General features: G+C 43.6%; 3 protein-coding genes and 1 pseudogene across 17 annotated transcripts in view; 2 read left to right on the top strand and 2 right to left on the bottom strand.

Annotated features, from left to right (window-relative positions):
* Nucleotides 1-54689, top strand: part of DDR2 (discoidin domain receptor tyrosine kinase 2) — a 145692-nt gene extending 91003 nt beyond the window's left edge. For 5 of the 6 annotated variants that reach the window (XM_025991260.2, XM_025991258.2, XM_025991259.2 and 2 more), the window contains 15 exons: nt 25119-25221; nt 26645-26876; nt 27189-27336; nt 27721-27826; nt 31899-32082; nt 35710-35953; nt 39895-39957; nt 40737-40867; nt 43420-43630; nt 45132-45355; nt 46564-46691; nt 48758-48949; nt 49227-49461; nt 52195-52344; nt 54317-54689. In XM_025991260.2, the coding sequence (XP_025847045.2) occupies nt 25119-25221; nt 26645-26876; nt 27189-27336; nt 27721-27826; nt 31899-32082; nt 35710-35953; nt 39895-39957; nt 40737-40867; nt 43420-43630; nt 45132-45355; nt 46564-46691; nt 48758-48949; nt 49227-49461; nt 52195-52344; nt 54317-54451 (2486 nt within the window). In that variant the 3' untranslated portion in view covers nt 54452-54689. Of the gene's footprint in view, nt 1-25118; nt 25222-26644; nt 26877-27188; nt 27337-27720; nt 27827-31898; nt 32083-35709; nt 35954-39894; nt 39958-40736; nt 40868-43419; nt 43631-45131; nt 45356-46563; nt 47341-48757; nt 48950-49226; nt 49462-52194; nt 52345-54316 lie in introns of all 6 variants that reach the window. The other variant, XR_012001811.1, reaches the window with a different exon arrangement.
* A 10293-nt stretch (nt 54690-64982) lies between these two features.
* On the top strand, nt 64983-88145 carry HSD17B7 (hydroxysteroid 17-beta dehydrogenase 7). Of its 8 annotated transcripts, none has more exons than XM_072759608.1 (10): nt 64988-65087; nt 66511-66714; nt 70031-70123; nt 71445-71559; nt 75611-75805; nt 76972-77017; nt 78749-78853; nt 79589-79645; nt 83701-83799; nt 86564-88145. In XM_072759608.1, exons 1-10 carry the CDS (start codon nt 65053-65055, stop codon nt 86575-86577), a joined length of 963 nt encoding a protein of 320 aa, XP_072615709.1. In that variant the 5' UTR covers nt 64988-65052; the 3' UTR covers nt 86578-88145. The 8 variants fall into 8 exon arrangements, 5 of the variants coding, with proteins under 5 accessions (XP_025847047.1, XP_072615709.1, XP_072615707.1 ...); XM_072759606.1 differs by lacking the exon at nt 86564-88145 and adding an exon at nt 85028-85229; XM_072759609.1 differs by lacking the exon at nt 86564-88145 and adding an exon at nt 85028-85232 and having other exon boundaries at nt 65010-65087; nt 66511-66726.
* Nucleotides 88146-110879: 22734 nt separating this feature from the next.
* Nucleotides 110880-121911, bottom strand: CCDC190 (coiled-coil domain containing 190). 3 transcript variants are annotated; one of them, XM_025991265.2, is made up of 6 exons: nt 121573-121695; nt 121236-121419; nt 120281-120479; nt 115540-115663; nt 114703-115270; nt 110880-113833 (listed from the first exon to the last, which is right to left on the bottom strand). In XM_025991265.2, the coding sequence occupies exons 3-6, from the start codon at nt 120474-120476 to the stop codon at nt 113768-113770; spliced, it is 954 nt and encodes a 317-aa protein (XP_025847050.1). In that variant the 5' UTR covers nt 120477-120479; nt 121236-121419; nt 121573-121695; the 3' UTR covers nt 110880-113767. The 3 variants fall into 3 exon arrangements, with proteins under 3 accessions (XP_025847050.1, XP_025847049.1, XP_025847051.1); XM_025991264.2 differs by lacking the exon at nt 121236-121419 and having other exon boundaries at nt 121573-121911; XM_025991266.2 differs by lacking the exon at nt 121236-121419 and having other exon boundaries at nt 114674-115270; nt 121573-121780.
* An 11910-nt stretch (nt 121912-133821) lies between these two features.
* On the bottom strand, nt 133822-134395 carry LOC112914566 (large ribosomal subunit protein eL15-like; annotated as a pseudogene).
* Nucleotides 134396-143309: the final 8914 nt, after the last annotated feature.

Below are 143309 nucleotides of genomic sequence, written 5' to 3'. Positions count from 1 at the left end.
AGCAGGATCCAGATTACAAAACAGAGCTTCACCAGACTTGGAAGGCAGGCTCTCCTCATGCTTCTCTCCAGTTACTTCTTCCCATGCTCACCCCACGCTAAATGTTATCCTGCTTTCTAACAATATAGGTTAATTTTTGCCTGTTTTTGTACTTTATATAAGTGAAAGCAGATGATCCCCAAATACTCTTTTGTGTCTGGCTTCTTTCATTCATTGTGTTGTTTGTGACATTCATCCCTACTCTTACATGCAGTTGGCAACTGTTTGTTTTCATTGTTGTATAATGTTACTTTGTTTGACTATTTTATTTATCCAGTCTACTGTGGATGGGAATTTGGATTGTTTCCAGTTTGCATTCATCATGAACAAATCTGCTACAATCATTCTCATAAAGGTCTTTTGCTAGAACTATGTACTCAGCTTTTTGGGGTACATACCTAGAAGCGGAATTGCTGGGTTGTATGCTACATACAATATGTTTTTCTACATACTGCCAAAGGGTTTTCTGAAGGGATTTTTCCTAATTTTCCACTCCACAATAGTGTATGAGAGTTCTAGGTGCTCCATGATGTATTTGGATTTTTGAGGACATTTTTATTTTGTCCTTTTCATGTAGCATGAGGGTAGTTGTGAAAATTCTCACCCTCTACCCCTCACCAGAATTCCATCTCCATGGGATATTCTTCATACCTGAAAAAGAACTATAATCAAAACACCTTAAAACCAAAGATTTATTGATTTAATAAACCCAGTGCCCTACTGTTTTCTTACAATGAGCTTAATTGGCACATCTCAGATCTGAACTCGGACTCACTGTTCTTTCATTTTTTCCTCTGGGTTCCTCTCATCTGGTTGAAGTGTGGTTGCCTCTTGTTATGTTTAACAAGCCCAGATTGGGTTTCCGAGTAAGAGTCGTTATGTGTGCACAGTGGTCAAAGGTTTTGGTGCCAGGCACATCCACAGAGACTGGAATGACATGGGGGTGTTTTAATGGGTAAAACCAGAGGAGCTGTCCCTCTGTGTGAGAGAACCCTGCTGGATCCCTGCGGCAGGACACGAGCTATTGGAAGACACCAAAGAGTTATCTTTAAACCTTTTCTCCCTATTCCTGCAGTCACCTATTTCTGTTGGATCTTTCTGCCAAGGAAAAAGAAATAAAGGTCTTGACTTGCAAAGATCTTTATAGGAACATAGAGTATTTGAAATACGTTAACAAACTAATCCATCTCTCTACCAATTTTTCTATTCTACCAAGGTAAGCTGAAGGCAAGCAATGAGATATTGTAATCCATGTTACAGGATCTGGTCACCAAGCTGGGGGGTCGTGGAGTCTTAGGGCATGCACACTGATGAATGTAGAGTAGGTATATAATAAATGCATGCCTACGGATTTATAGGTGACTTTTTAGAAGTTCTTATTGGTATCTATTGAGAGATGGAAATTCTTGGCCACTTATGTTTTCCCCACAGGTTGGCCACATGGAAATAACTAAATGGCATCTTGGATTTAAGTCAGGAGAACTGGCTTATAAACAGATCTTATATAGAGCCAATTGTAAAAATATCGACACATATTTTAATAGATTACTTGATATGAAATATTGGCTGACAAAAAGCAACTGGGCTAAACACTAAACTTAATAATACCGAGTCTAAAATAAGCTCATTAATTTAAGTCCATTTTAGAGATTTCATCATGGCTGCTGGCGTCACCCCTCAGGGGATGCAGAGTACAGGTAGTAGATCATGACACGAGACATGATGGCAGAGTGCTGCTGGCTCACTACTCTAAAACGCCAGAGCTTTGACAGTGGCAGTGAAGGGGTTAGTGGGGCAGGTGGTAGTGGTGACATTTCCAGTAATGGCAGTGTTGAAGGTGGTGTTACCATTGGGGGCTGCGGTGTGGGCTCTGCAGGTCCACCCCGGAAATACTGACATGCAGGAGTATGCACACACAGTTCTAAAGTGTGGGCAGTGTGCTGAGTCATCTTCCAGTTGTAACAGTGCCCCAGGGACTGGGTCCTGATGATTGTCGATTCAGTGACGGAAGTCATTGGGAAAGGTCAAGGCAGTTTCCTCTGTCAAAATCATGGCTCAAGTGTGTCAGTTAGCTAGTGGTATCCCTGTCAAACAGTCATACCAACAGTTTCTGAAAAACGTTCCTACAAATCAACAAATGACTTGGATATTATTAGAACATTCTGATGAATGATTTGCAGTTCACTTAGAACATAGTATTTAACTCACTCAGAAGATTATTTTGAGGAACAACCTAGTTACAACCCTGGGTTGGTCTTAAATTAGTTGTGTAGCATTAAGCATGCCGTTGTACTTCTCTTCACACTTCCTTAATCCTTTCTCCTGTAGTGAGATGAAGTTGTTCTACATGGTCTCTGAGAGCCTTTCTGGCACAAACTTACTATGATTTTATGGTGTGGGAGCCTTACTGCCTATATTGGAATATATGGATGGGCTTTAGGCTTGGAAGTAGGGTCCCTGACCTTGAGTGGCTCTTTGTAAGAAAATCCGCTTGTCCCCAACTCCTGGCACTTCTCAGACTCAGAAATCTATAATCTGAGCTTCATTACAAGCTTGTCTTTGAGGTTAAGCACAAAGAAGATAGCTGATGAATTAAAAAAAAAAAAATGTACCCTAAAATGCCCCCTAGTGACAGATTGGGTACAGAATAGCTGCTAAACATGCAGGAGTTTCATAATACTAGAAGCCTTCTGTATGGCTTTTTTTTTTTTTTTTTGTCTCTGGAGGTGGGTCCAAGAAGTCTTTCAGGAAGAAGGAATAGCATAAGCTGTTGCTGGAGGGAGGGAGAGGTTCATATGGGCTGCCTGGAGGAGGGTGAGTGAGGGACCCAAAGAGGCAGCTTTTCCATCCTCTTGCAGGTCTTTGGGTCAAGTTTCGCCTCCTTCTCAACTTGGGCTGGGCTACTGGACTCAACAGGAGAGCCTGGGAGTACCTCCAGGAGAAAGAGAAGTCTTTAGACTTCACAATGAAGCATAAGAACGCTCTGGGCTTTAGTATTTGTTTGATCAGCCAGCAAGGTCAGACTCCTCTAGGCTTCTCCCTCGATGGCCAGCCAGGGCCCAAAATCTCATGACTTTCTAGCTAGGAGGATGAATAAAAGTAACCTGATTACCCCGGACCCAAGCCCAGGGGTCTGAGGTCCTAAAGACTCACCAAACCAACCCGATAATTGCTGTCTGTGAGGAGCACAAGGGCAGTTGGTCTCACCCTCTGACTTGGCCTGTGATAACTGGTTTTACTTGGAAAAGGGAAAAACAGTTCTTTTTCCCTAACAGGCAACCCAGGCATTTAGGATCCATGGTATGGAGCCAGGGCAGGGCAGGGCAGGGCTGGGGCTTCCTTCCTGTTTCCATTCCATGCTTTCCCCTCATAGGAAGCAGGCAACTTACTAGTGATTCAGAGCCCTGGGGTGGGGGAGTCCTCTTTTGGTGTCTAGAATGTTCTTCTCTCAGGGCAGAGACAAAGACATGAAGGGGTTGGGATTTTGAGAGGAGGAATTCTTGTCCTATAGACTCCAGATTTGTTTTAGGTTCCTCACTGGGGTTTTGTTATTTCCAGCATCAATCCTACCTTCCAGTAAGTTTTTCGGGTCTAAGCAAACTAGCATCCTAGGCCGTTTGTGCTGCAATGGACCTTAGTGATGTTCAAGTCCCTCTTCCTCACTTGACAGATAAAGAAAGTGGTGTCAAAGGGGATGAGTGATTCATCCATGGGCACACATCTAGCTAATGGTAAAGCAGGAACTCATGGCGCTAGTCTCCTGGCTCTAAGTTCTTTCCACTGAAACCATCCAGCCCCACCAGGGAGTCAGTAAGGAAATGACTTTCCCCAATAATCATGTAATAGCTGGGCATCCTCATGGTTTCCTTTTGTGACTGCCAGTGTGCATTGATGGGGGAGAGGGGTCACTGGGGTTTGAGGGATGACCTGAGGCCAAGGAATAGGGGAAGACTAACAGGATCATACAGAGCTTGTTCTTGTAGCCTTGGTCTCGTTAGCACGCCCAGCAAGCTAGGCTGGCGCTAGAAAGCCTCTTGGGACTGACTCACCCTTGCAAAGAAACCAAAGCTCCAGAGATGCTCTGGTTCCTTTCTGCACAGAGTTGTCCTCTTGTCCTCACCCCCTTGTCTCCCACCAAAGCTGATACAAGTTATTTACACACATTTCCAAATTGCAGAATCATTTATGTTTCCTTGAGCTCTCCTTATTCATGTGCTCAGAGAGTGCGAGAGGGTTGGTGGGGGTCATGCAATGAGCCTGTGGTACTAGTTTCAGGTTTCTGAAACCAGATATGAGGTGCTAGTGTTATGCGTTTGTATATATGTGTGTGTGTGTGTGTGTGAGAGAGAGAGAGAGAGAGAGGGAGAGAGAGAGAGAGAGAGAGAGAGAGAGAGAGAGAGATTGCTTGCTTGCTTTATTCGGCTGAGGAGGGCCCTCAGAGGGAGATAAAAAATTCTGGGAAGGACCTCCCTGCTTGAATTTCTCTGAAGCAAGCAATGCCTGATGCAGCCCAGATTGGCTTTCTTGCTTGTGTGTGTGTGTGTGTGTGTGTGTGTGTGTGTGTGTGTGTTTGTTTGTCAAGTCTAGCCTGAGGGTGGCCTTTGGTATCCTTCCTGCCAGTAAAAGGATCTTTCTCTGGGGACAACAGAAGCTCATCTGCCCCTCAAACATCCCTGGTTGTGCCAAATAGGGAAAAAGAGAATGCAGAGTTCAAAGAAGGGTACCAACTAATATTCAATGAGCGCTTAATATATTCCTGGTGCTATTCTAAGTGGGTGTCAGCAAATTTAATCTTCACAATAATCTTATGAATTAGGTCATACTGTTATTCACAAGGGAGAAACTGAGTCCCAGGAACATTAGGTGACTCCCTCAAGATTACAGAGCTCGCGAGGTGGCGAAGGGAAGATGCGATCCACCTCCAGCAGCATATTCTTGACCTCTGTGCTCACGCTTGGAGTGTGAGACACACAGGATGTTCATGTGCTACACAACCCGGGTCAGGTCCTCAGTGTCTTCCTGGTTGAAATACGGAAGGTATGAGAGTGAGCTGGACAGGAAGGAATTGGTTAGGGCCAGATGAAAAGAAAAAAGGAGAGCATGTGAGCTTAAGAAAAGGCACAGAGCACAATAGGAAAGTGAGAGTGTGGAGATGTTTGTCATCGAGGGGTCATGAGGGCAAGAGGGAGGTTACGGTGGTACCAAAACCAGGAGCCACAGAACTTTGGGATCCTCGGTATGTGACAAATGCTTTCTGATCACAAGCTTTGTCTTCATCCGGTGATAACAAAATGCTATGCCACGTCCTTCCTCCCAGGATGCTCATTATTTCCACTGCCCCTTACAACAGTTAGATTTCTTATTTTATTTTTAAGTAAATTTATATCCCCTTCACCAATTTCTCTCACCCCTCTACCCCTGACCTCAGGCAACCACCGATCTCTTCTCTATGTTTGTGAGCTTGTTTTTCTTGTTGTTTTTTTTAGATTCCCCATTTAAGAGAGATCATAGAGTATTGACTCTGACTTATTCCACTTAGCATAATGCCCTCAGGTTTCATTCATGTTGTCACGAATGGCAGGATTTCCTTCTTTCTCATAATTAAGATTCTATTGTACAATATACCACAATTTCCTTATCCATTCATCCATTGATGGACGCTTTGGTTGTTTCCACATCTTGGCTCTTATAAATAATGCTGTGGTGAACATAGGGGTGGTGGTGCATATATCTTTTTGAATTAGTGTTTTCATTTTTTTCAGATAAATATCCAAAAGTGAAATTGCTGGATCACATGGTAGTTCTATTTTTTTTAAAGGTTTTATTTATTTATTTGAGAGAGAGAGAGAGAGAGAGAGAATGAAAGCACAAGCAGGGGGAGCAACAGAGGGAGAGAGAGAGAGAAGCAGATTCCCCAGTGAGCAGGGAGCTGGATGCAGGGCTCCATCCCAGGACCCCGAGACCATGACCTGAGCTGAAGGCAGATGCCTAACTGACTGAGCCACCCGGAATGGTAGTTCTATTTTTAATGTTTTCAGGAAACTCTACACTGTTTTCCATAGAGGCTACACCAATTTACATTTGTACCAGTAGCGCATAAAGATTTATTTTTCTCCATATCCTCACCAACACTTGTTATTTCTTATCTCTTTGACAGTAGCCATTCCAACAGGTGGGAGGTGAGATCTCATTGGGGTTTTGATTTGCATTCCCCTGATGATGGACAGTTGTGGGACATCTTTTCATTACTTTTTTGCCATCTGTACGTTTCCTTTGGAAAATGTCTATTTGGATCTTCTGCCTGTTTTTTAATCGGATTTTTGTTGTTGTTGTGTTTTTGCTATTGAGTTGTACGAGTTCTTTATATATTTTGGATATTAATCCCTTACCAGATATACTATTTGCAAATATTTTTTCATCCATTCAGCAGGTTGCCTTTTCATTTGTTGATGGTTTCCTTTGCTGTGCAGAAGCTTTTTAGTTTGATGTAGTCCCACTTATTTATTTTTGCTTTTGCTGCTTTTGCTTTTGGTATCAGATTAAAAAAATTGTTGCCAAGACGCACATCAAGCAACTTACTGCCTATGTTTTCTTCTAGGAGTTCTATGATTTTAGTTTTATGTTCAAATCTTTAATTCATTTTGAGTTCATTTTTGTGCATAGTATAAGACAGTGGTCAAGTTTTATTCTTTTATATGTGGCTGCCCAGTTTTCCCACCACCATTTATTGAAGAGACAGTCCTTTCCCCATTGTATGTTCTTGGCTCCTTTGTTGTAAATTAACTTACCACGTATGTGTGGATTTATGTCCAGGTTCTCTGTTTTTTTTTTTTTTAATGTCCAGGTTCTCTGTTTTGTTCCATTGATCTATATGTATGTTTTTATGCCAATACTGCACTGTTTTAATTACTACAGCTTTGTAAAGTATCTTGCAATTGGGGAGCATAATGCCTTCAGCTTTATTCTTCTTTTTCAGGATTGCTTTTGCTATTCAGATTCTTTTGTGGTTCCATACAAATTTTAGAATTATCTGTTTTTATCCCTTTGAAAAACAACCACTGGAATTTTGATTGAATCTATAGATTTCTTTGGAGAATATGGACATTTGAGCAATATTGATTCTTTCATCTATAAGCATGGAAGATATTTCTATTTATTTGTATTGTCTTTGATTTCTTTTATTAATGCTTTGTAGTTTTTGATATACAGGTCTTTCACCTGCTTGGTTAAGTGTATTTCTAGGTATTTTTATGCAATTTTATTTATTTATTTTTTTAATGCAATTTTAAATCGGATTGTTTTCTTTATTTCTCTTTCTGATATTTCATTTTTAGTGTATAGAAATGCAACAGATTTTTGTGTATTGATTTTATATCCTATAACCAGGATGCAGGTTCCTTTTGCTATCATATTTTTTAAAGATTTTATTTATTTGTTTGTTTACTTATTTAAGAGAGGGAGAGAGAGCAAGAGAGAGAGAGTGAGCATGAGCAGGGGAAAGAGAAGAGGGAGAGGATCTTCAGCAGATTCCCCAGTGAGCAAGGAGCCCGACACAGGGCTTGATCTCATGACCCTGAAATCATGACCTGAACCAAAATCAAGAGTTGGATGGTTAACCAACTGAGCCACCCAGGCGCCCCTTGTATCATATTTCAACAAATCTGAGACCAACGTATTCTAAGATGTAGACAGGCAGTACCTTGGTCTAGATCGTTCCCCAACTTGGTGGTTCTTCTTGACCCTGAGATAGTGTGGAGAGTGAGTGCTGACACACAGTGTGATGCCAGTGTGGTTGATGAATAGACCATGGCAATGGAAATCAAGAGACCTAGAGTCTGATTCCAGCTCTGTCACTATCTAGCTTTGTGACTTTAGGTAAAACTCTGTATACAACTTTACTCACTTATAAAATGGAGGGAATAAACTCCACTCTCTGCATTCACACAGCTATTATAGGGGGTCCAAATGAGATACAAGGGAAGTTAACGGGCTTTGGAACGTTACATGCAAATATTAAGGGTTGTGATTTGTTACTTTTGGAAGAAAAGGAAAATAAAATAAACCAAATACCATAAAACAATGGTTTCTATTTAGCAGATGATGGGGGAAGAAAGAAAAAAAGAGTTCATTAGTGACCATTATGGTCCGTTGTGGTTTCCAAGAAAGACTCAAGTTACCTTTGGGAATTGGGGGCTTCTGACAATCCTGAACTCTGGCCATCCTGACTCCAAGGGGACACAGGGCCCTGTGCCCAGGAGAGCTTATCCACAGCAGTGTGTTTTTCTGAGGGAGAATACTGTGATTGTTGACTTAGCTTTTGGTCCTAGCCAGCAGGACTCTGAAGAGCATGGATGTGGCAAGATTAGGCCTCCCAGAACTTTTCGTGGTTTGGATGCATACACAGTAAAGTAAAGTAAAAGTTAAGACATTCAAAACAGTGAGGTTTTGGGGGAAGGGGTGTAAGTAGGAGGTGATGAGTTGTTAAAAAATATGCAACATTTCCCCCCCTGCTTCACTGATGTTTATGACTTTGGTCTTTGTCTTGTTTGGTGTGGCAGTGATCTCTTGCATAGTCATGACCAACACCTATCACAGTACTTGGCTTATATAGGCAATCAGTAAGTGCTTGAGGAATGAGGAGAAGGCGGGAAGGAAGGGGGCCAAGGGGCTCCAGGGTTCTCTGTATTTTTCTGTTAAAAAAAAAAAAAAAGCATCTAAATTCTGCCGTTTGAGACTTGATCTCACAAAGACGTGAGGAACCCGAGAGGGAGTTCATAAGAGTATCATCCCTTTGAATGATGGGGATGCCAAGTACAGAGGGAGTGAGCCAGAAGGAGGATGGGGACTGAAGCCCTCTAGCTGCAGCTGCTGGTGTGAAGTGCCAGGCGTCCAGCCTCCTGGTGTCTGAGGGCCCGGAGAGCTCTAGCCCTGGGCAGAGGCAGAGCAACCTCTGTGCTTTTTCTCAAATGCCTAAAGTCTCACTGCTTTGGCCCTATCAGCAGAGCATTTTAGAGGTTGTAAATAGAGGGAAACATGCTTAAATTTACCCAGCTATGTACCCAAAAGCTCTGACTTTTGGCATGATAGGGACAGAATTCAGATTCAACCTTTGGGGTGCCATAGCCTCTATTCAAGATATCAGGCCAAACAACGAAGTGCATTTTCTGTGTACCAGCATGGCCAGCTTAAGAAATGATTCATCCTGGCATAGGGGGCGCCCTGGCTATGGGGGTGGGGCAAATCCACCTTGGGAAAGCTATAATTTTAGTTTGTTTGCTTTTAGTAGGTTGGACCAATATTTAGGACATGGTTAGAGCCTTTCTTATTGAGAAACTTGCTCAACAGTGATGGATAGCTATGCATTTGGCAAATGTGCTCAGCAAGAAAAATGATGCTGGCTGGAGGGATCTCTGGTCTCCCTCAAGAGCTCTGGGGTTTTGCCCCCGAGTGATGCTCTGTCTGTGCAAAGCCCAGAGTCCGCCTCCTGCTCCTGCTCCAGAATTGAGGACTGGCTAAACGCGGCTGCAGGAGTTCTATCACCTCTCAGATTCTCCCTTCTGTGAAGCGCTAGTCCCCTTTCCTCACAACCTCTTTGGAGAAACATCTGTTTGGATATTCTGACCATTTTTAACCTTTTTATTTATTTTTTTAAACATCAGGCAGCAATCAGATGCTTACAAAGAGATGCTTTATGAATTTTATCTAGCTCTTCCAGATATTCTCAGGGAGAGCACTGGTTACTGCAAGCTACTCCATCTCACCTGGAAGCAGGACTAAAAAGTTGACTCTTATTGCCATCTTGATTCACGTTAACCGGTTATAGTGTGCTTTTTGCGCGTTGGTTAGTGGGAAACTCGGAGCCAGATTTGAGGCCCATCACCAGCAGAGGGCTAGATCCAAATGTAATATATTTCCGACATTAACCTTAGCTCTCCAGTTCATCTTATTGTCCCTATTCTCTTTCCCCTTAGCATACATACCTTCATTTGTTTGTTTATTATCTCACACAATCTTGGAAGCCAATTCCAACCTTTGTTGTAATGAGTCAGAGTAAAAATAGCTTAAAAAAATATATATATAACATCTAACCTCTGTTATTACTTCTCTAAGTGTTACTATGCTTTAAACCTTATGAAGGGGATCCCTGGGTGGCGCAGCGGTTTGGCGCCTGCCTTTGGCCCAGGGCGCGATCCTGGAGACCCAGGATTGAATCCCACGTCGGGCTCCCGGTGCATGGAGCCTGCTTCTCCCTCTGCCTATGTCTCTGCCTCTCTCTCTCTCTCTGTGTGTGACTATCATAAATAAATAAAAATTAAAAAAAATAAACCTTATGAAGTACCTGATGTATGTTAGCCCCTCTTTCCTTGCATGTAGCATTCCCATAAGCAAATACTAGGATTACCATTAAGCCGAGAGCTGAAAGGTAAGTAACCTTCCCCAGGCCATAAAACCTCTGAAATTGCTCAATAAAGAGTGAACACGTAATAGTTAAAACAAATAATCCCTTCTTCCTCCTTCTGTACGTCATTTCTGGAGCTCTGTAGTACTTCATGAAGTATGCTAAATCCTGCATATTCACTCTATGAAGTCTCTGTACAACCCTTTGGGCAATATTTTGAAAGACGAGGAGATTCAGGTTTAGAGAGGTTTAGGAACTTGTCTTGGAGTCGCATAATTTGGAAGTGGAAGATCTAGTTTTAAGTTTCCAAACCCTGCTTTTTTCTTCTCTTTTCGATTCCTGACCTTCATGGCGACCTAGCCGTCCCCTCAGCTTGCCTGTTTGTTAGAGGAAAGGACATACCATTTCACTGTGAAGCCGTCACTGATGTTGTGAGCCAGGAGGAAGACTGTATCCTGGCTGGCCCTCACTTTACTACCCTGGAATCCCATTCAGCCTGGGGACCCCTCTTCTGGAGCTCTGCAGCAATGATTTCTGGGAAGTATTTGGGCTTCTAGGAAAGCTGCAATTCTAAAGGGCTAATCCCAAGGGGGATTTCGACTTGGGCCAAAGGGGTGCTGGCAAAATAGCTCCATGTACGTAGAGGAACCCAAGTAATCTTCCTTGGCTCTTAGCAGGATCCCATTGTGCAGATATTTACCTGAATAGTGAACCAGTTTGAAGCAGCCTCCCATGTGGGGTTTGCGGGGAGCAGGGACCCAAGCAACAGCTTCTTTAACGAGATCATCTTATCCTTTCTGGAACTGGAAGAAATCCATCATGGTAGCCAGGGGTTGAAGAAAGAGTAACCAGGGATCAGGAGACCTGAATTTCAGTCCTAATTACACTCGTCAGCAGCGCATCCCTAAGTAACTCAGTTTGCTTCTGGGGGGCTCCAAGGTTCTGATATTTAACACAGAGCCATTGGAGGCGTTGGTTCCTGAAGCCCCTTCCTGGCTCTAAAGTCTATGATTGCAGATGTTCTTTTAGACCATAGATCGTCTTGGGCCCCCTGGTTGACCCCAATAGCCCCACTCTTGATCAGTCTTGTCTTACTTGCGCCCAGCAAGGCCCAGGTGTCAGTGCTCCATGCCCCGGGCCTCACATGTGCCATGTGTGTGTTTTCCTGGAAGCTGCATATAGGACACTCATTGACAGGTCAGCCTGTGGTCTGGAGCTAGCAGTGAGATGGTAAACATCACGGAACAAGCAGCCCTTTCAGGCTCTCAACCTTGGCAGCACGGCATGAAAATAATTCTTGGGAAGCTGGGGCCCTAGTGGCAGCTGCTTCTCCTCAGCCAGCCTGCCAGGCCCTAACGGAGCTCAGGATGGATGGAGCTCTCCCTGGGCATGCGGCAGCCGGCACTGGTACTTTTCCATTCTGGGAAACTGGAAAGGGAATTGGCTTCTCTGTCCAGGAGATCGGCGGGTAGCGGAAGTGTCAAGAACCACCAAGACAGCTCAGCAGGCAGATTCAGGACACACTTCTTTGCTGCCGGGTCTCTTGCTTTTCTTGCCTGTTCTCTGCCTTTTCATGCTTCCTTATCTTTCATGATGTGGAGTTCGGAGACAGATGGATGGAATCTGATAAAAAAAAAATGAAGTGGGCTTGGGGGGAAAGGAAAGGGGGCCTGACATTTAGGACTTGGCACTCTGAGCTTTGCTATTGGCTGAGATCCCTTCCACAGAAGGAGTTTACCAAAAATAGGCATAGTCAATAGGAAAACCACAGTGGTACTGCTGAGAAGTGCCACGTTGGTTGCCCTGGGCCAAAGCTTATCCTGGTTCCAAAGACCCACTAGGATGAGAAAGGCCATCCAAGATCAGCTTGTCTATTTTCCTGTGCCCTTTCTCTGAGGCCCCTGGGAATACTGATTCACCAAGAAACTTTGCCTAATGGCTGCTTCTCTGGCTCTTATCTCTGGATTCCCCATCCTTATTCTTATATTCTTTGATCCCAGCACCTAGACCTCCAGACCCACCCCCATTGTCTGGAAAAGGTTTTTAATACCTGTGGGCTGAGAGCTTGGCTCTGGCTTTGAGTTGGGGACCCTCATCAAGGCATACAGTGTGATTCCCATCTGTTTTCCCATCTCCTGTGCCTCTCATCACCAGAGCTTGGAGATCCCTCCTTAGCACAGCTTGTTGGACAGTTACCCAGTATCCATTGACTAATATTCATGCCAGAGCTTTTCTTCCTTTCATGCAAATGCCCTCCAAGCCCTTGAAAGGGCATCTCTGCTGCTCACCATCATTTGGAGATGGTTGAGAAATGAATAATTTCTGGAGACGTGAATCAGTCACAGCACCTACCCTCAAGAGTTCAGCGCTCCATTCACTCAGCCTTGCATCCATCTATCCATCCATCCATCTCTCTATCCCTGTATTCTCTTGCTTACTTATTTATTTGCCAGGTGTGTATTGAGCATCTAATGGGCACTATGTGTTGGCAGTGGCTGAGAGGGGGAAAAGAAAGAGTCTGACCTGATTACTATTCTCAAAATTGCTTATAATTTCAGTAAGGAGGTAAACAAGTACAAGGGAACTAGAAAATCTGGTGAAGGTTGTTACCTAAAAGCACTCGCCACCCACCTCTTTTATCCCCTTGTCGTATTTTAGGGTTTTTCTGTAGCTTTTACTGTTTAAAATAGTAACAACTGCATAATAGCTTGATCAAATAGGGGCCCTAATAGACAGTTTGATCGCCCATTTGATTATTGCAAATCTCTTGCCTTTTGTTCCTCTCCTCTACCAAAATGTAAGATCCATGGGCTAAGTCACTTTGTCTATCCTGTTCACCTTGGACCTTCAGAGCAGGAACTTATTTGTTAGATAAATTCATGGATGTTAAGTAAACTAACATTAACATTAAATACATACAGTTGTTAAATGAATACATGAACAAAAAGATGGGTTGCAAGAGATACATAATGACCGTCAATTACAAGAAAGTCTTATAGGTCTGGTCAAACATCATTAGTCAGGGCTACCTTTGTCTGATTTCCCAGATCTTTGTTTTTAAGCCTCATAATTATGAACAACAGAAAACTCTTCTTTTGTCACGTTTTAAACAGATATTTACTGAGCCCTCAGTTAATGCCAGACACCCTACTAGAAATTAGGGAAGCAACAGAGAGGCTCCCTGGCCATATGACACTGTTTAGTGGAGAGACTAAAACCAAACAAATAATTATTTGTATTACAAGTATGAAGAACACTAAAAAGGGAACCAGTGCATTATAAGAACATGTAACAGGGGCATGCCCCTGGGTGGCTCAATGGTTGAACGTCTACCTTTGGCTCAGGTTGTGATCTCAGGATCCTAGGATCGAGTCCCACATCAGGCTCCCTGTAGGGAACCTGCTTCTCCCTCTGCCTGTGTCTCTGTCTCTCTCTGTGTGTCTCTCATGAATTAATAAATAAAAATCTTAAAAAAAAAGAGCATGTAACAGAGATTCCTAATTTCCCCCGAGGGCTCAGAGTAGTTCCCTGAGAGCTGGGGGATGAGCAAAAGTCAGCAGGTAAGGAAGGGGAGGGAAGGAACATTCCAGGTAAAGGGAACATGACCTACAGAGGTTAGAAGGTACTCTGCATTGATGAAGTTGAGATGAGACCCAGTGTGCTGGGACACAGAGATTGTAGATGTGCAGATAGCCTAAGGTGAGGCTGGAGAGGTAGGCTGAGGCCAAGCCCTCAGACCACAGAGGCCACACTGTCCCGGGCAGTCTGAAAAGCTGGTTCATGTCAAAATAAGGTTTTAGGAAGCCCGCGTGGGCTGCTGTGTGGAGAAGAGTTGGTGGAAGAACCAGAAAGAGAGCCAGAAGGCATTATTGTAGTTCAGTTGTGAGGTGGCGGAGGTTGGGCCCTGCATGGGAGGTGAGGAGAAGGACAGAGATGGCTGGACTCAAGAAATCAGCAGTAAGTAGGAGTTGTAGGATTTGCTAATAGACTGGATGACTGACTCCCAAAAGACAGGTTTACCTCTCACTCCTCAACTGTCTCCTATAGGAATAAACATGTCACCTGTCATTCCTGACCTGTCCTGATCCCCAGGCAGAGGTCTAGGGCCACATCTACCATGGATCAGGGAGGCCTTCCAGGTCTCATCATGGTGTTGCCACTGCTGTCCATACGTGGTTGGCTTACACCCTTTTGTGTGAGGGAAGGGCTGGAGGGGAGGAGGAGGAGGGAATCACTGAAACAGGTAGATTTTTTTTTTAATATATAGAGAACTGAAGTCTCCTTTCATCCCCTAGTTATTCCAGTTACGAAACTGGGGCTGCATCAGTGTCACCTGGAGGGCTGGTGACCACGTAGTTGGCTGGGCTCCACCCTCAGAGTGATTCAGTAGATCCGAGGTGGGGACTGAGGCTCTGCATTGGCATCAAGTTCCCCAGTGGTGGGGATGCTGCTAGTCCCCAAGTGCACTGTGAGGATTGCAGCCCTTACACAGGAACAGATCAGGGTAGCAAAGAGCCTCAGGAGGGGAACTGGTGCTCCTCTGACACCAAGCAGAGTATCCTAGGTGGGATCTCTCTCCCTCTCTTTCTCTCCCTTTCTTTGTTAAGTATGGAAAGTACCTCTATAGGTTCAGTCAGAGCATAACATAGACAGGATTCCTGAGCCCAGGAGATATGGACATGTTTCATAACAGCGGCTCAGCTGCAGCACTCTGTTAAAACTTCCTGGTTGCAGTTCCCAGGATAAGCAGTGCCTTGGTGGAGAAGTTATTTGCAACATTATCATGACTCACCCCATGAGACCCTCTTTCCCCATTTCTGGTTTACTTTAGATGTTCTGAGAAACAGAAGTTCTCATTACACTTGTGGCCCAGTGACTAGAGATGCATGATAGCCAGGAATGAAAGCCCAGTGGGACTGTGAGTGTGGATGTCTCTGGACTTCGGAATGGCCCCAGAGAATCATCATGTGTCCAGGCTGGAAGGGACCTGGGAGCGATGCTTCCCAAGCCTGGCTGTACAGCAGAATCACCTGGGAAATCTTTTAAATATGCAGGTCCCTGGGCACAGTTTCAGATCTCCCAAAGAAAAGCCTCTAAGATGGGGTTCACAACCATATGTTCTACAATCTTCCTAAGCAATTCTAAAGCAGTCAGTCCATGGACTGGCTTTTGGGAACCCTTGCCTTGGAAAACAGCTAATCTAGCTCCCTCACTTTTTGCACAAGAAAACTGAGACCCAGAAGGGATGTGACCTTTGCTCGGATACCAGAATGGATTTGAAATCTCTTTATTTTTAGAGGTTGTGTAGCCAAGAGGGCAGTCTTTCAAGTCAGATTCTAAAGTGACTTAGTATTTACTCAATGGATGGCTTTGGCATTTAAAAAAAAATCATGTATTTATTTTGAGAGAGAGAGAGAGAGAGTGAGAGTGCATGAGCAGGATGGCCAGAGGGAGAAGGAGAGAGAATTCTAAGCAGACTCCTGTGCTCAACATAGAGCCTGACATGAGGCTTAACTTAGTAGTTACTCAATGAACGGCCTTGGGCAATCTTCTTCTTCTTCTTCTTCTTCTTCTTCTTCTTCTTCTTCTTCTTCTCCTTCTTCTTCTTCTAAGATTTCTTTATTTATTTTTAGAGAGAGAGGCAGAGAGAGAGCAAGAGCAGGAGGGACAGAGGGAGAAGGAGAGAGAATTCCAAGCAGACTCTGAGCTCAGCTTGAGCCTGACATGGGCTTTGATCTCATGATCCTGAGATCACAACCTGAGCCAAAACCAAAAGTTGGTCTTTTAACTGACAGCACCAGCCAGACACCCCTCCTTGGGTGGTTATTTAAACTCTTACCTATGGAGAAGTGATTCGTGAGAAATATGAAGAAATGAGAGAAAACACCACATTGTCCGACACTTGACAACTACTTCTGAATGGATGCTATGGTTACTGTACTTCATCAAAGTTAAGACTCTGCTGACTCTACCATGTGTCATTACTTTGTGTAACTCTAAAAAGAAGAAAAAAAACCCAGACAGTTAAGCTATGATTCACCATTTGCTTGTAAGCTGCATTCAGATTTCAGATCTGTTAACGTGTGAAAATTAATAGGAAATATGGTCTTTCACTCCTCTTTCCTCAGCCTGCACAGATTACTACTATTACTAAATTAATTACTTCAATGTCTAAAGAAGCATACTTAGTGTGCTTGAGGAACACCAAGGAGATCAGGGTGGCCAGATGGGGGAGTGTGCTGGATGGGGGTCCAGAGACCAACTCCACAGGTCCCTGGAGACCACTCGTGGGTTTTAATATCATTATGAGTGAGGTGGGAGATTCCTGAAGGCAATAAGCAGAAGAGTTACAGGGTCTGACTTACATTTTTCTAGGTACATGGGGCAAGGTGGACCAAGGAAGTCCAGGTAGGAGGTGCTTGTTCTATTCCTGGCGAATAGGAGGCAGTGGATTGGCCTAGAATGGTAACAGCATAAGTGGGAAGTAGATGGGTTATGGGAATTTTTTAGGGTGGCTTACAGGATTTCTTATCAGCTGATGGGGTGGATATGGAGTATGAAAGGAGTCAAGGGTGGCCTCAAGATTTTTGGCTTAAGTAATTGGAAGAATGGAATTTGTTGAAATGGAACAGTCTAGGGGGTAAGGTTTGCAGGGAGACATTACTTTACTCAACTTTATTCTTACTCCTAATTAATACCTAGCTCTTTTCTCAGTATTTTTGAGCACCTATTGTCTCCCTAGATAGGCACTGAGAAATAAAATGGAATAAGATATAACCCCCCTCATCCCCCTGTTTTTTCCCTCTAAAAAGTTTGCCATCTGAGGGGAGATAGGACTTCCCACACAATTATATGAGAAAGCACTATGTACCTAAGGCTATAAAACAGACACCAAAAATGTCAGAAATCAGAGGAAGGAGAATTTACCAAAATTGGTCCTATTCTTATTCAAAAATGCTTGCTTTGGTGGCATCCAGGTTCATTACATTGCAAAGCGACAATGCTGGATAGTAACTTAAGCTAGTTTTTCCACTTCATGTGTGCCACCTCCTTGTACCTGAAACAACCAAGAAGACTCTTTTCTCAACTTCCTGTTCCCTTTCCGTGAAACATCCCGCCCTCTAAGAGTAACTTGGCTCACTGGCTTCCTTCACTCAGGTCTCTGCTCACAGTCCCCTTATCTGAGCAGCCTTTCTTATCACTTTGCAGGAAAAAGCTCCTATTACCTTTCCACACTTAACTTTCTTCACACCATTTACCATCTTCTCTGTCTTATGTATTTATTTGCCTATTGTATGTTTCCCCTCACTAGGATGTAGACTCTGACAAAAGGCACTTTGTTTTGTTTATGGCTGTATTCCCATAGTGCTCCAAAAAAATAACATAAAATAAAATCACAGAATGAATGGATGAATACAAATAGGAACTTAAAAACCCTATGAATCTGGAAAGCCATGAGCAAACAGTAGATTATTGTGCTGAGGATGGAGATAGGTCTGGATCCACGAACAAAGCTTTGGTTTCAGAAGCAAGGGAAGGGGCCAGAGGCCAACTCTCTTACTAAATCTGCAAGGCTCCTGCCTCAGCCTGGCATGCTGGGAGAAACAGCTTGCATTGTGTCGCACCTGTGGTTAAAGCAGACGGGGACCGTCTGGTACGCTGGACTAATTTTGGATTAGGACTACTTAATAGCTGTGAGACTTTAACTGGCTTCCTCACGTGTAGTTTGAAAATAGTAATACACGTCCTGTCTACCATGTAGGGTTATTGTAAGGGTAAACCAGATGTAAACACGGGGACAGCACTTTGAAAACTGTGAGGAACTGTATTTCAGGAGTCAAGATCGGGATTGGGAGCACCATGACGTGAATGATAGCCAAAGGAGTAAGAATTGCCTGCCTTGGCCAGCCAGGCCCCCTCCCCAGAAGGTTCTCAGGGGAAATATACACACAGGGGACAATAACAAAAGGAAAGCAAAGGTCTAGTTTATTAGTAGCTGGCTTGTGTCCCAAATGCCAAACTGGACTGGTGCAAGTGGCATGTGGGATAAAGGTGTCCAGAAGCTTCTCCTTGCCATTAAGTCACTGACCCTGAGAAGCACTAAGCACCAGCGCTAAAATCAGGAGATGGCCTCCACTGCATGGAGGGGTGGCCCACAAGAGAGGACACGCCCTGTGAGTGATTTCTGAAATGTTCTTTGACCTCACCCATTGGTAATCTTGGCCTCACTGGCATCCTGTATCAATATTTCCTCATCCTTACTCCTTCTTTCAGTTTCACATCCCAGAGGGTTTAGAATCTGAGAATGTGAGGCTTCATTCCTGAACAGCCCAGAATCATACTTGAGATTCAGGCATAATGGTTATTGGTAGAAGCTGTCACCTCAGATGGAAAAATTATACATCTGACAAGAATAGACAAAATGGTACTAGCTCCCATGTTCGTCCCTTGATTCAAATTTGACTTGGAAAATGTAGTGGACAGGAACCTAGAAGTGTTTCAGGGGGTTGGTGGCCATGATTCTGGCCAAAGTGGCTGTGTATGGTTTTGCTTCACCACACTGTCTCTAGAAGCATCACGTGACATTACAGATGTACTTTGTCAAATGCTCTTTCTGCGTCTGTTGAACTGATTATATGGTTTTTATCCTTTCTAATGTTGATGTGACATATCATGTCGATTGTTTTGTGAATATTAAACTGCCTCTGCATCCTGGGAATAAGTCCTATTTGATTGTGGTATGTGATTTTTACAATATATTGTTAGATTCAGTTTGCTAATATTTTGTTGAGGATTTTTGTATCTGTATTCATGAGAGATAATGGCCTGTAGTCCTCTTTTTTTTTTTAAAGATTTATTTATTTATTTATGAGAGACACAGATTGAGAGAGAGAGGCAGAGACACAGGCAGAGGAAGAAGCAGGCCCCATGCCGAGAGCCCGATGTGGGACTCGATCCCGGGACTCCAGGATCGTGCGTTGGGCCAAAGGCAGGTGCCAAACCACCAAGCCACCCAGGGATCCTCTCTCTCTCTCTCTCTTTTTTTTTTTTTTGTAGTGCCTTTGTCCAGTTTTGGTATCAGGGTGATTCATTCCTCTTGTATTTTTTGGAATAGTTTAAGAAAAATAGGTATTAACTCTTCTTGAAATGTTTGGTAGAATTTGCCTGTGAAACCATCTAGCTTTATTTTGGGGGAGTTTTTTGTATTGATTCAATTGCATTGTTGGTGATTGGCCTGTTCACATTTTCTATGGCTTCCTCCTTTAGTTTTGGTAGCTTGTAATGTTTCTAGGAATTTATTCATTTCTTCTAAGTTGTCCAGTTTGTTGGCATATAGGTTTTCATAATATTCTGTTTTAATTGTTCCTATTAGGGAAGTTCTTTTCTTTTCTTCTTTTCCTTTTTTTTTAAGAGAGAGAGAGCAGGGGAGTAGGGGCAGAGAGAGAGGGAGAGAGAGAATCTTAAGCAGGCTCCATACTCAGCATGGAGCCTGACACAGGGCTAGATCTCATGACCTTGAGATTATAACCTGAGCCAAAATCAAGAGTTGGACACGTAACCAATTGAGCATCTGGGTGCCCTGAGGAAGTTCCTTTCTATTTCTAGTTTGCTGAGAATGTTTATCAGAAAAGGATGTTTGATTTTATCAAATGCTTTTTCTGTATCTACTGAAGTGATGATATAGTTTCATTTTTAAGTTTGTGGTGAATTTCATAGACTGATTTCTGAATGTCAAACCAACCTTGCATTCCTAGAATAAACCCCACTTGGTCATCACGTTATCCTTTTTATGCATTTTTGGATTCAATTTACTAAAATTTTGTTTAGAGATTTTGCATCTCTGTTTATGATGGTTATTGGTGTATAGTTTTCTTATAATGTTCCTGTTTGGTTTTTGTATTAGAGTAATATGATGTCATAGAATGAATGAGGAAATATCCTCTCCTTTTTTTAATTTTTTTAAATTTTTATTTATTTATGATAGTCACAGAGAGAGAGAGAGAGAGAGGCAGAGACACAGGCGGAGGGAGAAGCAGGCTCCATGCACCGGGAGCCTGATGTGGGATTCGATCCCGGGTCTCCAGGATCGCGCCCTGGGCCAAAGGCAGGCGCCAAACCGCTGCGCCACCCAGGGATCCCTCCTTTTTTTAATTTTCTGGAAGAGTTGGTGAGAGCTTGGTATTTTTTCTTTCTGAAATATTTGTTAGAATTCAAAAGTAAAGCCATCTTATGCTGGAGGGGTTTTTTTTTGTGTGTGTGTGTGGAAATGTTGTTGACTATATATTTAATATTCAGTTTATCTATTTCTTTACAAGTGTGGTTTGGTAGTTTGTATCTTTCAAGAAATTTTACTATTTTATCAGAGTTGTTGAAATTGTTGGCATAATATTGTTTATAATATTTTCTTCCCATACTTTTAACATCTGTAGTATCTGTAACTAGGTAACTTCCTACATTCCTGATATTGGTAGTGTTTTTTTTTCTTTTTTCTCTCCAAGTCAACCTAGCTAGAGATTCTTTTTCCTTTTAAGTCTTGTCAAGGAACCAGCTTTTGCTTTTATAAAGTTTCTTTGTTATTTTTTCTGTTTTCTATTTCACTGATTTCCACTAATATATCCTTTTCTTTCTTATAATTACTTTGTGTTTTATTTGCTCTACTATTACTAGTTTCTGAAGGTGAAAACTGAGATCATAGTTTTAAGATCTTTCCTTTTGGGCAGCTTGGGTGGCTCAGTGGTTTAGTGCCGCCTTCAGCCTAGGGCCTGATCCTGGAGACCTGGGATCAAGTCCCATGTCAGGCTGCCTGCTTGGAGCCTGTTTCTCCCTCTGCCTGTATCTGTCTGTCTGTCTGTCTGTCTGTCTCTCTCTCTCTGTGTCTCTCATGAATAAATAAATAAATAAAATATTTTTTAAAAAAATACCTTTCCTTTTTTCTAATATAGGCTTTTATTGTGATAGTTTTCCCCATAAGTACTTCTCAAGTGGTGTCCACAAATTTTGTTATGTTGTATTTTCTTTATCTTACAGTACAGAATACTTTCTAATTTCCCTTTTGATTTCATCTTTGACCCATGGCATATTTAGAAGAGTGTTATTTAGTTTGCAAATATTTGGGAATTTTCCAGGTATCTTTCCACTATTTATTTTTCTGAATAGTAATTGCATTATGATAGAGAACATACTTTTTTGACTTGAATAATTAACATTTATTGGGATTTCTTTTATGATTCAGAATATGGTTTTTCTTGGTTTATCTTGGTTATATATGCACTTTAAAATAATTTATACTTTTTGTTGGGTAGAGTTCTATAAAGTTCAGTTAGGTAAAACTAGTAAATAATGTTGTTCAAATCTTCAATATCCTTACTAATTTTTTGTCCACTTGTTTTACCAATTATTGAGATATAAAACCATCTATAATTGTGGTTTTGTTAATTTTTCCCTGCAGTCTTTTTTTTAATCCTTTTCATTTGTTTTGAAGCTGTACATGCATAAATATTTAGGACTGTCATGTGTTCTTGATTAACTAACTCCTTTATCATTGTGAAGTACCATCTCTATTTCTTATCTTAAAATGTATTGTGTCTGGTATTAATACAACCACTCCAGATTTTTAAAAATTAAGTATTCATGGCTTATCTTTTTTTTCATCCTTTTACTTATAACTTATCTGTGGTTCTCTGCCTTCTATTCAGTGAATTGAAATTTTTATGATTCCATTTCACCTCTTGCTGACTGATTAGCTATAAATCTTTTTGAAAATATTATTTTAGTGCTTGCTTTAGGATTTGCCATGTACATCTTTAATTAAATAAAGTCTATCTTTTTTTTTTTAATACAGTCTTTTTTTTAAAATTATTTATTTATTTATTTATGATAGTCACAGAGAGAGAGAGAGAGAGAGAGGCAGAGACACAGACAGAGGGAGAAGCAGGCTCCACGCACCGGGAGCCTGACGTGGGATTCGATCCCGGGTCTCCAGGATCGCGCCCTGGGCCAAAGGCAGGCGCTAAACCGCTGCGCCACCCAGGGATCCCAATAAAGTCTATCTTTAAGTGATATTATATCACTTCATGTGGGGTATATAAATCTTCCAACAGGATAACTTCCATTTTACCTTTTTTAGCCTTTATGCTATTGTTTTCATGCATTTCATCTTGGTGTATATTACAAACCTCACTGTATATTGTTGCTGTTTTTGTTTAGTCAGTTACCATTTAAAAAGATGTAAATAACATGGAAACTCATCTTATATATTTACTATGTAATTACCATTTCCAATGGGACATTTGCTGTCATTTTCTTTGGTCCTCTGTTCATGATATGTTCTTTTAAAACTTAAAAAACTGCTTAAAACTGGCAGCTTAAAAGCTTTTCTCTTTATCACCTGTTTTAAGCAGTTGGATCATGATGTACGGTAGCATAATTTTTGGTCTTTCTTTTTCCTCTTCTTTAAGGAATCCATTTACATGTATAGTAAGATGTCTGAAATTGTTCCAAAATTAACTAACGTTCTATTTTTTATTGTTGATTATTTGGTTTATTTCTGTCATGGTTTCATTTTGGATAATTTCTATTGCTGTCTTTAAGTTCACCAATCTTTTCTTTAATGTAACCTTCCTTTAATCTTATCCAGTATATTTTCTCAGTCAGGTTCACCTCTAAAATTTTATTTATATTCTTCCTATATCACTTGTAGCTTTTCTTATATTTTTATTTTTTTGTTTTTATTATTTTTATTCAAGTATTATTAACATTCAGTGTTGTATTAGTTTCAGGTGTACAATATAATGATCCAACAATTCAACTTTCTCAGTGCTCATCAATATAAGTGTAGACTTTGTCCTCTTTATCTATTTCACCTATCTTCCCCATCCACCTCCTCTCAAGCAACCACCAGTTTGTTCTCTGTATTTAAGAGACTGATTTTTGTGTGTGTGTCTCTTTTTAAAATTTGTTTTGTTTCTCAAATTCCACATCCAAGTGAAATCATATGGTATTTGTCTTTCTCTGATTTACTTCTTTTAGCATTATATCTTCTAGGTCCATCCATGTTGTTACAAGTGGCAAGATCTCATTCTTTTTATGGCTGAGTAATATATACGTATATATAAATATATATACTGTTTCTTCTTTATCCATTCATCAGTCAATGAATACTTGAGTGGCTTTCATATCTTGTCTATTGTGAGTAATGCTGCAAAAAACATAGGGGTGCACACATCTCTTCAAATTAGTGTTTGGGTATTCTTTGGGTAAATACCCAGTAGTAGTAGAATTACTGGATCATATGGTAATTCTTCTTTAAATTTTTGAGGAACTTCTGTACTGTTTCCCACAGTGGCTGACCTTGTATTTTTGAACATGTACAATATAGTTATAACTGTTTTAATACTCTTCTTCTTAAATTCCAACTTCTATATAAGTTCTGAATTAGTTTCAGTTGATTGGTTTTTTTCATTATATGTTCTATCATCTGCTTCTGCACATGCCTGCTTCTTTAAAAATTATGTCATACAAAAAAATAAAAATTACATCATACATATTTACACTAAAAATTATTGTTTATTTGAAATTTATTATTATTTTTAAAGATTTTATTTATCCATTTGAGAGAGAGAGAGAAAGAGCATGAGCAGGGTGAGGGGCAGAGGGAGGAGCAGATTCCCCGCTGAGCAGGGAGTCCTATGTCGGGCTCGATCCCAGGACCCCGAGATCATGACCTGAGCTGAAAGCAGCCACTCAACTGACTGAGCCACCCAGGCACCCCTGTTTATCTGAAAGTTAAGTTTAGCTAGGAATCCTGTATTTCTCTGGCAACCCAAGATCACCATGGCTTCTCCAGACCCTTGTCTCCTTGATTTGGGGAATCCTCTAGACTCTGCTTGAGTTCTCACTCACTGTGCTCCAGCCTGTATCTGTCACAGTAGTAAACTGGTGCCACTGTAGGACTTATCTTTGTCCTCTGTCTCTCAGGGATTGTCGTCCTATGTTGTCTGATATTCATTGTATTGAAATCCAGTGTTTTGTGTACTTTGTCCATTTTTTGATTGTTTCACCCAGGAGAGTAAGTCTGGCTCCTCTTACTCTGTCTTGGCTGGGGATGGAAGTCCCTCTCCAGAGGCTATTATTTTTATCCAGTGGCCAAAACATGGTGCTGTTGGGGGCCAAAGCTGTGTGTTCGGTCTGTTGGCTTTATTGAGTTTGTTGGCTTTGTTCCACAGTTTTGTGCAATCAGCTACCTAGAAAAAAGAATGCTTTGGATCACAGGTAATATCTGCTGACTGTGAGGATGACTCAGCACACTTGGGAAACTGGTTAGAAGTGTACATTTGCTAATAGGAGAATGGGAATGGGCCATGGGCTTACTGCCAAATAAAAGGATAAATCAGGACAGTGCATTATGTTACATTATTTGTCAGATTTTGGACCAAAAGATAGGTGTGGCTGAAGGTCAGTGCTCAAGGGATTGGACACTAATAAGTTTGGAGGGAGGGCCAGGGTGAAAAAGCTGAGAGAGGGTGATCAAACTGGTGTCATAGAAAGACTTTGGAAAATTTTAGTCCTCTGTTTCCCTGTCCAATAATCAATTACATTATTCCTACAAGGGGCAGGGGATCTTTGGAAATAAAAAGAAAAGTATTTCCTCTCTTTTTTTCTTCGGTTTCTCTTGGTCCAGCCATATGTCGCTATCCTCTGGGCATGTCAGGAGGCCACATTCCAGATGAGGACATCACAGCTTCCAGTCAGTGGTCAGAATCCACAGCTGCCAAATATGGAAGGTGAGGATGGATACCCCAAGAAAGCCTGAGTCCTGGGTTGGAATACGTTTTCTGACTCAAGGGACTGGGGAAGAAGAGTAGTATTTGGTGGGAGCTGGAAGGCATGAGGGAAGGACATCAAGTGGGCCTGTCATGTTCTGTATATTTTTAGGAAGAGAATTCAGGGCTTGGTACTAAATGGTCATCTGGCAACCCTGTCCCAACCACAAGACCTTGCCCCACACTGGCCACAACAGATGGGTTCATTGACATGCAGTGGGTTTGCTTTACTTCACCTTCTCACTGTGAGCACCTGCAGGAAGCTGGCGACAGTGGTAGGAGAAGGTGCAGATGAAGTTAAGGCACTGGGAGCTAGGAGACCCGGTCCTCTTCTCAGTGGGTGTCTCTGAAACATCACTCACAGTGCAAAGCATCAAGGCTGTAAGCATATGCTGAGGCCTCCAATAATTTCTTCCCTTCTCTCAAGGATACTTCATAGAAGGGCCATCCTCAACTATAAAGAGTATGGTGGGTTCCTAGTGGCCTAATATCAGGGATCTTCTAAAGCAATAAACACCCTTGTCAAAGACTACTCTGCTTGTTAGAGCGCAATCCTCCTCCTCCTGGAATCGAATTGTTTTAGTGTAAAGTGAGTGTTGATTTCTGTTAAAATGGAATCTCCCATAAGAAAAGCAATCTTAGTAAACCTTCCCCATAATTTCTTCATATGTGAAAGATGAGAGTGATGGTTGGTGGGGTTGGAAGAGAACAACGAGTAGGTGACATCTGTAAGAAAAGAGACATTCCAGGGAAGAGGGAAAGTGGTAAGAGGTTCCCAAAATAAACCTTATACTTATTTCACAATTTTCCTCACTGGTAGTTTAGTTTAGAGGTAATAAAATGAAACCAGATTATTTACTACTCCCCTGACATGCTCCTACCCCTCACTCTCATCATGGGTTCCCATGGCTTTCTTCTGGGCTGCCATGCCCATCCTGTTGGTTAAAATTCCACTGCATTACATAACCCACACTGGGGATCTTATGATCCCTCCCTCCTCCTTCCTATAACTTGATATCCAAGCAAGGGGTGGCCACCCTTGTTATGTTGGGACTGAATGTGGAAGGGGGTGGTAAAATGACTCATGGGGGGGTATAGGGTAGAAAAGGTTTCATTTCCCTTGAGACCTTTAAATCAGGATGAGAAGTAAAGACTACATCTGATCTGAAAGCCTCTAGGCCCTGGTTGTGTTTCTCTGGGTTTCATAGTGCCTCAGGGACAGGGGACTGACCACGGGTGATGGCAGTAAGGCTTGAAGGAAGACCAGAAGAGTCTTTTTAGAGTGGGAACCCAGCCTGCTCTCTCCCCTCAGTTGCTTGCTGTGGATTGGTAAACAACTGTAGTTTCATGGTTTCTCTCTGTTTCCCTAACCCTGTGTCTCAAGGCTGGACTCAGAAGAGGGGGATGGAGCCTGGTGCCCTGAGATTCCAGTGGAACCCGATGACCTGAAGGAGTTCCTACAGATTGACTTGCACACCCTGCACTTTATCACTCTGGTGGGGACCCAAGGGCGCCATGCCGGGGGCCATGGCATTGAGTTTGCCCCCATGTACAAGATCAATTACAGTCGGGATGGCACTCGCTGGATCTCTTGGCGGAACCGGCATGGGAAACAGGTAGGAAGAAGAGACATCTAGACCCTGAGATGTCCAGCACCATATTTTGACTTAGGCTAGAAGAGGAAGTACGCAGGCTGTCTTGTAGGTATGTGCATCCACACACCTGGCATGCCCTTGTAAATGTCTGACCGAGGATGAGGGAGGGTGGACTGGGGCTATTGGGAGGAATATCAAGGCTGCTGAGACAGCTGAGTGGATGGATACATTCTTCTCCTTCAATTCAAAAGAGAGGGTCCATGAAAGGGGTGATGAGGAAGAGTCAGTGTAACCTCATAGCATCTTCCTGCTCTTTCTCTTCTCTTTCCTCAGGTGCTGGATGGGAATAGTAACCCCTATGACATTTTCCTAAAGGACTTGGAGCCACCCATCGTGGCCAGATTTGTCCGCTTCATTCCAGTCACTGACCACTCCATGAATGTGTGCATGCGGGTGGAGCTTTATGGCTGTGTCTGGCTAGGTAGGTCTCCAGAGACAGAGAGCTTATAGACCTTATAAAAAACCCCAACCCCTGGAAAATAAAGGCAAACAGGTCGGAGAGGTATGGGATTAGTAATCTCTGGAGTGACGTGATTCCCTCTAGGTTAGAGTCAAGAAAGGATATTGTTTCTCCACCAAGATTTGGTGCTGTATACTCTAAATGATGCATTCTGATTCATTTCACTGACTGCCACTGAGGAGTGCTCCTCAGCAGTGCTCCTTTTGTGCCCAGATTAAGTCCTATGCAGACACACTGAACACGATTGCATCCTTGCAGTCTTATGTAACTCCCTGTGACAATTGGTCTGAGCAGTAGGTGTATCTCCTTCCTGAGGCACTGACACATTTGTGTTTCCTTTGGCAGATGGCTTGGTGTCTTACAATGCTCCAGCTGGACAGCAGTTTGTACTCCCTGGAGGCTCCATCATTTATCTGAATGATTCTGTCTATGATGGAGCTGTTGGGTACAGGTAAATTCTTGGAAACTTTGGTCATCAGAATGAGAATGCGGCCACTAGAAGAGAGTAATATTTTATTATGGCTTGGGATTAATAATTAATCAACAGGTCAACCAACTGGTGTTTATTTAGACCCTGTGCTACGCATTGTGAGATAATTTAGATGAAGTAAAATATGGAGTTCTGCAAGGAACTTAGATCCTAGTTTGGGAAGACAGAGAAATAGCAAATTACATAAAACAAAGGCTGAAATTGTGGTATAGCTCTAAGTATGGTAACCATATTTTTTTGACCCTTAAAACAGGACATATGGTCTGACTATGGAGACAAAGGACTAGAAGGATTGAAATTATAAGTATACTAAATAAACTAAGTCATGAAGTTCAGGAAGAATGAACCCCATACATATAAATGCTTTAGAAGTCGTGAAAAGGAGACTCATAAGGCTTATGAGAGACAAGGAGAGTTTCTAGGATGATATGATTTAGAGCAGAAAAGGCAGGTAGAAGGGAGCAGAGGAAAGGGCTGAGGACAAGAATGGCCTGATTGTAGCAGAAACTCAAGCTGGGACCAGCAGAAAGGACCAGTGGGAAGTCCTGAAATGGACCTAGGGAGGGCCATGGTGGAAGAGTATGATTGGACACGGTAGGAATTTAGGGTTGGATGAGAAGTGTTCCCACTTATCTCACCTCACTCTGAGCCTTGCCATTCTTCTTCTAGTCCACTTCAACACTTTTCTCTCTCTTAACTTGGTCTTTGTCTGCAAAGATTGAGCCTGGGAGAGAGGTTAGGTCCAGACTAGATGTTGGAGGTTTCTAGTGGTTGAGAGAGAAATTAGTCTCAGGAAGGAGAGTGAGAGATTAGAGCACTTCTATTGTTTTAGGTGTGAAGAATAAAGCCCCCCAGATACCACTCCCTGAGAGTGAAGACCTGACTCCTCCAATATTCAATTTCTAGCTACTTCCTTTCCATCTGCTTAGTCACTGTTCTTCCCCATTCACTTAAACTGTCTGGGCATCCTTTTATTCAGCCACACTCCAACTGACATTTACTCAAGGCATAGAGGAAATCAGAGATCAATTGAATTCAGTTTAGGTCAATAAATCTTTGCTAATCCACTGTTACTACCTACAAGGAATTTGGACAGACTTGGCAGGTACTCAAAAATATAAGAAAGTCCTTGATCCTACCTTTAAGAAGCTCACAGTTAGGAATGGGAACTAAACCAGGATATAAATCACTGTGATACAAACATAGGATTAAGAGACATCTTATGAGTATGCTGGGGTTCAAAGGAACGAGTAAGCTATGGTAGGAAAGCATAGCACTGGGAGTGAAAACACTTGGCTGCATGCCATAAAAGTTGCTTATGTTTGCTTAAAGTGATAAAAAAAAATGTATGAGAAAAGCATTTTGTAAAGGTAAAGTGAAAAATACATGTAAGTTTTTATCTGATTTGGAAAACTGGCAAAGACATGATGGAATAAATGAAATCTCAAGTGGGCCCCAAGGAAGGGTGGAACTTTCACAGGTAAAGAATCTTGAAATTCTATTTGAGGCAGAGTGAATCGCAAGACAGAAGAAACACACTGTAAGGTTCAGGGGAATATCTGCTAAAGATCAATAGTTTAGGGCAGCCCGGGTGGCTAAGCAGTTTAGCGCTGCCTTCAGCCCTGATCCTGGAGACCTGGGATCGAGTCCCACATCAGGCTCCCTGTATGGAGCCTGCTTCTCTCTCTGTCTGTGTCTCTCCCTCTCAATCTCTCTCTCTGTGTGTGTGTGTGTGTGTGTGTCTCATGAACAAATAAATTAAATCTTTAGAAAAAAAAGATCAATAGTCTAACCACCAGCCATACTTAGGTAGCAAAAGAGTAGATGAGAAGCATGATTGAGCAGATGATGTCCTATTTTGGAGGTACTTGAATGTTAGGGCCAGGAGGAAGAAGGGGAGGAGGAGTTTTCTTTTCATCATCAACATAATCACCAACAGAACAAATCTTTGAAGATTTTGAAAGCTGAGGAAGGACATGATTGGAACTGTGCTTTAGACAGATTAATCAAGAGGCTTGCAAAGGTTAGATTTGAGTGAAAAGAGGAGGTGACAAGGGACATTTTCTAATCACAAATTCTGTCAGATGAGAAGAAGGAAGGACCAAGGCTAAAATGGTGACTGTGGGAACAAGAGGAGGAGACATTCACGTAGGGGTCATTTGCAATCTGATTGGATATAGAGGAGAGACAGTCGGGCGAGGAAAAGAGGTAGATGAAACCTTGGGGATGGCATTTATTCACTAACAAAAAAATTTTGGTGCTCATGTTGTGCCAGGCACTTTGAGCCACTGAATATGAGAAAAATATAATGGGCAGAAATGAGAAACTTAAGGGGAAAGATTTAGTTAAGAAAGGGATAGTGATGGGTTTCAGTTGGGTTATAAATTTAAGGGACTAGCAGGGGATTCAAATGGATAAATAAGGCAGGTAACTAGTAACAGAGAGAAGATCACACAATCATCTCCCATTTATAGCTGAGGTAGTGAGGTTATCACTATGGAGTGTGCCTGAGTGATGAGGTATAAGCTCCCTAATTCAGAATCTCAGGATTAGATAGTTTTAGTAGCAAAAGTTATCTTTTTTTAACTAAAAAAATTATAGAGGTAGTACATGCTTGTTGTAGTGATTTCTAACAATTCTAAAGAAGATTAAGTAAACCAGGAAAGTTTCTTTCCTTACCCATCCCCATTTGATTTAATTTTGATTAAAAGAAATTAATTTTTCATTTGTGTTGCTTTCATAAGTTTCATGGGGATTTATAATTCTGGGGACAATGGGAAATATACTTATTGCAAGTAAACTTATGTTCTCCTAGCCTTCTGATCTGTAGAGAGAAGAAAAAGATGACAAATCCTTGGAAGGGAGATCCAGGCTCTGGTCACTGTGGATAAGGCCAGTCAAATTTTATAATTTGCCAAACATTTTTCAATGAACAAATAAATAAAAAAATGTATCTATAAGGCTGGCATAATCACGCAATTATTTTTTGTGAATTCACAACTTTTATGTAACCTAAAGGGGCACATGTATTTTTGCTTGAGGGTGAGTATCCCAATATTTTCATTTGGGAGACTCCTGACTATCATTTAGAGCTTGAAATGCAGAGTTTGAGAGAGAGGAGTCCCAGTTGATGAGTTCTTGCTCTGTCCTTCCATAAAAAGAAGGTAAAATAAAAAGAGAAAGCCAATAAGAAATAGCCAAATTAACATAAATACACAATTGTTCTATATACTAATCAAGCAAAGCCTTACAATCAGAAATGGAAAGCCCACCAAGCTAGAAAGCAAGACTAAATCCAATGCCTGAGACCCTCATGTAATTCATGCATTTTATTTCATGACTCTAGTATTCTGCAAATTTAATTAAAATTAGAAATAAATTAGTATTTAAATTTGGCATTGATTACTTTCCCCCCTTTAGTTTGGGATCAAATTGGGTGGTTGGATGTGGGGTAGAGGAGTGCATGACTGGCTTCTCTGGAATTGATTCACTGAAAAATGACAACATTAAGTCAAAGAAGAGTCAGAAAAATTTCCAACCAGCTCTGGGACTATTTATTGAGTGATAGTCAAGTGCTACTATCTACTGTAGTGTTCATTGTATGCATTCATCCATCCATTCATTCATTTACTCATTAATAGATTAATTAATCAAATGAATTTGATAACATTGAATTATTATTGAAAAGCATATTATATTCAGTTTCCAAGAATAGGTAAGGATACAATAGGTTATAGAATGCTTTTCTTATAACCTGATAAAATATTGTTCAAAAGCTTTGCTGCTGAAGGAGTAAGCAATTAAGTAATTTGTAAAATTCATTTGTATGAAATTCTTTGTTCTCCATTGATGCAGGATAAATGCATCAATACTATAAAATATACTGGATTTTTCATAATCCTTCAACCTTCAAGATAATCAACTCTTAGAAAACCCTGGGGTGAAGAAGCTGGGTATAAAAGCTCTTCCTCAAATGTGCAATTAATTCTAGATTTCTCTCTCCCTTTCCCTTCTTTTCCTCTGGCCTGAGCAGCATGACTGAAGGGTTGGGCCAGCTGACAGATGGGGTGTCTGGCCTGGATGACTTCACTCAGACTCACGAATACCACGTGTGGCCGGGCTATGACTACGTGGGCTGGAGGAATGAAAGTGCCCCCAGTGGTTACATCGAGATCATGTTTGAATTTGACCGCATCAGGAATTTCACAACCATGAAGGTCAGTGGAGTTAGGTGCAGTGGAATGTATCCAAGGAATCCAAAATGATGGTGTAGTGAAAAGGCACACTAGAAAGAACCCTGGGTGGTGCCAGCAGAACTGGATTCAAATCGGTATTCTGCTACTAATGAGCCACATGTGTTTCCAAGTCACTTCATCTCTTGGCTTCTTGCTTCCTTTGTAAATAAGGGGGTTAGACTAGGTCACTGTTTCTCAATGTTTTCTGTTGTTCCAACATCAGAGCCTACATACCATTAGGCACAGTGGGTCTAGAGCTCACAGGACTTTTTAAGGCCCCTGGAAATGTTTTAACTTTAACTTCTTTTAATGTCAGTGGGGAAAAAGAACTTTTAGGGTCAAAAATTATTTTCATCTGTTTAACAACACAATTTTAAAATACAGTTTTATTTATTTTTTTTAGTGGATGGAGGGGCTCACAAGAGCAAAAGTAACAAGAGCCCATGGAAATCATTTTATGGCCCTGCCCCATGTGCCCCAGGGACAAGACATACTTTTATCAATAAGGCTGGCTTGTTGCAACTCTAATTCTAAATGGAAGACATGAATATTTTGTATTTTGTCTTTGGAATAACTTTCCACCCCTACCCTGTCTCTTTAACCCCTGCAGCACTGAGAAATCATAATAGAAGGCTCTGTACTCTTCTGTTTCCAGAGTTCTTTGTTCCCTTATCTGTTGCAACAGCACATCTGTCTGGTCATCCTACTAGATTTTGAGCTCCCCCAAACTGAACTCTAAGCTTGAGGAAAACTGGGGCTTAAAAGTACAAAGTCTTTTTGTTGAATGTAAGGGAGACCCCTGAAGTTTTTGTGGTTCACATATAATTTTTACTGGTTTGTTGAGGAGCATAAGAGGACTCTAATAAGAGGCCCAAGAAAGTGGACAAGTGCATTTGACCTCACACATGGATCCTCATTTATCTGTCAGTTTCCCTATTAATAGTTAATATCATTATAATAATATTATATTAATATTATAATATTATAATAATATTATTTCCCTATTAATAGTTGAGTACAGAATATTAATGGCCAACAACCTGGTGTTGCTGCCTCTATTTCAGTCCCCTTGGGATGATTTGCAATTCAGTGTGGGGAGAGGCACATGGTTGTGAAATTCCTGTGGGGAGAGGCACTACCTATTTGCAAAAGGAGATATGTAGGATGAGTTGAAGATCCAGCAGAAGGAAATCTGTGTTATCATTAAGGGTCCCTAGTGAATCAAAATTTGTTATTCTTGGCACAAACCTGGAGTCAAAGAGGAAATCCATGTCTATTATATCACCCTCACATGTTAATGTGGTAATATCTCCTAACTGGACTAATAGCTATCAGTTAAATGAACAAATATTTAAGATGAGAACAGAAGGATCAACACATGCCCATCTACTTGTATATTGTTCAAGGCTGGCTCCTTGGCAGTTGTAAAACATAAGTACGTGCAGTTGTGTATAACACACTCTTCTTCACAAGGTTTTCTGGAGGGAGGAAGAGAATATGCATAGTGGCAAAAATATGTACCTCCAGGGAAAATTTATTTGTTTTGCTGAATAATGAGATAGCCACATGCACCTATGAACATGTCTGTTGATTCACAGAAATATACCATTGGGATAACTTTTAGTCTCACAAATAATAAAATGTATGTTAAAGTCTCCACAAAATTGTACTATTTAGTCAATAGACTTAGATCTTCCTGAGTCCCCCATAGCTCCGGTTTAATTAGTTTATCACAGGTCAGAATTATTCAAAAGCATGATCTACAGTAAGCAGGTGCCAGAAACTTCGAAGAAGCTATCTCAGGCTCAGGCCTCTCAAGGCCAAACAGGTCTCTAGCATATTTTAATTTTTCTGAGACAAATAAAATGTAAAAGATGACTTTTGGGTCACTAACATCTTTTAGAGAGTAGTTATTGGTTTCTAGGCAAATTATTGCCATTCCCCTCAGTCCTTAAATATAGTCAAAATAGCCTACTGAAGTATATTCATGTACTTTTAAAATGTTTTGCATTTATTAAATAAATATGTAAGCCCAGAGGGGAATGAAATTCTATACTATTTATTTGCATTCCAGGAGAATTCTCAAAACATCTGGAGGAGAGATTATTACCTCCCCCACAGGCTACCTATCCAACACTTTGCAGATTTAAAAAAAAAACAAACAAACTAAAGAATCTAGTGAAGCTGTAGATGGTATTTTTTGGATTTTTTTCTAGCCTTGCTCCATTGACTTGTGCTCAATAAACTGGAACAGTTAACTCATCCCAAAGAAAGAAGGTACTAACAGATGTTTTCACCATTAAAACGTTTACAGGAAAATCCAAATGGAGAAGTTAAAGCAACTTGCTCCATTTCTGTGTGGCATGGTATTGGCAAGAGCACTGGACTAGGAGTCTAGAGTTCTAGACTCCATCCTGTTGTTGACTGCTCATTTCTCTGCTCATTTCTTTTTTTTTTTTTTTCTCTGCTCATTTCTTCAACCATAAAATTGCTGTGATCATTGCTGCTGCTTCTTCATTTAAAAATAAATTCTGAACGGTGGTCCTCCTGTATTTCCCATCCAGAGAGCAGAGGAGGGTACCAAAGACAGTCGGAGGGTTACAACTCAGGCCCTAAGCAAGACATTAAAATGAAAATAGCAAATATATTCCCAGAATGGCAAAGATGCTTTTCCAACCTGTGCAGTCTTTTAGTTCAGGGGATAGTGATCCACAAAGCTCCATTTTCCACGTACGACTAAGCCAGAGGAAATGTCAGTGAACTACCACGAGGGACCTGACCTAGTTACAAATATGCATATTCCATTTCTGAGGGATGTTAAATGCAGCAAGGTGCTCCAGAGGAACTGTTGTGGGATCTTTGTTTCCGATGACCCTTTTAAAACCCATACAAATATCCTGGTGAAAGAGTCATGGCAGCAGGCAAGAGGATGCAAGCTTCTTTCTGAAAGACCTTCTTTTCTCATCTCAGAAAATATCCGTGGGGAAGATTTCATGCCCACATCAGAATGGCTTCACCTTAACTGAACTTAAATGAAGATAGTGTGTCTCTGGCTGAAAAATGCCAATATGTGGCCCTTGAAATGAGATTCCTAAAGAGAAAGATGAAATTGTTTTGGAATGTGTACTGTTTCAGATTTCTCAGCTAACCCTGTTGGAAGGAGTGGACTGGCTTTAGAATGCACCTAGGAGGGAGCAGGAGAGAGGACTCCCCCTTACCTCAGTTCAGAACAGCCTGCTTCTGGGTGCATGGCAAGCCTGTTGGAGAGGGTTAGACACCTGGGAGTGTTAAGGGCAAGGAAGGCCCCGAAAGGATGCTGGTCCAGCCCTCATTTCACAGATGAGGTGACAGGAAATGAGGTGGCCCGGGGCTTACAGGTGTAGACAGGTGACCAGGGGAGCCACCTTGGTTCTGGAGGGCCAGACCAATGTATCCCTGCCACTCTTCAAGTTCTTGGAAGAGCAAGTCTGAAAGACTACAGAGAGACTTCTCACCAAGGGCGGTGCTCAGATAAATGGGCAGGTCTAGGACGTCAGGGGTTAGGTTGCACTGCTCCCTGCGCCACTTACTGCTGTCAGCCTGTCACTCACATGCCTCTTTCTCTGCCAGGTCCATTGCAACAACATGTTTGCTAAAGGTGTGAAGATTTTTAAGGAGGTGCAGTGCTACTTCCGCTCTGAGGCCAACGAGTGGGAACCTAACGCCGTGTCCTTCCCCCTCGTCCTGGACGATGTCAACCCCAGTGCCCGCTTCGTCACAGTGCCCCTCCACCACCGCATGGCCAGTGCCATCAAGTGCCAATACCATTTTGCAGACACCTGGATGATGTTCAGTGAAATCACTTTCCAATCAGGTTGGGAGCTGAGGGGGCCTCCTGTGGAAATGGGGGAACAGGAGGAAGGGGCAGGCTGGAGCTGGTCACTGGTGGGTCTCTAAGGAAAAGGGTTGCAGGGCGGCTTCTCGCAGATGCATAGAGGAATCTTCCATAAGACTAGAATACTTACTGGGTTCTATGTATTTTTGTAAAAGGCACATAAATAAAGGACTAAAACATGATAATACAATGAGCTAAAGCTATATAAATGAAGCCAGTTAAAGGTAAGCACACTATTAAAATATTTAAGTGAAAATTTCTAAATAGGAGCACCTCGTTGGCTCTTTGGTTGAGCATCTGCCTTTGGCTCAGGTCAGTGATCCTGGGGTTCTGGGATCGAGTCCCACATTGGGCTTCCTGCATGGAGCCTGCTTCTCCCTTTGCCTGTGTCTCTGCCTCTCTGTGTGTCTCTTATGAATAAATAAAATCTTAAGAAAAAATTCTAAATACACAAAAGTAAAGACCCCACATCAGTCACTGCCTTACTAACCACTGGTTTTGCCAATCTTGTTTTATCCATTTCTCCCTTTCCACTGTAGAATTTTATTTTATTTATTTTATTTTTTTATTTTATTTTTTTTTATTTATGATAGTCACAGAGAGAGAGAGAGAGGCAGAGACATAGGCAGAGGGAGAAGCAGGCTCCATGCACCGGGAGCCTGATGTGGGATTCGATCCTGGGTCTCCAGGATCGCGCCCTGGGCCAAAGGCAGGCGCCAAACCGCTGCTCCACCCAGGGACCCCCTCCACTGTAGAATTTTAAATAAATTTGAGACATTATTTGATTTCATTACTAAAAATGTGAGACCACATCTAAGAAAATAGCATTATCTTTTTTTTTTTTTTTTTATGATAGTCACAGAGAGAAAGAGAGAGAGAGAGGCAGAGACATAGGCAGAGGGAGAAGCAGGCTCCATGCACTGGGAGCCTGACGTGGGATTCGATCCTGGGTTTCCAGGATCATGCCCTGGGCCAAAGGCAGGCGCCAAACCACTGCGGCACCCAGAGATCCCAGCATTATCTTTATAAACATCATGCCTCATACGCATAAAGCATTATGGCATCTAACAACATTTGTTAATAAGTAATCCTTTAACATTAGCTAATAGGTTGTCCACATTCAGGTATCCCTGATTGTCTAATACTACTACTACAGTTGGCTTGATCAAATTCAGATCCAAATAAGGTCCTCTTGGGAGATTTCCTTTATGATATTCCTAAGTGTCTCTCTTAATATAAAACAGTCCTTTTAAAAAAAATCCATTCTGGTTTGGCTGATTGCTTTCTGTGATGCCATTTTTTAGAGCATATATCTTTTGTCATTTCTGTAGACTCGTGGTTATATCTACAGGCTGATTTGATTCAAGTTCAATATTTATTTTTGTCAAGAATTTTCATAGATAGTGCTGTGTCCTTTATGTTGAACCTCATCATGAGGATGTAATGTTAGATTCTCTCACCTTAAGTAATGCTAAGATTGATTTCTGGGCTCAAGTTATCTCCACTGGTGACCACTGCTTGAATTATTTATTTCATTAGGGATTGTTAAATGGTGATTTTTTAGTTTTTGCATTCTTTCTGCATTTATTAGCTCAATTTCTTCTGACTAGTAGAACTGTTCCTCATGCACTTGCTTACCCTGAGATATGGTTCACATTGAAAGGGCAGGAAACATGATTAATTTTTTCTCTTAATCAATTTTCAGAGTTGATGCCCCTAGCAACCTTCAATAATGTTTTGGTTTTTAGTATCATCATGCATTCATTGCTTTTTAAAAATAATTTCAGTATGTTTAATCAGTTGTAATTAATTCTTTCTGATGCTCAAATTGTCTTACATTTGACCAGAGCATACACCTTTAGGCTGGCTCTGTGTTCTTTGTATCTGACCTTATAAGCCTTTGATAAATATCTTATTTTCTGGAAGAACAAAAGTATGCAAGCTCTTTTTAAACATTGGTGTTCCAGATATGGAGCCAACCATTTCCTTAAGCAGTCCTGGTTCCTTTTATTGGAGAATGGTGCTTAGAGACCACAAACCGGGTAGTAGGGATTGTGCTGAATCTTGAAAAGTTAAAAGGCATTTAGGACATTGTCTATACCACCACCATTGAGATGAGGTACAAAACCCACACATTGATTTTTCTAAAGATGCTCAAAAAATAAAAAAACTGATACCAACAATTAGCAGTCAGGAGAGAGGTCAGTAGAGAGTGGGTTCATAACAGTGTCAAAAGAGTGAGCCTTGCACTGGACTGGTAGAAAAGTTTAGGTGAAAAATAACAGAAGAGAGGAAGAGAGACTAATGTGAAGATAAAGTAGAAGAACCCATGCTTTCTGATTTAACTTTTATTTCTTAAAAATTTTTGTTTATTTATTTTAAGATTTTAAAAATTTATATATTTATTTATTTGAGAAAAAGAGAGAGAGAGAGAGAGAGAGAGAGAGAGAGAGCAGGAGGATGAGTAGAGGGAGAGGGACAAACAGGCTCCATGCTGAGTGCAGAGCCCAACATGGGACTCCACCCCATGACTGAGGATCTCATGACTGAGATCATGACTTGAGCCAAAATCAAGAGTCGGACCCTTAACTGACTGAGCCACCCAGGCACCCCTGATTTAAGTTTTAAAGGAAAAAATTTCAAGACAGTTTGCTCATTAAGATGTGCTGATAAGGAAATAGAACATCTGTTTGAAAAAAAACAAGTTTGGTGCCTTGATGCCTTCTTTTATAAAGACTTAATTTAAGAATAAATAGATTGATTATTTTACATGAAGTATTTACTAAGAGCAGAAATTTAGAACAGTCCGGGTGGCTCAGCAGTTTAGCGCTGCCTTCATCCCAGGGTGTGGTCCTGGGGACCCAGGATTGAATCCCACGTCAGGCTCCCTGCATGGAATGGAGCCTGCTTCTCCCTCTGCCTCTGTCTGTGCCTCTCTTTCTCTGTCTCTCATGAATAAATAAATTAAATCTTAAAAAAAGAAAGAACAAAAGTTTAGATGTTTAAAAACAGTGTCATTACATTGTGTTAACAATGAGACCATAGATTCTCATCCATCCTCAGGGATTCTATTCTCTTGGCAGAGTAATTAGTCCACTTACCTTGTTATACCCAATTGCAGCAATGGGCTAGTTTTTGACTCCTGGGATCTCTTGAGTTTTATAATCCAATGTCATGATAACATTCATTTCCATTGGAGCTTGAGGACCCAATGCAGAAAAATATATGTAGATGCCAGATACCTCCCAATTTGCATAATAATGCTAAGAAGAAGAAAAATTAGGACTTATGGAGAGCATGCCGGTTGAAGGGAAATGCATATTCTAATTCTTGACTTCCTTCCTTAGACAAATCAGAGGGGAAAATGAGTTGCCAACATCAATCTAGCAAATACACTCTGGGGGGCTAGTTTTAGAAGCTTATACATCACAGTAAAGGACACTCCGGTATCAATAATTTACCTATAAGGATGAGGTTTGATTATAAATTAAAGGGCTAGGTCAATGAGCATAGTGAAAACAACTTAATTTCCTTGGAGAGCCGCTTAGCACTATGTCTGTTCCATGACCACTTACCCATCATGTTCTCTCTACATTTTGCTGAATTTGGGTCTAACTTCCTATGCATGCTTTATGATAATGTGTGGTCACAGCCCTCTGAGCCACTGTTTTGTAAACTTCTTTGTACCATGACACCTAGTATCGTTGAAACAAACATTTTCCAAAAGAAGAGTTGCTCTTACTGACCAGATGAATGATGATTTTTTAAAATTTAGAATATTATATGAGTTCCTTTTTAAGAAAGGCTGATGACAACTTGCTAAATTGATTTCACAATGTGCTAGGTCACGATCTGCCTCCAGAAAAACCACTACTTAGCTGTATTCTCCCCAGCTCTGACTCACACTTATTTTGTAACAGATGCTGCAATGTATAACAACTCTGGAGCCCTGCCCACCTCACCTGTGGCACCCACAACCTATGGTATGTGTGATTTCTAGTTATAAAAGTTAAAGTTGAAGGGGGCTTCTAAAAGATGAAGAAGGGTAGAGATTTGCAAGGACCCGACTGTCTGCATAGGAGGCTTTATACCAGGTGGCTTTGGATGAAGGGTAGTTCTGGAAAGATAGAATCCAAAGTAAAGGGTCCAAACTCACTCTCCTCACTAGTTCATTTTATTCTTCAGTTAAAGCACAGTCTGGAGTTGTTTCAATTGCTTCATGAAAGTTTGGGTATCTCAGAACAAAAACAAGGAAAGGGACATTTCTAGGGGATCTCAATGGATGGAAGTCCATTAAACAAAATGGTGGTCTCTCTAATTGGAGATACATGCAAAAATGTATCCAGTGCTTTAGATGATCACTGGTCATATGAGCCGGCAATCTGGGAAACACATATGATCAAGTGTCTCCAAGGGGGACTCTTCACCTATTTTTCAAGAGGTATGACTGTGGGCCAGTAGATCTATCTAGGCTGTGGTAATAAAGGAACAAAATTTGAGGATGAATTGAAAACTTCTCCATTATCCAGTCTGATACATGAGGAGGAGGCTGAGGCTACGGCCCCAAGGAGGAGGACTGTACGTTGGAGGAGCAAAGTCATACAAGACTAGCAAGACTGAAACTAAGCAGAAGTGTTAAAGTGGCATCTTGTAGAATTATCCTGAAGGAAAAAGTTCTACCTCTGTCTCTGGTCCAGTCTCTCATGCTTTTCCTTGTCCCATGAGATGGTGATGTTCTCCATCTCTCTCTTCTTGGTCACAGATCCAATGCTTAAAGTCGATGACAGCAACACCCGGATCCTGATTGGCTGCTTGGTGGCCATCATCTTTATTCTCCTGGCCATCATTGTCATCATCCTCTGGAGGCAGTTCTGGCAGAAAATGCTGGAGAAGGTAAGGAAGTGCAGAACAGTCATAGGATAAGAACCTGTGCTACACTTGCCTAAGCCACTGTCACCCCAGGAGAAAAAGGCAAACCATAAGAACTTGTAAATGCTTAGAGCATTAACTGAGACCACTAAGAAGCCTGGGATTGGAGAAGCTTGTTGCTGAAGGGAGTCAGAAAAGAATAAGCTAAGTCCATTTTCTCATGTTTGAAACGAGGATTTTGGAGCCTCCCTAGGAAACTCTTCCTAATACATTGAATCTCAACTCAAACATCTTCCTTGAAGGTTTTGATTCACTGGGTTTGGGGAGAGTGCAGGCATCTGTGTTTTTTAAAAAAATTATCAGATGTACAATTGGTACCTAGCTAAAATTTCTGATAATGCTGTTCCTTCTCTTCTGTTACTGTTTACACACATGCATGTGTGTGTGTGTGTGTGTAGAAAAACATTCAGCCTCATTAATATCCAAGCCAAGTTTCTCATAGTCCTGTTTCTACTTTATTTACTTGGAAGTTGTGATTATGCATCCTTCTGGGTCCCTCTTCAGATTTGTTTTGTCCAGTCTAACTTCCCTGAATAATTTTTATACATTTGCCTAACATTTGACAATCTGCAAGGTCTTTTTTTCATGTGTACTCTTTTACTTAAACCGTGTTGAATAATGGTGAGCTGGGCCTAGTAAGTTATATAGAAGTGTGATGTGCTTAAGGTCATACAACTGATATCCTATTTTCTATGGTCATTCCAATTGTCAGTGTTGAAATTTGTCAACTTTTTTCCTTTTAAAATATATACATTCCACTGAAAAGTTGGAATATCTATAACTTTGGTATTTTAGGCTAGATAGCAACTCCCTGGGCATTTCTGCTAGGTATCTGATACTCTTAGAGTCTGCTGCTGATTAAGTGTTTATAGATTTGGCCATGGACGTCTTCACTGATCCATGGATTCAAAGGGATGTGGACTGAAAGGTTAGAGAAGCTCTGAGCTGTGAGGTAATTCAAGACCTTTCTTCTAGAATGCTGGAACACACTGGGTATCTAAATTCAGGATGAGGAGCAGCAAAAAGTGCTGGTGGTAGTAGAAGCTGGTAGACTGAAGGTCCATGGGACAGCTTGAAGCTGATGTGTGTCTTATTGAGTATTTTGTTATGCCTGCACTTTCATTGGGAAGAGGGAATCTGTGTTCTATACCCTGTGAGCTATATTTTTCTTTATTGGAGAAATTACCACACTTCTCTGGGTCTTCTGAGCCTGATTGGAATATGTTCATGACTGGAAGAGGAGTATTGGATTGGAGATTCTTCAAGTAAAAGGGAAGGCAAAAATTTTGCCCTGGAATATTTAACTTGGTCCTTCAAAAAATTCTTTTTACCCTGTGTATCCTAGTAAGATAAATCCAGGTGCTCTGGAATGACAGGATTTCTTCCTGGGGACAGAATTTGTGTCTCTGTTTGTGTCTATGTGTTTGTGTGCACGTATGCATGTGTGTGTGTGTAAAACCCTTAAGCATACACATATATTCCAAAAAACGATGATTCAAAATAGCTTTAGACTAACCATTATTTGTAGGATGCTTTTGGTAGTGTCCTTAACATTTTTTCTTTGAGAGAGCTAAATAAACCCATATTTATTGAGTACCTACTATGTGCTGGGCTCCAAACTCTGTATTGAGGTTGTAATTGTAACAAAGGACTTTTTAGTCCAGGGGATGAAGCAGACATCTAAATGTCTCCACTGAACACCCAAACATGTGTTTATGAGAATGGAACATTTTTTATGTTCAAATCCAAATAGTTCACATACATTCAGATTCCTGCATTTTCCTTTAGAAGGTGCAGATAGATCACATTGGCTAGGATGCTAAAACAATTTTATTATTATCTTTCTCCTCCCTCCTCCTCCTCCTGTTCTTCTTCTTCTTCTTCTTCTTCTTCTTCTTCTTCTTCTTCTTCTTCTTCTTCTTCTTCTTCTTCATTAGGTATAATTCACTTCAGTATCCCCAGGGATTTCCTTTTACATTCTTATAGCTATTTTATTTTGGGCTAGTAAAAATGCAGGATTGAGGGCATATTATCCTAAGCTATGGCGCCAGAGTGATGGAGTACACTACTGAGCCATCATGTTATAGCACATCTGATGAGTGAATGAGCATTTTAATGTGTCTACACAGAATCAAACCAATTAAAGGATAAGCCTGCTAAAATCCAGTATATAATAGAACATCAAAAACTGTAAGATGGAGAAGATCTTTGATTGGCCACTGATAGATTCTCACAGTGTCATATAAGTAATGCTTATAAATGCTTCAGTGGAAGTTAACGAACGTGGGCAGCACAGAAGTTAGGAGATCACATTTTGCCTTGAAGCAATGGAGGATTACTCTCAGTTCCTATGACACAGGCATTTGACACAGGTCGCATCCCTGTCACTTGTGGTGCTTCCAGGGTTTAAGAGTAACAGAGAGGTATTTCACCTGAGTGGAGGAGCTGGATCTCAGAAGAGGAGGAGGCTATGATCCCCTTTGTGCCAACATGCCTTCCCCATTCTTCTCATTCAGGCTTCCCGGAGGATGCTGGATGATGAAATGACAGTCAGCCTGTCCCTGCCCAGTGAGTCCAGCATGTTCAACAACAACCGCTCCTCATCGCCAAGTGAGCAGGAGTCCAATTCCACTTATGATCGCATCTTTCCCCTTCGTCCTGACTACCAGGAGCCATCGAGGCTGATACGAAAACTCCCAGAATTTGCTCCTGGGGAGGAAGAGTCAGGTGAGGATGGCCCAGTGGCAGAGAATGAGGGAGATGTCTTGACGGGCATCATGAAGGTGTGACACTTTGCTCCTCCTTAGCCAAGACTGGTTTTTTTTTATTTTATTTTATTTTATTTTATTTTATTTTATTTTATTTTATTTTATTTTATTTTATTTTTATTTATTTATTTTTTTGCCAAGACTGGTTTTAATCGAGAGGAGCCCACGTTTTCATGAGAAGTCCACACTCTCTTTCTAGACTGATCTGCCACTGTTCCTACCCTAATCTGAGTGCCTCTCTTTTGCTACTGCACATAGTAGGTGTTTAAAAGGACCCTCAGGTCAGAAGAGAAAGAAAATAGATAAAGGTTGTCACTAAGGTGCTAACACCTGAAGAGCCTAAGCAGTCCAACTAGTCTGGTCTCCTCATTTTCCATAGGAAGAAGGTGAGGAAGCCCAGCTAGGGCACTCACCCAATACCAAACATCATTAGTGGTAAATTCAGGACTAGCATTTCACCTGGAAAAAACAAATAAATGAAGCTAAAGACATCCTGGAATTCCCAATCTTCTAGCCATCTAGATAACTGAGTTTATCTAATTTTTGTTTATTTCTCTTTGGTGAAAATTTATTAGAATGATACAAGATCTTTTACATCAGCGAATATTTCTTGCCTTTCTTCAATAAAAAACATTGCTTTGGTAAAATAGTGCCAATTGATTCACATCCAGTGTTTTTTAGAGTGCTGCAGAGTGACATCAGAAGGGATTCTGGGGTCATCAGTGAGGCTCAGAGCAGCTTTTCCGTAAGGTCAGCACCTGAGGAGTGACCTAAGTCAGTGGAACTTGTGTTCAGGAGAAAGCCAGATGGAGAAGCAGACAGACCTAACTGGGCGTGCATAGGCTTTGCAGGGGCTCTTTTCAAAGGAGGAAAGGAAACTTGCATATGTTTATCACTCAGTGGATAAGAAACATTGAAGGAGCACGTTGAACTCAAAGATATGAACGAATTTATTTCCTAGGCTAACCTAAAGTAACTTACCTATTTTCTAATATGCTAGAACATCTCCCCCCTCATATTTTAAGTTATTTTTTTTTAAGGAAGAAGGTGTCTCAAACTATATTGAATCATCAGAAAGTTGTTTCATCCCTAAAATATGTTATTAAATCAATTAGAGTGTCTTCAAATTAAAGAAATAAGGGATGTGATTAAATCATCAAACTTTCCTACTCTGCCCTTATCTAGAGTGAACTACACCTACAGCTTCACCACAATCCCCTAAGATTAGCCAAGGAGGTTGCTAATGATCACGTAGTTTGAGAAGAATAAGAGAAAATGATGTTCTATATTCCGAAGGCCACGAGACAGGGTCTCCAGAGGAACCGTTCTTTGAGTGAGAATGGCATGGAGTAGCATAGGCTGTCTTAGGGGCGGGTCCTAGCCTTCCTTTTGGATTTTCTTCCTGGAAGGATCTCCAAAGATGCCCCTCGGAGGAGGACTCATTGCCTGTGTCTTCCCAGGCTGCAGTGGCGTCGTGAAGCCTACACAGCCCAGCGGGCCTGAGGGGGCGCCACACTATGCAGAGGCTGACATCGTGAACCTGCAGGGGGTCACGGGAGGCAACACCTACTCAGTGCCTGCCGTTACCATGGACCTGCTCTCAGGGAAGGACGTGGCTGTGGAAGAGTTCCCCAGGAAACTCCTAACGTTTAAGGAGAAGCTGGGAGAAGGCCAGTTCGGGGAGGTGAGTTGAATCTTTTAGTGGGGTCTCCGGTTCTTGGTATCTCAAAGATAGGGGTTGAATACAAGTGGCCAGTAGAGCCAAGTGTCCCTTCCGAAGTGGGTTCAGACCTCAGTGTTTCCTTCACTCCTCTGTCCTTGCCTCGTCCTCTGGAAGGCTGGTATTGGGATCAACCTCATCTTTGTGAAATAGCCCACAAAGGTTGCTGGGTCTTCTGAGTTCTGTACAGGAATTTTTAAAGCAAGCATGTCACTAGACTGAAGATATCTTGAAAAACATGCAATATTTTCAAATTTTTTTACAATAGGTTACAAAGGGTGGGGTCCCGTAAGATGTGATCATCTTTGATAAACTGTCCAAGAACATCCTGCTACTTGATAGCCACTTTGTTTTCTTCCTGTCAGTGGGAGTTATGTGTAAAGTGGTCAAAAACAACCTCGCCCCTGACTTGAGTCCCAGAATCAGCCGGAGGGAATGAATTGCCAACTGAGATAAGGAGGAGCACTCTTCCCGATGGCCCTCCGAGTGATGCACGTAATCGTGACTTTGCACTCTTCTGTCAGTCACGGGAACCCTCTGAGAATCCAAAGCCATGACTTAAGTGGCAACAGGAGCCTTTCACCAGTGCCATCTGAACCCCAGATGAAATATAGGAATATGTTATTGGTTTTCAGTGTGGGTGGCATGCTTTGCCCTTGGGTAGGTTTGGTGTTGGTGGATGTACAAGGGCCGGTGACATCTGTTTGTGATGTCGTATATACTCATTCTGTCCCCTGGGTTAAAAACACAGGCTCATTATTCTGTTACTAATACATAGGGGTTACTTATGTACTAACACCATACTAAGGGATTACCTTAGAGACAAAACTGCCATATGTTTCCTATGAGCCAATAACTAAACTTCCTTGAGTCAAAGTTGGAGTGTTTCTGCCGAGCGCCATTTTAGAGTGGCCTATGCCGTAATACCATAGTATGTTGTCAGTCACAGAGTGTTCCAACCCATGTATGTTTCTTTTATAAAGTAGTAACAGTGTCAAAATTTATCATTGTTTGTCTCGACTATTTGCATTAAAGGCATGTTACACGTATCTTAACATGTATGATTTGGCTTGAGTTGTAAGAGTTAGCTTATCTCCAGGAAATGCCCAGCAAGAGTACTGAGCCATCTTCAGGAGAAACGATGATGCTGAGACTAGATGACTTTTGTCTAGGTTCATCTCTGTGAAGTGGAGGGGATGGAAAAATTCAAAGACAAAGATTTTGCCCTAGATGTCAGTGCCAACCAGCCTGTCCTGGTGGCCGTGAAAATGCTCCGAGCAGACGCCAACAAGAATGCCAGGTCTGTGGTCTGCATTTTGAATTTTTCTTTATGTATTTCGCCTTCAGGATCAGGAACACTCCTGGAAACCTTTGAGCATTTTTTGTTTTTCTTTGAGATGGGAAGGTCTGTGAGCTGCCTCACCTTTCACTGTTGTGCTCTATTTTTCTGAGGGGCCTGCAGTCCTCATCTCTCTTCTCTGTCTCCGGCAAATGCAGATGTCCACTTTCCATTGAATTAGCTCCATGTTTACTTCCTCACTCCGTTTGCACAGAGCTGTACTTCCCAACACACCCAACAGCCTGAATATGTGCTCCTTCGACCATGGCGCTCAGACATCCTCCTGAATGTCATTACCGCCTCTTGGCCGACTTCCACTTTTACACGTAACTTTCTTGCTGAGTCTCCTCCATGCTCCTTTATTCGCGTCTCTATTTACTGTCTCATTCCTTTTTTTTTCTCTTTTATGCTCCTTTTCTTCTGTGACCAGCAAACCCCCAAATGAGAAGCTACCTCTACTTGGAAAAGTATCCATGGACCTCAAAGCAAAAGGATCCTACAGTTGGTTAGCGTGTCCCAAACTGGCCAATAGTCTCTTGGATCCTTTACTACATAAATTGCAGTTTCCAGCCATACTCCGTTGTCTGACAGCCTTTCCATTACAGTAATGGTGAGTTAATCCTCACCCAGAGAGGCATGCTGGTTGAAAGCTGGTTGTCTGTGTCTCAAAGAAGTCTGCACATCTGGGTAACGTATGTATTTTCCCATTTGTGTTGACTTGGTTTGTCTCGCTGATACTCACAGCGAGAGAAAGCTTATTATCCCCGTCCCCCAAATTATTGCAAATTCCAAGAATGGTCAGTAGAGTTTCATTAAAAGTGTTGCAACGGACAGGATGTGAAATGAAGAAGGAAGAAAGGTGAGGGAACACAATTGGAATTTTAACTGTGAGAACTTCAGTCTTAAAGACCTGGATATGCATGAAAAATGACATCCTCTGGGTCCCTTAGAGAGACAAGATATTCTTAATATTAACTTTATCATGTGATTGGAGAGAGTGGCAAGAAGAAAAAAAAAAAAAACATAGGATGTAACAAAGCCTTTACCCATTGTTTTGGTTGGTGAGGTTTGGTGTCCCTCCCCCGGGGCCAACTGTAATTTAGCAGTGAAGGATGGTCTAGACTCTGGGCCCCCAAGCTGTGGAGACCCCTGGTTTTGAGTGGAAGGGAAATGAAAGAGCGGACATGTCACATCAGGACTACATTAATTTCTGGGGTTTTATATTGATACAGTATAACTCCCAGTCCAGAATTCCTAGAAAACTCACCAGAGATTCATAACTCATCTGCTCTGATAGTTTTAAGAATGTGGGCTAGTGGTCTCATTGACCCAAATATTGTTACTGGGAAAGATGATAGCCCATTTTGTGACTCGAGTGGTTGTCACTAGGTCCTCAAACAGTTCTAGTCCAAGTGAGTGCTGATTTGGAAGCAACTCCACATTACCACCATGAACTTGGAAACAGCTCCGTTTTGAACAGGCTGCTCAGTGTGTGTTGTGACTACTGCTGGTGTGCCCTGTAGTGCGAACAACCAGTATGAGAAAAAGAAAGAGTTCCCAGATAAAGCAGAGGGTGATCTTTCACTTTATAAAGGATTGCTTTGCTTTATCGATAGAGCGAGTCCGTAGCTTTTTTAAAAAAAGTAAATACTCCAGTGTACTTAAGAAACAATTTCCAGGGGAAAGTTTCATTTTGCAGATGAGTTTTTAGCAGCATATATGTGTTTCAGCAAATAGTAGTCACTTTTCTATGTGGTGAGCCTTTTGTTGGACTCTAGGGATATAAATGTGAGCGGGTCATGGCTCTTGTTCTCAAAAAGACCACAGTTGAATAAGCATGCATCCTATTCCAGGGTGTGTAGAATAAGACATTTCCAGGTACCAACTTCTCTGTCCTCCCAAAGGTTATTTAAAGGGAAACAAGACTCTGGGGTAATGGGTAGGACTAGGCTTTGCTGTGTCTCCTTCCCCCTCTTGTTTCTAACCCTGGCAGCCTCTGGGTTTACCTATGTCTGTGTCCTCCAAAGGAACGATTTTCTCAAGGAGATAAAGATCATGTCCCGACTCAAGGACCCAAACATCATCCGCCTCTTAGCTGTGTGTATCACCGATGACCCGCTGTGCATGATCACCGAGTACATGGAGAATGGAGATCTCAATCAGTTTCTTTCCCGCCACGAGCCCCCTAGTTCTGCCTCTGGCAACGTACCCACGGTCAGGTAAGTAAGCCGGGTCCCCCATCCCTTCTCTGCATTCAAGAGGCTAACCTGGGCTCCGGGGAGTAAAGTTCATCAATGTTCTGGCATGGGGAGGGGAGGTTAGCACGCAGGAATAATGGAGCAGCCGCCCTTTGGGGGAAAGCAAAGAGATCCACTGAGAACAGAGAAGGGATGTTGGTGGAAACTCCAGTTGACTGGTACCCCCTGGAGAATGCGTGCCTCTCCCAGCTTGCTCTTTCCATAGGCTACTTCCTCCCCTCTTTTTTTATTCCCTCAGTTATGCCAACCTGAAGTTTATGGCTACCCAGATTGCCTCTGGCATGAAGTACCTTTCCTCTCTCAATTTTGTCCACCGAGATCTGGCCACACGAAACTGCTTAGTGGGTAAGAACTATACCATCAAGATAGCTGACTTCGGAATGAGCAGAAACCTGTACAGTGGTGACTACTACCGGATCCAGGGCCGCGCGGTGCTCCCCATCCGCTGGATGTCTTGGGAGAGTATCTTGCTGGTGAGTTCCTCTCGTTTTTAAGCCCTACCTCAGCAACGGACGTGTAGGCAGGTACGCATGGCACACAGGGACAAGCCTGAGACAAGGCAAGTTTGCAGCAAGCAAACACTAGATGTTGATATTTTCTCTGACTTGAGATGATTTACTCGGCATATTCACCACTATTATTATTTTTACACTTGCCTACTTCTGCTGATAAAGTGTAACATGCTCGCTATAGAAAATTCAGGACAAGGTTAAAAATGCACCTATCATCATACAAGATTTACTATCCTTCGTTTTCTCTCTACCCTTTCGACCTACTGATTGGTCTTCATTAATTTGTGATATTAAAAACCTTATCATGGGGATCCCTGGGTGGCTCAGCGGTTTGGCGCCTGCCTTTGGCCCAGGGCGCGATCCTGGAGTCCTGGGATCGAGTCCCACGTCAGGCTCCTGGCATGGAGCCTGCTTCTCCTTCTTCCTGTGTCTCTGCCTCTCTCTCTATCTCTCTCTCTATCATTCATAAATAAATAAATCTTTAAATAAATAAATAAATAAATAAATAAAACCTTATCACTTAATGAAATGTTATCCACATAAAATATTTTTCTTTTGTATTAATTTCATAACCATATTTCTAATGAATCATTTGGACTGACGTCTCTATATTTATTTTAATGAGTATTGCTGCTTTTTTTTTTTTTTTTAGTATTGCTGCTTTTTATTTTAAGTTCATCATTCTTTGCTTTATAATTTTTATTCAATGCTTGGTATTCTGGACCATGAGCGAGTAATTTTTTCCAAATGTCTCTCTTGGAGGTGTATTTTCTGACCCCGCATATCTGAGACATGTTAGTGTTGATTTTACACCACTTAGCTGATTTGTGGAATTATTAGACTTTAAATACTTACTTCCTACAATGCTATGTACATGTAATTTTGTCTTTTGTCATTTAGTATTGCAGAGAAAAGCCTGAGAGCAATCTAGCTTTGTTCATTTATAGTCAATCAGCTTATTTCTTGTTCATATTCTTAAAGGATTCATTAATTAAATTTGAAATGAAAAAATATAGTTATTCCCTTTATCTCACCAAGATAACCACTTAATATTTTGCTATATTTCCTTTGGGGTTGTTTTCCATACACACATTTCTGTGTATGTGTATATGTGTCTATGTATATATACGTGTATATATGTATATATATATGTATATGTATGTATGTGTATATGTACAGTAGACCCCCTTATTTACGGGGGATATGTCCAGGGCCTCCAGTGGATGCCTGAAACCGCAGGTAGTACTGAACCCTATACATACTATGTTTTTTTCCCATACATACACACCTATGATAAAGGTATAATAGATATTTTAATATAGAAATCAGGTACAGCAAGAGATTAAAAACAGTAATTAATAATAGAACAATTGTAACAATATACTGTCAAAAGTCATGTAAATACGGTTTCTCTCTCTCTCTCCAAAATATTGTACTGTACTCACCCTTCCTCTTGTGATGACATAAGGTGATAAAATGCCTGCCTGATGAGATGGAGCAGGTGAATCGCGGAGGCATTGTGATGTAACGTTAGGTTACTACTAACCCGCTGATGATACATTAGAAGGAGGGTGCTCTGCTTCTGGACCACTGTTGACTGTGGGTAACTGAAATCATGGAAAGTGGAACTGCAGATAAAGGGGACTACCGTGTGGAAATAATTATAGTACATAACCAGGGTGATATAATGCACGTATCATTCTACATCATTAGCCTTTCCTATGTCATTCAATGTTCTTCAAAAACCTGACTTTAACAGCTGAATAATATTCCATTGTGTGTATCTATCCAATAATTTAATAACATCTCTGTCATTTGACGTGTAAGTGCTTTCCAGTTGCCCCACTGTTATGACTGTTGCTGTGATGTACACCAGTTTACGTAGTCCTTATAAGGGTCTTTATCATCTCTGTATGTGAATCGCATATTTTACCCATCTCTGATGTGATTAATTAGCATTGCTTCCTTTAAAGGTATTATACGGTGTTGTAAAAGAGTATTAGTGTGACATTCACAGGATCCTGTTCCAAATCTGTTTTTCCATTGCTAATGGCCTTACTCTCTAGGAGATTTTGGTAAACCTCTCATCTCACTTTTCTGATCTGAAAAAATAAGGATAAATACCATCAGGTACTTGAGTGTTATATTTCTTGAATAGGAAATGTGCACGAGTCTATGCGTGCTGATCACACCTGAAGCCCATTGCCGTCACGTGTTAGTTGACCCTTCAAGACTGGGACTTTCTCTGGCCTGGGAAGCGAGAGCCCTGGATTCTCCCAGGGACCTCTCCGAGCACTTAAACTAGATTCCTCTATCTCTAACATCCAAATGATTGACTTCCCATTCTAATTTTGCCATCCCCATGGGCATTTTCCCAAGGCTACCCTAGAACCTGAAGTTTGAGCTTCTGACACTTAGTGGCAGAGTCAGCTTACGGCCGCACCTCTTTCAGCCCTGGGATCTCATCCCCAGGAGAAGCACACCTACACTGAGACAAGGAGGACGAGACAGTGACCTGCAGCCTGACGTCAAAACAACGTCACTTTGTCCTTTTAGATTCTCTGTGCACATCGTGGCAGTTTTAGTATTCCTTGCCCCGGGTGTCAGAGGGGCATAACCAGGTCATGCAGACCTTACCTGCTCTTATCATGCACAGACTATTCTGGTTTCTTCTTTTTTTCTTTGTGTAAACAGGGCAAATTTACGACAGCGAGCGACGTGTGGGCCTTTGGGGTGACTCTGTGGGAGACTTTCACCTTTTGCCAGGAGCAGCCCTATTCCCAGCTGTCAGATGAACAGGTCATCGAGAATACTGGAGAGTTCTTCCGGGACCAAGGGAGGCAGGTGAGAACTGCTGGGGATGGCTGGGTCTGGAGCTGGATGCTCTGCAAGGTGAGAAGAAGAGTCTTGACTGAGCCAGGTATCCTGAGCTGGAAGTTGGGCTGCCTGGATGGCAATCTTTGGTGCCTAATTTTCCAGATGGCCTGGAGGATGGACTGAGAGGTCCCCACCGACTCCTGTCCCACCATACCCTTTGCTTTATTCATATGGCAACCCATGATCACTGGAGGGGACAGGAGGGGTCAGTTGCATCAGGCTCCTCCCCAACTCAAAGGTAGCAAGAAATAAAATCCTCTTTCTCGTGTTTGCTCTATTTCTTGATCTAGACTGTGTAGTTTGTCCTCCTAGTGGAAATACACAAGAACAAAAATATAAGTTTAAAAGTGAATAAGGGATTTATTGGTAGGAATTAACAATTTGGTTTGGACTAAACATTTAGCAATGTTTCTAGATTTACATGCTCAGAGATGATCAAGTACATCCTGGACTGTGGCCTCCCAGAGCTCGGGAAAACCTGGATTCCCACACTGACAAGGATCCCAATTCCCCGTCAAGATACTCCAAGGTTTCTTTGGCTTACTCAGTTTGTAAAGTCCCCATGAGATGTAGAATTTAGGGCTTGCTGATGTGTCTAGAACCCTAACCACCCCACCCCACTCCACACACACACACACACACACCCCAGAGCATGGCAGCTCAAGCTAACAGCTGGGGATGGAGAGAAAATAACTCGATTTTCCCGATTGCTTAAGTGTATTGGAGCAAGTGAAAGATAAGGGAACAACAAGAGATAGGACAATATGCAGGTTGAAAATAATAGGGAGAGGTCCTGGAATTTCATTTTATTTTGACACTCTGCACATATTTTGGGAGCAGGGGACTCAAATTATCTATCTTGATAATAAAAATAATTGCTTTCTTACCATGACAGAGGGCAACTTTACTCCTGTGTGCAGAGATAAGTGAGTGGACCAAGGAAAAAATGGTTTTTCTCCCGGACTAATCCATCGTGACCCCAGGTTGACCTAGTTTCATTTTAATTTCTAACAATCTCCAGGATTTTATTTTTCTTATTTATTTTTGAATACTCAGCTTAAAAGGACTCACCATTTCGTCTTCACTAAATACTGGTTGTGAACCAAATATGTTTTCACCGGCCACCAAATGGTCGAATCGTGAAGTTAAGTAATTGAGTGAAGCCAAAGTCAAAATCAAATATTACCATTATATATGCTGAGTAAACGTCTCACCTATAGGCATAAGTTTAAATTGTCAACAAAAATTTATTGAATTGAGCACATTGATTACTAAACATAATTTATCAAAATTATACCTGGTTACATTTTACAACATTTAATTACTTTATATTTGATTGCTAAAATTTCAGTATTCACATCTTAAAAGTTTGACATTAGAGTGGAGGCACGGTCATTTCTCAGCACTATCAGCTGCTAGGTGGGCTCTGTGGTCAGCAGACTCCTCTCCGCGGAGAGGGGAGAGGTCTGGGGCAGGGGGTCATAGAGGACATGACCGTAGGAGCAACGTGGATACTTTGCAGTGTCTGTGTCCGGCCAGGCTCCTGTTCAAGTGCGGGAGCTGAGACAACTCACCCGCTTGCCGCCCCTGCCATGATTGGCTCAGCCAAGATCAACCTCAACATGCGTGGGCCATAAACAGAGGATTTAGTGTTCTAACCATTTGCTTTTAGTCTGAGACCTCTTTTTGCTTCAGGTTCATCTTTTGCATGATGATAGGGACCTCAGAGTGGTTCATCAGGAGATCCTGGTCCAGATGACTTGGCACGACAAGGGAAGGGGACAGGGGCCGAGATGAGCGTGGGAAGAACAGGCACCTCACCTGTTCCAGTTACCAAGTTCAAGTGGAGAGGGAGGCAAATAAAACCACGATGCGGCTACACTTCCTCTTTGCCCTTCTTCTGAACATTCTCGTTTTTTGTTCACTTTTGTTTTCCAAGATTTACCTCCCCCAGCCTGTCATTTGCCCTGACTCTGTGTACAAGCTGATGCTCAGCTGCTGGAGAAGAGACACCAAGCACCGTCCTTCGTTCCAGGAAATCCACCTTCTGCTCCTTCAACAAGGGGACGAGTGATGCTGTCACTGCCTGGCGACATTCCGATGGCCCAGGTCCTTCTCACGAGACCTACCACTCACCCACGCCTAAGCCACTCCATCTGGACGTTGAATGGGCCTGGGAGGCGGAGGCTTGTTCACTTCTCTCTCCGTGTCCCTGGCCGCTCTTCACTCCACTCCCACACTTCTCTACCCCCCAACCCATATATACTCTTTTTTTTTTACATTAAAGAACTAAAAAAAGAAAAAAAAAAAAAGCCTAGGGCAGATAAAATCTAGTAAAGAAATCTTACTTAATATACCAAAGTGTTGGATAGCAGGCTAGACAATTTAGATAATTTATAAAGGTTAAATATGCTATGTTTATAAATGTGCAGATGCTACAATACTTCTTCTATGTCACCTTTTAAAATGTATTTCCAGAGAGAAAAAACTTGAAGAATACTCATGTCTTAGGAAACATGAGATGAGGCTTAGGGAAAACACTCAGTAAGTGTGGAGAATTGGATGGAATGGTTGGTATTCAGTAACTGATCATAGATTTCTTGGTTTCCTAATTTGGCCCTCTGGACACGTCCTTCTCTCTGCGCTTGCCTGTCCTGTCAAAGCAGACGATACATGCTTGAAAAACCCCAGCTTCTCGGAGTGGGTGTTTTGTTCATTTGTGGGCAGGGGTCAAGGGTAAGGTCTATACGGTCTACACACATAGGCAACACAGGGGATGCGCAGAGCAGAGGATGTCCACTGCAAGGCTGTATGAAGGGGCGCTGTCACTTGCCAAAAAGGTACCTCGTGCATGGAAGGATTCTTGAACAGAGAATGGACATAGGAGAAGAGGTCTGTGGAGGACAGGTAACAGGTGTGCTATTCCCCTGTGATTTCTGCAGAGGGTCCTCTTGTTCAGATATTTTCAGGTGTGTGTGTGTGTTGGTGAGAGCCTGGTTTTGAATCAGTAAAGACTGGTGTTTTGAGGTCTGGATCACAGGCCCTTTGGTTTATCTTCTCTATGTCTTACAGCCCTCTTAGTGGATGCATCATCCCCTAGGGGACCCGTATCCGAAGGCTGTGTGCAATACACAGTAGATCTGTTCTGTGTATGTCCAAAATGTTGACCACTGGGGGCCAGTGAGGGAAAGGTATGAGCAGAGAGCTTTCCACTTTTCATTAGAGAAAGCCTGGCCAGCAGAAGACACAGGAGGCTGAATGGGCTACCTCCAGAGGGCGGGTGGTAGGCTGAAGAGTAGGCAAGAGAGGTGTAGGCTTTCAATCACGAGGTAAATGGTTGTAGGAGATGACATTTAAAGTCCTTCTAACCCTAGGAGCCCTTGATTTCAGAATGGGATGGGGAGAGCCCGAGAAGGAAGTCATTCACTGCTGCTGCTCCGTACAGATGCTCTGGCCTCAGGGATGGTGTGGGCAGCAGGAGAGAAATCGGGAAGGTCTGGGTGAGAATTCCTGGAAACATACACTGTCATTTAAGAGTCCCTTCGGAAGAGATTGTGAGCTTTATGCTTCCCAAGGGCTCAGAAGTAGTGGAAGCAGGAAGGGGGGGCTTCTCAACTCCCACAGAGGAGAACAAGAAAAGGTTACAGAATAAACTTCCCGAGCTCAGAAGTAATAGTCTTAACGGTCTTGAGTCCTTGGGTCTGCTGCTGGAGCCCTTGCCTAGTCTCCCTTGTCACGGCCGTTCGGGGACTTGAGATTTCTCCCCTGTTCAGCCCTCAAGCATCGCTCCAGGTGACAGCGGAGGCAAAGTTCCCCAATCCCCCAGATCATCGGGTGACCCTAGCAAATACCTTCCCCCACCGCTGTCCTTTGTCTCTGGGTTCCAGTCTCTCCCGGGACTAATTCTGTGGAGATGGTTGGTTTGGGGGTCAGGAGAGCATCGGTTTGGGAGCTTTGATCCTACTTCTGCCTCAAGCCCAGCATGTCACCTTGGACAAGTCCCTTTAGTCTTTCCGGACTTCGGTTTCCCTGTCTGTAAGATGAGGAAATTGGATTAGACGGACTTGAAGCCTCTCCCAGTCCTGATATGAGCAGGGGTGTCTGGACAACTGGATCGACAGGTGATGCGGATTCCCTTACTTGACTGTGTCTCCTGCTCTGAAGATCGTGCTCAGCAGAAGGAATAATGGGGGGAACTACTGCAATAGCGACAGCATCAGCTGCCACGTGGACAGTGCCTTAAAGTGTACCAGGCCTTTCTACAGACATGATCTCATTTGGTGTGTGCCAGGCCGGACAGGTTCTTATATCCGATACTCTGCTTTCAAGACCAGCACTAATTAACCTCATGTATTGCAGAATTCTCTAGAGACACAGAATCAATTAAGTACAGACATAAATATATATAATTTATTATAAGGGATTGGCCCACGTGGTTGTGGAGCCTCCGAAGCTCAGCATGGGCCGCCTGAAGCTTCAGCCCCGGGGAAGCTGGGGGTGGTGTGCTTTTGAGAGGCAGGCCGGGAGACTGGTGTCCTAGCTCGGCAGTCAGGGAGCAAGGATAGAGCCCCCCTTCCTCCATCTGGTTCATCCTTTCCCCATTCTCCCGTGAATTTGATGAGGTCCCCCCAGCACAGGAGAGGGGGAGGGCAAGGTGCTGCACTCAGTGCTCCAGTTCCCACACTCCGGTCACCTGGAAACACCGTCATAGATACACCCAGAAGTTGTGCTGCATCCGGGCACCTGACTTCAGTAGAATTAAAGGGCTGTGAAATCAGGCCAGCGGGCTGTTCTCCTGCACACCCATGCGTCCGGGAGGGTGACGTGCAGACCCTACCCACGGCTTCTCTGTGTGACAAGAAGTAACAGCATCATGTCCCCATCTTTGCCTCACCTCTCCACTTCTTTCTTTTTACCCTTCTGCCTCAATGCACTGCCTTCCATGATCCCATAAAAAAAAAAAATAACCCAATCGTCTTGAAAATGAACTTAATGTGTCTGGATTTTCATCGCCTCGAGTCACAGAGCAACAATGCTGCAAGTGGCTGGCAGGCCTGCTTTGGCAGGTACAGCTGCCCCGTCCTGGGAGGAGGAAGCTCATCTTCCAGCATAGACACAGGTCTAGCTTCTCACCTGGTCGCACCCACAGAGCCTCGCCCTACAGACCGAAGAGACCCAACATAGGACATGGAGAAGAAGGCCTAGTACGTAGAAGCTAAAAGCAGTTCAAACCCCGATGAGAGGAATGCTAGCTGGGCATCTTTAGAAAAGGACCTAGGAAGAGGGACAGGAAACCACGGGGCTTTGTTACGTTTGTAGGGAGTCATCCTCTGCATGACATAAGTGGAAAAGCTTATGTCCAGATCGTGGTGTCGGATCGCCAGATTTAAATTCATACTTTTGCTGGTTAATGTGCTGATTACTAGGTCCCCAGCTTGATGTGTGGTCCAGACACACACGTAGTCAGCAGAGATCTGGAGTGGAGCGAGGCACGGGGCAGGGGGCACGTGGCTTTCATGCTGTGGAAAGGTCACTTGCAAGTGCACGGGACAGTATCGCAGAGAGCATCGTAGGGAAGTGGAGTCGGAAATGAGGAGATGAGTGCGCAGGTGCCGGAGTGGGGAGGCCCTTGGGGAGGACAGAGAAGGCTCTGGGGAGTACCTGGGAGGGACCCAGGGCGCCCTGGGCAGCGAGGTAGAAACAGGTAGCACCGAAGCAGGAGAGCACATCTCTGGAGAGAGATCCGAGAGCGGGCAGGACAAGTAAGTGTCTCGAAGATAAAGGATGAATATGTATAAAGAAAGAGGTTCTGGATGACAGAGATTATAAAAGTATTAAGAAATGAAAAGTCAGGTGCAATGTATGGAAAGGAAGGGAGTTTTCAGAAAAGGCAAGTCCTTAGAGAAACAGGCAAGCAACCGTCGGGGGAAGGTCTTCTCATTTCAGCGGAGGCAGGGAAGGGGGGTGTGAGGGTGTCTGCGGATGCCAGGCCCCTGCGAGTGCTGGGGATACTGGTGCTGAGAGGGAACCAACTCCTCGCCTGAACTGCACTGTGTTTCCCAAGTGCCACTTTGGATGCAAGGACCTAGAAATAGGGTATTTATGGCATCTCATGGGTCTCTTCTCCCCCCTTCCCTTCCTTCCGCCAACCAAATCCATTTTAAATAATGCCTGTCATTGCTGTGCCCAGAAGGGCCACCGGGAAACATTGAAACAAGGGCTGAAGTTAGACGAGACCAAGTTTTGTTTGAGATCTACACAACGAGGTATGTGGCACATTGGAGCCATGTGTTTTCCTAGTTCCATCCAGACTTCCCACAAGAAAGCCATGATGTGGGGCTGAGCCATGTGTTTTGAGTAAAGGGGAACAGAAGAAGGGGAGTGTCTGCAAGAGGGAGGGATGAGATGTTCCAAGGAAATATTCTAAAACAGAACAGCATCTGTTTTGTCCAAGATTGAAAAAAAAAAAAAAAGAAGAAGAGACGTAGAGTTAGGGCTTTCGTTATTCCAACATTTGGCTCTTAAGTCTTTGATCTGAACTGGCATTTATATACCTGCCATCTTGGTCTTTTCAGCAAGGCTCTGACCTCTGGCAGTACTTTGATAGGCCCCGGAATATTTCTGGAAGTTGCAGATCCTGCTTTATGCTGGGAGATCCTTCTGAATTGAAATTTAACATTTTTATAGAAACAGATGAATGTCTTTTCCACTCGGTAAATGTCTTGGAATGCTGAATCAAGATGGAAAGACACCAGAATGGTAAATGGTGATTGGATTTCTGGCATTTTGAGTTCTCTGGCACAATTAGCTGCCTTGCCTGGTGGCAGACAAGTGGTGGGTAATTATTTACTTGCTGTGTGTGTGTCTTTCTCTTTTAAAAACTTGTTATTTTGAAATACTTTAAGACTCACAAGAGGTCGGGAAAGTAGTAGAGCGGCCGTCCCCGAATGCCCATTGATAACATCTTACATAATCATGGTCTGTTTTCAGAATCAGAAAGTTGACATTTGAAATGCTATTAACTAAACAGAAGACCTCACTCAGATTTCACCACTTATTGTTTGTTTGTTTTAACATGCATTTATTTAGTTTCTGGATACTTCATCCCTTTCTGATTTGTAACCTGGTCTGGCTTGGATGCAGCAGGAAAAATACTATCTGGATATAATTCTACAAAATTCTAAAGAGAGTAAAACAAATCAATCTGTTCCCTTATCAATGAGCAAAATCCTGCCTAGACTGCTTCCACATTTTTCTGACTAGTTGGCTTTGGATTTGGAACCACAAGAGACAGTGAGATCTGCACGTAGCTTGCTGGCTAGAGAATCAGGTGTGGGGCATTCTAGATGGTTCCTGCTGTTCCTACAAGTGAGTAGGATCTGTAGTGGTGGCAGGCAGGGGGCTTGGGATTCAACCAGTATTTTGGTCAAGAGCTGGGTGGCACTTAGTTAATGGCACCAGCGCTGCCTTGTGGGAGGAGTAGAGTACAATGGCATCGGATCCCCCAGCATGTGATGAAACACAAAGTTTGGAATAGCAGAGACCTTCCATTTGCCTAAATATCCATTCTTAAACGGAATAACGGCTACACTGGACCAAACTAAATGTAAACACAGAAGCAACCTCAGGGGTGGGGGGTGTTGAAGGAGCTGTGGGTTTTGTGCAGGCATCTTCCACCTGCCCCCTTACTGGGTCACAAGGTGGTTACTGGGTTCACACTGCCTACCGCATGTCCTGTCAAGTTCCAGACACATAGCGAGCACTCAGGAGGTATCTGCTGAGTGTTGTTTCTTGAATGAATAGAAGTCAGAAGCCGAAACTTGTCATCCAGTCTAAGGGGGGTGAATTTAGGGAGAACTGCTTTGCTATAATGCCGGGGGCTTATTTTCAAACGAAGAAAGAGAGAAAAGTGCCCAGGCTCGTATCTGGTGAAGTACATTCTCCATTTGTATATTTTCTAAGGATGAAATAGATGTTTGGAGATATCTCATTCTTTGGGGGTATTTAGACAGCAGTGCAAGGCAGTTCTCTACAAGGCACCCCCCCACCCCCAACAAGAGCAGGGAGGGACTCTGGTCCCAAACCCAACCTATTTGAAACAAACTTTTTGGTTTCTCCAGCAGACACCTGTCGAGAACCTCTAAGGGCGAAGGATCAGAGTCCCCAGCTAGGCTCTGCTTACCAACATGCACAAAAGCATACGAAGGAAGAATCTGCAAAGAGGCTCAAGGGAAAGCACAATGTGATTAAGGCAATCACTTTGCATGAAAACCTGTTTTCTTGCAAAGAGGCTTAGAATTAGTTGGAATTGGGTAGGGTTCCTGCAAACACACCAAGAGTTTGTAACCTAGCCTGTTCATTTTATGTCCTTTACTACTCATGATATCCTGTTCTTCTCCCCGGTCGTCTGGCAACTTTTTCTGAGGACTGAGTTTCCGAACCAACAGGGCTTGCTCTTCCTCCGAGGAGGGAATATCTGGGCCTCAGTTTTGTGGGCTTGGGAGGATGATGTGTCTTGTCAAGGGGTAAAGAGCAAACCAATCAATCCCTGCTTAAAACTATCATAGTCATTCCCAAATAGAACACGTAAAAGTTCTCTGTATTAGAAAAAGGAACAAGATACCAATTGTATATTTTCTTTTCTTTATTTATTCTCTGTAAGTCTGTCAGATGATAAATTGTAAATAACAATGATTAAAGAAATATGCTACTGATGGATCCTTCTTTCTGTGTCAACAGCACCAGTTCTGGGCTTTCTTACCTTTACTCCTTACGGTCTTCCTGGAGAAGCGATGGGGTGGCGGGGGGAGGTAGGGGAAGCCAAGGGTGTGCCTGTTTGTTGGGGGATATCCAATAGAGGGTTGCTTACACAGGCCTCTCACATATTACTTGACTGTTTATTGGAGGAAAAGCATCTTGGTCTCTGGCACATCCAAACATACTAGAGATTGGGACTTTGTGTTGTCACATTAGTCCAGTTTTGGAGAATCCAGTCCAGAATTAACTGCAGATGCTTTATTGTTGTTGTTACAGAGTGGTCTTGTTTGATACATAGAGATCTCTTCTAAATCCAAATATAATCTGCCTCAAGACCACCCAGGCATACAAAAAATAACAAAAACTATGAACAACCAGAATACAGACTCCGTCTTCATAGGAGAAATTAAGATGAACCGTCATCCCCTACCCCCGCAAAAAAGAAAAGAAAAAAGAAAAGAAAAGAAAAGAAAAAAGAAAAACAACAACCATATTTCTCACTTGGTCCCTGAAAAATAAATTCATACTTTTAATTTTCTGAATAATTATATATTATTTCAGCAATGGCCATGATAAGAAAATGGATAAAAGTTTTCAGAGAATACTCAGAGGACAATAATTCACAAATGCACACTCTGACCCCCTCAGAGTCAGGGCTAAAGGCCAGGGATTCAAGTATCTATGTGGTGGGAGTGGGGTTGGAGACAAAGGAGAGAAAAAGAAAACAGGAATAACAGAGGTGTTCAGAGAGGCACAGTTCTACTGTTAACACCTGCTTCAAGTTTTAGAGGAAGGCGCGAGTGAGATGTATTTGTACACGATATGGCATATATGTACTATGCATGTATCGGAGTGATTTGTTATCATTTAGTGCCAATTATACTTTTATGTTCACTTTGTATTTGAGAAAGAAGCATGCACACTTACCTTCTGGTCTTGAGTCACACTGAATAGCTGCTTATGTATAAGGCACATACTTACCTCTTCCTATCTGATGAAATGGGCGAAATCCCACTCTCGAAGTAGGTTTGGGCCAGGCTGAATGTGTTTGAAGAGGAGACGGATGAAAGCTACCCACAAGAAAAGCTATGTGGCCCTGCTGGCAGCTGTTCTTTTGCCCCTGTTTGTAATCCAGAGGCAAGTCAATTCTGGAGAGGTTTCTAGGGACCCAAAATAGATGTCAGTCGTGGGTGCTAAAGGTACCTTTACTCATCTTTGTCTACCTAAGGACTATGTCAGGCACCACCAAAAGAGCCAGAAATCAGTTTCAACATTTACGGTAGAGGCACATTTATTTTATAAGGTAGTAAATAGTCAAAGGTGGAAGCGCTACATTTACTATTTTTTTTAAAGATTTATATATTTACTTATAAATAATAAGAGACACAGAGAGAGAGGCAGAGACACAGGCAGAGAGAAGCAGGCTTCCTGCAGGAGCATGATGTAGGACTCGATCCCGGGACTCTGGGATCACACCCTGAGCTGAAGGCAGGCTCTCAACTGCTGAGCCACCCAGGTGTCCCTACAATTACTATTCTGTTCAAGGGGCCAAGGGTTGCCAGGGATAAATGGGATCTTTGTGTACCAATTTCTTCTTTTTCCACGAAAACAGCCCAGGAACAGCATAAACTCAAGATGACTAGTTCGGGATGATGAAAGCCATACTTACCTATGAATACACTGTATATTGTAACAATTACTGACATATCCTACGTGTGATAAAATATTTTTAAAATACAAAGTCCAATGACATCTGTTGCAACAGATTTCTGTTCTCCTGGTCTCTCTAGCACCTCTAGTGGTTCATCCCATCTCGTGAAGGTTGAAGGACCTTGAAAGGTCCAACCTGAATTGAAAGAGGGAAGCAAAGCCCAAGGTTTCCTCGCTTGGATTGGATGGACATCATGCTAGTAGGAGACTGCCGTTCTTGCTTTGGGCTCCCTGTAGTGGGTCCTACACTGGTTGTCATCCCAAGATCGTGGTGATGCTGACTCTCCAAGAGCCCAGGCCCTCCTCTGTCTTTATAGGAATGAGTTTTTCATAGAATAGCCCCACAATCTTATTCCTTTTATGTGTCACTTCTGAGCCCTAGGACATTTTAAAAGGAGCCTTTGGGTCTAGACTGTAAAGATTGGGGTTAATTTTATTCTAGAACTCCCAGAAAATATTGTTAAAGCGTGGTCTCTTTAGAATGGTGGAAAGTGGCATAAAGGTAGGAGCTGAGTTCCACCCAGATGACAATAAAGACATTTTAATGCTTTGGGAATCTAATATTCAAGTAACTGGATTTATTTTTTGAATACGATTTTATGGTATAAGATCACTACAGTAGTCAATATTGTTACTGGACAGAGAACCAGTTCTGAACTCAGGTTCGGCTGCTTACCTGTGGAAATCAACACTCGAGAGACACGTGACAGTGAGAAAGCACAGTTTGCTTTATTCAGGAAGCCGGCAACCTGGAATGATGGTGGCCTAGATTCTCCAAAGACCATTTTCCCATCCAGGCAAAGGTAGAGGATTTTAAAGGGGAAGGCATGGGAGGAGGGAGGGGGTGGGCTGTACGGAGGAGAAGCATGAGCCCAGGTGGTTAGTTGAATGTTGACATGACCCTGAACGGGCCTGCCAGTATCCACAGCAGCTGTTTTTGAATCTATGTAGTCAGATCTTATCTTCTGGAGAAGTTTGGTTCTTTACTTCTTAAGGCCAGTGGTCTGCAGATTTCAAGGAAAGTAGGTTAGTTCTGCTTCAGACCAAGGGACTTAGGTCAGCAAGCAGGGAGCGCGTGAGTAGAAGCAAGTTGGAGTGCTGTTACAATATCAAATTAATCAAGACCTCTATGAGTTCAGAAGCCAGTATAAATGCTATCAGTCTCCCGTTGCTCAGGGCTCATTGCTGGGCATAAATAATTGAAACTCTGAAAGAGGCCATGAAGTAGATTAAAGTGTGTTCCCTAGAGTCCGGCACATGGTGCGTGGAGTTCAGGACACATACAGAAACCTGGAATAGGCCTTAGAAATGTCAATAGCAGTTTGGCTGAAGATCCTTTTACATGTTGAATCTAGTAATAATAATAATAATTTAAAAATGGGGCTTGTGCTTTGCATCCTTCCCTTTTTATTTCATTTTTCTAATAATCCATTGCTACTATATTTCCCAAAAGTACCCATCTGGGATGGCTTGGAAAACCATAAAGGGCCCTTTACCACAGAGTTTGAGAAACACTGAAGTAGGAGCTTCCAGTACAGCGCCCATAATGTCCTATGAAGTTCTTGGACACTCTGATTCATGCCATGTTCCAAATTTTGAAAATTGGTAAATTCATGCGTGATTCTACAGACACGTTTTACTGAAATCCACGTTCATTTTTCCAAAGGCGATTTTTTTTTTTTTTTTAAGAGAAAGAGCAGGTCTGGGGTCACCAGAAGCCGGCCCGCAAAGCGCTACAGCTCCCGAGTTCCTAGAGCCGCAGTTCCAAAAAAGGAGTGGAAAACAAGGTCGACAATACCCAAACCGTTCGTTCCTAGGCCCAAGCCCTTCCCCCAGGCCGAGGCGTTTGCAGGCGGAGACGCCCCGCGCGCCCCCGAGCCCCGCGCCCGCCGCAGGGAGCACCTGGACCGCGAGCCGCAGGTGCGGGAGGGGCGGCGCCCGGGGACACCTGCGCCCTCGGGTCGGACTCTCCGGATTGGCCCGGGCGCGGCCCCGCCCCTCGGCCTAGGTCACCCCATGCCGGCCCCGGCCCCCGGAGCGCAGCGCGGGCCGCGATTGGAGGGCCCAGCGCGGAGGCCGTGACGTCAGGGACCAGGCGGGCGCTGATTGGGCGGCGGCGGCATCGTGGGCGTGGCTTCGGCGGGCGCCGGCCTCCGCAGCCCGGCAGGGAGGCGGCGACGGCGGCGGCGGCGGTGGCGGCGGGAGGCCATGCGGAAGGTGGTGTTGGTCACCGGGGCCAGCAGGTGAGGCGCCCTCGGTGATCGGGGGCCCCAGGGGGCGGGGGTGTCGTTGCAAACAGCACGGAGCAGACCCCGCGACACATCTTAGTGACCCTCCGGGCCGCCTGGGTGGCCCAGGCCGTGACCCCGGGGTCCCGGGATCGAGTCCCGCATGGGGCTCCCTGCATGGAGCCTGCTTCTCCCTCTGTGTCCCTGCCTCTCTCTCTCTCTGTGTCTCTCATGCATAAATAAATAAAATCATAAAAAATAAAAATCACCCTCCACCTGATAAGACGTGGGAAGAGTGCAAATAACCCCTGCTGCCACTTCCTAATTGTTCCAGGGCTGCCCCTGTGGACTCAGCCTCTTCTGTGAAGATCACGGGCAGGATGACACCCATCAAACCATTCTGTTTGCATGCCTGTTGCAGGGGGAGGTCTTGGGGGATTAAGGCAGAGAGGATGGGTCAAATGTCATCCCATCAGATGTGCCCTAGCCACACCCCCCCTTAGCTGAGCCAGCGGCGCAGGTGTCTGTGAGTGTCCTCCCCTGGGTGCCCTGACCCCCCCACCTGGTGCTGCAGGAGCCCAGGGCCTGGAGCCAACTCAGAACTGTTTTGGTGTGTTTCTTTGTTTTGCGGATTTCGTGATGGATGCCATTGGATGTTCATCGTAAAGACCCACTCTGCTCAGGGAGGAGGAATAAACTGCATGTATTTGATGCTCTGCTGAGAGGGTCCTGGCTTGGGGTGCAGCCCTGCCCAGCTGGTCTGCCTGGTGCCCTCAATCCCCATGCACTTGCAGATGCCGTTCCTGAAGTGGTTCATCTGTCTTTGACCTGTGCCCTGTCCGCCCCCCCAGGCGCCCATCTCCTGTTTCCTCTCTTTACCTGCTGCTTAATCAGTGGAGTCTTCAATTAGGAAGTGGCAGCAGGGGTTATTTGTCCTTATTGAGGGGGACCTGCCTCCTGCTGTTTAGGTAAAGAGCCATTTGTTCCTTACTGGGAATGGCTCTTGCTCTTGCTCAGGATGGTGGCAACAGGTAGTAGAGCCCCTGCCCTTGAGCAACCCAGCAAACAGCCACCACGATGTTCTGTTCAGCTCTCGCTGGTGACGGACTGAATCACTCTCCCGAGTGTCCTAACAGGCATAAAATGAAAAGCGCCGGCTGGGTGCCCGCCGATGAAAAGACAGCTCTGCGCGCAGTGCGCTTTTTGCAAAATGAGAGAAACACAAACTGGACAGCATCCTGAGCATGTGACTGACTATTCAAGTTGGGGTGGGGGGGGGTTGTCCCTTCTTTTAAAAAAACCTTTGAGTCTTTTTTCTCTGCCTGGGCCCTGCACTGGAGCCCACGTTGGCGGAGGTGGTTTTCCGAACCAGAGAGCAATGCCTCCGTTTGGCACTGTCGGCATTAATGCGTGTTCTGTGTCTGAACTGTCCTGTCAGTGGCGTGGGCCTCGCGCTCTGCAAGCGGCTGCTGGAGGAGGACGACGAGCTGCATGTGTGTTTGGCATGCAGGAACGTGAGCAAAGCGGAAGCTGTCAGCGCTGATCTGCTGGCTTCTCACCCCGCCGCCGAGGTCAGCATCGTGCAGGTGGATGTCAGCAACCTGCAGTCGGTCATCCGGGCCTCCAGCGAGCTCAAGCAAAGGTAACACCTCTGGTTAGTGGTTTTTCTCGCCCATGATCGCATGACACAGCAGTGGATAAGATCAGAAAGAGGAAAGCCTGAAAAGAAACAGGTGCAGTGTGAGAAGTTGTACTCTAGAGTGACCTGTGGTGTCTCGGTAGCACATTTTCTCGCCCAGTCCTAGTCATGCTTATTTCATGAGGATTAATTTGAGTGCACCTTGATGTATGGCTAGTTGTGTGGACATTATGGTAACTCCTTTCTGAATATGGTTTTCGCATCTTTCCTCCATGTACAGCTTTGCTAAGTAGGTTGCTCAGGTGCCTGAGAAGGTTGTAGGATGGGATATTGATCGGGTTGGACTTAGAACCCCCATCGGTACCCCATTTCTTCAGAGATTTTTTCCCCCCTACAGGCCTGTAAAGATGTGTTTGCATATGCATGGTAATCGGTGTGTAATAGGCATTTGAGAAATACTTGGCATCTGAAGGAATAGAGTCTTTGGATGTCTAACTCCCTAGAGAGTGTACACAGAATTGCATATAGGTGCACAATGCATTTTTTTCTGGGGAAAGAGGGCATAGTTTGTTGTTTTGTTTTTTGTTTTTTTTTTAATTCTAGGGAGAATTTATGATCCAAAAAGCTCAAGAGCCCCGCACTAGTCCATACTCAGCCCCAAGGGTATGCAGAATAATTAATTTTCAAACATTTTTGTTATTGAAGTCCTTAAGAAACAAGAACTGCTTTATTTTCTTGGACAGTAAAGTGAGGTTCAGTGAAAACAAGGGAGGCCTTTTTTGTAAAGGCATTTTCCTAAAGAATACAACTTCGTGTTTCATGTACGGGGGCTGCTAGCCCATTTGCATTTTTCTGTTCCAAATGTACAAGTTATAGAGCAAAGGTGGGGCTTGTTTTCTTCACTCCACTCTTCTAGTTTCAGCCTTAGCCTCTTGTGAAATGTCATTTCTCCTAGAATTTTCTGCCACATTATCTTTCTACAGAACTAAGGAGATTTTCTAGGTTTGATGTCTCCTACTCTTCCACAAATATGAGTTCCCGAGTCTGTGAAGCTGCACAGTAAATGTCCTTACTGAGGTAAAAACCCGAGAGTCAGGACAGAAGTCTTGAGCTCATATCAGGTTTCAGGCATTCCTTTGCCCAAACCTTCTCAGCCAGCCGGCTTTCTGTTTTGTATAGATTTAGTTATATTTCCTCATTTAGCAGAAAAGAACCTTCATCCTCAGTTAGGAATAGCCCATTCCAGGCCAACAGACACAGGAAGAAATGGTCAACATCACTCAGTATCAGGAAAGTACAAATCAGAACCATGATGAGAAACCACCTCACACCCATCAGAATGGCTAAAATGAACAAGTCAGGAGAACAGATGTTGGCAAGGATGTGGAGGAAGGGGAACCCTCTTACACTGCTGGTGGGGATGCAGCCACTCTGGAAAACAGCGTGGAGGTTCCTTAAAGAGTTGAAAGTAGGGCTACCCTGCGACCCAGCAATTACACTACTAGGAATTTACCCCAAAGGTACAAATGTAGTGACCCAAAGGGACACCTGCACCCCAGTTCTCATAGCAGCAATGCCCACAGTAGCCAAACTATGGAAAGAGCCCAGATGTCCATCGACAGATGAGTGGATGAAGAAGAGGTGGTGTGTATACAAGGGAATATTACTCAGCCGTCAGAAAGAATGAAATCTTGTCATTTGCCATAATATGGATGGAACTAGAGGGTTCATGCTAAGTGAAATAAGTCAGTCAAAGACAATTCACTGGTATGTGGAATTTAAGAAACAAAACATGAACACAGGGGAAGGGAAGGAAAAATAAAATAGGATGAAAACAGAGAGGGAGATAAACCATAAGAGACTCTTAACTCTAGGAAACAAACTGAGGGTGGCTGGAAGGGAAGTGGGTGAGGGGATGGGGTCACTGGGTGACAGGCACTAAGGAGGGCATGTGATAGGATGAGCCCTGGGTGCTATATGTAACTGATGAATCACTAAATTCTACTCCTGAAGCTAATAATACACTATATGTTAACTAAATGAATTTAAAGAAAAGAATAGATGGGCCCGCATGACTTCATGGCGCTTACATGGATGGCCCAGTAGTACACATCAGCATTTTATTTTTTATTTTTAATTTTTTAAATTTTTAAAAAAGTCTCTCCTTTTACTTATTTATTTAGATTTTATTTATTTATTCATGAGACATACAGAGAGAGAGAGAGGCAGAGACACAGGCAGAGGGAGAAGCAGGCTCCATGCAGGGAGCCTGTTGCAGGACCCGATCCCGGGTCTCCAGGATCACGCCCTGGGCTGAAGGCAGGCGCTAAACTGCTGTGCCACCCAGGGATCCCCCACATCAGCATTTCAAACAGAAAGTTTAGTAACTAGAGTCATTTGGCTGTTAATTACTTATAGGATGATCAAGAGATGTTTGCGTGCAATCTGCATTGGTAACGTGGATGTATTTTAAGGTAACTGTGGCCCGTACGGTCTTGGGCGATGCAGAAGAGGGCACGGAGACAGTGTAATGCGTAGAATTGTAGGAGATCTTGTGAGTATTCACGGTGCCTGTATCACGGGGGCAGGCTTGGCCCTAGAGGAATACGCTACATTAAGGCTTATGGAGGTTTAAAAACGAAAAAGCTCTCACAAGTCCGCACATCACTGTTCTCTCCATGACAGGTGTCCTGTAGGGAGCTTTCCAGGAGCGCCTTCCCCTATTCAGCGTCTGTCATGTCATGGTCTTCCTGTGAGCTTTCTTCATTTTGTGATTCCCGAGCACCTGGCCCTGAAGAGTGGAGGGTTTCCACTTGGCTCTGTTGCCTTAGTAGATACGTTGACACTCAGCCTCCAGCATTGATGGATCAGTTTGGGCGATCACGAATATTACATATATTTTACTTATCCTAGGGAAGATGTGAATCTTAAGAAAAAAGTAGAAGACATCCTAAGACCAGAAAGAGAGTGGGTTTAATGGACAGAGGGTTACGTAATTAGGTGTGCAGTGTCAATTGGGAGGACAAAGCTGGAAGGAGTATCCATCTGAGTAGACGTAACTTCAAAGCCCATTATAGCTCCCCAAATTGTTTGAAGCCACTGTAAAAAAAAAAAAAAAAAGAATACTCAAATATTTACTGTTTACTATGGCTGGAGAAACCCCGTTGAGAAAAGCGGTGTCAGCGGATGTGCCATGCGTCCCCTTCAGCTGGCTGTGGCCACTATTTGGGTGCAGAGAGCATTTTTCCATCCATTGTAGGGCTTCTTTATTCCAGTTGCTCTAGAGAAAAAGAACAATCTGGTCTTGTTTTCCTCACAGGTTTCAGAGATTAGACTACGTCTATCTGAACGCTGGGATCATGCCCAATCCACAGCTGAATATCAAAGCACTTTTCTGTGGCCTCTTTTCAAGGTAATGTCCATTTTCTAGATGAACTGAGTGGGAGGAGTCAGGTTCAGGTTTTTTTTTTGTTTTTTTTTTTTGCCTGGTTTTGCCCTCGGTAGGTTAAGTTGGAGGCTGAGGGCCGGGTGAGAAGAATAAGGACGGGAAGTGTTGCAGCCACGTCATGAAGGAAGAGCACCCATCTTTTGTGGAGAATGCTGCACGTCCTGGGCCTTAGGGTGCTCCAGGTCTCTGGGACATTCCAGGTGGCTCGATGCTGCAGAGGGTCCATTTTTGATCTGCCTGGATGTGCCTCGTAGCAGGGTCATGTCAGGATTCGGCAGAGCTGTCCTGAGATTGTCCAGGGTTGTCAGTACCCGGGACGGCTGCTTTGGAAGCGTCCCCTGGCGCTGTGGCAGGTGCTCTGGCCCGTAGGCTGGGAAATGCGCCGAAGGAAAGGCCTCCCTGGGAGAGTCTCAGTACATGGTAGCACAGACGTGCTACCGAAAGGTCTGGCCACGACCCACAGTAAGAACTGAATCTAGGGGCGCCTCGGGCTCCATCGGCTGGGCGTCCGCCTTCAGCTCAGGTCATGATCCCGGGGTCCTGGGATGGAGCCCCACATCCAGCGCTCTGCTTGGCACGGAGCCTGCTTCTCCCTCCCCCTCTGCCTCTCCCCCTGCCTCCGCGTTTCTCTCTCTGCCAAATAAATAAAATCTTTAAAAATAAAAGAACTAAATATTTTTCTGTGACTTAGTAAACTTACAGGTAGATATTGTCACTCTTCCTGCATGCTCCTTCCTACGTTGCTACTTTTGTTTTACTTCTCTTCCATCACACACACACACCCAGGTCTTGACCTACTAAATTGATCTCACAGCAAATCACCGTGTTAATCCACTCGGTGCTTTAAGAATTCCCAGTAAAAAAAACCAACCTGTGTAGCTTTGGCAGTTACCCAACAGCTTGTGCAGGGGAAGACTTTTGCTCCTTGGCATGGCTCTTATTCCCCCAGAGAGGTTCATCTGCGACATGATGTGGAAAAAAGAAGAGTTTCAGCAGCAGTTTTTTGGAGCCAGGGTCCTATTGGTAGTCTGACTTCTAACGTGAATACTTCTCTGAATCGGGGCTAGGGGGGCAAGGCAGGTGGGGGGTAGGAGGGGAAGGAAGCATTTTTGCATCGTATTTATAGATTCACAATAACACAATCTGAGAAATGGGTATTTTTATTCTTGATATTATAGGATCAAGGAAAATGTAGTTTTGGGGCAGGGGAGAGCAGCAGGGACTATTTTTCAGTATCTTCAATTAAAGAAGCTTTTCAAAGGCATGCAATTGTCTTCTGTTTCAGAAAAGTGATTCATATGTTCTCCACAGCTGAAGGACTGCTGACCCAGGAAGACAAAGTCACTGCTGATGGCCTCCAGGAGGTCTTTGAAACCAACGTCTTTGGCCACTTTATTCTGGTAAAGAGACTTGGGGCCCAATTCACTCACTTTAGTGCTCTAACCCTAAAGGCTTGTGTGGCCTCATCCTGGGCCTGTTTGCTCAGCTCGTTAGCTTATGGCTAACGTTGGATGCTTGAGTATTTGAATTGAGTGATCCCTGCACTCTATGAAAACATTGCTTCGCTAAAGCAGTGTATCGATGTATATGTTTTTTTCTGTTTTTTTTTTTTTTCTTTTGACATCAACTCTAGAGGGCAGAGACAGAGTGAGAAGGAAACACAAGCGCCTTCAGAAACAGCGTGCAGAACTGTGAGAAAGTACGGGTCCTGCTCTGAACGGCCTTTGAAACTGGGCTGGGTGCCAGATAGGATGGGGTGGTGGGCAAGCCATTGTTAAACAGCAAATTCGTAATTAGTCTTTTATTATTATGTTGGTTTCTGATGCTTCGGCGTCGGTACCATGTGTTACAGTTCCAGGCGTACAGGTACACGTAAACAAGAGCTGCATAGTTTGTCTGGCTTGTTCCGTGTTCTTGCCTCACGTGTAACCCAGAGGACAGCTTTAATACCTAGATTAAGTAATGCCCGGCTTTGTTGCTGGTTGCCTAGAATTGCTCGGTGTTGGAGGATCAGCTCCTGTTGCCGGGTTGGCCTGCACAGAACCCACATTTCTGACACCTCTGTCTTCACCAGCACTCTTCTCCACTGTCAGCTTAATTTCCCTTAACGTTGGAACTCTTTGAGTACTTGCTCGTATTTAGAGTAAAAGAAGATAGAGGCAGACGTTGGAATATTATGGATCCATGAGAAGAAATGAGGTAAACGTTTTGCACTTATGTGCGACGGCCTCTCGTGTTTTTTTTTATTTTTTTTTATTTTTTTGATATATTCATGAGAGACAGAGAGAGAGAGGCAGAGGGTGAGGGAGAAGCAGGTTCCATGCAGGGAGCCTGATGTGGGACTCAATCTGGGGACCATAGGATCATGCCCTGAGCCGAAGGCAGATGCTCAACTGCTGAGCCACCCAGGTTCCTAGCCTCTCACATTTTATCATGAAGAAGGAATGGCAGGGTGCAGCATGCATAGTGTGATCTCATTTGTAGAAATAAAAGAAGATACATGTTTACATAGAGTATATAAACGTACATAACATTTCTAGAATGATACGGATGAAATTGGGAGCACTGGTTGCCTTGAACTGGGGTGCCAGTTCATGGGGTGGGGAGCTTCATGTTTCATTCTATAACCTTTCATGCTATTGATTTAACATGATACGATGTCACTTTTTCAATGACAAAAGTTCATTAAAATGTAAAGTCAGAATGGGATTCAGTTCTTGCCTTTCTTTATACCTTTACACAGATCCATTATCTACTGTTTACTTTATCTTTTTAATATAAAACTCGTTCTTTGCCTTCTCTTTGAATTATTAAATTAGTTGGTAATAAAAGAAGATAATTATTACTAGTCTGTTAATTTTATGATAAATCTAGTGTCTAAAAATTAATATTCAGGAGATCAGGTATTTGGGTCATCTGGGTTGGGGGAATGGCAGTGGTGGCCATGGGGACAATGGTCACAGGTGTCCCGATGACGTGACCTGTCCCTGTGTATCCTGGTATCAGTGGGGATATCGGCAAGGGTTTTTTTTTTTTTTTTAAAAAAAGATTTTATTTATTTATTCATGAGAGACACAGAGAGAGAAAGAGGGAAGCAGAGACACAGAGGGAGAAGCAGGCTCCATGCAGGGAGCCCGATATGGGACTCGATCCTGAGACTCCAGGATCACGCCCTGGGCTAAAGGCAGACACTTAACCACTGAGCCACCCAGGTGTCTCTCGGCAAGGGTTTAGGAAGTGATTTATCAAGTAAAATAATCAGAAGGTGTAGAGCACTTCCCACTCTCTTCAGGTTCGATTTAACAATCTTACCACTTCTCCTGGAATACAAACTAGCATTCTGGGTTCCAGTGTAAATGCATTGTGCAAATGGATCATCCATCCCCAGTTTGATTATAGGTGACGTAATCAAACCTTTAGGGTTGTTACAAAGAGTGGAGGTAATTTCTCTGGAGTCCCGAGCACAGTGTAGTATTACCGTCCAGGAACCAGTTAAACTGATTTCATCCTGACTGCATTTGACTTATCTGTTCATTGCAAATGGGGCGCGCATCTGGAAGCTTTTCTAGGTTTTTCTCTAATACGGTTTTTGTTATAGAATAGTTTTAGATTTGCAGATTCGTTGCAGAGCTAGTGCAGAGTTCCTATGGCCCACCCCCTGCCGCCCGGCCCAGTTTTCTCTGCTACTAACCTCTTCCATTATTGGGATACATTTGTCACAATCTGAGAACCAATTGTGATGCCTTATTATTAACCAAAACTCCAAACTTGATCCAGATTTCTTCAGTTTTGCCTAATGTCCTTTGTCACGTCCAGGATCCCCTCTTGGGTACCACAGTACATGTAGTGGCTGTCTCCTTGGGCTCCCCTTGGTTGTGACAGTTTCTCAGATTTCCTTGTTTTTGATGACCTTGACAGTTTTTCGAGGGTCCCTGCTGAGGTATGTTGTAGGCTCTGCCTCAGTTGGGATTTGTCCGAGGTTTTCCTCGTGGTTAGACTTGAGTACTGTGTCTGTGGGAGGAGGACCACAGAGGTGAAGTCCCATTCTCATCACATCGCATCAAGGGCATCATCAGCTGTTGCTGTGACTTGTGGGTATTGATGTTCTCTTTGATCATCCGACTCGAGGGAGTGTTTGTCAGGTTTTTTTTTTTTTTTTTGGTCAGGTTTTTCATTATAAAGTCTCTTTTTTTTTGGTTTTCTCTCCCTTTCCATATTGCATTCTCTGGAGGAGACTTCCTATGTGTAGCTCGTACTGAAGGGTTTGTGTTTGACGCCCCGAAGGTTTCATTAGCTACATGAATTGTTTGGAATTTTTCTGCAAAAGAGATTGTCTGTTCTCCATTTGATGCTCCATTCAGTCATTTCTTGGTCAAGTATACCTCAGTAACGCTGCAAAAATCACTTATCATATTCCCATGGGCTTGTGGATATGTATTTTCTACTTGGAGCTGGAAATACTACTTTATTGGGGCACCTGCATGGCTCAGTGGTTGTGGACAGAGTCTGCCTTTGGCTCAGGTCGCCATCCCAGGGTTCTGGAATTGAGTCTCATGTGGGACTCCCTGCATGGAGCCTGCTTCTCCCTCTGCCTGTGTCTCTGCCTCTCTCTGTGTGTCTCTCACAAATAAATAAACAAAATCTTTTTTAAAAAAAGGATGATGCAATACTAGTTATTTCCCCGAGTTATTTGAGTTTGGGCCATTGAGGGCTCTTTCTGTTGGATCCTGCATCTCTCTGGTATAGCCTCATCCACATGGTTTTCTTTTTGAGCATGTTCTTTCTGGCATTACAAGATGGTTCAGCCTCATCAGATTTATTTCCTAGAATCAGCCATTTCCCTAAGGAGATCTGGTGCCGCTTTTTTTTTTAGATTTATTTATTTTAGAGAGAGACAGAGAGCTTGAGCAGGAGGAGGAAGAGAGGGAGAGGGAGAGAATCCTCAAGCAGACTCTCCGCTGCTGTGGAGCCTGACGTGGGGCTCCATCTCAGGACCCTGAGATCATGACCTGAGCTGAAATCAAGAGTTGGACGCTCAACCAACTGAGCCACCAGGTGTCCCAAAATCTGGTTCTTCTTACTGGACAATGGTATTAAAAACCAAGATCTGGGTGCTTGTTGCTATTGATGGATCAGTAGATTCTAGGCTAACAGAGCAGAGGGATAAACATGCAGGGGCATCCATGTATATGTAAGTGCCTATAAATATCTTTATATGCATCCATCTTTATGAAGCTAAACATCAGTTCCAGATGTCTCTAACTCTTACTCGTCTCACATGGGTCGTTCCAGCCTCTTCTCACATGTCCAGAGTCGCCCCGTCAGTGATGACATACCGGTTCGCTTCCAGGCTACATGGACAATGGTTTCACATCTGATACCTGTACTCCTCCAGTAGATTTTGACCTATTTTTTGTTGTTGTTCCTTTTTTTTTTTTTTATCTCATTCAGATTCAGGAACTGGAACCTCTCCTCTGTCACAGGGACAGTCCCTCCCAGCTCATCTGGACATCGTCTCGCAATGCAAGGAAATCTAATTTCCACCTTGAGGACATCCAGCACAGCAGAGGCCAGGAGCCTTACAGCTCCTCCAAATATGCAGTTGACCTGCTGAGTGTGGCGCTGAACCGGAACTTCAACCCACGGGTGAGGCCTGTCCCGGTGATGGGAATGGCAGGGCAGTGGTTTCCCAGCTATGGTTAACTTCCTAGTAACGGGGTTGGCTTTCCATGAACTGTCGTCATTTAGAAGACGCAGTATCGTTTCTCGAGCAGGATTGCTCTGATGACAAGATAAGACGTGAATAAGATTGGGAGTTGGCGTGCCTAAAAGTTTTGGGGCAGAGATAATTAGCTCCTGACCTTTTAGGTACGTGAGGTTTCGTTTGCCCTTCTGTACCTCTTCACGAGCTATAATTTATGAACAGAACGACATTATTGATGATGGCAGTACTTACTGGGTCTGAGATACTGTACTCCTTCCCTGTGTACGTCACTCAGTGCCCCTCCTGTCACGGCGAGGCTAGGCCTGAGTGTTCCCAATTTCATGTGAGGACACCAGAGTCGGGTGACATGAGGTACCCGGAGGTCACACAGCTGGTTAGTGGTCAAGCTCAGACTTGAGCCCGGGCTGTCTGACTGTCAGACGTTTCCCACTAAGCTGTGCCATGTCCTAGTGTTTATCACGTCAGGCGCTAGAGGACCGTCAGGAGTAGCCAAGCCTCCTGGGTAGTGGTGATCTTTGGTGAGACTCCACAGCCCTGTCTCTGTGCAGACTCCAACTTTTGGGACTGTTTCTATGGAGAAGGTGGCCTTTGGCAGTTATGTGGGCTCCCCGTGGCCCCTGGGGTCTGGAGCTTACAGTAGCTGCCTTGGATGCCTCTCCTGCTCAGGTCCCAAACCTGAAAATCTCTAGTTTTGAAACTGAAAATCTCTAGTTTTTCTCGGGGCATTTTCCTTGGTTTGCTTTGACTCTGCTGTTTGAGGGTGGGACTGGGGAGAAATTTAATCCTGCTAACACTTACAGAATGTTTACCATCTTCAGGGCATCAGGCCAGGCTTGGGGTTGGGGAGAAAGGAGAAATAAAAAGATGACCGAGAAGCTGTCTGCCGTTGTGGGACATTCTCTGGTGATTCTTTGGACACAGTCACAATCCTGGCGTATCCGGGAATGGATCCCCTATCAGATCAGAACGAAATCTCCTGGAAACATGCCTCTTAGAAAGGAGGGTGGTCTAAGAGTAGAAGCTGAGAGTATCTCCCAGAACTGGATTTGAATCCTTAGACAAATTGTATCTTCTCCCAACGCCTCAGGTTCCTCATCTGAAAAATAGGGATGAAACTAGTGCCCGTCTCACAGGTCTGTTGGGAGGGTTGAATGAGGGGGGTGGTGTGGAGCACTCCCAGGAGCTAGAGGTCTCAGAATGTGTGTGCGTGTGTGTGTGATGTGATTGTACATGTGCTGTCTGCATGTGTGTAGGCGTCATGTGTGTATGGAAGGCATGTGGGCTGTGCATGAGTGTGCATGAGCTTGTGTGTGTTTATGTCGGCTATCATCATCATCATCATCATTATTATTACTGTCATTGTTATTATTTGAGTTCAGTGTGTTTGTCCAGTTGTTAGCTTCCTTCTGAGGTTTCTTGAGATATTTAAAAAGTTGTCACAACTGCTTGTTCTCTGGAAGCTTCCTTGTGGGCACAAGGTCAGAGTGGATTAGCTTCTCTTTTTATAAAATGCTTTGGGACTTTACTCAAGTTTTGTTGTCAAGTAAGCTTCGGGATTTCATCTTTTACAAGAAGGAAGATTTAGCAAACAGTGCTGTCTCCTAAAATCTGTGTGATTGGTTTTCAGCCCACAGCTTTTCCTCCTTGGCTCTTAGGAAGAGAGACTTAAAAGTAGTAGAAATAAGAGTTAAAATAGTCAATAGCTACGTAAGGTAAAATGTAGTAAAAATTGGGGCACACCTGGGTGGCTCGGTTGAGCATCTGCCTTTGGCCCAGGGTGTGATCCTGGGGTACTGGGATCGAGTCCCACGTCGGGCTCCTTGCATGGAGCCTGCTTCTCCCTCTGCCTGTGTCTCTGCCTCTTTCTCTCTGTGTCTCTCATGAATAAATAAAATCTTAAAAAAAAAAAAAAAAAAAGAAAAAGTGAAAATTTAACTAAATCAACTAGTACAACAAATCCCAGTGTTCCAAGGATTAGTAAAGCCCATACAGGGCCCTTCCTGGTGACACACGCTCTGTGGTAGTTGGGTCCTCTTTCTAGGGCAGATCTTTCTAAAATGACAAGTCCTGGGCCAAGGACCCGATGTAGAGCTCTTCAGTTGGGGTGGGGGTCCTTGTGGAACCACATGCAGCCCTTCATTCACCTCTCGTGTCAGGAGCTCCAACCTCAAGCTACAGCGTGGGTCTAATGAACTGCAGGGAGACAGACACAGACTTTAGGTCTAGCTGTCTGGTATTTACTAGATCAGAAACTTCTTGAAGGCAGAGACTGTACTGTATATGTATTTTTTTTTTTAAAGATTTATTTTAGAGAGAGAGCAGCGGGGAGAGGCAGAAGGAGAGAGAGAGAGAGTCTTAAGAAGACTCCCCGCTGAACACGGAGCCCAACGCAGGGCTTGATCTCCTGACCCTGAGATCGTGACCTGAGCCGAAACCAGGAGCTTGGATGCTCAACTGCCTGCCACCCAGATGCCCCCATATATGTCCTTTTTTTTTTTTCTTAAGTGCTTACTATGATTCATAAACCGTTCTTAAATTAAGCCAATACATGGGAAACTCCAGTGACCGGAACCTACTTTTCTCATCCAGCTTCAAGCTTGGTCATTCTGTGTACTGTGAGTTTCTTGAGAACAGAGATCTTGTCTTACTAATTTTTGCATCCTCAGCGCTTCTCATAGTGAGTCCTCCGTGCGTGACTCTCTCACCGAGTGGCTTGCGCAGCTTGGGGCAGCCCAGAGCATCCGTGCTTCGTGCCCTGGTGTCCTGGCTCATCTGCACACCCCCTTTACTCACACGCGTCCTGGTGGCCTGGCTCAGTACACACTGAGTTTGAGTCCTCTTCTCGGTCCTCTCTGTGCTGCCAGGGTCTGTACTCCAGCGTGGTGTGCCCGGGTACGATGGTGACCAACATGACCTATGGGATTCTCCCTCCCTTGGTGTGGACGCTGCTGCTGCCAATCATATGGCTGGTGAGTGTGAATGCTCCGTTCTTGGTTTGCTTCCGCTCTTCCGCGTGCGGCCAACGTGACATGCTTGAGGATTGGGAACGGATTTAAGAAATTGAACCAGAAGGTGGCAGAGTTTCATTTCATTTGAGGTTTTTGAAGTTCCTCAGTCTAGTCACCCCTGCTTCGCACTCCCTGGGGCCCCGCTGCCTCACCACCTGCACACCTGCTTCTCTTTACGGGGATGTGCCTTTGCTCATGCACCGTAGCTCCCGAGAGTACCAGGATGACATCGTTTTTAGAAGCCTGCATCAAGGGATATTAAACTGGGTGTCTCTGAGCTTTCAGAGTGGTCATATGCATTAAAAGTTCCCCAGAAGGGGATGGTTGAGCATGGTATGACCACAGAACCGTGTTTTTGCTCGTTTGTTAATGTTTTGAGTGTCTTGCAGGACCAGTGTCCCTCCAGCACACATTAGAAAATGCCGCTCGTAGGAGACATTTCTCTCTTGCAGAGCTCTGGAAAAAATTGTCCCTCCATTATGGCAGGTATAGGAAAAAGATGAGAAGGAAATATGCCTCCCTGTTAAAAATGGTTGGCTCGGAGCGACAGAGATTGTGAGATTTCTTTTTTAGACTTCTTTATTTTTTAGTACTTAAGAAATGTTCTATGACAAGAAATGAATGTCTTCTTTTAATGTCGCTTTTGTGACTGTTCTAAATCACCACAAAAAATGACTGTTCGTTTCTTTTCCTCAGCTTCGCTTTTTTGCAAATGCTTTCACTTTGACGCCGTACAATGGAACAGAAGCCCTGGTACGTTACTAGAGTTGCAGTTGCCTGTACACTTGCCTAGGAGGTATAAATTTCAGTTCACCGGTAGTGGAAACCCTCTCAACAGAAAAGAGAAGCTCTGTGAATGATCAAGGTCCTGTTTTGGACTAAGGGGGACCATAAGGCTGAGTGTATAGTATGAGGAGTCAAATTTCAAAGTGTAGTGTCTACCATAGCACTGGGGAGCATGGTTGTAGGGACAGCACTTCTGCAGAAGCAAGATCCACCAGCAGCTCAAGGGCAAAGTAGCGGAACACCACAGGGGCAGGCAAAGCAAGATGGTGGCCGGGCGAATGGTTCCCATGGAGAAGGTGCACCTTGCAGGCCAAGAGTACAGGTGACACCATCCAACTCCATTTCCTTTTATATGAAGATTCTCTTTCCTCTGTTTAAATATTAGAGAATCGAGTATTAACTTATTTGAAAATCAGTGCACTTCCTTAAATCACACATGGCAAATGGATTACATGTGTTTCCCCATCAATGGCAGATATTACTCATTACACAAATGATGCCTTTGATGATTCGTCAACTCAAGGCCCCAAAGGCACCTTCTGCTAATGGATCAGAAATGTCCCTCAAGATGAAGCTCATTTGTCCTCTGTCACTGTAGAGCTTATACTTAGTAGATTCTTGAATCTTGGCTGAATTGAAATTAGCTAAGGAGGGGCAGCCCCAGTGGCGCAGCGGTTTGGCACCACCTGCAACCTGGGTGTGATCCTGGAGACCCGGGATCAAGTCCTGCATCGGGCTCCCTGCATGGAGCCTGCTTCTCCCTCTCCCTCTGCCTGTGTCTCTGCCTCTCTGTGTGTCTATGAATAAATAAATAAAAAATCTTAAAAAAAATGAAATTAGCTAAGGAAAACTGAGGGATTTGGTTCACACTCTTGTTTTGGTAAATGTTGCAGAAATAAATGCGTTTTGTTGTAAGAACACAGATTGTCAAGTACTTTTAAACCGATTTTAGTCACTGTATTTGTCAAAGCACTAGAAATAGTATGTGATCCTTTAGTGATAATGAAAATCAAATGTGGAGGTCAAGTATATATTGAGTATCAGTGATACGAGGAATAGTTAGGAGACAAAATCCCCAGGTACTAAGGAGCTTAGGGTCATATTTTGAAAAAAAAAGAAAAGAATGTAGGAGACAGGCAAGAAAATAAAACATTCTGTCATCAGGTGGTGAGTAGTTACACTGTTCAGAGAGGATGATCACAGGAAGCTGGGATGGTGGGAACAGGCTTTGCTTCACTAAGTAGGGCTTGATCTGGCCTCTGAAGGATGCATTGATCTGGATAGGACAGTATGACCTGTGTCACAATTTAAAATGTTGTGACTTTGCTGTAATTTTCTAAAATATGGATGGATGCCTCCGATTGCCAAGTAGTAATGGTTGTAGATGCTGGTGGATGTGGATGGATGAGGATTTGGGCCTAGTGCATGTGTCGTAAGAATCTCTGCAATCCTCATGGGAGTTTCATCTCCGTACGTGAGCTAACCTGGAGTGGCTGAAAGCCAGTGGTTCAGAGTGTGGCTCTATAATTCTGCTGATTCTGTTCAAATCCCACTTCTCCAGGTTCTAGCTATGGGCCCGGGGGCACGTTTTTTTGTTTGTTTGTTTGTTTTGTTTTTACTCATTTAAGCCTTTTATCATCTGTAAAACAGGAATTCTAGGCATAAACGAGAGGAAGCTTACTGTAAAGGATTCTTCATATTTCAGCATTCAAGATATTTAAGAAAACTCTCTTAATGAAAACAGTATAGTGCTGGCATATGACTTGGCCGATGAGGGAGTAGACTAGAAGGTTCGGGACAGGCCCGCGGAATGCAGGGATCTGGCAAATGATGGTGCCGGTATTCTAGATTAGTGGGGGAGAGGGCTTATCCGGCAAATGTTGCCAAAAAATAGAACAGGATCTTTTCTTCATCCCTCACACTCAAAATTCTAGATAAATTAAAAGATTTACACCCAAAAGTTAAAAAACATAATGACTAGAAGGAAATAGGGGAATATGTTTTAATAGTTTTAAGAGTGTGGGGGCTTAGCTACTCTTAGAACTGTAAGAAAAAAAGATGGAACTTTTTTTCAAGATTTTACTTATTTGAGAGAGAGAGGCAGCATGAGTGGCGTGCAGTGGGTAGGGATAGAGGGAGAGGGAGAAGCAGACTCCCCACTTAGCAGGGAGCCTGACACAGGGCTCGATCCCAAAACCCTGAGGTCATGACTTGAGCTGAAGGCAGATGCTTGATTGAGCCACCCAGACACCCGTGAACTTTTCGATTAAATTAAAATAATCCCATTTCACGTGACCAAAATCCTCACTATAAATATGCTCCAAAGACTAACCAAATTTGGAGGAAAAATAGCTGCCATTCGTATCATAGGAAAGGGCTAATTTTCATACTAACGAGTATGGAGGAGCTTCAGCAAATCAAGAGAAATGACCATCTGTTGGCACGGTGGGCAAAGGGTATGAAGAGAGTCTTTATTTATTTATTTTTTTTTTTTAAACAATTCTTTTTTTTTTTTTTTTTTTAATTTTTGTTTATTTATGATAGTCACAGAGAGAGAGAGAGAGAGGCAGAGACACAGACAGAGGGAGAAGCAGGCTCCATGCACCGGGAGCCTGATGTGGGATTTGATCCCGGGTCTCCAGGATCGCGCCCTGGGCCAAAGGCAGGCGCCAAACCGCTGCGCCACCCAGGGATCCCTGAAGAGAGTCTTTAAACCGTGTTAGTCACGGAGAAGGTGCTCCGTCTTACTCAGGCAAATCACAACTGTAACGAAAGATTGTTTTCCACCTCTGATTAGCAGCCACTAGAAAGTTCGGTATTGCACCCACCTGGCGGGGCCGTCAGGAGTGGACATGCCCCCGCACTGCTAGGGAAGGTGGACTGACGCAGCCTGTATCCAGGACTGTTTGGCAGGATCTTTCAAAATAATTCGCGCCCAGCCTCCTCACCCAGCGATTTCATCTTTGGTATTTATCTTATCGACGTACTCAGGTTCTATGAGCTGGCGTATTCATCCTTCGGTGCAGTGTGGCTTGTAATAGCATAGACTGGAAACAATATATACGTCCGTCACTTGGAAATTGATTTTTTTTTTAAGATTTTATTTATTTATTCATGATAGACATAGAGAGAGAGAGAGGCAGAGACACAGGCAGAGGGAGAAGCAGGCTCCATGCCGGGAGCCCGATGTGGGACTAGATCCCGGGACTCCAGGATCGCACTCCGGACCAAAGGCAGGCGCCAAACCACTGAGCCACCCAGGGATCCCCTGGAAATTGATTTCATAAATGACGGTCCAGCCACGAGATGGAATACTGGGCTGCTTTAAAAAAGAACGGAGCAGCTCTCTACTGGTCTGAACATCTCTCGAAAGGCTTGTTGTTCAAGTGAAAGATGCCGAGTCTGGAATAGTATGTATATTTTGCTTCCACTTGAGTTAAGAGAAAAGGCTATCTATGTTTTTAAGCAAATAGATTTTCTTTGGAAGAACCAAGCAAGAGTGCTTGGTTCCAGAGAGGGGTGGCTGGAAAATTTGGGAGGGTAGGGAGACTCACTTACTACCATGTACATCTTGTGAACGATGCACATGCTCGTGCTTATCTATTAAGAAAATGAAATATCTATTAAGAAAATGAAAATGAATAGTACAAGTTTTAACCTGTACTTCCTGTGGCATGGGCTGAGTATCAACCTTGAAAAAGCTATCTATACACGTGAACTTTAATTTGGAGATTAAGGGAAGAGACAGCTAAAATATGAAGCTTTTTTTTTTTTTTTTTTTTTTTTTTTTTTTAGCTTTAAATAAATTTTCAAAGGATACTATTAAGCAAGTTGCCCTCCTGTCTTCCTTCGGATTATATTAGTGGTTCATGAGGACATCACAGCTGATGATACCCAGGAGAATTTTTAGAGTTTGTTTAGAGCTTGGTAAAATGCTGATTATAGATCCCCTCCACTCCCCCTGGCTTCACTCATCTTGGGCAGAAGAAGAAAAAAATCATTGACATCCTCTTCCTTTCTAGGTATGGCTTTTCCACCAAAAGCCGGAGTCTCTAAATCCTCTGACCAAATACCTGAGTGCCACCACTGGCTTTGGAAGCAATTATGTAGCGACCCAGAAGGTAAATGCATTTACACTGCTGCACGGAGGACGGACACTTGCTGCTTGGCTGCTGAACTGGTCCCCACGGCTTCCCTCTCTGGTCGCTGGTGTCCTGCTGACCTGCTTTCGTTCTCTGCTCTCTCCTGCCTCTGAGTCTTGCATGTCTTCTTCCGTCCACCTGAATGGCTCTTACCCTTCTTCTTCCTTTTATTTTCCTAAATATTTTATTTATGTGTTTTTTTGTGAGAGAGAGAGAGACAACAGGCATGAGCTGGGGGAAGGAAGCAGAAAGGGAGGGAGAAGCAGGCTCCCCGCTGAGCAGGGGGCCTGACGTGGGGCTCGATCCCAGGACCCCGGGATCATGACCTGAGCTGAAGGCAGACGCTCAACCGACAGAGCCACCCAGGTGCCCACCTTTCTTCTTTCAACTGATAGATTTCTGCTTATGCTTAAGACCTCAGCTTGTACCCCAGCTTCTGTGACCTGTTAGACCAGGTTAGGTGCCTCCATCCCAGGCTTTCTTGGCATCTCGTACCTCTTCTGTGTAGTAGGATTCCTTCCACATCGGACTCCTGTGTCCAAATATAAGCTCTGTGAGGGGGAGGATTAAACCCCCTTCCCAAGCAGGTTGCCTCCCACGTGGTAGGTGCACAATAAACGCGTTGCAAGGTGGATGGAATATAAAGTGTCTTTCTGAGGGAAGCTACCTTCCCCTCGAATGTTCAGTTCTGCTTGTGACGATTATTAGCTTTGATAGATTGGACTTTTCACGAGGCAGGGGATGAAGTACGGGGAAATAAAGCCCTTGATGTTGTGGATTTTAGCCTCTGGATAGTCTTCTAAAAACAAGTCAAACATGGAATTACATACAAGAAAAAGAAAATTTATTTTGAACTTCTAAAACTGTTTTTGCTGTATTTTTGTCAGGAGTAGGGTTTATTTCAGCCTCCTGTTTTCCGCTGCCTAGTTTATGTGGGAGGCGTGGGCCTAAAATAAAACTAGATTGAGACAAATAATTTTTCTCTGCGATGTCAAATAATTGGCAGTGATCAGGTCTGTGTCAGTAGCTGAGGTCTGAAGGGAACCGTGCTCTTGCTTCCGCGGCGTCTCTTTACTAAAAATGAACCTGTGAACCTCCAGTGTTTTCCAAAATATGTTCTGTGGGATTCTGGTTCCTTGAGAAGATTTGCAAAAAGCTGTTTGTCGGCCAAGGAAGTTTGAGAAAAGCTTCATATTGTGTTCCGCAGAGACGTCCACTGAGCACACTCGCCCAGGGAAGACTCCGAGAAGGTGCCGGAGTTCACGTGTGTGTGTCTGCAGTGTCCCATTCTGCCCTTTCTCACTTTTTCTCGACTATATGACTTTTTATTTTTTCCTTCACGTTTTATGTAGCACTTAATAAAATCCCAAAGAACACACCTTGGGCTACTCTGTTGTAAATTAATAAACTTCCTTTTAAGAAGGGCCTCAGAGTTTGTTTGAACAGACTGTTAATCTCAAGGGCATGACTTGTTTATCAATGGTGAGAAAACGCTTCATTTTACAAACCAAAATATTAGCATTTTATGGAAATGCGTTGAAAGTTTGCTTTAAAAACGTTGATCAATTTGGGGGGTTAGCTTTCTCTCTGTTCAGAGGCAGGGTTGCATGAGATCACTCTTGCCTCTTCCAGTTCCCATATGGAAAACTCTGATGAGATTTATGTTGAATGTAAAAGTTACTTCCAAAATGTTAAAAAAAGTTTTCATTTTTAGCCTGTCAGCTTTGTGCAGAAAGAGCCTCTGTGTTGACCTGAAAGGAGATGTTGCTTTATTTTATAGGGGCTGAAAGTTTGCTTTTACATAGAGTGTATCAATTAAAATTAAATTTTCTAGGACCGCCTGGGGGCTCGGTTGAGCGTCTACCTTTGGCTCAGGTCATGATCTCGGGGTCCCGGGATTGAGCCCCACATCGGGCTCGCTGCTCAGCAAAGAGCCTGCTTCTCCCTCTACCTCTGTTGCTCCCCCAGCTCATGCTCCTGTGCGTGCTCTCCTTCTGTCTAAAGTAAACAAATAAATAAAAATAAAATTGGGTTTTCTACGTGGGACAGAAGAGTGTTAACTAATAGATTAAACAGGATGGAAACTCAGGTCTCTCGCACGTAAAAGCAGTTTTGGAGAGAGGTAGCCTTGGGCGGGTTGGGCAGCTCCCCAGATTGTCAGGACCCAGGGTCCTTCAGCCACCCTCTGCCGTTCCTGGGGTATGACCCTCATTCTTACGGCTTAAGAGAGCCAGGGGAAGAAGGGGAAAGGGGGGTGCCGATGCCTTTACAGGAGACTTGTGGGCAATACCACCCACTTCCACTCAGCTCTCAAGGCCAGGGCACAGCCGCGTGGCACCCAGCAGCTTCCGTGGAGCCTGGCAATGTAAGTGAGCTCTTACCTGGAGGCCAGTGAGCCCAGCTACAGCTGGGGCGCTTGATGGAAGAAGATGGACATTAGGTGGATGTCCGTTAAATTCCAAAAGCCCTTGGCTGGTGTCTCCTGTGACTGGATACACAAGAGTTAGGGGAGAAAGCAAAACCAGGTCTTTCACTCTTGCTGTGTAAGGGCAGCATCGGTAGGTTTGCTGAGGGTTGGAGCTTGGGACACGTCCTCAGAGTCAGGAACCCCAGCCCCGACCTACCAGCCCTGTTCTTTTTTTCCCCCGTTCTCTTATGTATGTCGAATGCCTTCCTTTTACGCAGATGCCATTCATATTATTTTTCCTTTTTGCTTATATCCCTATCTTTGCCTCTTTTCCAGATGGACCTAGATGAAGACACTGCTGAAAAATTTTACCAAAACTTACTGGAACTGGAAAAGCGTGTTAGGGTCACCATTCAAAAAACAGATAATCCGAGCTGACGATGATAGTGTCTGAAACATCGCACACCTGCTGTGCTTTCTGGGTTTCTGTGGAGTTGGATGATGTGCATTTGTGGTGGACAGTGAGCTATAATTGTCTCTTTTCCTTCCTGTCAGGATTATCTCTAGGATAACGGGTGCATCTGTATATATACAGGAGAAAAAGATCGATAAGTAAAATACGACTTAGAGGTTCTCCAGAATGGTGTCACATCAGAGTTGAGCTAAGTCACCCAACCAAGTGTGTGCTTATTGGTTCTGACAACTGGAGCCCAAGCTCCACCTCAAGTAGGGGTGACCCAGGCACTCACTGGTCCTCCTTTTGGTCTGGCCCCTCTCTGAGTGGTAATCTGAGCTTTGTTCCTTTTTTTTATGGACAGTTTTCTTAGGTTTTATACCTTATTTCTTCCTCCACGGGGTGCTTCTAAAAATCCTCAGATTGTGGGGTGTCTGAATAACTCCGTTAGGCGTCTGACTCTTGATTTCCACTCAGGTCATGATCTCAGGGTTGAGATTGAGCCCCAAGTCAGGCTCTGTGCTCTGCGCAGGGTCTACTTGGGATTCTCTCTCTCCCTCTCTCTCTTCCCCTCCCCCTGCTCACATGTACTCTCGCTCTCTGTCTTTCTCTCAGATAAATAAATAGAATCTTTAAAAATCCTGACTGTTAGACTCCTAACAGTCCTAATACAGATATCCATGTAGTTCATTGCAGGAACAGAAGAATATATATGTTTGGGATACTGGAATTTTTTCTTATTTTGAAAGTATCTTTCATTGATATCGAGGTAGTCAGTGTTAATATTGGGCTTGGCCTTTAACACCATTTGCAGATGTGTTCATTGCTGACCAACCTGTTTTTCATGATTGTATTTTAATGTATGCAAGCTTGCAGGAAAAACTATTTACTCACATTGTTTCAAGGAAGTTTTCCAATCGAATAATTGCTGGCAGGATATCTGCTGGTATCAGTAGTGGTCGGAGGTGGTTAAGACTTAGTTTGTATGATATGAAGACAGGATGCTAAAATGCCTGGATATTTTTAACTCTAAATATAACCACTATGCCCAGAATATAAGAAAGTGGGCAAAATTTTGAACGATTTAATTAAAGTCAAAAGTTGCATAGAAATACAGTTTCTATACATATTCTGTATGAGTTTCTGGTTATAGTTTCTCTAATTTTGTTGCTAAAGATATTTTTAATAAAGTTGAGCATTCCGTATGTGCAAATGGGGGCTGAACGCTTCTGCACGCCCCCACCCCCAACTGTCTTTGAGAAGGAGCAGTGGGGTTGGGGAGCTGAGAGCAGCTCCGGGTGTGCTCTTGCGATCACTCACCCTGCAGGCTTGCGAGAAGCACTTTACTGTGAATCCCAGGCTTCTCCTCTGTAAAGTGGAGTCCTTCTCTTTCTGCTCCCGGGTGTGGAGGAACGCTAAATGCAATAATACGTGTGAATGAATAAAGAGCATTTTTGAGAATGATGCCAACACGGTTTTTATTAGAGATGGATAAACCGGAATGTCATGGTTCAGGTGGCACAGCAGAAGGCGCTGAGTGACGACAGTTGTCCCCTCTGAGAGCTGGCTGGGTTTTCTGAATGCTGAGGAGGCAGAGAGGATCCAGAGAAGCAGGAAGGCACCGGGAGGAGCGTGGGCTCTGGGACAATGGGCTCTGGGACGGCGAGGACACTGGGTCAGATTTGGGTCCAGTCATTAACTCGATGACTTAGGGAAAACTACTTCAATTTATACTTTCATTGAGTCATCAAAAATATTGCTACCAATGCTTACCTTGAAGAATTGTGAGATTGTGTCCTAGAAGACGGTCGGTCGGTGCAAACTGTTACTTATTTCTGTTCTATGATAAGTGCCCAAAAGGAGACTTAGAGCATGAACTCAGTCCCCGTCTCATGCTATTGTGATGTTGGTTGGTGCTCTACATATTTTCTGAGCCATTTTATCAAATTTCCTTGAAATGGAGAACAAATCACAGCGCCCACCCCCCCTCAAGTACATACCCCAAGTGGCATACCTCAGCAATTGGTTCTTGTCATTAAATTATCCCAGATTTCACTGTTTTTGTACCTGAACTTAGATACTAGGTTGAAGATTCAATTATTAAGAGGGGCTCCAGGAGATGCCTGATTTTTTTCCCTTATAAATGGCTAACCAGATTTCTTTGGACTGGTGCATTTATTCTGATTTCCATGATGGATTTAGCTTAAATCATTCATTCATTCTGCAGATACGTATCAGGCCTTGGCTTTATGCACTGTTGGGTTTTGAGGATAGAGTGGACATGTGGAAGATAGAATGGGACATTTCGAAACGCATTTAGTAAGTGTTCCAGAAGGAGGGAATTGAGAAATGGGAAAGAGGCAACATTTGAAGAGATAAAAGCTAAGCGTTTGTCAGATCTGATGGCAGCTGTGATAATCAGATTGAGGAAAAATGACGAGTCTCAATCACAAACCCAGATACAATGAAAGTGCTGAGGGTCCGAGAAATGGACTTACCCGTCAGAGACAAGAGATCACTAATGAGAGTTCTTGAGACTGACAGCAGACTTCTTCCCGCATTGCCTTAGAGAAGACAAGAAAATAGTAAGCACTGAGTGAAATTAAACCCATGTGAGCTGTAACTTCAGAATGAGGCTGAAATAAAAATTTGAGACAAAAGTTGCAAGTTTATCACTAACCCTTTCTGACAGTTTACCTCTAACATTCCTTTTTTGAAAAAGATTCCTGGGAGATGTATTTGGAGATGAAAATGGAATCCTGCAAAGCAGAAGTGAGATGCAAAAGGAATAATGAGTAAAGATACTCGCAGTATCTTTAAACTTTAAACTCTGACTTTCTAAAGCAATAACAAAAATGGCTAATTTCAGAAGGAAATAAAGCAAAGTGGCCATATGCAAGCTGGGGGAGTTGACTAAAGATACTCAAGATATCAGATACGCCATTTTTAAAAAAATATTTTATTCATGAGCAACACACAGAGAAAGGCAGAGACACAGGCAGATGGAGAAGCAGGCTTCCCGCTGAACAGGAAGCCCGATGCGGGACTCGATCCCAGGACCGTGGGGTCACGACCTGAGCCAAAGGCAGATGCTTAACCGCTGAGCCCCCCAGGCATCCCAAGAAAACCACTTTTAAACTCATGAGTCCAGGGAGAATTCATATTGGAATTTAGAAAATATTTGCAATTAAACCATGAAAATTCTACATGCGGATGAGTGAAGCTCCTCTGAGAACTACTAAAGGAGAGATTTATAGATGAGTAGATTAGAAAAAAGACAAAATTAATGACTTCACTCTACTCAAGAAGTTAGAGGGAATATGGACAAATTCCAAGAAAGTAGAAGGAAAGAAAAGACAAAAGCAGAAGATAATAGGTGTACAGTGAAAACAAGTGAGAGTTGATTCTTTAAAAAGAAAAATAGGGGAACTTCTGGTGAGGTGAACATATGCAAAGGGAATAGACCAGTAAATAACAATGTAGGACCCAAAGGGGGAAGAACATAAGTACAGAAGTAGAGATTTTAAAAATGGGAGCAAACTATGAAAAAGCTTACACTATTTTTGGTGGAATGTTTACAAGAAAAAAATGTTCTTTAGCAAAATGAACACAAGCAGAAACAGAAAACCTGAATACCTGAGAGCAATTGAAATCTGCATGAAGAACACCCTTCTTTTCCTCTGTGTGCCTTCCTTATTGAAGGGCAGGACAAAGAATCCTGGTAATTATGGGACTGTATATCTTGATTGTGGTAGCAGATACACAAATCTGTAGGTGTGATGAATTGTAAAGGGCAAAATACACAAACACAAATAAGTACAAGTAAAACTGAGGAAACCTGGAAAAGGTTTATCAATGCCTGTATCCTGGTAGCATCGTTTTTGCAAGATGTTATCAGTGGAGGAAACTGGATAAAAGGTACATGGAATTCTCTCGATTTCCTACTCCTATAAACGAACCTACAATTCTTTCAATAAAAATTTCAATTAAAAAAGGGCACAACCATCCCTAGATGCCAGATAGGATTACTGACGAATTCCTCCAAACATCAAAAAACAAACCTTGGCTCAATCCTAATACAAACCATTCCAGATTATTTGGAAAGGAGTGCCTTTTACAAAGATCATTTCATGAAGGTAGCATAACATCTTTACTGGACAAGTACGATACTTTAAAGGAAAATCATAGGCTGAATTCACTTACCATAGAAAGATGTCATAACTGAATATAGCAATATATTAATAAAGCGAAGCATGACCAAGTTGTTTATACGAGGAACACGGGACAGCTCAGCACCAGAAGAGCTAATAAAGTAATTCATTACATCGAGACAGAGAGAGCTTGAGCAAGGGGAGGGGCAGAGGGAGAGGGAGCGAATCATCCAGCAGATTCCCCACTGAGCGCAGGGCCCCATGTGGTGCTCGATCCCAGAACCCTGAGATCATGACCTGAGCCAAAACCAAGAGTCAGATGCTTAACCCATTGAGCCACCCAGGCGCCCTGTGAATCATTGTTAAAAAGGAGGAAAAGTAATAGGCTCCTCTTGGTAGATGCAGGAATATATTTAATAAAATTCAACACTCATGCAATAGTAGAAACATCCCAAGTAATCAGTAATAGGAACTCCTGTATCTTGCAGCCAGCAAATACCCTTGGCATCACATTCAATGAAATATTGAGAGCGGTTTTTTTAAAAGACAGGCACCAAGTGCATACATATGTCTACTATCCCCATTTCTTTTCAGCCTTGTACTAGAAGTTTGGACCAGAGGTTAAAGCAAGACAGAGAAATAATAATGCTCTCAGGATCAGAGAGCAAGAAAGAAAATAGCTATTTGCAGATGACGCGGAGATCTAAAGGGTCAACCAAAGAGACATACACATTAATTAAAAAGAAAAAAAAAGTCCATTGCATTCCTGTGCATGAAAAAGGAACAGCTAAGTGACCCTTAACAGGAGACTAGGTGGTTATGCCCTAACAGTCTGTAGAGCAATTTAAAACTAAAGACCTAGAGATACTTGGGTCAATAGGGATAAATCTAAAAATAATTAATATTGAATAAAGACAGACTTCAGAAAGATGTATGCAGCTTGGTTCCACTCATAGTTTAGGAATACCTTCGTATGTGCAAAGAGCAAAAGTCCCATCAAATTCAGGACACTGGTTGCTCTTGACTCCTGGCTACGGGAGAGCCACGGGGGGATCGCACTGGTGCCTCGGATGCTCCTCCTAAGCTAGATTGTGTGCACGTCCGCACAGTTCGGGGTGGACAGTGTGTTGTGTCGGTCTCTCTCTCGGGAGTCCCTTGGGTCAGGCAGGGAGAGGAGTAATTAGAGTCGTTATTTGTGTTTTGTTTCTTATTTTCTTTGCTTCTCAGTGGGCTCCTTTCCCATCTCCTCATCTGGAATTTCATCAGGCTGTTCAAGTTTTCTCATCTCTCTCTGTCTCTCTCTCTTTTTTTTTTTTTTTTTTACTACTCATTACCATCTATCATATGTATTTTGCTTATTCCTCTTGTTTATCGCCTTTTAACACTATCGAAGTATAAGCTCCAAGAGGAACTTATAAAAAATTATATGTACATATATATAGTTCTTGTTCTTGTGTGTTATTATTGTATCCTCAACAGTAGATCAACACCTGGCACCTACTAGGCTCTTGATAAATCCTTGTTGCATAAATAAATGTGTGGACAATTGATTAAACAAAAATTTATTTGAATAAAATTATCCTGCCCTGGTATCTCTCTGATTTTTAGCCTTAATCAACTGCTTTTTCTTGTAGCTGCATTAAAGAGGAAACACACCAAGTATGTGACGATTCACACTCTTGATTTGGAATCGTGTTGGGAGCACCGAGCCAGAGTTCACTGAGGTTCTGTCTACTGTTACCGTCCTCTTAGAAATCGCCCTGGGCTTGTACTTATGATTTCTTCCCCTGAAAAAGACTTTTTAAAGAGTGCTAAGAACAACCTGAGTACACAATGAGTCTTATTCCTAGTAATGAAACTCAAAAAAAAAAAAAAATCCGTGTTTCTTATATGGTACCTGAAAATCTGAGTTATTTCCATTAGCTGATAAATCACGTTTTTTATAGTCATGAAATAGAGACAAGGGTCAGTTGACGATGGACAGTAAAGTATTGGATTATAGCCTGCCTCACCCTCCCTGGGGGTTATTCCTTGCTATCTAATTTGTCTCCTGCTTCTAGGACAGGAATTCTGGGAGGTTGTATGGAGAGTTTGTAGTGGGCAAGAAAAGTCCCAGAGACTCTTGATGTTTAAGAAACACACATTTTTATTGTTGTTAGTGATTCATAAATGGGTTTAAATCTGAATAGGGTCTCAGGTGCAGCTTTAGGCAGAGGCCATGCATAGATTTCTTTCTTGTTTAGGCTAGGAAGTACCTCTATCCCATTCTTTTCTATTTAACAACCAGGATGGTGCTGTATTCTCTAGGTCGTTGATTGCAAAATGATTTCCATTTATAACTATCATTTACATTCTGTAGTTGAAAAGAAAGCATATTCACAAGCACACATTTTCTCATTTCTGAGATGTTTAGAAAGGAAAATGATTTTTTTTGTGGCCTATGAGTAAGAAGATAAAATGTAAAAATATTTAAAAAAATAAATAAAAAGTAATCCCCCCAATCCTATCCCCTGAATTAGTTCTGAGCCAGGCTGTATGCAGGGGGATTTGAAAAGAACAGATACGAGAGGTAAGAAGGAAGGGCTGGGAAGGAGGGAATATTTGATTTCAGGGCAGTACTTCTTTCTTTCTCCTGCTTACAACTAGAGGTCTAGCTCATTCCAGAGAGATTTACAGAGAAGTGGAAGTTCTCTGTTATAAAGAGCGAATGATAAGTCATTTTACCCTTGGCCGTCCATGACAATTCAGGCACATGAAGGGAATCAAAGCTAGATTTTAAAGTTCAGAGTCAAAATGGATGGGGAAAAGAGCAAATAACCAGCTGGAGGTAGATCTAGCTGGCAGATTTTTAGTATGGGCCTGGATCGAAGATTTTACAGGAATAGGGTGATCATGACCAAGCTGTTCTTCCGAGTGCCCAGAAACTGAAGTGTCTATAGCAAAAAAACAAAAACAAAAAACAAGGTGAAAACACTGGAACTATTGAAAACACAATCGAGACATGGACAAAAGGATAATATTATGACAACCACCCTTTACATCATATAATAATATAATGGTGTAAATAAATGACATTGCAATCATCCCAAGGTCTGTCCTGGCTTCTCCTTCAGCCAGTTGTTCCAAGTCTGCAGCAGCTGGAAGGCCACTTCTTCAGTTGAAGTCAAGTCGAAGTTGAAGCCAAGTCTCTGGGAATACAAGCAAGTAGGTCTTTCTTACCTGGTGCAGGTGGATGTAGGATGGGAAGGAGAAGCTGCTGACCGGGCTCCAATGCCCAGAAGCTTCCTGGAGCTCACAGTTTCCTCTGGCTGTCATTACCAGAGTATAATGAGCACCGATCCTACAAGATCCAGACCTTTCCCTCATCTCTACAGGGGTGAGCTCCCCATGGAACAGCCACACACCAGAGCTTCGGCTCTTTCTTCCATCATGGGGCACTGCTGAGCCCTGGACCTTTCGAATCAATGGCACAGGCCCCAGAATGGGACTATTCTGATTGCCAGGAGTTTTAGAGTTGTCAAATACAAATCTCTTGCTCCTAGAGGAGCTGAAAGCAGCCGAATGGAGGGGCTGAGTTCCACTCAGATCAACGATATTTCCGAATTGTCCAGCAATCCAAATTTCAAACAACCAAATTGGTATCAGTGATTTATTCAAAAATAATTGTGGGACAACTGGCTAGTAATCGAAAGAAGTTGGACTCTTACTTCATTGCTCTAGTAGGCCAAATTCGAAATGTGCCCCAGGATCTTTGCTCAGAGTTACCCTCATGTTTATCTTTATGGCACAGTTGACCATAACAGGGAGATTATCCAACATTTTTGACATGGGCCCAGTGTAATCACATGAGCCTTTAAAAGCAGGAGAGAAATAGCAGAGCTCAAGTCAGAGATTTGAAGATACAGTAGATGCTACCCTGTGGCCTTTAGAGAAACAAATCACCATATTGTGGAAAGGCTGTGTGACCAGAGAGGATGAGTGTCCTCTAGAAGCTGAAGCTGGGTGCCCAGCTGGCAGACTACAAGGAAACAGGGACCTCAGATCTACCGGGCAGGGAGCTGGAATCCTGCCTGGCCAATATCTTGATTTTAGCTCAGTGAGTCTCTGAGCAGAGAATCTAATCAAGCTGTGCTGGACTTCTGACCTACACAATCGAGAGATAATACATTTGTATTGTTTTAAACTGCTAAGTTTGGGGATCCCTGGGTGACTCACCCAGTCTAGAGCCTGCCTTCAGCCCAGGGCATGATCCCGGAGACCCGGGATCGAGTCCCACATCAGGCACCCTACATGGAGCCTGCTTCTCCCTCTGCCTGTGTCTCTGCCTCTCTCTCTATGTCTCTCATAAATAAATAAAATCTTTAAAAAAATAAAAAAAGTGCTAAGTTTGTGACAGTTTGTTATGGCATGCAAACAACTGCTTACATCAAAATAAGTTCCAGATGGATCAATGAGGAATGAATCCAATTACAAAAGAACTAAAACTTCCTGTATAATAGATTATCATAAATAAAACTAAAACAAAATACAACAAACGGGGAAAAAATATTTGGAACACATGTTGAGAGTCATTGGGGTAATTAAGCTCATACCTAAGGAATGTACATAAATCGATGGTAAATTCTAAAGATGCTTAATCTCACCCATAATAAAATGAGCTCGAAACTACATGAGTTATCTTTTCACTGATCCTATTAGCAAACATCAGAAAGTTTTGTTTGGATGTGAAAGAAGAGGAGAACAGGCATTTTTTAAATAAAGATTTTATTTATGTATTTGAGAGAAAGAGCTCTAGCGAGAGCATGAAGACAGGGTGGAGTGGCAAGGGGGAGACACAAGCAGACTCCCCGCCAAGCAGGAAGCCTGATGCGGGGCTCGATCCCAGCACCCCGGGATCATGACCTGAGTTGAAGGCAGATGCTTAACCAACTGAGCCACCCAGGCGCCCCAGAAGAGGCATTTTTATTTAATATTATTTGCGATGTAAATCATGAACTCCTTTGAAGAGCAATTTGACAGTATCTGTCAAAATTTGAAATGCACATTTTGTTAGCAGCTCTACTTTTCCAAATTTATCCTCAAGATACAACTCATAAATATGTACAGAGATATTTACACGGGGCTACCGTCACTGCCCTAAAACCGTTACTGCTGAATGTGCTGCAGAACTTAAAACTGCTTGGATTTTAGAAAGATAAGTCTGTGCACACAACACAGTATTTTTTGTAACAACTCTAGTGGGAGTTGGGATAACAACCTGTAATCAAACCCAGTAATATGTCAGCAAAAAGATATATGAATTCACATTAAGTGGTATAAAGGCTATAAATAGCCTCACATTTGCTCAGCTGTAGTTTAGCCGCCAAACGAATGTGCCAAAAATTTGAAAAGACTTTCAGTTATTTAAGCTGTTTGGGCTTTGGAATTGCAGACAAGGGGTTTTAGACAAGAACACTCACTGCAGCTTTAAAAAAAGAAATATATAAACTTTTTTATCCTGCAACAGCAGAAGAGTAGAAAGACTTAAACAGCTTTACCCAGCCACAGGGTACTGGATAAAGAATGATGTCATAGCCATAAAAATGTAAGAACAATATAAAGCCATAAAAATATTAAAAGGAATTAAGTACAAAGAATATAAGCAGGTATAGATGGATTTTATTTATTTATTTATTTATTTATTTATTTATTTATTTATTTATTTATGAGAGACAGAGAGAGGCAGAGACACAGGCAGAGGGAGAAGCAGGCTCCCAGTAGGGAGCTTTTTTTTTTTTTTTTTTCCTGCTGGGAGCTTGATGTGGGACTCGATCCCGGGACCCTGGGATCATGACCTAAGCCAAGGGCAGATGTTCAATCACTGAGCCACCCAGATGCCCCATGGGTTGATAAGTGAATAAAAATAAGATGCTGTGAAGTGTGTATATTTTGCTTCCAGTTGTGTTACACACACACACACAGAATCTCGAGGCATGGGAAGAAACTAAGGTTTTATGGTAGTGACTGGTTGTTCTGGGAAGCTGAACAAGACCCGGGCTTTCCTCTGCATTTCTCTTGCATTGAATTTGTAGTTTATATATTTTATTTTCAATTGCCAGCATGTATTACTCAAAAAGGAAAAAACAAATCTCTAGGACATTAAACGTGTAGTTCAGATTTCGCTGCCTCCAGGCGTCCTATGTTGACCTTGCTACCTCCTCTGATGGGGGATATTTGGGAAGATGGTCCTGAAAAAGCAGAGAAAAAGTGATGGTGGGGGTGGGGGTGGGAAATGGATTGAAGTATTTTCCAGAGCTCCAGGGTGGACTGCAGGCAGCTGGAGTGGGTCCCCTCGTCCACACCATGGAATCATATACCCCGTTATATTACATACGATTTCTTACCAAGAGCCAGATTTATTTCCACTTCAGCCTGTAATCGAAGACATCAAGTCAAATGGAGAGAGTCTTCTCGAAGGCGGCTGCAGTTAGGGGTGTGGTGGCAATGGAGGGAACGCAGAGGAGATGCCCGGTGGGAACGGGAACTCAAGGATGACCTTACCTTCCAAACAGAGCAAAAGACTGAACGGAATAACGATGCCAAATGCCAGCTGGTGGGAGGGGAGCTTGGGGACCGGCCAGGGCATGGGGGGCTGTGGGGGGTCGCATGGGGGGCTGCTCTAGGGCAGCAGGCATCGCCCTCCCTCCCAACCTGGGCCCAGGTGCATGGGAGCGCGGGGCCCTGGGGTCAGCTGCGGGCAGGAACCAGCCCTGGGGAGCCGCTCTCTGGACTCTCGGGGTGCATCTGGGTTCCCGGCCTGCAGGTGCTGTGCCGAGCAGGTGCAAGCAGCATTCAGGTGTGATGGGCAGGAGCAGCCGCCCTCCCCAACCCCAGAGGGCCCCCTGCTCCAGAGGTCAGGTTGTGGTTTCCTGTGGGTGACGTGTTCTGCTTCTCTCCCAACTGGACCTAATTGTCCAGTGGGATGGGAACTGGTGGTGGGGTATCTGTTACTTGGGTGACTAACCGATCGGAGGGAAGAACCATCACCTTTTTATTTTATTTTATTTATTCATGAGAGACACAGAGAGAGAGGCAGAGACACAGGCAGAGGGAGAAGCAGGCTCCACGCAGGGAGCCCGAAGTGGGACTCGATCCCGGAGTCTCCAGGATCACGCCCTGGGCTGAAGGCCGTGCTAAACCGCTGAGCCATCCGGGCTGCCCGAACCATCACCTTTTGAACCTGGAGAGGATCAGAGACTCCCAGAACGCCAGTGCCTCAACAGCTGGCTCTACTTCTGGATGCTTCCCTTAGCTGCCTTTCCAGTGCAGGGGCCTGGAGAGAAAGGCCTTTAGACCTTAACCAGTACATTCCGTTACTTTGGGACTCGGGGCTCGTAGTCTCTGCTGGTGCTCGGTATAAAGGGTTCAGTAAAAATCCCCTTTCGTGGATGGAATTTACCGACACTATTACCCCAAGCAGCTCTTTAGTGCTCGAGATCACCTTGACCATGCCCAGCGAAGGCCCCCCCAGGTCCCCCACAAGCCCGGTGACAACAGTGCCTTCCCCCCAGCAGCCCCCACACCGTGCGCAGAAGCTCAGAGAGGGCCTCGTTATCAAACTGGGTTGAGCCAATAACTCTAGTACCCAGGTCCCGGGCACGGCTCTAAGTGTGTGATGTTTGTTTTTCTCTTGTGATTTTAATGCCGTGGGGCCAGGCGCCATCAGGACCCTCCCTTTACATATGAGGCAAGGAGTAACTCGCCCAGGGCCCGGAGCTGTAAGCAATAGAGTCGGGGTTCAAAGCCAGTCAGTGGAGTTCCAGACGGTGTGCTCCTAACCACGACCCTGCATCCTCTGTCGTGACAGCGTGGTACGTGCAGCCTCTCCGTGCGTGTGCACATGTGCACCTGTGCATGAACCGTGAAACAAAGGGTTGGATTCTGGGCTCACAGAGCTGCTGAAGGGTGTGTTTCACAGCGTGTGTTGGAGCATATTGAAACATTTGTCACCATGTGGGAGGGAGACGGGGAAGATGTATTTAGTAAGTCCTGGCTAGTGCCTTTTATTTATTTATTTATTTATTTATTTATTTATTTATTTATGTTTTTAAAAAGATTTTATTTATTTATTTATGATAGACATAGAGGGAGACACACACACAGAGAGAGAGGCAGAGACACAGGCAGAAGGAGAAGCAGGCTCCATGCAGGGAGCCCGACGCGGGACTTGATCCCGGGACTCCAGGATCACGCCCTGGGCCGAAGGCAGGTGCCAAACCACTGAGCCACCCAGGGATCCCCTGGCTAATATCTTTTAAATACATGGGCCTGCTTGCGCCCCCCGGATGCCTGAATCCTTGGGCCCCCACTTTTCCTCGTGTCTCTTTCCCAGTCCCTTGTTTGTACTTCCTTCAGCAAGATATCGTAGCTATATCTGGAGGGCAGGTGGGCCGCTGAGCCTGATGATACTGGCACCCCACCCCCCTTGGCTGTCTTCTTTCGAAAAAAACAGGGCTTTGTCCATATTCCAGGGGAGGTGATGAAGGTACAGAGAGGACGCTAGTTACCTAAGGTCGCACGGTGGGGGATGAGGCACAAATGACCCCCCACTCACCTTCCCTCCCAGTTCGTGCCCTGAGTGACATGCACATAGGGCTTCCCAGATGAACTTTATTTCTGGCAAAATGGGACCCGAGGCTAAAAGTAGATCTTCCTAGTGCTGTGTGAGCAGAGATCAGCGTGCACGGACGAGGCCTTTGGCCTTCGCTCTGGCGCACAGCCTGCCTTCCTACGCGGGCGGGAAAGAGAAGGACGGTGGCTGCCCGTGGCCGAAGAGCACACCTGCTCAGCCCCTTTGCTTAGTCTCACCTGCAAGTCACCCCTCCTTCCACCAGGAGGGCCCGTGGAGGTGGCTGGAGGTCTGGCGACTTCTGAGCAATGCCATGGAGACACATGACTGAGCAATACCGTGGAGACACATGTCATGGAGCCTTTGGAAACTTTGGGTGTACACATGTGAGACAAAAGAGGGCAAAAGACCATAATGTATTATTAGGGAAATAGTTGTGACCTCACAGGCACTCTGCATGAGTTTCCTGGCTCACACTTCAAGAACCATCGTTCTAGCACCAGCTGCCGCTTCTTGGTGTTCCCTCGGTTTACCAGACACACTTTTGCTCCCAGAAAGTTCTGGAAGGGGTCAGAACAGTGGGTGGAATTAAATTATAGTGAGGGGCCCAGCTAGGCTGTGGCTTCCCGCTTCCTTCTTTTTCACCTAACAGTGATTGATGTGTTGGAGACTCTGAATTTTAGTTCTGAGATTCCCTCGCCCAGGGGCTTTGTGTTAGTTCTAAAAATAAGATGGGGAAACACAGCTCTCTCAGCTCTTCTGAGCTCTCCTTGAAATAGGACTCATTACTCTTTTGGGGGGGAAGTTCTGGGTCAATATTTATAAAATGCTTAGAACAGTATCTGGCATACAGCAGCTACTGCTGTATTAGTGTTTATTGAAATAATTAAATAATAAATAGATAATGAGCTGCCAAGGGCTGTGATGTTGAGTTTAAAGCTATTTACCTGACCTTCCCCAGGAGATATTATGAGCTTCTTACTTAACCACATAGGGAACTCGATGGGAGTTGTGCTCTAAGGGACAGCCGACTTCTCTCTGTCCTGCTGACTAGGACAAGAAAGGCAATAGGCCCCTTTTATTTGGGGCATAGGCCAAACACGGGCTCCCTCACATACACTGGCATTTTCTGGCCCTTGCCGAAATGAATAAAATTAAGATACAAAAATTAAGATCAAAATAATTTGTTATTGAAAATAATTATTATAAGGTTACATATGATAGCTATAATTATATAATGTTGCTATGCATAATCCTATCACATATAATTCCGTAACGTGATCATTATCCTAATTATTAAAAATTAAAATGAAGATTTAAGGGAAGTTAAAATTAAGATGACAAGAAATAAATATGTTTTTAAGATAAATTGCCCATAATTAAAACAACCCACCCCAAATTACACCAGATATAAAATAGCAGAGCAATTCTGCTGTGGGTAGCAACCACTGAAGATCAAGCCATGCCTTTGGAGGAAACAAAAGAAGTAAAAGCCAACGTAAATCCAAGTTAAGGTTGCTTTTCCCTCTAGCAAGGCATTAACACGGAGACAGTTGGGAGCTTCCTGGAGGAACGTGACCCTCTGCCCACGTCAAGTCTCTGTCCATGGGCTGCAGGTGATCAGGATGTTTCATTGTATCTGCAATTCCTTCTGGAAGTCACGTCATTGATTAAAAATGCTTTGATCTTGTAAATTGCTAAGACATTTGTAAACTGAGGCAGATCCAAGTCTTGCCGGATTGTGATCTCTATTAAGTTAACTATTTATTTTTCCTTTCCTTAGCTTTAGGGCAGCCGGGAGTGCCTGAGGAAGGTCACCCAAGTCCCACCGCGGGTGGGAGGTTGGAGGGTGTCAGCCTTTTCTTTGTCCTCCGCTTGCCTTCTGCTGGGGGGACCCAAGCTGGGTTTGAGCCTCTTGGTGTGAGGCTCCTTTGGGGCTGGAAGGTTCCTACCTCAAGCTACAGGTGATGGATGTCCCACCTCCCGGAACACTGCCCATCCCGCAGCCGTTTCTTAGCTAAAGGCACAGAACTGCTGACGATGTTTTCATACTACAAGTTTCTGGGAGGAGTAGAGGCTTCTTTTATATTCCCACCTCTTTTCATAGTAGTAGTACGGTAGTGGACACACAGCACCTGGTTGTTAAACCAGAGTTCCATTTTCTTTTCTTTTCTTTTTTTTTTTTTAAGATTTTATTTATTCATGAGAGAGAGAGAGAGAGAGAGAGAGAGAGATATGCAGAGACACACAGAGGGAGAAGCAGGCTCCATGCAGGGAGCCTGATGTGGGATTTGATCCCGGGACCCCAGGATCACGCCCTGAGCCCAAGGCAGATGCTCCACCCTGAGCTACCCAGGCGCCCCAAGAAAGCAGATCTTGATGTAAACTCTAAGAGTTTTATGGCTTCTTCACTTTGACTCCATCCTACCAACTCCAGGGGGCGCTGCTGGACAGTCCTGTTCAGCCTGTCCCACTTTCCTGAGGCTGTTCCTGGCCTAGGACATGGCCTGCTGCCCCCCTGGGCTGTGGGGCTCTGGGGGTGGGAACACCAACGGAGAAACTACTTCCCAAGCATGTTCTGTGCTACGTGACTCTGCTGCAAGATGCTGTTGGTAACAAAAGGGAGGAAGCAGGAAAGAAGGGAAGGAGAGGGAAGGGGGGGAGAGGGAGGGGGTGGGAGGAAGACAGCAAGGAAGAAAAGGGGACCGTTTCCAGAGGAATCTGCTTATAGTGGAACGTCCCAAGACCTTTGTTATGTGGATATCGAGTCACCACAGGCCTTCGCCCAATGCGTGTAAGCACAGGTGCTTGAGCACTGGGGGTTATCCTGTGTGTTGGCAGAGTGAATTTAAATAAAAGTTAAACAAAAAAAATAGACACAGATTGCCTCTTTTGAGAGCATCCGGTGGCAAGTAGGACCAGTGGACCCGCTTTGGGAACTGGTGTCCATCCTTTAACAGAAACCACAAGGTCGAAGGCTCCTCTGTGTGTTGGCTGGTGCTGGAGGAATTCGTCTCCTTCCTGACGATGCCTGGAAACAAAGACTGGAAAGAAGCCTGCTGCCATCTCGCTGGGGGCCTGTGTCTATGCCTTGCAGCCCCTGCAACACCTTCCGTACTTCCTAAAGATCTACGCTTAGCATACAGGATGCAACCACAAAAATGATTAAATCAAAATTAAGCACTGGGTGTTATGCTCTATGTTGGCAGATTGAACCCCAATAAAAACAAAACAAAACAAAACCAAAAACCAAATATTCTCCAAAACAAGAAAAAAATATGCTTTTAGGACCCTGGCTGAACCTACTCAAATATTGTGAGTCGTTAATGAGCGGCTTATGGCTCTTTGTGAACCCTTTCGCAGTGACACCTCCTGGGGACACAGATGTGTTTGGCAAAGGCTCTGGCCTCAGACTCCTTCTTAACACCGCCCCCAAGGCGGCCGTTATGAGGGCCCGTTGAGCAAAGAACCTGCCTGCCAGACGTGACTTGCGTCATGTGAGAAGGTCACAGTGCGTGCTGCTCGCACGTTGCTGTGCCTGTGTCCGGCTGCAGGCTCCCTGTGGGCAGCCCTGGCCCAGGCAAGGGGCGCTCACCGGGCCACAGCCTTGCTCTCGGCACCGTCTGGCCCGCTCAGTAGTGGCTACTCCTAGTTAGGGCTTTGTGACTGTTGGCTCCATTAAAACAAAGGGTTTAGGGGATCCCTGGGTGGCGCAGTGGTTTGGCGCCTGCCTTTGGCCCAGGGCGCGATCCTGGAGACCCGGGATCGAATCCCACATCAGGCTCCCGGTGCATGGAGCCTGCTTCTCCCTCCGCCTGTGTCTCTGCCTCTCTCTCTCTCTCTGTGACTATCATAAATAAATAAAAAATTAAAAAAAAAAATTAAAAAAAAAAAAAAAAAAAAAAAAAAAAAACAAAGGGTTTAGTAAAAGGGGAATTTAGAGTCCGAGTGAGAAACCCTACATTGACTTTCTTACGCAGCTTTCTCTCCTTTTGGGAATTGCCAGGAAGGCTCTCAGACGTGCTCTTGGGGGCACTCACAGGTTGCATCTTAGAGCATCGGAGGGGGGTAAGGCAAGAGCATGAGTATGTATGGATGTGCTTGCTGGGGGAGGGTGGGGTGGTATTAGATGGAAAATGTGGCCCCATGACCCCTCCCCATTACACACACACACACACACACATATACACACACACACACTCTGCAGGGACCTTTAGCCTGAAACACCACTGAAATACAAAAATGGTGATGGGTGAAGACCAGACTTTCTAGAGCAAAGTTTAGGATCATGTAGTAGGAGGGCAGGTGTTCTAGGGCAGATGAGAAAGGAGATCAGTTGGGAAAGGCTTCATGCCCCCCTGGGTGGGACTTCAGCGGGATTAGAGGCATTTTAGCATAATCTCAATGTTTAGCTAACTTGATCTTTCCCTGATTTCTTATGATTAGGGCCACCGGAGACTGTCACCCAAGACCTTATCATCTTCTCACAGGTGTTTGCAGGTGACAGATGTGAGGAAAAAGTAAGTGTGTGTCACGCATGCAATATACACACTCAGATAGACCTCGTTGCTTCAGTCCTAAAATGTACATTTTCGCATTTTAACTTCTCTGAAATTGTGATGCGGCTTCCAGTCAACAGCATGTCAGTTTAATTGGCAGCATGTTTTCCTTTCTTACTGGAAAATAATGGTGTGTGTCATGAAATATGGGATCCTGGGTCAGATGAAATATGGTAATGAATATTCATGCGCACATTTCCATATGTATAACTGTACATGCTTGTGCATATGTATGTCTGCACTCACACCAGTGTTTGAGCCTGCATGAGAGAGGCGGTTTGTTGTCCTCTTCGGTAATTTGGGAAGGATGAGCTGCTCTGGTAGGCAGCAGGCTTGGCCCTTTATTATCCATCTAACCTGGGTTTGGATGTGTCCGGTCTCCAGTCTTATAAGGAAAACTAGACGAATACTAATTCAATGCCAAACGACGTCTAGAACACATGTTGAATTAGTTATGGTTGAGGGGTCTGTTTTGATCCATGTCTTATCAACCCATTTTCAAGTCCCAGGAGACTAAGGGATTTGTATCTTGTGTTGGCACGGGGTGTGCTAAGTTATACGCCATGAGCCTAAGGGAAGGAGACAGCCGTAATGGGACCTTGTTTCATTTAAATAATTTGCGAGGACACTGCTCATCAGTCTGCCCAGCTTCCTTCCTCCGGCTTACTTGCCAGGCACCTGCAATCCCTGGAGAAAGAACAAATAGAAGAATAAGACACTTGTAAGGTTGTTCGGCGTCAGGTACGAGGTGAAGGGTGCCACAGTCCCCCTCGGCTTGGGTAGGTAGGAGTCACACACATTCCTGTTCCTTTAATAGTTGTGTCTGTTCCAGCAAAAGGGGAGTCTCCTGGTCCCCTCACCAACATCACAATGCTCCTGCAGGCCTTAGACATGAGGATGTCAATCCCCCAAAAGTACAGCTGACCCTGGAACAAACAGCATGTGGGCTAGGGGGCATCGACCAACCGCCACCTTCCGTGGAGCTGTCGAAAATCCATGTATACCTTTGGACTCCCCTAAAAACAAAACTATGAAGAGCCTACTGTTGACCGGAAGCCCTACCCACAACCTAAACAGTCGGTTAACCTGTACTTGGTATGCGTACCGTGTATTATATACTGTATTCTTACGCTAAAGTATGCTAGAGAAAAGAAAATGTTAAGAAAATCATAAGTGAAAATCCATTTATAGTATTTTTTGAAGAAAATCCCCATGTAAGTGGACTCACGCAGTTCAAACCTGTGCTGTTCACGGGTCTGCTGTTCACGGGTCAACCGTACTTCTGGGGGATTGGTATCCTCGTGAACATGGTTTAACCGAAAACTTTTAGTAGCAAGACCCCTGCCTCTTCTCTTACAAGCCTTTCCAGCCCTTTCTCTGCCTCTTCTCTCTGAGCTCCAGCCCCGCTCTTCCTCCTCCAGGACCCGCTAACCCCACGCTTCTTCTCATCTAAGGACCATTGCTCGGGTTCATCTACCTTCTAGAAACTCAGCCCCTCCCCTTTTACCTTGTTGACTTCTCCTTCCCCGTCAGGTCTCAGCTTACCCATCGTCCTCAGAGAGGCCTTCCCTGTCCCTCCAGATGAGGTCGGGAGGCTGTTCTAGGCTAAGAAGCACCTGTACTTCTTCCTAGCACTCTTTATGGTTGTGATCAAAGAATTAATGGAATACCTATTTTCTTATTTCTTATTGGCTCTTCGGCCAGAGTAAATGCTCCAAGAGGGAGGGTTATATATCCGTGTCCCCAGCCCTGGGGCAGGAACTTTATATATATGAATGAATGGCCAAACAAGGAGAACTCTGATTAGCTGAAAGTACTTTTCCCTTAAGAGGCAAACTACTTTTTCAAGTCATCCTAAGGCTGCTCTCACTTTGAGCGCCACCAGCTATAGCAGTCTGTAGTCGAGCTGTTGTTTTGAAGGTGCTGAGGATGGATTTCGGAGACAGGGGAGGTCTTCCTAGGCTCAGAAGGATCTTTTGCAAAGAAAGCTTCTATCAGGAAGAAAAAAACTCATGGTTAGCCTGCAAGGACTGTGTGTCACTTCATCATGGTCACACTCCAGGCTTCCTGCACTTAGCTTCTTCATTGTTTGCTCTTTTGGCTCTTGTGAAGTACAGGGTGAGGTCATGGAGCTGGAAGAGAAACTGGGAGGGGAGAGAGAGAGCGTGGCGTGTTTTCTGGACAAACACCAGCCTATCAGATGTCTGTCTTTATTGGATTAGATTCACAGACATGAACGAAAAGCCTGGAAGCTGGCCCTGCAGGCAATGATCATGCCTTGTTTCCTGTTCTCTGTAATGAGAGGATGGTCCTATCACAAAATGGTGCTCGGGAGAGACGTTTGTTGGATGAATGAATTAATAAATTCTCAAGCCATAGGGCTTGTGCCCTGGCCAGCCACCACCACATCGCATTTATTATCTTGGCTGGGGGTTGGAATGAATGCTTCACATAAGTCGGGCCCCCTCGTTTGTATTGCAGCTGGTAAGATCACAGGGAGAGAAAATGAGGGAGAGAGATGGATTCTAGGAAGAAAGAGAACGATCTGACTGGATTCATGGCGTGGGCATAATCTAAAATCCAGGCATGGGGCGAGGTTTTGTCTCCTTGATGTGTCCTGGGCCTCAGACACATATGCTGCCTCCTATCTTTTCTCGTTGACAGTCCAACAGATGAGCCACTAAAATGGATTCTCGTTCCTCAATCTTTTTCTCTCCTTCTTAATCTTTGCCAGACTGGACAATTTCCCCTCACCCCTAATTTACTTTCTACGATTCCCATTGAGGTGCATTCCCATGCACAGTCCTACTCAGTGCGTTCAGCTGAATTTAGCCACCCCTGGGCTTCAGGGGTTGGCCGCCTAGGCCTTTCCCAGGGTGAAGAGAGGACCATGCCCTTCACATGGCCCCAGTCCTGGGAAGAGGCACCATCTTTCACGTAGATGTCCAAGTCAACATTGTTCATCCTCTTCATCTTTGTGACCCGTTGAACACAGAGCCAGTCCTTCAACCTCTCTCATATGGACCATGCCTCCAGTTTTATCCCAATTCTCATCCGGTCCCTTGAATCTCTTCTCTCCATTATGGCCAGAAATGTGTGTCTAACCTGTTGACAGGGCTACAACCTTTCTTTCCTTCCAAACTGTGAAGTGGCCAGACCCAGGCAAAGCCCACGCTCTTTAGCCTGGGATGTAAGAAGATCTGTCCCTTCTGTGCCTGTTAGCTCAGCTTATTGATCACTAGCATCCCTTCTCATCCTCAGAGGTGCCCCAGGGTGGATGGTAAATTATACAGTCGTCCCAAACATAAAGCCTTTTATGATCTGCCTCCTACCTACTTTTCCAGCTCTGCCTCTGGCTCATCACTGCTCCTTCCTCCTCAGTCTGCAGCAGGATGACATCAGTGGTTCAGAGAATCACATGCAGATAGGACAGTGTCTGCAAGATGAGTGCAACCGTTTTATCTGTGTTGATTGTTGATTCCTTAGGCCTGTCCCAGAGCCCTCGGTTGACTTCTCCTCATGTCTGATTGTCAACAACTGAGTCACATGCCCTTTCCTGAATGAGTTCCTGGCAGGAAGAATAGAGTTACCATGACTGGTTTTATATGATCATTTGGGGTAGGGTAGATGTTAGAGAATAGACAGCCATTTATTTTATTTTTGAAGATTTAGTTCTTTATTTTAGAGGAGGCAGGGGAGAGGGAAAGTGAAATGTAAGCAGACTCCATGCTGAACATGGAGCCTGACGTGGGGCTCGATCCCATGACCCTGAGGTCATGACCTGCACCGAAACCAAGAGCTGGATGCTCAACAGACTGTGTCACCCAGATGCACATACAATGTCAGTTTTACTTGAGTTTATCTTTGTTTATTCCCCTTAACAACCAAGTCCTTCAGACGAGGGCCTGTGCTGGAGCCTCTCGCCCAGTGCTTGGCATGAGCAATTATTGTTGTTGAATTTTTGGGTGGAAGTAAGCAGGATGGGGTGATGTGGGAAGAGCAGGGGCTTTGGAGATAGACAGAAATAGGCTTGATGTCAGCTCTGTATTTATTGTCTATGCAGGATCCAGCTGAACTTCTGAATGCAGATTTCTCATCTGTGAAATGAAGCAAAGATTACCTCCCAACACGTGTAACCCATATAAAGTGGCTGCAACAGCCACAAACATTACCTCACCTTCTTACCATTTTTGTCGTTTTGCCCTAAGAAAATTTTTGAGCGGGGCTGTTGTCACGTTTGTGTGTATATGTGTGTGCATGTGTGTGTGTGTGTGTGCACGTGCACGCAGGAACACCTAGAAGGAAAATGAGGGAAATATTCTCTATATAAAGTGTCATTCCTGCTATTGCCATCTGGAATTTGTAAGATCTTTGCTGACTATTTGACCTACATGTGAAAAGAAACCTCTCCTAATCTAGTTTTTATTCCAAGACAACGTTTCTAAGGTGTGATTAGTGAATTATCATAGTCTCCGAAGATGATTCATGTACAAAACTGTCATGGTCATATCATTTAGAGGAATTCAGCATGACATAATTTTTCCCCAGACGTTCACCATAATCTTAGCATATTGAAAGTTTAGAGAGGCCCCCGGGAGAGAGATTTGTTTTTATTGTTTAACCCACAGTTCCCCCAAACTTATTTTTTTTAATTTAAATTAAACTAGTTAACATAGTTAACTAGTTAACAAATTTAGTTCAGTTTAGTTAATGTGGCACTATTAGTTTCAGGGGTAGAACTTATGATTCATCAGTTGCATATAACACCCAGTGCTCATCCCATCACATGCCCTCCTTAATGCCCCTCACCCAGTTACCCCAGCCCCCATACCCCTCTCCTACAACAACCCTCAGCTTGTTTCCCAGAGTTGAGTCTCTTATGGTTTGCCTCCCTCTGTTTTCATCTTATTTTATTTTCCCCTCCCTTCCCCTATGTTCAACTGTTTTGTTTCTTAAATTTTATATATGAGTGAGATTATATGGTCTTTGGCTTTCTCTGACTAGCTTCACTTAGCGTAATACCCTCTAGTTCCATCCACATCACTGCAAATAGCAAGATTTCATTCTTTTTCGATGGCTGAGTAATAGTGCATGTAGATACACACCACATCTTTATCCATTTATCTGTCGATGGACATCTGGGCTCTTTCCAGAGTTTGGCTCTTGTGGACACTGCTGCCAAGAACTTTGGGGTGCAGGTGTCCCTATGAATCACTATGTTCGTATCCTTCAGATAAATACCTAGGAGTGCAATTGCTGGGTCTTAGGGTAGCTCTATTTTTAACTTCTTGAAGAACCTCCATACTGTTTTGCAGAGTGGCTGCACCAGCTTACGTGTATTCCCACCAACAGTGTAAGAGGGTTCCCCTTTCTCCCCTTTCTCCTCTATCCTCGCCAACATCTGTTGTTTCCTGAGTTGTTAATTTTAACTCATTCTGACTGGTGTGAGGTGGTATCTCATTGTGGTTTTGATTTGTATTTATTTTCCCGATGCCGAGTGATGTTGAGCATTTTTTGATGTGTCTGTTGGCCATCTGTATGTCCCCAAACTTATTTTAACTCAGAGTCCTTTTTTCCTCTTGCACTTTGTAGCATTTGTGGGAATATGTTCTGGGAAATCCTATCAGTCTAATAACGAACTCCTGGCCCTGAAGATTACATGCTAGAACCTGCCATCTTCCCCATGAAGGAAGGTCATTGGTTTACAAAGAGTGAACAGACTTTCAACTCTAGATCAGAGGCATTGGTGGGAAATTCACTGAAAGCAAGTATTTTCACTTTCCATTTGTTTTGAAAGTCATCTCATACCTCTGGACTGAGCTCGAACTGATTCATCTTCAAAGCCTTTACTAACTCCAATATCCTATGGAATAACTCCAAGATGGCCAGTATAAACCAGTTGGTTATTTCTATATTACCAAACACAGGCTTGTTTATTTTCTTTTTAGTGATAATTAGGATTAGACAGTAAAGTAGGGGTGAGCTGTAGAAGTCTTAAATCTGGGGATTCTGATCACTCTGAGTCAGATTTCAGAAAGCATGTTCTCCTGAGTGTAAATTATTGACAACGTCTGCAGGTTATTACTTGTTTTCCATACTGAAGGGATATCTGTTGAGAATTATAATATAATTATATATAATAGAATTATAATAATATAATAGAAGAAAAATTTACTCATCTTATAGCTTCTCAGATAATTATAAGGGTCTCGATTCTAGAATTGTGGTCTCTGTTGTGTTTTTAGTGCAGAGGCTTGCCTCTTCCTGGGTCATGACACCAGGAGTGAGCCTCTGCCCAAGGACACAGACAGTGGGGGCAGCAAGGCTCAGATCTGTCAGCTTTTCCACTTTTGAGGGTCCCAGTTGGCTGGATAAGGGACAGAGCTGGGATTATGAGATCACGTGTCTTCAAGTTGCTGGGAATTCCTAGAGGAGTCCTAGCTTGCTGTTCTTTTCCATCCATAGCTTTTCACTCTCTTCCTATTCATGTAAAATGCCTTCCTTTTAAACTCAAATTTTATTAATCCCATTTTCCTTTAGGACCCAAGTTATATCTGCTTTTGCTTTCATTTCCAGATGGACCTGCACGAAGACACTGCTGAAAAATTTTACGGAATTTGCTAGAATGGGAAAAGTATGTTAGGGCAACGATTCACGTCTCATATCTGACACTGATTATGAGGCTCCCTGGAACCTCCTCAACTCCTACATGCACGCCGGGTGCTGCGATGTTGTTCGTGGGAGCACTTGTAGTGAACCAGCCCCTGGGACCACAGAGCACTGGGTTAGGAGGGTGTTGTACATGTATTTGTTTGAGTGTGGACCTCCTAAAAAAATGAAGGGAAATTCTTTAGGAAAAATACCATTCAAATATGAATTCTTTTTTTTTTTTTAAAGATTTTATTTATTTGAGAGATAGAGACACAGCATGAGTAGGGGAGAGGAGGCAGAGGGAGAGGGAGAAGCAGACTCCCTGCGGAGCAGGAAGCCCAATGTGGGGGCTTGATCGCAGGACCCTGGGGTCATGACCTGAGCTGAAGGCAGATGCTTAATTGACTGAGCAACCTGGGTGCCCCTCAAATATGAATTCTTATACCTATTCTACAAAATTCTATCTAATCTTTTGTGCAATCATATTGAAATAACTGTTGGAATCACTCATTCTGCTCATGCTATCCTAGTGGCTAAAGCTTAAGCTGAGAGAGAAAGAGGCTGAGCCCTGGCGACGGCTCTGCAGGCACCTGCTTCCCACTTCCTGCAGCTCACTCCAGGTTAGACCTCAGCAAGAGTGTGCACAAATTTCCCAGCAGCGGATTGCGTAATTACATATCTTCACGGATAACTTGCATACATTTTCTCTCTACCACATGTTTTTGGAATAGTATTTTAATAGAAATAACGTGGAGTCGAGAAGCCCCACACCAGTATTGGGTGTGATTCCAAGCAACACGTGTAAAGTGTGTTTGGAGTCTTTATTATGTGTTTCCCTTTGACCGGGAAGGTTTCTCCCTTGCCCAGCGTCACAGCCCAACCTGAATGGAATTAAACTGGAGCGATTGAAAGTAATCAAACCAATTGCATTCGATTTCATCTGCAGTTCCTAGGTAGTGCCGGCTACTGGGACCCAGGACAGTAGTGCTTTCTCCGCCCCGGAGGGACGGCGGGAGAACCTGCATTTGGTTCATATAACATCTAATTAGGAACAGACCTTTTCTCCTACACATCTCAGGTGGGCCACATCCCCAGCCACATCTGAGACATCTCAGCACCATGCTGCTCCACCTGGATCCCGCTGAGAACTCCCGGCGTGGTCAGGTGCACGCATGGGGTGGGCGCTTTTCTCCCAGGAACTGCTGCCAGCTTTGCTTGATACCATCGCAGTCCGATCCAGTCACTTCCAGTTGCTTCTGTTTTCCCAGTTTTGTTTCTGGTGGGCTTTCTTCAACCACGTGAGATATGATTCCTTAGGGTCCTGACTGGTTTAAATCCCTCCTTCCCCACCCCAGTGTGGCTTGGGCTCCGCACGAGCATGAGGCCTGAGGCCCGGCCTCCCCATCTCCCTCCTTCTGTCCTCTGTATCCAAACGCCTGTGCAGGGCTGGGGGTCCAGCTGCAGTCCTATGTCTCTGGCAGGTCTTGCTATGCCGGCTGTCATTGGTGATGTGGGGCTGTTGACTTCTGTTTGGTTGGCACAGAGGCTCCTCTGGCCCGGGGGTTCTTGGAGTGGGGGTGGACCTCTCAAGTTCCCCTCCCTCTGCCTGGGGCTGTCACAACTCAGAGGGGCTGTCACAACTTTTACCCAATCATGGAGGGCTGTGGGAACCTTTGGGGTCCCTCTCAGCAGCCTGCACCACCGTGGGACCCTGGGTGACAGGCTGAGCCACCATCTCAGAGTTTTCTAGATGCCTCTCCCTCCCGGTGGAGCGTGGATTCCCTGCCCGCTGGATGGGTTCAGGTGATGAGGTGAAAGCCCCCTTTCCCTTACGGCAGGGGGAAGGGGTATAAATGGGGAAGACTGCTTCCTCAATACACCTCTGAATTAATGATGCATGTAGTAAAAAAATGTCAGGTTCCCTCAAAATTGAAGTACGAGTGTTTCCTTCTCATTATTTTTAATTTTATTGCATACGATTTTCAGTTATAGGGTAAGAAAGTATTTCAAAGTGAAAATGAGGGCATAAGCCACTGGACATTGTGTCAGCGCCCCCCACCCCAGCTTTCTGAGAGAGAAGATAGGACAGGAAAGTAGTATCCTGGCCCTTGGTCCTCATTCACATTACTGTATAGAGATTTTGCTTATCGTGAGCCTCAATTTTTTTCTTTTCTGTAAAATGGAAGCAGTTGTCTCACCGATTTCTTACCCTTCAGAGGCTTTTGCAAAGGTTTAATACAGTGGTGTTTTAACCACCTCACCAGATTGTCTCTGGACAGTGCCCAGTGTCCTTTGGGGAGCACACTGATCCCCAGGGGGGACCATGGGAGGAATGAATGACTTGAAGCTGACTCGCTGCAAGCTGTCCTGGAGCTCAGTGTGCCTTGGGAAGACTAGGGCTTTGCCCCGTCCTTTAGGGCATAATGAGTTAGGGCAGCCACAGCCCCCACAGCAGCTTCTCGCCTGGTTGTGTTGAGTGGTGCCAATAAAAGTGCTCATCTATTGTATCGAAGGAGGAACACATATTGGACTAAATGATAAGAACATGAAATCTGTGTGGATGGAAGGTTCGTAATGCACAATTTTGGGGCAGCGCAGGACACATCATTTGAAAGAGGGTGTATCAGGTCCCAGAGTGGGAAGGCCAGGCAGGCCTGGGCCCCTCTGACCTGCGAAGACACAAGCACGGTCACAGCGAGGACCGTGCAGAATGTTTATTTCTTGAGTTGGCAACACAGGTGTGCTTGGGGTGGGGGCTTGATGGTGCGCAGGGAGCAGGGCCCAGGCTGAGGCCACATCCCCAGTGGCTTGGCCCGGACGAAAGGCCCTGGAGGAGCGGGACAGATCCTTTGGGAAACTCCCCCTTGGAGTGTGCTTGCAATGCAGATAGACAGGGTTTAGGCAGGAAACAAGGAGGAAGGACATACAATAAGGGGCTGGGGCACTTTGCAGGGGGCTCTCTATACTGTGGGGCCTGCTAGCCAGGGCCTGGGCCCGTGGGAATAAAGTAAGTGTCCGTGAATCCCTCCTGTGGCCCCGGCCTGCCTTCCTCGGTTGCTTTGCTTCTTGGGGAGGAAATGTTGGAGGAGGTGATACAAATTGTTTACTCTTCCTTTATTAGGATCCAGAAAGTGTGCTCTGAGTGGGTAGAAAGCAGGAATGAGAAAACCAAAGTGGAGCCACCTGGGAAGAAAGGAAGGAAGGAAAGACTTCGTTGGGTTTTTTTTTGTTTTTTTTTTGACCAACATAAACAATTTACTCCAGAAATAATTAACAGATCAGTGCTTTTCACAAGTACTTATTAATGAATTCAGTGAGATCCAAGAATATATTACATCTCTAAAATATGATAGGTTGCAAAAAAAAAAAAAACCCATCAGAAATGACAGTGTTCTTACAAATTGCAAAGAAACATTGGACTTCTGTTCCTGCTTAGGATGTAGAAATCGGCAAGAGTGTTGTTCTCACCCTAACGAGAGCAAGCCTGGTAGTCTTAAAAAAATCCTATTTTTTTCTTGCCCTTCAGGGAGCAGGTTTTTTTTGTTTTTTGTTTTTGTTTTTTGTTTTTTTTCAGGGAGCAGGTTTTATTTCTAGCACCTACGAGGATGTGTATTTCTGAGGATGCTCCTATGCCCACCGTTCCAGTGAGGACAGAAGACCTTTGTCCTTTGCCAGCAGGTGGCACCATAAGAACCTCCTATAAGAAAAGGGGCGACCAAAGTAAGCAGGACCCTGAATATTTTTCTTTTTGGGGAAAAGTCTAGTCATCAGTGGAGATGCACAGAATTGGTGGCATCAGCAACACGTGGGCACCGCTTACAGCGTTTTCAGAAGATTTGTCTCTCCCCTCACTTGTCATATGCCCTTCTTGCTCGTTCAGTGAAAGATTCTATCCCCATAAAAGGAAAAAAAGAAAGGCCCGAGGGTTTAAAATAAAATCGACACACATTATATACTACTTTCTGCAGCTTCTTGAGGAGCGCATCCCTTTAGTAAGTACGATCTACGTTATTGTGAGGTTACCTGGGTGGTTAGGGCCGGAGGGTGCTCACCGTGTCCTCATGCTCCTGGGCTGCCCTGGGCTGCAAGGATTCCTCATGCCCGAATATCTCCCCGATAGTAAGCAATCTCTCAGACTCAGGGGGGACCCTGTGCCGGAGGTAGTGGGCATTTCTGACCTTCGCAAACAGCTCTGAGAAGGTAGGTGTTGTGGACTCGCCTTTCCAATTTCCTGCACATTCCCTGGGGTTTAGGGGGCTTTGTCTCCCAGCCTGGGGGTCTGGCTTTAGGCTGGCATCCTCCGATGTGGCCTCATCAACGTGTGCTCTTCCACTCTCGCCAGCTGGGCTGGAACCGGGGCCTTGATCTACAGTGTGGGTGGAGACATCTCCATCCTGACACAGAGTAGACATGCCCTTGTTGGACTCTTTGCCCTTCGGGGGCCTTAGGCAGTCTTTCTCTCGGGCTTGTATCTTCTCGGCTGTGAAGTGGGAAGCCTTGTAGTTTGGAGGTAGTGACTGTTCTTTGCTTTTCACGGAGTCCCTTAGGCCAGCCTGATGGAAAGGAGGCACCTGTGTCTTGGATTTATATATCTCTTGGGTTGTGTTGGTGGCCAGTGCTCTGGGGAAAGAGGTAAAAAGAAGAAAGATCTGTGAAAGCTAGCAACAAGGCCCATATTTGGAATTTCCCAGTTGTTAGGTCACGTTTGGTGTGGAATTAATTGGCTGAGGTGATGAAGTGGCTGAGAAGGAGGTGGTCAAGCTATGGGGAAGTGCTTCATTGCTTAAGGAGGAAAGGCAGCATTTTCTTAGGGAGAGGATTTTTCAGGGAGGTGAGGTGGGAAGGAGGATTCAGTAGCATCCCCATGAGGGTAGTAAGCATTTTCTCACCTAACTTTATTAGCCTGTGGCACTCTGTGCTTCTGCCTTCCTGGTGGTGAGGGCACAAGGACATCTTCTGGTCTCTTCTGAATTTCATTCCCCAAATAAGAGGAGAGCTTTTTCTTGATAATATCTGCTTTGAGTCAATAAAAAGTGTTACCGGTTGAATTCTGTTTTCCCCAAAAGTCATAGGTTGACGTCCTAACCCCACAGCACCTCAGAACTTGACCTTATTTGGAGATAGGGCCTTTAAGGAGATAGGCCAGTTAAGAGGAGGTCATTAGGGGGAGCCCTAATCCATGGCTGGTGTCCTTATAACAAGGGGAAATTTGGACACAGAGACACAGATAGAGGGAGGACAGTGGTGAAGAGATGTAGGGGAAAGACAGCCACTGGCACTCCAAGGAGAGAGGCCTGAGAGTAGTCCTTCCCTCAGAGCCTCAGAGCGAATCAGTCCCCCAGACACCTTGATCTTGGACTTGGAGCCTCCAGAACCATGAGGCAATAAATAAGACAGTCAGTTAGTGGTTCTCTCTGATGGAAACCCTAAAAACTAATCTAGTAAGAGAAGAACAGAAAGGATGCTGGACTGGAAACTGGTTCTCTGAGCAGAGAAGCAACGTACGAACGCTCTCAGACCGCATACACATAAGACGGATTTGGCAGGACGGGGGAAGACAGAAAAACATACAGCAGCTCCCCAGTGTTGACCTAGAACATGTTAACAAGGATTTAGAAATACTGAGATTAGAGGTTGAAACTGGCTGGAGGCCCGTGGAGGTTTTGTTTGAATGTCTTACTTGGCAAGCATTGCGTTTTCAAGACAAAATAACTGGGTGTGGGCGATACCCGGAGATGGTGCCCTATTGTTTCATTCACCTCAATTATGTGACCTCCTACTCGCCTGACCCAGGAGTTGCAACTGCCGGGTACGATTAAGTGGGTTTTTCACAATTTGAGTAAATGTTTCAGCATCTTGTAGTCATGGCTGCTCTGGAGGACCCGGTTAGCCTTCAGGACACCTCAGGAGTTGGTGACTTGGGGTTGAAAGTCTTGCGCTGGTTTGGGAGCAAGTTCCCTGATTGTGCATGGGGTCAGCAGGCACCAGGCAGAGGGAATATGACCAGATAAGGGGACTGGAACTCACATTAAACTCCTAACACTGCTTCATCTGATCACTTCTTTGCGAGGTAGTCAAGACAAGAGACTGTCTTTCGTGAGCCCTTCTTCCCCTGTTGTTGCCTTGAATGTGTGTGTGTGTGTGTGTGTGTGTGTGTGTGTGTGTCTTTTCCATGTAAGAACTTCATCTGTTTCCTATAAGCTGAGAGATTTTAAGCTACTTCTCCCAACCAGGCCATTCTTCTGCAGTTTGGCCCTGTTGAGTCAACAGGCTCAGAAATGAACATAACTTTCCTGACACTACATCTGTCCTCCGTGTTCCCATGTGGACACACGGCACCTGTATGTGTCCAGCTGTCCCACTCAATAAGGATAATTGAAAACCAACTTTGTGCCAGGCAATAGACTCTGGGCCCTGGACATATAATTATTTGCAAAGCTCTGACAATTCTACTTTCCAAATATCTCAAAATACTCATTCTCTTCACTTGGCCAATCCTCTAGTTTAGGTCTGAATTTGGGGATTCTCTTAAACCTTGCAGCCAGGGTGAACATGTCATCTCCCCACCGCCAGACCGTGGAGGGAAAAACTATACTCCTTTGTAAGACCTGTGGAACTCTCCATGAGCAGAGACACTGCCCATACGGCCTTGCCTCAACACCGTGCCTCACCTTCTCCTCGCCCCTCACCCTCCTCAGTACCAGGCTATTTGGAGCAAGTTATGCTCATGTGGCGCCTTTGTACATACTGTTCCCTCTGGCCTGGGTGTGTCCCACGTGTCCTCCATGCAAACCGTGCTGCCCCCTGCCCCATTCTCCTCCCGGATTCTGCTGCACACTGCTTCTTTTGGGAGATCTCACCTGAGGCCCTTTGACATAGGAATCTTCTTATGCTCCTGCCCTACTTTGGAAATAACTCTAATTTAGCAATTAGTATTTTCTTTTTTTTTTTTTAAAGATTTTATTTATTTATTCATGAGACACAGAAACAGAGGCAAAGGGAGAAGCAGGCTCCCTATGGGGAGCCCGATGTGGGACTCCATCAAAGGACTCCGGGATCATGCCCTGAGCTAAAGGCAAACGCTCAACCACTGACCATCCCAGCAATTAGCATCTGTCATAATTTTTCACAAGCACAGCTACCTTCCATTTTAAACGTGAGCATATACAGGAAGCAGATCTTTTTTTTTTTTTTACTTAGAATCCTGTGTCTATCAGAGTGGCTGTAATACTGTTTTGTAAAGTCTGGTCCACAAAATACCTGTCCCATAATAATCTGCCTTAGTATCACCTCAGTTAAACATGTCGGTTTTTGAGCCTAATTGAAGATCCAAATCTTTACAGATGAGGACTGGGAATATGAATTTTAGATAATCTACCAACTGGCATAAAGCTGAATCTCAGTAACAATTTTGGTAAATGAATCATGGAAAAATACTGCCTAGTGCAATGCCTGATAAATACTGAAATGTAATACATATTATTTCATCCCCTTTCCCTTATTTTTCCCCCCCTCTCCCTTCATTGTACTGTCAAGAAGCCTGAGGCTCAGAAAGAATATGACTTTCTAAAGGATAGAGAGACGGAGGCCCCTGAATCAGTTTTCTGCCTCCTGGTCCAGACTTTCCCATACCACCTGTCATGGAGGCAAACTTGCTACTCAGCCAGAACACCAGCTACCTCAGGCCTGGCCTTCTGCATACCTCCCCTAACCCTCTCCTTGAAAGTAGGTATATGGTCTTCAGTGTCCTTTTGAGAATGGAAGTGGGATTTAATTAGATGGCTTTTAAGGTTCTTTTCCAGTCTATGAGCGCTCATTGGAGTTTGTTTTAACCATTTTTGCAGACAGGGAAATAGAAAGCAGAGAAGTTCAGCTACTTGCTCAGAATCCTCCTTCAGACCCAAAGCTGTGGGAAATAATTCCCAGGCCAGCTGTTTGGACATTACTCTTTGTTCTTGCACCCATATATTAGCTGTGTAGACCTAAACAGGTTTACATTGAATCACGACACCTGGCTTTCCTCTGGAACATGCTCTAGCATTTTCAGAGCTTCTGAGTCCTGATTCCTGCCTTTATTGAGAAGGGCCTATAGTTTCCCAGAGCTGGGGTGGGTCCTTTCTGTGCTGAATTTTGATGTAAAGCAAAATCTAATTATTTTAATGATGGATGTAGTTTCTACAAATCGTACAATTAGTTTGCGGTTTTCTTTCTTTTTTTAAAAAAAATATTTTTAAAATTTAAATTCAATTTGCCAACATATAGTATAACACCCAGTGCTAGTTTGTAGTTGTCAACAAAGCAGTAGAAGTTTTAATCCTGTAACCATCTTTTATTGATTGATTGACCTATTGATTGATTAAATGATCAGAGTAAACACTTACCTAACACTTATTGTGTGTTTAGGTACTGTTCCAAGTGCCTAAATCCTCAACTAACTCCATGAAGTGGGGAACATCATTTCTATTTAACTTGGAGGCAAGTGAGGCACAGACTGGTCCAGTGAGCCCCCCAAGGCCTCACTGCTAGTAAATGAGAATCAGGATTTCAACACTGACAGTCTGGGTCCAGATTCTGTGTTCTTAGCCACCATGTTTTAATGGGATCATCAAGTAGAGGAGTTTTCTTTCCCATTTTTTTTTTGACTGGTGTAAGCAGCTCTGGAAGGTCCAAGATTCTGGACACCAGCGTGTAGTCCTTTGTTCCATGATGATCAGTAGCTACTAACCAGAACCAGTTTTTTAGCTTACATTATTCTCATTATCACTACTTAACTACTTGCTTATCTCCATGAATTGGATGGTCTTCTGAGTGATGTATACACTTGGAAAGGGTTATTTGGAGACAGGAGGTTTTATGGAAGAACATTATTATAAAGAATATGAGCACATGGCTTACAGGTAAAGAGGCCTCTTTGGGAAAACAGCAGAAACATTGGGCCTTTGCCTTCAGAGTCCAAGAAAACACAGTACTGATATACCACACAATTACTTATTTGAAATTTTCTGACCTAAGCTAAATCTGTAGGCTCTAGTGTGAACACACATAGGAAGGTGATTGAGAAGTTCATTTTGCACAGAAGGTAGGAAGGGCCTCAATCTCATTGGCGAGTGTTGAAAATGGTCAGATGCTCTTGCTCAGCCCCATCAGAGGGCAGCTGTCAGTATGAGGATATTGCTCTGTGGTTGCTAATCCTGGGGATCTTTTTTTAAACTTCCCTTTCTTAATGTGACATGCACATTAACAGTTGCTCAATCAATGCTGACCAAGCATAGAGATGAAACCACATCAACCCAGATGTAGTGAAAGGAAAGCAGAATGGAAAATAATGTAAAAAGAAAACAAAGGTCTAAAGCAAGAGAAAGCTCATTTGAAACACAGAAGTAACTGGAAGCCTGAGAAGTATTAGCTCAAAAAGCCTTGCTGCTGAGCTACTGGGGGAAGCTGTGTAACTCAGGGAGGAGGGTGGTGGGAGGGCAGGCAGCCTCAAATCCAGGTCGGGTTAAGTTCTTGCTTCCTTGATATCCAGGTCTCTGAAAGAGCCCTTGTCCTGAGGCGGGGATGCCACTCTGGCCTCAGCCAGGTGATGGCTTGCTGCCCTGTCCTGCCTCTCCCCAGTCCCAGAGGCCTCACCTTGCTGCAACCTCTGCAGTTCTTTCTGGAGCTGTCTCTGCTCCTGGGTCAGCAGCTTCATATGGTACAGGCAGATGTGCTCTAATCTCTGCAGTCTTTGGCTGAGTCTGGCTTCTGCCCACCTGGTGTTCTTCCTCTCCAAATCAAAGTGCATATACAGAGGGCCCATGACCATGTGTCTCTCCATCCTCTTCATGGTCTACAGACAATAATACGAGAGTCTCTCACACACCATGACTAACCTGATAGAGCAAGATGGGAGGACTCTGACCCTTGGCTTTTAATCAGGTTTCAATATTTGAATCCTGTGTGTTTCTGAAACAGCTGCCCACTCAGATGAAGTCACACCATTGGGAAATTTTGCCCTGTTACTAATGAATTCCCAGGGTGACATAGAGAATTGAGGGTAAAATTGTTCTCCTGAGGCTTAGTGTCCTTCCAATAAAATAGTGATAGATGGTAGGTTCCCTATGTAGTCCCAATCAGATTGCCATAAAGATCAAGCATATGAACAACTCTTTGGGGGGAAACAATAGAAACACTTTACTTATATAAGGCATTATCACTTAATAAGAGAGTCTCTTCCACTATTCCTTAGAGGTTTCCAAAAAGCCTGCACAAGGGTCTGGAGAGGATCTGGGACTTAGGACAGAGCCATTTTCTGGGACCCCTTTTGGTTCATTCATTCACAATGAATGGGTCCATGCAGCCTGTAGCCTACCAGGTCCTAGGTACTACACTAAGTGCTGAGAGTCGTGGTGACCAAGTCACCATTCCCACTCCCAAGGGGCTTTCAGATTTGTGACTATAGAGTCTAATAATACACACTAAATCTGAACAGTCAACATTTCAAACATGGGAAGGGTAGGACCCTACTGGCCACAAAACAAGGCAGGTGTCTCAAACCAGCAGTCTGGGCAGCACTAGTGACCCCAGTTGGGTTGGACATGCTCACCTATCTTCTCAGACCTCTGGTCCTTTCTATCCTTCTTGTACCTTGATGACCAAGCCCACACTGGCTTCCTCCTCCTGGGAACTCTCACATGCATAGGCAGGATGCACCTTCCTCTTCTTTGAGTCCTTCGCAATACTATTTCAGAACATGCCCCCAGGATATAAATGGATTGCTATTGATGGAGCTTTGGTGATAATAATACAGGAAAAAGCTCAGTGTTAAAAGGGAGGATTAGTTCAGGACCCAGAAAGACCTTTTAAGACAGCTTGCTTTATAGTCTAAAGGACAGGTGAAAAAAAAAAAAAAAAAAAAAAAAGGACAGGTGAGTAGCACTTACCTACAAACCCAGAGTTCTCACCATGAGAATGCTGCTTGTATCTTTTGCTATGTCAGGCTGAGTCTGGATTAATGAGCTTGTTTTTCTTCAGGAAATTTAGGAGTTTGGTGTTAGGGAGTGGGGAGGAAGAGGCTGTGGGGGAGAATGTTGAATACACTTGAAAGCTCTCTCCCATGCCACCTCCCCTGGGCAGGAATGCTAACTCCCTGGACATGGGCACCAATCCCAGATCTCTAAATAGCTCTGTGAGTTAAGGAAGCCTGCCAGCATCCAGCAGTCCCCTAATGGGGCCCATAGTGCTCCTTCTGGGCTGTGTCTATGGGAGCCAAGAATGAAAGCAAGGATTGTTTTACTGTGTTCTCTTCTCTCTCCTTCCCCACCCCCTTCTCTCTTTCCACCTCATTTGTCATACCCACCCCTCCCCCTACCTACCATGCTCGTTCTGACTTCTTAGAAATCAGGCCAGGCCCCAAAAGAATGGACCGTTCTTTGTTTTCTGGTTTTGGGTTTTTTTTTTTTTCTTCTCCTGGAGGTGGGGTGGGGAGAGTGAGATTGTGCACATTTTGTGCAGGAGAGTAATTTTTTTTTTTAAATTGTGCATTCTTGCACACCATACTGACTTTTCTCAGGCTTTTATCCATATTGTGTACTTCAGAGCTTATTAAGATTTTCTGTTGTGACATCAGAATTAGGTACAATGAACCTTAAATCAACTTTTGTGATCAGAGTTTGGGCAACTGCTGTAGACCAGTTGAACTATTGGTTATAGAGCAGAATTTTAAGTGGGATCTTTACTGTTGCCTGGGGCTTCATCAGAAAACAGGAGGCACTCTTGTTCTACTGTCTAAAGAGACCTGCCATCTGTATGGCCTATTAATCCCCCCAGAGATTACTGAGAAGAGCTAAACAGGCCCTATTATCCACAGTCATCACCTAGCTAACAAGCTATTATAAAGAGATTACCAGGGAGAGGAAGAGGGAAGGCCATTATTTATTCTCTCAGTAGGAGGTAATTCCTTTTCCAGCCTTCCCACAGGTAATTCTCTCACCTCCAGTATTTAAATGAATAGGGTGGGGTTCCAAGAACACCATCTTAGAGAATGGAGTGCCTACACAGGCAGAGACTGGCAGCTCACTTCGCAGCTAGACTTGATGACCAACAGAACCATAGAAGAGTTCCCATTCCAGCCCTTTGCTGCCACCAGGACTCATGATGGTGAGGGATTTCTTAGAAAAGCTGGTTACTCCATGTCATCTTGAGAGCTGAGAAGGGAGGCTTGCAGAAATAATCCAAGGCTGGAGGATAGGAATGAGCCTTAGTGTGGTGAGTGCAAGGAAATGGTGACCAACCCATCCTAGTTCCCACTTGGCCCTTTGAGAGTGCCAAAGAGGATCTGAGCAGTTTCCTGGCCCCATGTGAAGGAGCAGAGGGGTTATATAAGGAAGCAGAAACCATGGAAGACTTGAGGTCACATAAGGTAATAACTTCACCAGAGTGAGCACTGAACCTCAGGTAGGGCCAGAGGGAGTACGGACAGAGAGATCTGACCGAAGGAGAACTTCCTCATGAAAACACCTTGTAAGAGCAGAGGACAGCAGAAAACATAGAACATCACTGGTCAGGACAAGATTACTAATGGTCACACAAGCAACAGTTATATAGGAAGAGCTGTGCCTCTTCTGTTTCCCTTTGATCCCACAACCTCAGAAGGATTAGATACGGAGAAGATGGGGAAGGGATTAGATATTGAGGAGACAGGGAGGGGGATTAGATATTAAGAAGACAGGAGAAGTATACAAAACAAGACCACATTCTCCATTCCACCCCAAGGTGTTGGAGAAGGAAGAATGATAAAGCAGTTAGTTCATCCCCCTCCCTCTCCAAGTCCTTTGGAGTCTGGTGGGGGAAGGGTTTAAATTGTATGTGAGATTGGAACTTCTAAGTGGACTGGCCTTTTTATAACCAGAATGGCCAGGAATGTGGGGAATCTTCCCACAATATCACTAAAAGACAAGAAAGGAAAACCAGCAAAGATAATGATTGGAAATGTAAAATTGTCATTCTTACGTTGCATCCTGAGAGAAAGGGGGAGGTTTCAACTGCTCGTTAAAGTGGTTATGATTAAAATAAATTTTACAGAATGGATTTTATTAGTTTGCACTCTGCACTTTCCTGTCTCTCTTTTTTATCTGGAGGGAGCATCCTTCTGCAGTCAAAGACAACTGAGATCAAATAATTCTGTCATTTAATAGAGTATATGGCTTTATTCATTAATTTGTCAAAGCCCCTGGTTCCTCATCTGTAAAAAGGGTTCAGAGTATCTTCAGCATAGGACTTCTAACAGAATTGAATGAAAGGATAAATGAAAAGTGTCTGTGCATAGTAGGTGCACAATAAAAGTTAGTTCCTGGTTTTTAGCAAAGGAATAGGAACTAGATTTACTCTTCTATGTGAAACAATTTAAAAATCAGACACAAAATTTATGAAATGATTTTTTGTTGTTGTTGTTCCATTGGACATCAGGTAGAGAGGATGGCAGTCTCTGAAAGAGCAGAAACAAACCAGGCGATCCCTATTATTGCCCCAGCTTACTGCCTGGGAAGAGGTTTCAGGCCACAGGGCAGGGAAAAGCAGCAAGGCATGGATTCCTGAGTTGAGGAGACAGAGGTAGAAGTCCAGAAAAACAAGGCAGCTAGCATCAGCCGGGCAGAGTACCAGATTCAAGAAGCTCAATGAGTCCTAAGCAAAACAAAGATATGTAAAATGACTCTGAGGGATATAAAGTCTAACTGCTAAAAAAAAAAGTAACAAAGAAATAAAGACAGCAATTGTCAATATCATAAATAAGAGAGGGACATCACTACAGATTCTACAGACAGTAAAAAGCTAATAAGAGAATATTGTAAATAAGTTTACACCAACAATTTGGCAAATTCGATGAAAAAGACAAATTCCTTGAAAGACATAAAATGCCAGTCCTTTAAAAAGAAATAGATCAACAAGATACCCTTATTACAGATGAAAGAAACTGAATTTGTAGTTAAAGTCTTCCCACAAAGTAAACTGGGTGATTCTACCAAACATTTAAGGAAGAAATAAAGATGAACTTTATAGAAACTCTCCCAGAAAATTGAAAAGGAGATATTTCCAATTCTTTTTATGAAGCTAGCTTAACCCTGATACTGCAACCTGAAAAAAACATTATGAGAAATGAATACTGTAGAACAATATTCTTCATGATCATAAATGTGAAGGATTGTAGACATGGTCTATCGTATCAAATATATAAAATATGTAAAAAGGATAATTATGACCAAATGTGGTTATCCCCAGAATGCAAGGGTGATTGAACATTAAAAAATAAATCAATGTGGTTCATCATCTGAACAGACTAAAAGAGAAAAATATATAATTAGCTCCATAGATAAAGAAAAAAGACATGACAAAACCCCAAATTCCTTCTTGGTAAAATCTCTTAACAAAGACCAAGAGGGAACTTAGTCTCATAAAAGATATCGATGAAAAACTGATGACTAGCAATTATGCTTAATAGTGAAAGACTGAATTCTTTCTTGTAAGATCACAGACAAGGCAAGGATGTCTACCTTCTATTCTACATTTAGATTAAATTTAAATTTAAAAAGGCATCAAAACCACTCTTGGTGTTAGTGATCATACAGAGCAATTAAAACTTTCATGATTCGATGCTGGAAATGTAAAATTGTATGACTATTTTGGAGAAGAGTTTGGCAATTTCCCATAAAATTTAACATATACTTACACATGACCCAGAAATTCCATTCCTTGGTATTTAACCAAAAGAAATGAAAACATGTACTCAGCAATAAAAAAAAAAAAAAAACCCAAACAGTGACACATATAATGGCACCAATAAATTTTACAGACATGATACTGGTGAAGGAAACCAGATACAAAAGAGAAACTGATTCTACATATTTGAAATATTAGGACAGATGCAATTACTCTGTAGTGAGAGATTAGATAACTGGTTGCCCAGGTTGAGCGGTGTGGATGAAGACTGATTGCAAAAAAGGAATGAGGAACTTTCTGGGGGAGACAGAAGTGGTGATTATATGTTGCATACATTTGTCAAAACCAACAACGTGTAGACGTCAACTGTGAATTTTAAAGTATATAAATTATACCTCAGTAAAGTTGATTGAAAAAAAAAACCTAATTTATCTTGTTTTTAATCTTGTCAAAAAGATGCAAGAGACTTTTGCTTTCACCATGAAGGATGGACTTCTATGAGAATTGCCCTTCTCCCTTAAAACTTGGAAAATTAAACAAAATGTATGAAACTACTGCTTTCAGATGTTGGAAGATAGGCAATGAAGGTTTGTGATCCCCTGGAGATAAGATACAAACAAGGTGAACTCTGTGACTGCCCCACATTAGTACCTGGATGCAGTTTCCAGGCTGTGGTGCAGGAAGGGGGCACCCAAACAGAATTCTACTGTCTCTTTGAGTTGAAGATCCAGAGAATGGGGTTTGGGCAGGCTTGGGTGGCTGGATGTATAAAACAGAGAACCAGACAGGTGGTAAATACTCGGTGGGGGCAGAGGGCCCAGAGATCTGCAGAGGAGTCCTTTTGAGTCTGGCTGATCTACTTCATGCAAGGATGAAATGTCCAATAAAACTATGGATTAAGAAATAAAATGGAATACGCTCATATAATAAGAAGCTATTTATAAAAAAAAAACCCTACTGATACATGAAACAACATGGATTAATCTAAAAAAGCATTGTGAGAAGAGAAAGATGACCATACAAAAGACTGGGTGACTTCACTTATAGAGAATTCTAGAAAAGGTAAACAAGGTGATAGAAGGCAGACAGGCGGCTTGGAGCCAAGCTAAGGAGCACAGATGGACTTGAAAGGACAAGAGAAAAGTTCCTGGGGGTCCTGGAGATGTTCTAATCTTGATCGTGATGTGTTTACATAGATGTTTGCATCTGTCAGAATTGTTCAAACTGTGTACTCAATATGGGTGAATTTTATTGGACAAACATTAAGCCTTTATAAAGCTGATTTTTAAAAAAAGACATAAGAATCATTATGAAAAGGTTCTACAGATCAATTATATTTGGAGGTGGCTTAGGTAGCGACTCACTACCCTGAAAATTAACAAAGGGAAAGGATCACACATCTACACTTTCCTATATAAACTATAAACTGTCTTTCCTATATAAACTATATTTTCACGGCGATGAAAGAGTAGATGAAGGAAAGGTTTTTTTAGGAGTCTTGGAGCTACTAGATCAGGAGGAACGATAGCAGTAGGAAAACCATTTTATTTTATTTTTAAAAAAAGATTTTACTGGGGCAGCCTGGGTGGCTCAGTGGTTTAGCGCCACCTTTGGCCCAGGGTGTGATCCTGGAGACCCAGGATTGAGTCCCACCTCGTGCTCCCTGCATGGGGCCTGCTTCTTCCTCTGCCTCTCTCTCTCTCTCTCTCTGTCTCTCATGAATAAATAAATGAAATCTTTTTAAAAAATATTTTACTTATTCATTTGAGTGGGAGAGAGAGCACAAGCAGGGGAAGAGGGAGAGAGAATCCCAAGCAGACTCCCCACGGAGCAGAGAGCCCAATGCAGAACTCGATCCCAGGACCCTGAGATGATGACCTGAGCCACCAGGCACCCCAGAAAACCATCATTTAAAAACCTCCATTGAAGTCATAGACCTACGCAAAGTCCTCAGGGGTACTAACACCCTAGATGGAAGGTCGAGGGGATACTTCAGAATGGAGGCATCAGCCAACACCCCTTAAGCCCGTGGTTCACACTTAGGGCCCTAAGAAAGGGAAAAGCAAGCATATTATTCACCATGAATACACCGAAGAAATATATTTACTAAGATATATTTAACCCAAATCTAGTCAAACCTCTAGGTTTGACTGACCATTCATAGAAATGTGAAGAAATGATTCAACAACTTGAGAAAACCCAATCCAGAATGGGGGTCTCTCTAAAGAATTATCTGGTTTTCCTGACAAATCTATAGCAAGGACAGAAAAACCCAAGGGAGGGCCACTTGTAATAAAATAGTCTTAAAAGAAATAGCACCCAAGGTGATGTGTGGGCTTCTTTCGATCCTGATTTCCACAAACCAACTGTGAAAAGCACCAGTGGGACAAGTGGGAAATTTCAGCGAAAATGGGTATTCGAAGATTTAAGGCGTTTTGCTAATTTTACTAGTTGTGATAATGGGGGGTGCTTACGTTAATGAAGTCCTTATCAGTTAGAGGTACATGTTGAAGTGCTTACAGATGAAAAGACATGAGCTGATATTTTGTATCTGTTCCAAAATACTCCAGTAAAAATGAAATAAAATACTAAAACAAGTGCATAAGAGCCTGCATGTGTGGGAAGAGGCGACACAAAAGTGGCAAAGTGTTGATAATTGTTGAAGCTGGGATGTGGGCACAAAGAGTTTATTGGATGAGTCTTTCTAATTAGGAACATGTTTTAAAATATTCCATAACAAGTAGTTAAAAAATTTTTTTTGAGGCGGCCAGATTGAGGGAAGACTTATTATATTCAAAGGAGTGATCAGTACATTTTTAGCTGAGTTTTCAACAGTAATGATGGAAAGCAGAAAACAGTGGAGTATCTTCAATATCCTGAAAGACAGTAAGTGCCAACCTAAAATTCTGTACGTGGTAAAATAAAGACATTTTCAGACAGATAAACAAAAAGCAGAGTCTGTTCTGCCCTAAATAAAATTCTAAAGGATGTACTTATGGCAGAAAGAAACGTTCCTAGATGTAGGACCAGGAAGGAATGTAGGGCAGAGAAAGTAGTAGATATGTGGGCACATCTAAATGAATAAAGGCTATAGAAAACCAATTTGGAAAATAAAATATTTAATGCACCATAATAAAGCATTGAGCTTTCAAAGGGGTAGGATGGTTAAGTATCCTGAGGTTCTTTTATAGCCCAAGAGAAGGGTAAAGACCCTAATTAACATGACATACCCATAAATTAAGATTCATGTCATCATGTCTGGGATGACTATTAAAAGGATTATGTAAGAGAGTATGATTTACAAACCAGTACAGGATAAGAATGGAAATGGGAAAAAAAAAAAAAAAAAAGAACCTAAAATGGGAGAAAGATGGGGAAAGCAGAGAGAACAAACCAAGATGGAAATTTAAGTCCAAATAGATCAGGAATTGTGTACATAAATGACTAAATGCTGTAATTAAAAGCCAAGAGTTGTCAGGCTGGATTTTTTTTTTTTTTTTTTTTTTAGGAGTGCGACTTGGCACCAAAATGATTATAAATCTAAATACAAATGGACATGAGGAAGTCATGTGAAATTTCTCTAGTAAATGATGGTCACTGAGATGATTCAAATATTTTAATATTGCTCCCCAACATGGGAACTTGAAATGTATAAGGTGAAATTTAAAGCGAGTAGAAGAAAAAAAAAAACAGACATCTGAAATCCCAGTGGAAAACGTTAATTCACCTATATCAGTAATTAATGGAATCGGTTAGGAATCGATGGAGAACACAGTTGCAAACTTAACCTTACAGACATTATAGAGAAAAATCACCTCGCTTTTAAGAAAGTTTCCCGGAAGCTGCCGTAAGGTATTTCTGCTTACAATTCAATGACTTGAACTTGAGCTAGCTTCAAGCAAGACTGGGCAATGTTTTTGTTTTTTGTTTTTTTGTTTTTCTTTTTCTGGACAGCTGGGTGCCCACCTAAGGGTTCGGGGTTTCGTTACTTGGGAAGAAGGAGAGATGTATGCTAGGGGACCACGGATGCTACTACACAGAGACAGCTAAGAGTCACCGAGCGCTCACCACTCTCACTATGTGACAGGCTCCGATCAGATAGGCACTAATTGGTACAAATGTTATTATAAATGCAAATGCGAAGTCTAAAATCACTGGCACTGCCTCTCTTGTAAGGTGGTTTTCCAGATGGTCCGAATATGTTAATAGAACTGTTTTAGATCATATTCGAAGCAGAGCGCACACACGCACGCATGTTTTCTTACAGACAAGTTCAAAATCCCCCCATTGTGTTAACGGACACCAGTTTGAAAACACCTGCCTCAGAGAATGAGGCTCACGCGCACATTTTCAAGGCACAGCCCTGGCCTCATCTCCTACCCTCCCGCAGCTCCCCTGTGCTGTTTGCATTTCTCCAAAGACGACATGAATTCTTAAGGCTCTAGGTTTTGGCACAGACTGTTTTTTCCCTTGCTGACCCATTCTCCCTCCCTTGGCTCTTTGTCCTCCTTGGACGAATAGGGGTGTGCCAACAGGACAGGCCGGTGCCCTTTATCTTTCCAGAGGGAGCCAAGCACACTTTTCTCTCTCCTCCCCTAATGCACGTAAAACATACAGTTTATTTGACATTATTATTACTACTACTACTATTGTTACGCCCTCCAGCAGGAGCCTTTATTACACTGCAGTTGTTTTTTTTAAATATCAGTATCCTTTTTTTTTAATAAATTAATTTTTATTGGTGTTCAATTTACCAACATACAGAAAAACACCCAGTGCTCATCCCATCAAGTGTCCCCCTCAGTGCCTGTCACCCATTCCTCCCCACCCCCTGCCCTCCTCCCCTTCCACCACCCCTAGTTCGTTTCCCAGAGTTAGGAGTCTTTATGTTCTGTCTCCCTTTCTGATATTTCCCACACATTTCTTCTCCCTTCCTTTATATTCCCTTTCACTATTATTTATATTCCCCAAATGAATGAAAACATACACTGTTTGTCCTCCGATTGACTTACTGCACTCAGCATAATACCCTCCAGTTCCATCCACGTCGAAGCAAATGGTGGGTATTTGTCGTTTCTAATAGCTGAGTAATATTCCATTGTATACATAAACCACATCTTCTTTATCCATTCATCTTTCGATGGACATCCTTTTAATGATTTGTTGATTTCTCCTCCTGGTGTGCATATTCCTTGAGAGAAGGGCCTTGAAAAACTTCTCGGTGTCTTCAGTAGGCACCCCGGTTGCCTGACTCACGATAAGTGTTCAATACATGTTTGCTGAATTAAAACTTAACTCGGAAAAAGTAGCCAGCAACTTAAGTAATCTCCCCTGAAAACTTACACAACTCAAACTTTTAATTTTCCTACTAATCAATAGCCAAGAGGACTTTAGTTCTTCTCTTATCAAACTGAGAAGGTGAGAGTGTTTTTAAGGTAATGCCAAGCGTCTTATTAATATTTTGAGCTGGGAAAGCCATGACCTGTAGGGTATATCCATGCTTGTAACGGTTATCCCATATTAGTGGTAAGTTGACTCATTTTCCCCTCTCATGCCCCTTCGCCTGGCTCATTCTTGATTTATAGCTGAAGTTTTATCTTTCATCTTTTTGTTTTATATTAGAACAGACAATTTGTGAGCTTGTTGGGTTTCTGAAACCAAGCAGCCTTTACCAGGGAGGAAGGGGTGCGGTGAGGTGCCCAGAAGAACATGTTTCTTTGGTGGGGATGGGATGGCGAGGGAAGTGGGCTGGATAACACCTCCTTATTTCTGGTAATGAGACTTAAGCCTTCATCACAGAGTGGTAAGATAACAGTTGTGGTCACCCCGAATCAAGGAAAAAGTACACAGAGTTATTGAACTAATATGCTCCTAATCTCCCCATCTGCTTAATGGGTAACGTGATGCAGTGTGTGGGTCTCCGTAGTGATATGGTCCTGTAGTATCCACCCCACCTACAAAACTAGACATCTACTGCTCCTCTCCTGCTCTGAGTGCTCAAGAGGACTCTACTAGTTTGGGGCTGTCATCACCAAGTGGGTGGTTTAGAACAACAGAAATTTATTCTTTCAAGGCTCTGGAGGCTAGAAGCCTGAAATGGAAGGGTTGACAGGGCCATGTTCCCTCCTCAGCCTCTGGAGAAGGAATCTCCCAGGTTCTGGTAGCTCCAGACACTCCTTGGCTTGTGGTGGAGTCCTGGTGATCCCTGTGTCCATGCTGTCATGGCTCTCTTCCTTCCGTGTTTGCTTTTGTGTCTCTTCTTGTCTTATAAGGACTCTGGTCACATTGGATTAGGGCCCACCCAATTCACTATGAACTCATCTTAAATTGATTACATCTCTAAAGACCCTATTTTGAAGTGAGGTCACATTGACAGGGACTAGGCATTAAGACTTCCATCATTTTGGGGGCCATGATTCAACCCATGGTGGAGACTTTTAAAGAAGCCCTATGGAGCCCTTTCTTTTGGGTCAATGTTACTCAGTTTTTTTATTTCCAATTTTTACAAACAAGTGTTTTGTATATATGTATATGTTTTAGTTAATAAACACTTATGCCTTTAGTTGAACAACGTCTACACACAAAAATATATGTATGGTTTAGGATCTTTTTTTGAGTGGAAAGGAATTTAGGTCTCAAGAGGTTTTGAGCCTGTTTTCAGGAAGTCATTTAACTGAGCCTAAGACCCCTGGAAAAAATATAAAAACTGGCTCAAGGAAACCAGCAATTAGATTTTGCAATCAAACTATGAATTAAGTTGGCAAACTTAGAATTGGGGTGATTCCTCTGCTATATTTACTGCTTACTCAGATTCACCCTGGGAAACAGAAACCTCGTCTATTGGAAGACAGAATGGAAACAGAATGTGGTGGCATGCTTAACATCAAGGTGGGCTCAATTGGTGGGCTGCCAAGTTTATGGAATGGCAAGGATTTTGAGGGATTTGAGTAAGAATGAGAAAAATGACTCTGAAGAACACACATAAGGATTAGATTGGAAACTATAGACATGTTCTGACACCAACTACATGACTTTTCTCAATAGCCTATGGGAATGGATAAGTGGGTTGACCCAAGATGACTTAGGACTTAGAATAAGCAATGATGTACTTTTAAAGCCAACCCTATTTTTTCCCCTAACGTGGCCAGTGGATTCATAATTGCCACAAAGAACATGGATAAAGTGTTTAAAGTTACGATCAAAGCCAACTTTAATTTTTCCTCACATTTCAAAGGTTGTCTGATGGCTAGCAGTTTCCTAATTCTAGCATTGGTTACTAGCTTACGAATCTTAAGGTACAGTCTTTCTTCTCATTTACCGAATGTTCAATTTCCATCCATTTTTAAAAATTAATTAATTTATTTATTCGTGAGAGACAGAGAGGGAGAGAGAGAGAGAGAGAGAGAGAGAGGCAGAGACATAGGCAGACGGAGAAGCAGGCTCCCTGCGGGGAGTCTGATGCGGGACTTGATCCCAGGACTTCAGGATCATGACCTGAGCCAAAGGCAAATGCTCAACTACTGAGCCACTCAGGTGCCCCTCCATCAGTTTTCATATAGACCAGAGTAAATACCATTAACTGACTGCTTTGTATGAAATTCAGTATTCTACAGATCCCATGGAATCATGGGATAGAACCAAAAGCCTCCACTTTTTATGTGACCTTCCAATGGTACTGTGGAGACCAAGGCAGGTTTGCTGTGGTTAAGCAGGATTTATTTTCATTTTTAAGAGAACCCTCTTGCAACAGGTTTATGCAATTCTCTTAAAAAAATGTTGATTTTTTAAAAAACTAATGTTTCCAAAGCAGCAGTTACATAAATGGAATATTGCATTCAACCTAAAAGTGTGGTTCCTAGTTAACACCATTCTGCATATGATCAAGATTAAAGATTAGGATATTCTTCACATTTTCAAGCAAAATCCAGTTTTAAAAGTCTTGTTCCACGGGCACTGAGGGGGGCACTTGATGGGATGAGCACTGGGTGTTATTCTATATGTTGGCAAGTTGAAAACCAATAAAAATAAATTTATATATATATATATATAAAATAAAAGCCTTGTTCCTACCAAACTCCTAAAAACAGCCTTTTGAGAGTAAACCAAAGCATCACATCATTCCAATGAAGCTGTAGGATTCATCACATGCACCAACCAATCTACATGGCTAGCTTCTGCATTCCACTTTTACAGAATTTATTTTACACCTATTATACGAAACAGCATTTTAAACACTGACATATAAGCTCTCTAATAAGATAAAGCAAAGACAAAAGTGTTTATCTTATTACAAACATGATATACCATCACTTACAGTCTTCAAACATTATTGCGCTTTAACTTTCATAATTTGACAATGCCTTCATGGAACGATCTGCAGACAGCTAGTTTTCACAGACAAATTAAAGAACACTTCTAAGCAGACATGGCTGTCCTACATTGTTCTTTAGGTAAGAATTTTGCAAACGTTACTTATGTTAGTGGTAACGGTAGAGCTGGAGAGTATTGCGTCTTCTCCATGTCGCAGGGAGAGACCCGCCAATAGGGTGGTGGAACTTGTGACCCTTTCCAAGGCCATGGCTCTCGTGGCCTGCAGGTGTCAGCCCTCACATCTCCCTGTGCTTGTAGACCGCCTCGGTGGTCCCCTGGGTGTCAGGATTCCCTCTGATAGCTTTACACAATGGCTCAATGAGGATAACCTCAGAGAATTTGTACGTAGAATCTTCACCGACTCAATAAGAAGAGTTCGCGACTCTCAGAGCCCCCATGAGCTCACTCCTCTGCAACAGACTGAAAACTTTGGGCAAACTTTAGCTGGTTAACACCATGATGGGCAGGCTTGCTGTACGTAGCACCCTTAGAAACCAGGTGTTTGTGGCCACCACGATGGACATGAACCTGACATATGACATAACCTTGGACCCCAGTCTATGCACTTTATCAGCCCGGGTTGGGTGGGGGGCCCTGTGGATGGTGCACCCTGAGAAGAAAACACATTACATCAGACTGCTTCTTCCTCCATAGCTCCTGGATGTACCTGTAAGCACCCATCTTGGTCTACCTTTGAGCTGATGGTTGCCACCGGATGGAAAGCCTGGCTGTGTATTTTTTAAAATTAAAAAAAAATTGCTGCAATTTTAATGTTTACTATTTTCATTACTGGGAGTTACACTATTTTAATGATCCAACATACATCTTATTTTTTAAACTTCCGGTAACATGACACATGTCTTAATGTACCATCTTCGCCATTTGATTTACTTATTTCTGTTGCTAATACTCTAATTTTTCCAGCTGCTTAGCCTTGTCACCATCACTGATTCCTCTTTTCCCCTTGACCTGCTTATCCTTTACCAAACCCTCTGAATCTGTCCGTTAGAATATCCCTTTCTTCCATCTCTTCCTGAACATTCACTACCATCATGCTTTTGACTCTTTATGCCTAAACCATGATAAGGAATTCCTGTCTGATTTCCTGACCTGGGTCTCTCCTCACATCACCAGATTAGTAATGACCCCATTGTTTAAAACCTTTCTAGAATATATCTTTGCTTGATAAATTAAAGAAATGTTTTCACCTGGGAGAATCAGAAGCTTGACCTGGAAACATAACTCTATGGTGTCGATGATAGAAGTGTTCATGTTTCGAATGACTTACCAATATGGTGTCAGGACACATACTATTTACAGCAATTGACCTAATGATTCCCAAAATGTCCAATCATCCAAGAAAAGTAAATTGTTACTTACAAGGGTAGAAAATAGCATAACTTGGAGGGATATCGAAAAAATATCGATATGAAAGATTTTTGTAATAATGTTTAATATTTGGTAGGTATGAAATTAAGATCTGCTTCATGCAGAAAATTTGGAAAATATGGAAAGGCAGCGGTAAAATAGTGAAAGAACGACCCGTGGTTGTATCAATGATTAACATTTTGAAATGAGGTCTAGTCTTGAAGGAGGAAAACTGTCTAATGAAATGATTTTCTGTCCAGGCCACCACAAACCTCCCTACTCCTCCTATGACCCCTATCTCTTCAGTCTCAGATTATTTTAACTTAGCCAATACATGCCTATTCCATGCTCCATGTTCCCCACAAGTTCTTTTCTTTTGTCTAGGGTATGAGTTGAGGCTTCCTCTCCCCAAACCAATCTTCAGAGGCTTGAGGTCTTGAAGATTTTCCAAACCATCTTGGATCTTATTGTGCCACCTGCTGGAGAGAGAGGAGGTGAGGCCATTACAAACCAGTAGCTCCCGTGAACCTTTCAGGAGATCTTCAAGAGTGGGATGCAAAAGCATGAGAAAGGAGGGTCATGGTCGTTCTCCGTCTGGACCCACAGGCCTCCCCAAACATTCTGACCTTTCTTCTTGCTTCCAGGGAGATGAGTTCGACTTTGAATCCAATCACCCTGTGCAGAGAAGCTGATGTCCCTTGCTTTACAATCCCATCTGACCCAGTCCCAGAAATGGACAAATTAAAGATTTCCTTGACTGCAAAGCTCCATTCAACCTTCCCTTCATTAAGAAGAGAAGCCTGGGAATGGCTTCAGGGGTGCAAACAACTGAACTTGGAAGCTCCCAGAGGGAATCGGAAGCAACCAGGGCAGAGTGCACACCAACATCCCCTTCTTCACAAGCTGGACATACCTATTTCAGGTTCTTACCTGCACGTCTCTCCTCCTGCTTCCATCTCATCCTCATTTCCTCCATCTCTGCGCTGGCGCAGCGGTTCACAGGCTGTAAACTCCTGGGTTATTTATCAAAGAGGTTTCTGTTTGAGAAGCTAGAGACCTTTCTTAAGATTTTGCACTTCTTGCCCTCATGTCTGCTTACTTCCTTTTTTTTTAAAAAAAAAACATATTTGAGAGAGAGAGAGAGAGACAGAGACAGAGAATATGAGAGCGAGAGCACAAGTGGGAAGGGCAGAGGAGGAGGGAGAAAGCACCTGAAGTGGGTTCCGCACTAAGCTTGGAGCCCGGTCTAGGGTCTCTATCCCACAATGGTGAGATCATGACCTGAGCTGAAACAGAGTCGGTTCCTTAACTGACTTAGCCACCCAGGGGCCCCACATGTCCTCACTTCATAAGGAGCCCAGAGTCAGGGATCCTGCTTCTGCCCCTGGTCGCCCACTCTGGAATTCTGTTACTGCCACTGTCAAGAAGTTTCTTCCATATCAACTGCTATTCTTTCTGGGTTAATTCAGCACATGTGCACCGAGCATTGCTGCTGTGCTCAATAGCAGGAGAGCTGTGGAGAAAGGTAAAAATGATCCTTGCCTTGAGGAAATGAAAGTCAAGGTGAGGGAAATAGCAGGTAGAAAGATGAAGAGACTCCAAAGTTAAGTTTGTTCACCTCTTTAAGGTATCTTATGTTCCAGGAACAAAACAGGTCACATGTTTAGGAAAATTATGACCAGGGAGAAGTGACTTGAACCAAGTGCCCTTTGTTCTGCCCTTTGTTCTGGAAATCAGCAGAAGCATCTTAGTTAGTGCGGGGACCATTTGTAATTAAAGCCAAGAAAAGAAGTCAGATTTACTTTTAACAGGGTAAGGTCAGGGTTACTATTTTGCAAGTAGAACTAAAGACTTTTTTTTTTTTTTACAGGGAATATGTAAGTGGTCTATACAGTCATCAGAAGAACATTAATTTTGGAGGCACCAAACATGTTAACATTTTAGGTAAATTAAGAGGGAAATACTCAGGAGAGGTGCCTTGAAGCTGAAGCACCTGTTTCTCTCCCCCCCCTCCCCGCCCATGTGCACCGCCTGCCCACCCACAGGCCCTAAACCAGCTTTTGCCTCCTTTCTCTACCCCCGCCCCCCGACCAAGGCTCATCCTTCCCTGATTCCAAATTCAGTAAGATTTGGATCAAAGAGAATGCCTCGGAGATTCAACCGAGGTCCAAAGTGGCAGCATTTTCATTTTCTTTCTTTTCTTTCTTCTTTCTTTCTTTCTTTCTTTCTTTCTTTCTTTCTTTCTTTCTTTCTTCTTTCTTTCTTTCTTTCTTTCTTTCTTTCTTTTCTTCTCTTTCTTTCTTTTCTTCTCTTTCTTTCTCCTCTTTCTTTCTTTCTTTCTCTTTCTTCTCTTTTTCTTTCTCTTTCTTTCTCATTTCTTTTCTTTCTTCTCTTTTTCCTCTTTCTTTTTTCTCTTTCTCCTTTCTCTTTCTTTCTCCTCTTTTTTCTTTTCTTTCTTCTCTTTCTCTTTCTTTCTTTCTCTTTCTTTTTTCTCTTTCTTTTCTTTCTTTCTCCTCTTCTTTCTTTTCTCCTCTTTCTTCTCTTTCTCCTCTATTTCTTTCTCTTTCTTTCTTTCTTTCTTTTCTTATTTGAAAGCAAGCACATGACTGGGGGGAGAGGCAGAGGTAGAGGGAGAGAGAGAATCTCAGACACACTCCCCAGTGAGCACAGAGCCTGACGCAGGGCTCCATCTCATGACCCTGGGTTCAGGACCTGAGTGGAAATTAAGAGTTGGTGGCTAAACCAACTGAGCCGCCCAGGTGGCAGAGTTTTGAAGACACAAGAAGGGTTTTAGGTTAGGCTTTGTTATTCTCTCAGGTGGAGGATGTGAAGGTGGGGAGGGTTTGAAGACTCAAGGACATTAACATAGTCGGTACGTGAGAGGGTTTCCACTTTGCAACACTTGAATCTTTAGGCCACATGCGTGTGTGGTCAAGGGAGTACTTAACTATCACTGATGATGATGATGGTGGTGATGGTGATGGTGATGATGATACCCAGTCCCTATTTTGCTTTCAGACATTTTGGAATCATCCTATGTAGAACTCTTATAGGTGTGTTGGAATTAGGTCACATGAGCTCCAGATATAACCACAGGCAAGAAATGAGTTTCTGGTTGGAATTTCAGTCGGACGCCTCCAGTTAAAGCTCCTCCTGTGAAAACCTGTTGTGGCTTCTGAGTGTGACACGGGGTGGCGCTCCTAAACCACTCGCTGAGCCTTGAGGCCTCTGCGCTGCACTCAAGCGCTAGAAATGCGGGGAAAGCCCAGGAGGGCTGGGCGGGAGCCTCCCCTCCCTTCACCTTTTAGCTACGTTGCACACTTGCTGGTCCTGTTTTGTTTAAACGGGGCTTTCATTTTTTAATGCGATTTATGAGGCAGCAATTTTTTTCATGATAGAAGTGGGGTTACATTAAAAAAAATACTTTTTTAAAGGGTAAAACTATGCCACATGATTAATTCTCTCTTCTTTGACGTTAGAATGAAAAACATGACTCTTTTCTGTATCAGCCAAAGAATTACTTCTGCAGGGCTCTGCCCAAAGGCCCCCGTCAACTCTTCATTCTGCACCTCGTAAGCCACTCTGAAGCTATATTCATAAAATAACAGAATGAAAAGACTTTTTAAAAACCATAAAATGGTGATTGTCATGACGGGCACTGAGGGGGGCACTTGACGGGATGATCACTGGGTGTTATTCTGTATGTTGGCCATACGCCAATAAAAAATAAATTTATTATAAAAAAAATTTGCCTGGGCAAGAGGTTTAAGTTCTTTTACATGCTAAGGACTTTGTTACCATCATTTCACATATTTTGGTCATCAGTTGCCTCTTGATGAAATTCATCTCCAGGTCCTGGCCGATGCTGGTCCTCACTGGGTGGAGGGAGGAAACTACAGCAGAGCTGTTCAGCTTCCCTGCCATCCGCCCAGACGGAGCCCTTCTTAACCTGCTGGTCCCGGTTTCCCTCTTTTCTGTTTTTCTGAACATCATACCAGCACCTGCTTCCCCTGAGAAGAGAGCCTCCTCTGCTCTCTTAGTCTTTTCCTCCTGCCTTGGCTCGCTCCAGGAGTTTGCCTTTTTTGACACCTGTCCTCACAGTGCCAGACCACAGTGGCTGCAGACTGAGCTGCTTCCATTTTGTGGCTCCTTATTTCATATATAATATATATTAACATATTATTCCATTAATATTTAGTACATGAAATATTAACAGAATTAAGAATATATAATATTAAAAAATAAAAGAATAGTATACTAACACTATAATATATATTATCTAACATATAGACATATATGACATATATGTATTATATACAGAGGGAGACGTGTATGTATATTCTATGTATAATATAGAGAACAGCCCATTCATCTACTTTGGTTTGTTTTGTGTTGACCCCCTTTATTCCTTATTTTTCTATTATTTTGAGGAGTCTCCACTCTCTTTTGGACATCTGTCTGATGATATATCTCTGTTTTCTGGATATAAGTCTGCTTTCCTGAGAGCTCAGTTGGCCACACAGAATCACCTTTTTTGTGTTAAAAGACTCCAAGCTGGCAGTTCTTCTCCTACATGTCCCTCGCCATCGAGGACTGATATTTGTCTATTTCTACTTCTCCAGTTCTTTTGTCTTAAGCCCTCAAATTTGTAGTAGCAATTCTCCCTCATGCTTCTGAAAGCCAGACTTGTGAGCTATGAGAACACGCCAGGTGAAATTTGAAGAAGCTACTTATGAATACAAATGAACTTCTTAGCAACCTGTCCAGCACGTAGGTGGCACCCACTGAATGAAAGGCGTTGTTAGTAGTTGCCCATCCAATGTAATCCAACACACTTGAAATATCTGCTTGATGCCCAACACTTTGTATCGGAGGTGTGAAAATAAAGAAGTCACGATCTCTTTCCTTGAGAATCTGGAAGACTAGGGCAGCCGACAGGCATCTAAATTCGTCATGGCAAAACAATATGACCCCTCGAATTAGGAATTGCTGGGGAAAGTGGTGAGCGAGGATGGGAAGAATCAGGAAGGTGTTCATAGAATGATGACCAGCAGCCGTTCCATGTTTCAGATGGAGCAGGTGCTGTTTTTAATCTTCCACAGGTATTGGCTTATTTAATTCTTAACACAGCTGTGTGAAGTTAACTACTGGATAAACGTCGTCCTCACGTTCCAGGAAAGCAAAGTAAGGGTCAGACAGGCTAGGAAGCATCGGCTAGGGGTGGCCGAGCTGGGATTGGAACCCAGGAGATCTGGCGCTCAGAGGTGATGGTCTTGACTCCTCTCCTGCTTTCAGCACGTTGAAGAAGTGGGGAGGAGCAGGAGGGTCTCCAGGAAGATGGGACGGGCTGAGCGAGAGCCCACATGGAAGCAAGAGAACATGTGGGGTGGTGACAAAAGCCTGGTTAGCTGTGGCAGGACAGAGCCCGTCATGGGAGAGCAAGGCTGGGGGCACTCAGGACTTCTCAGGACTTCTCAGGACATTTGTCCTAATCTTCTATTTTGGACATTGGGAGGGAACCTTGACCCATCCTGAGGAAGGGAGGCACATTTGGGCACCATGCCACCTGGAGCAGAGCAGGGTGGCATTTGCTCCTGTGTGTCCCATCCCCTATATGGCCATCAGCCCTTCGACACCCCATGCGGCCCTCTGTGAGTTCATGGAAAAAGAGCTGCGGAGGTAAGCACAGTGTTTCCTCTGCAGCCCCATCAGCCCCCAGAGCAGCCTCCCCCTGTCTAAGGCCTGGGCCGTCTGTGGATGTGACTTTCCCAGTGCAAGCGACTTTTTGCTTGGGTTGACAGTCCCAGACATTCTGGTATCTGTCATCTGGTTCTGCTTTAAACCAAGGCCTGCTTGCAGCAGTGACCCTGAGAGGGTGATTCCAGGGAGGGGTGTGTACGTGCTCCTGATGGGTAGGTGAGAGACGGTAATCGGGCAGGGGTGGGATGGCAGGAAGGAGCCCGCACACCTCCTACTTCTGCCAGCAGCCTGTGTGACTTTGTCCATGTACCCACATTCTTCTCCTCCCTCCGTCCCCATGGGAGAGGTGTCTCGTGTCCCCAACAGATGCTTCCTAAGTGTGCGATTTCCAGCTTGAGACATGCAGGCTGGGAGAGGCTGCGTTGGTAACTAGATTCAGCTGTCTGTTATGGCTATAATGGGCTCTCAAGTCCAGATGGCTGCCCCTTGGGCCAACCCACATCTGGCTGAGAATGCCGTGAAGCACGTAGCGGGCTGGGTGCGGGGCTGGCCCCTGGAGGATGCAAAGGAGGGAAGAATGCTCTCCTATGTCTGGATTTTTCCCGAATTTTCTCGGCTGCCCTACTGCCCCTCACCTCCACCTCTGACCCCAGTGCATGAAGACCAAAGCTAAAACTAGACATCTGGTTCCATGCCTCTGATTCCTGCTTCCTTGCGTGTGATGGCAAGATACAGGGCTTTCCTTAGGGAAGACTTGCAAAGCCCCCAGTTAAACTTGGCCAACCAACGCCCTGTAAGGCTGGCATCAGTCTATCCACAGGATTGCCCTTTGGTCCCATGAACAACCTGAAAGATCACATTTACTTCCCATTGACTGTGGAGACCTTAGAAATGTCTGGAAGATCACCAGCCACAGGGAGCCAGTAATAGGCACAGGGAGCCTGTGTAATCTGACAGGACAAACCATATCTGCGATATGGATTTGGGGGAATGTCACTGCTCTGCAGAGCCAGTGGTTTTTAGAGTCAAGACCTGCTTTAGCGAGTGGGTTGTATTCCCATCTTGCTTGCCTCATGATCCAGGAGAGGATCTGGGACGCAGAGCTTTAAAAGGACTTGCCTAAAGCTACACAATGAGTTCGAAGTGGAGCTGGGATCCAGCTGGGAGAGCAAGGCTGGGGGCCCTCAGGACTTCTCAGGATATTTGTCCTAATCTATTTTGGACATTGGGAGGGAACCTATTTTGGACATTGGGAGGGAATCCAGATTTATGAACCCAGAGCTTGGTGTTTTCTACCCAAAGCCGACCTCAACTTCCATTCTCCCCTCCAGCTGCTGTGATAGATGCGTTTCTAACCGGGTGAGGGCAGGCTGTGCTAGACACAGTGTGGTCACTGGTAGAGACAGTTATGCAGTTACAACCAGGGATGAGTTTGAGACTCTTCATTCTATAAAGCCAATGGAATGTCTATGGCACGCAGTCCCCCCACGATGATGTGGCTGCTGGAACTTGGTTCTCTGTGGTCTCCTTGTCCTGCTGTAGGACACCTTTGGTTTCAAACAGAATCAGGACCAGGGACATTTGTACTGCAAACTTTCTGTGTCTTGTTGTCATTCAGTGTTTGCATTTGGCCTGTTTCTCAGTTCTTGACTCCTCTTACTCTGTCCGCTGGTGCCTACCCTCCTGTACACTGTTGGAATTTTCTATACTTTAACATATAATTTAGATCCCTGGTTCGTATCACTGATTGGTGCTGCCTTGTTTCCCATACTCTGATCCCAGCTTACTTGCTCTGGTGTTGCCTTTCTGCCTCCACACTCATCCCGTGATCCTCTAGTCCTCTGGAGCCATCTAACTCCCAGGTCCAGTGTCTCCTTGGCGTTTCCATTTTGCTGCTCCCCGAGGCCAAGTAGGACATCCCTCCCTTGAACTCAAGGCTTCTAAGTCATGGGCTGGATTGCCTCTGACTGAAGCGAAGTCTACAAGTATTCTTAGGAACAAGCAACCAAGGGTCACTCTAGGGCTAAGCTACATGGAGGTTAGAGTTAAATTACTGGGAAACTTTTTGATTCTAAAATGATACGGGATGACTTGACAAAAGAAGACTGAACTATTATTACCTATTATTAATGAGAAGGTTACCATTTCATACCAAGACTTTTAAACTTTGTCCCAAAGTACCACTTTTAAAAATGGTTATTTAATATTTGTTGATTTTACATGGCTTGATAAATATATTTTCGTTTTTAATTTACTTTTTGAGAGAGAGAAAGAGAGTGAGCATGAGCTTGAGGAGGTGCGGGGAGGGGCAGAGGAAGAGGGGGAGAGAGAGACTCTTAAGCAGACTCCATACCCAGCATAGAGCCTGATGTGGGACTCAATCTCATGACCCTGAGATCATGACCTGAGCTGAAACCAAGAGTTAGCCGCTTAACCGACTGAGCTACCCAGGCACCCCAATATGTTTTTATTTTTAAAAAAGGAGTAGCACATTCACGGTAACCTACCTGTAGAGTTTGAGCCCAGT

Source organism: Vulpes vulpes, chromosome 5, assembly GCF_048418805.1.
Source record: "Vulpes vulpes isolate BD-2025 chromosome 5, VulVul3, whole genome shotgun sequence".
NCBI lineage: Eukaryota > Metazoa > Chordata > Mammalia > Carnivora > Canidae > Vulpes > Vulpes vulpes.
The sequence above is the reverse complement of the archived record's forward strand: the minus strand, read 5'-3'. Positions and strand labels throughout refer to the sequence as shown.

Excerpts from the sequence above, each read along its gene's own strand:
- HSD17B7 (XM_072759606.1), top strand. The coding sequence starts at position 65,053 with ATGCGGAAGGTGGTGTTGGTCACCGGGGCCAGCAG. Across the intron at positions 71,560-75,610 it reads TCTTTGGCCACTTTATTCTG|ATTCAGGAACTGGAACCTCT; the intron begins GTAAAGAGACTT and ends TATCTCATTCAG. Across the intron at positions 77,018-78,748 it reads AACTAGTGCCCGTCTCACAG|GGTCTGTACTCCAGCGTGGT; the intron begins GTCTGTTGGGAG and ends CTGTGCTGCCAG.
- CCDC190 (XM_025991264.2), bottom strand. The coding sequence starts at position 120,476 with ATGAAGAGGATGGAGAGACACATGGTCATGGGCCCTCTGTATATGCAC. Across the intron at positions 115,664-120,280 it reads ACTGCAGAGGTTGCAGCAAG|ATATTATCAAGAAAAAGCTC; the intron begins GTGAGGCCTCTG and ends GACTCAAAGCAG. Across the intron at positions 113,834-114,702 it reads CCCAGGAGCATGAGGACACG|GTGGCTCCACTTTGGTTTTC; the intron begins GTGAGCACCCTC and ends CTTTCTTCCCAG.